At 48.2% G+C, this 144,179-nt stretch overlaps 1 protein-coding gene across 1 annotated transcript; it reads left to right on the forward strand.

Annotated features, from left to right (window-relative positions):
• Positions 1-4,196: 4,196 nt before the first annotated feature.
• Positions 4,197-109,575, forward strand: LOC138253962 (endonuclease domain-containing 1 protein-like). Its single transcript, XM_069205807.1, has 3 exons — positions 4,197-4,288; positions 33,637-33,935; positions 108,897-109,575. The coding sequence occupies exons 2-3, from the start codon at positions 33,654-33,656 to the stop codon at positions 109,437-109,439; spliced, it is 825 nt and encodes a 274-aa protein (XP_069061908.1). The 5' UTR covers positions 4,197-4,288; positions 33,637-33,653; the 3' UTR covers positions 109,440-109,575.
• The last annotated feature ends 34,604 nt before the right edge of the window (positions 109,576-144,179 follow it).

Raw genomic sequence — 144,179 nt, forward strand, 5'->3', positions numbered from 1 at the left:
AACAGTATTAAACAACATAATACAAAAGTCACACGACAGGAAAGGTGACAATTTTGAGACATTAAGCATCAAAATCTAATAGATGGTTCTAGAGATATAGATTTTAGAAGCAATAAATAATGTGTATATGATCCAAGAACAAGCACTGGTCAACCAAAAGTTTGGAGACTTTTGTTAAATTTGTTAAAGTTAGTTCTGCAACTCCAGTCCAAGTTGGGTGACCAATCCTGGCAGGACTACGGCCTAGGGAGCCAAAATGAATACTTTTGTACAGTTACCAGGCCACCAGAGCGTTTAAGGCAAGATCCAAACTTTACAGGAAAACCGCCATAGATATCAATGGAGTGGTCCAGATGCTGAGGGATACAGGCAAAAGATGCACCAAGGATGCTCCAATTGTGGTGTGGTCGACGGGGGCCCTCGTGAGATTCCTTGGTCCACAGATGAAGTGGGACATTCTTCGCCATAGAAGTCAGTGTCCCTCAAAGTCCTCTTTGTTGCAGTAGCCGGCCAGCCAATCCTGGACTACTGGTCAGTCTCTACCAAGGTTGGAGCAAAATCCATTAGTGGGTGCTAGTGTCCTTTGGGTGCAGGTTTAGGCTATCTCGGATTTGTACTTTTGGGTGCTCAGCAGCTGGTAGAGGCACAACTCTTGCAGAGGCTACCAACTTTGCAACTAGGGTAACTCCAGCTCTTGTGTCCCTGGAGCTGGTTCCAGGACATCAGCTGAGGGATCCTTGGAGTCCCTGCTGTTGCTGGATGTCAGACATCAACCCTTCCCTGAGCCAGGAGCCGTAGACAGTCCAATCTTTGGTAGCCTAGAGTGCAGCAGATGTAGTCCTTCTGAGCTTACAGCCTCTCTTTGGGTCTAAGGGCAGGGGAGTAGTCCTTCGGTACTCTCTCTGATTCCAGCGTGATATGAGGGTTAGGGTGCCAGGGATGCCATATTTGTCCCAGGAAAGACCCCTGAAGGTACCACACGGTCACTAGCCAATGGGCTACTGGGTCCCCTCTTACCTAGTGACAAAGTTCTTGTGATGTGTGGCATCTGGCTATCCCAGAAAGCCACATTTGTGTCCCTTTCAAGATGGCACAACCTTTTCCTTGGTCGTCAGGAGCTTGGTAGCCCATCCTAAAGGTGTGGCTACCTGAAGGCTATACACCCATGGTAAAATCAGTTTGGTGGCAAGATTGCCCTCTCTGGCCCTGTCGCCAGGCTGTCTACCCCACCCCGTCCTAAAAACAACCTCCACCCCCATCCCACCATAAAACCTACCCTGTCCTAAAAGCTCCCCACCCTGTCCTAAAAATTACCAGGGCCCCCTGCCCTAAACCCTAAATCCTACCCTGCCCTAGAAACTACCCCAACCCTCCGCCCCAGGCCCTAATCCCTATCCTGTCCTAAAAACTACCCCACCCTGTCCTAACAACTACCCCGAACCCCCACCCTAAATCCTAAAACCTACCCTGCCTTGTCCCAAAAACTACCCCAATCCTCAGCCCCACCGTAAACCCTAAAAGCTAACATGCCCCGCCCTAAAACATACCCTGCCCTGTTCCAAAAACAACCCCAACTTCCTGACCCAGCCCTGAACCCTAAAACAATCCCCACCCTGTCCTAAAATCCACCCCAACCACCCCACTCCTCCCTAAATCCTAAACGTTACCCTGCCCTGTCCTAAAACCTACCCTGCCCTGTCCTAAAAACTACCCAGGCCCCGCCCTGAACCCTAAAACCTACACTGTCCTAAAAGCTCCCCCACCCTGTCCGAAACTCTACCCCCATGCCCCACTCCCACTCTTAACCCTAAAGCCTACCCCACCCTGTTCTTAAACTATCCCCAACCCGCCCCCACCCTGAACCCTAAAAGCTACCCTGTCCTAAAAGCTAACCCACCCTATCCTAAAAACATCCCCAACCGCACTCCCCCACCCTAAACCCTAAAAGCTACCATGCCCTGTCCTAAAACCCACCCTGCCCTGTCCTAAAAACTACAGAGCCCCCATCCCCTCCCTGAACTCTGAAAGCCACCCACCCTGTCCAAAAAACCACCTCGACCACCGCCCCGCCCCTAAGCCTAAAGGTACACTGCCCTGCCCTAAAACATAATTTGCCCTGTCCTAAGAGCTATCTCAACCCCCGCTCTAAACCCTAAAACCTACCCTGTTCTCAAAACTACCCCACCCTGTGCTAAAAACTATCCGACCCCTACTCTAAACCCTAAAACCTACCCTGCCCTAAAAACTACCCTGCCCTGAACCCTACAAGCTACCCAACTCTAAAAGCTACCCTGCCCTGTCCTAAAATCTACCCTTCCCTGTCCTTAAAATTAACCAGACCTCCGGCCCTAAACCGTAAAACCTACCCTGTCCTAAAAAATCCCCCACCCTGCCCTTAAAACTACCCCGACCCAACACCCCTGCCCTAAACTCTCAAACCTACTTAACCCTGTCCTTAAAAATCCCCTCACCCGCCTCAGCCCGACTTACTCGGCTGCCACCCAAAATACATGGTGCCTTAACTACGCATTTGCGTGGTTCAGACGGATGCGTGGTTAAGGGCAAGCGTGGTAACGCTTGTGTCCTTAGGGCCTGCGTGGCTCTGGCTGGTCCTAAAAGCCGTTTCCTGTTATGTGGCAACACCCACCGCAACGCGCATGCCACCTTTCCTGTCGCAGAGTGAGGCAACGCAGTGACTTTCGCGGTGTTGCCTCGGTCAATATTTGCAAGGTCATGAAAAGCAAGGCAGGGTGGCTTTACGTGGCCTTGTAGCTACGGCCCTGCAGTGTGTGCCGCCCAAGCATCGCTAACAGTGAAGTTCCCCTCGATGCACGGAGGCCTGTAAATGAGCCCCCCTGCGAGTAACTTCATCACTCGGGGAGGCACCCTCAGGATATCTCAGTGTAACCACCCCTTTTTGTCTTTAGACTTTCTGGAAACTGATATAAAATGATATGTAAGTGAGAACTGGAATGTTCACTAAACTCCCTCCGTTTTCACAAAATAACTACCTATATCGTCGTAAGTACTCTGTGATTTCTAGTCTCATTTCGTAACGATTTCTCCTTTAAATACCCCTCATACACGTGTCCTAATCAATGGTGCTTCCATAAAGAATCCTTTCTGTTTATTTAAAAATAATCAACTTCAAAAAGACTGAAAATAGCCCCAAAGTGTTTGGCTACAAAGTGTAGTCCATGAAACAGTCCAATGTGTGTTTTTCCAAATAACTTGTCTTGCAGTACACCTCTCTGTAATCTGCATATTGTTTCAGCAAACTGTAGGAAAATACGCTGCTCCTCCAACAAGAATCATAGCTCATTTCTCGCCTCAGCTGGACAAACTGTGTGATATTAGGCAATTATTCTATTTTACTCTGCTCCCTTCAGCGCATTTGACAGCGCCTTGAAGCACATACTCTGTTGTACGTGAGCTACACACAGAAGGCAGATGACACCTGATTTGCATCAATGTGTCTAAATTCATTTTCATAAATTATCACTTTTAACAAAAAACACCGAGTTCAGCGGTAGAAACTCGAGCACTAAAGTGAAAGGCTCCCACGTTACAAGGAAAACATTTTGGAAATGTGAAACTTGCTTGTTCTGTGTTTACAGGATACCTTGTGCAAGGTTTACTTTCCGAATATTTTACTGGTTCGGCCAGTGCTTAATTTGTAAAAACAAAAAAACAAACAAATAAGTGCCAGGACCCAAGGAACTTCAAAGGAGTCCACTCCGGCTGGCACCGCCAAGAACCCTGCCACTGTGCTGAGTACCAGCTACATTTACCATTTTAAATGGACCCTGTGCTGATGTACTCAGCTAATGAAGATACACACAACGCCACCAAGTAGTGTAATCCCATAATAATCCTATTCTAGGTGCCGGTGTTTAGAAATAAGTGCTGGTGCTGAACCCTAGAAAACACCGCCACAAATTAAGCACTGGGTTCAGCTTGGCTCTCCCTGCTACTCTGTTGGCTCACCCACCTCTGTGGTTTACACCAAGTCCTTGCCAGCACTGACTGCTCAGACCCACCCTCTGCCTCCATAGCTCCTCGTGTAGGCGGCAAATATCTGAAATTCCAACGCTCCCTCTGAAGGAAATGAATTTCCTAAGAAGTTGTTGAATATGCAAATCCAGGAAATGGCTCTGTGATCGCCCTCGTCACCACCCAGACATCCAGGGGTTGTTTGCGTAAGGATGGGCTCACATAAGGCTGTGTATAAATACGGTAACTCCAGACGCACCAGAAACAACTGTACTTGGACACACAGAAGGTGTGGGTGAGTACCGCTGTCTGTAGTAAAGAAGTCTTTCTTAATGTGTGGGTGAATACCGCTCTCTGTAGTAAAGAAGTCTTTGTTAAGGTGTGGGTGAATACCGCTGTCTGTAGTATAGAAGTCTTTGTTACAGTGTGGGTGAGTACCTCTCTCTGTAGTAAGGAAGTCTTTGAGAAGGCGTAGGTGAGTACAGCTCTCTGTAGTAAAGAAGTCTTTGTTAAGGTGTGGGTGAGTACAGCTCTCTGTAGTAAAGAAGTCTTTCTTAATGTGTGGGTGAATACCGCTCTCTGTAGTAAAGAAGTGTTTGTTAAGGTGTGGGTGAGTACCGCTCTGTAGTAAACAAGTCTTTGTTAATGTGTGGGTGAGTACCGCTCTCTGTAGTAAAGAACTCTTTGTTAAGGTGTGGGTGAGTACCGCTCTCTGTAGTAAAGAACTCTTTATTAAGGTGTGGGTGAGTACTGCTCTCTGTAGTAAAGAAGTCTTTGTTAAGGTGTGGGTGAGTACCGCTCTCTGTAGTAAAGCAGTGTTGGTTAAGGAGCAGGTGAGTACCGCTCTCTCTATGTTAAAAGAAGTCTTTGTTAAGGTGTGGGTGAGTACCCTTCTCTGCAGTAAAGAAGTCTTTATTAAGGTATGGGTGAGTACTGCTATCTGCAGTAAAGAAGTGTTTGTTAAGGTGTGGGTGAGTACCGCTATATGTGGTAAAAGAAGTCTTTGTAAAGGTGCAGGTGAGTACCACTCTCTGTAGTAAAGAGGTCTTTGTTAAGGTGTAGGTGAGTACCACTATCTGCAGTAAAGAAGTTTTTGTTAAGGTGCCGGTGAGTACCACTCTCTGTAGTAAAGAAGCCTTTGTCAAGATGTAGGTGAGTACCACTCTCTGTAATAAAGTAGTCTTTGTTAAGTCGTAGGTGAGTACCGCTATCTGTAGTAAAGAAGTCTTTGTTAAGGTGTAGGTGAGTACCACTCTCTGTAGTAAAGAAGACTTTGTTAAGGTGTAGGTGAGTACCACAATCTTTAGTAAAGAAGTCCTTGTTAAGGCATAGGTGATTACCGCTCTCTGTAGTAAAGAAGTCTTTGTTTAGGGTTTGTTGAGTAACGCGTATCGCTATCTGTAGTAAAGAAGTGTTCGTTAAGGTGCCGGTGAGTACTGCTCTGTCTGTGGTAAAAGAAGTCTTTTTTGAGGTGTGGGTGAGTACAGGTGTCTGTAGTAAAGATGTCTTTGTTAAGATGTGGGTGAGTACCGCTCTCTGTAGTAAAGCAGTCTTTGTTAATGTGTGGGTGAGTACCGCTGTCTGTAGTAAAGAAGTCTTTGTTAAGGTATGTGTGAGTACCGCTATATGTGGTAAAAGAAGTCTTTGTAAAGGTGCAGGTGAGTACCACTCTATGTAGTAAAGAGGTCTTTGTTAAGGTGTAGGTGAGTACCACTATCTGCAGTAAAGAAGTCTTTGTTAAGGTGCCGGTGAGTACCACTCTCTGTAGTAAAGAAGTCTTTGTCAAGGTGTAGGTGAGTACCTCTCTCTGCAGGTAAAGAAGTCTTTGTTAAGTCTAGGTGAGTACCGCTATCTGTAGTACAGAAGTCTTTGTTAAGGTGTAGGTGAGCACCGCTCTCTGTAGTAAAGAAGTCTTTGTTAAGGTGTAGGTGAGTACCGCTATCTGTAGTAAAGAAGTCCTTGTTAAAGCATAGGTGATTACCACTCTCTGTAGTAAAGAAGTCTTTGTTTAGGGTTTGTTGAGTACTGCGTACCGCTATCTGTAGTAAAGAAGTGTTTGTTAAGGTGCCGGTGAGTACCGCTCTGTCTGTGGTAAAAGAAGTCTTTTTTGAGGTGTGGGTGAGTACCGGTGTCTGTAGTAAAGACGTCTTTGTTAAGATGTGGGTGAGTACCGCTCTCTGTAGTAAAGCAGTCTTTGTTAATGTGTGGGTGAATACCGCTCTATGTAGTAAAGAACTCTTTGTTAAGGCGTAGGTGAGTACCACTCTCTGTAGTAAATAAGACTTTTTTTAAGGTGTGGGTGAGTACCACTCTCTGTAGTAAAGATGTCTTTGTTAAGATGTGGGTGAGTACCGCTCTCTGTAGTAAAGAAGTCTTTGTTAAGGTGTGGGTGAGTACAGCTCTCTATAGTAAAGAAGTATTTGTAAGGTGTAGGTGAGTACCGCTCTCTGTAGTAAGGAAGTCTGTGTTAAGCCGTAGGTGAGTACCGATATCTGTAGTAAAGAAGTCTTTGTTAAGGCGTAGGTGAGTACTGATATCTGTAGTAAAGAAGTCTTTGTTAAGGTGTGGGTGAGTACCGCTCTCTGTAGTAAAGAAGTATTTGTTAAGGCGTAGGTGAGTACCACTCTCTGTAGTACAGAAGTCTTTGTTAAGGTGTTGGTGAATACTGCTCACTGTAGTAAAGAATCCTTTGTTAAGGTGTAGGTGAGTACCGCTCTCTGTAGTAAAGAAGTCTTTGTTAAGGCGTAGGTGAGTACTGCTCTCTGTAGTAAAGAACTCTTTGTTAAGGCGTGGATGAGTACCGCTCTCTGTAGTAAAGAAGTCTTTGTTAAGGTGTGGGTGAATACCGCTCTCTGTAGTAAAGAAGTCTTTGTTAAGGCGTAGGTGAGTACTACTCTCTATAGTAAAGAAGTCTTTGTTAAGGCGTAGGTGAGTACCGCTCTCTGTAGTACAGAAGTCTTTGTTAAGGTGTTAGTGAATACTGCTCTCTGTAGTAACAGAAGTCTTTGTTAAGGTTTAGGTGAGTACCGCTCTCTGTAGTAACAGAAGTCTTTGTTAAGGTGTGGGTGAGTACTGCTCTCTGTAGTACAGAAGTCTTTGTTAAGGTGTTGGTGAATACTGCTCTCTGTAGTAAAGAAGTCTTTGTTAAGGTGTAGGTGAGTACCGCTCTCTGTAGTAATGAAGTCTTTGTTAAGGCGTAGGTGAGCACCGCTATCTATAGTAAAGAACTCTTTGTTAAGGTGTGGGTGAATACTGCTCTCTGTAGTAAAGAAGTCTTTGTTAAGGCGTAGGTTAGTACAGCTCTTTGTAGTAAAGAAGTCTTTATTAAGGCGTAGGTGAGTACCGCTCTCTGTAGTAAAAAAGTATTTGTTAAGGTGTAGGTGAGTACGGCTCTCTGTAGTAACAGAAGTCTTTGTTAAGGTGTGGGTGAGTACTGCTCTCTGTAGTACAGAAGTCTTTGTTAAGGTGTTGGTGAATACTGCTCTCTGTAGTAACAGAAGTCTTTGTTAAGGTTTAGGTGAGTACCGCTCTCTGTAGTAACAGAAGTCTTTGTTAAGGTGTGGGTGAGTACTGCTCTCTGTAGTACAGAAGTCTTTGTTAAGGTGTTGGTGAATACTGCTCTCTGTAGTAAAGAAGTCTTTGTTAAGGTGTAGGTGAGTACCGCTCTCTGTAGTAAAGAAGTCTTTGTTAAGGCGTAGGTGAGTACAGCTATCTATAGTAAAGAACTCTTTGTTAAGGTGTGGGTGAATACTGCTCTCTGTAGTAAAGAAGTCTTTGTTAAGGCGTAGGTTAGTACAGCTCTCTGTAGTAAAGAAGTCTTTGTTAAGGCGTAGGTGAGTACCGATATCTGTAGTAAAGAAGTCTTTGTTAAGGTGTGGGTGAGTACCGCTCTCTGTAGTAAAGAAGTCTTTCTTAAGGCGTAGGTGAGTACCGCTCTCTGTAGTACAGAAGTCTTTGTTAAGGTGTTGGTGAATACTGCTCTCTGTAGTAAAGAAGCCTTTGTTAAGGTGTAGGTGAGTACCGCTCTCTGTAGTAAAGAAGTCTTTGTTAAGGCGTAGGTGAGTACCGCTATCTGCAGTAAAGAAGTCTTTGTTAAGGTGTAGGTGAGTACCGCTCTCTGCAGTAAATAAGTCTTTGTTAAGGTGTGGGTGAATACCGCTATCTGCAGGAAAGAAGTCTTTGTTAAGGCATAGGTGAGTACTACTCTCTATAGTAAAGAGGTCTTTGATAAGGTATGGGTGAGTACCGCCATATGTGGTCAAAGAAGTCTTTGTTAAGGTGTAGGTGAGTACCTCTATCTGCAGTAAAGATGTCTTTGTTAAGGCGTAGGTGAGTACCGCTATCTATAGTAAAGAACTCTTTGTTAAGGTGTGGGTGAACACTGCTCTCTGTAGTAAAGAAGTCTTTGTTAAGGCGTAGGTGAGTACAGCTCTCTGTAGTAAATAAGTCTTTGTTAAGGGGTAGGTGAGTACCGCTCTCTGTAGTAAAAAAGTATTTGTTAAGGTGTAGGTGAGTACCGATATCTGTAGTAAAGAAGTATTTGTTAAGGCGTAGGGGAGTACCGCTCTCTGTAGTAAAGAAGTCTTTGTTAATGTGTGGGTGAATACCGCTCTCTGTAGTAAAGAAGTCTTTGTTAATGTGTAGGTGAGTACCGCTGTTTGTAGTAAAGACGTCTTTGTTAAGGTGTAGGTGAGTACCGCTGTCTGTAGTAAAAAAGTCTTTGTTAAGGTGTAGGTGAGTACCGCTATCTGCAGTAAAGAAGTCTTTCTCTAGGTTTATTTATAGGTTGCTGGAGCAGAGACGCAGTTTGATGCTCAGGCCACGTCCTAAAGTTTGTAGTACATTTGATATTTATCTTTGGATATTTTTACACCAGGTGTAACTTTCTTACTGGTGTGATCGTCTCGGTGCTAGTCGCATGTACTGGAGGTTGTACATTTTGGGGTAAAAACAAACTCACCCTGTGAAGTGTGTATTTAAAATGTTTGTGACATATGGTGAAGATTCCATATTTGCTAAGGTTACCTTTGGGATGAAACTACTGATGGCACCATGGGCCCTTGCGCCCCCTCAGCGCCACATTTGCTCCAGAATTTGTGCCAATAATTTGATGCTAACAGGCCACTACCATAGCGCCATATTTATAAGGTGGCATTCCCTTTGTATGATGTATGCAAAGGGGGGCCGTTCCTTGTTAGAGGGTCACAAAAAATGACGCAATGGAATCTACAAGGTTCCTTTGCGCCATTTCTAGCGTCATTTTTAACGCCTGCTTAAAGCAGGCGTTAGCATGAGGCTCCCATTGATTTCAATGGGTCTCTTAACACTAGACTGGATTAGTATCATTTGTTTTACGCTAATCCAGGATAACATTACAATAGCGTAAAAAAAATTACGCTATTGCCCCTAACATGCGCCTTGGTATATGGCACTACCATGGTGGCGTTAGAAGACGCAAGGGGGCCTCACTAGTGATGCGCCACTTTCTTGTATATATGGCCCCTTGCTTCTTGTCATGTGTTTCAGCTTTGCAAGCCCTATGTAAACCTTCCACCACACCTCAGACTTTTCTCTGAGCTCCGCTGCAGCCTGAGACTGGTACATTTTTACAAAAGTAGAACTCTGGGCAACTCTGCTCGCACTGGCTGATGCTCTTGGCCGTCACCAGTTCCAAGCGTGGCTCATTATTGGCCATTGGCTGCCAGGCATTAACTGCTATTAATACACCTTTTCCTTATACGCCATGGCATGGGTCCATAACTGGAAGGCTTGAAATTAACTGCTGTTAATAGCCTGGGAAGGAGACAATCAGGCTAATTTAATTAAGTCTTGAATTGCTCCATTTACAGAGTTTCAACCTCAGGGGAGTTTAAAGGGACAGCTGCCCTAATGTGCAGGGTCTCTCTCGAGCCCTCCTTAGGGGGGATCACTCTTCATGTGAAATATGATATTGGACCAAGTCCTTCATCCAGAACTGGAATTGAAAAACTTGGGTTCAAGGTCACACTTTTTGCCTGCATCCTTTCATGTATGAAGATGCAGCAAATGACATTGGCATCGGTGCCCACTGCCCCTTTATTTTCTGATATAGGGGCATCAACATTTACAATTGATGGTCTAGTTGAAGCTGTGAGTGACAGAAATAGGTTTTTAAAAGGCCTCCACAGCCCTTTAGTATCTCCAACCCCCACGAGGCAGCTCTGAGTCTTCAGATGCCTCTGACCCTGGTGGGTAAAAGTGGCAGATTCTGCTTTTGGGAGAGTCTGGAGCTGTATTTCCTCAGAATGTTCCAGAACTAAATGAAATGTTTCTCCCTGACACCTTCACAGTGCTCTGAAATTCCACATCTTGCATCCTGATAGTGGCTTCTAGTGACACAAAGTGTGAATAACCACAGCTGAGGAGTGGAGACCCATGGATTTTTTTAAGTCCATTTCTGTCATTCTGCTGCAGTGTAGCTCCTCGTGGCTAAGTCTGCTCCTGTCATTCTGCTGCTGTGTAGCTCCTCATGGCTATATCTGCTTCTGTACCTATCGTTCTGCTGCAGTGTAGCTCCACGTGGCTATAGCTGCTTCTGTATCTGTCATTCTGCTGGAGTGTAGGACCTCATGGCTGAGTCTGCTCCTGTTCCTGTCATTCTGCTGCTGTGTAGCTCCTCGAGGGTATGACTGCTCCTGTTTCTGTCATTCTGCTGCAGTGTAGCTCCTCGTGGCTAAGTCTGCTCCTGTGTTTCTGCTGCGGTGTAGCTCCTCGTGGCTATATCTGCTCCTGTTCCTGTCATTCTGCTGCTGTGTAGCTCCTCGAGGGTTTGACTTCTCCTGTTTCTGTTATTCTGCTGCAGTGTAGCTCCTCGTGGCAAAGTCTGCTCCTGTCATTCTGCTGCAGTGTAGCTCCTAGTGGCTATATCTGCTCCTGTTCCTGTCATTCTGCTGCTGTGTAGCTCCTCGTGGCTATAGCTGCTTCTGTATCTATCATTCTGCTGCTGTGTAGCTCCTCGTGGCTGCGACTGCTTCTGTATCTGTTATTCTGCTGCAGTGTAGCTCCTCGTGGCTAAGTCTGTTCTTGTTTCTGTCATTCTGCTGCTGTGTAGCTCCTCGAGGGTATGACTGCTCCAGTTTCTATCATGCTGCTGGAGTGAAGCTCCTCGTGGCTAAGTCTGCTCCTGTTCCTGTCATTCTACTGCAGTGTAGCTCCTCGTGGCTGTGACTGCTCCAGTCATTCTGCTGCTGTGTAGCTCCTAGTGGCTATGTCTGCTCCTGTTCCTGTCATTCTGTTGCTGTGTAACTCCTCGAGGTTATGACTGCTCCTGTTTCTATCATGCTGCTGCAGTGTAGCTCCTCGTGGCTATGTCTGCTCCTGTTCCTGTCATTCTGCTGCAGTCTAGCTCCTCGTGGCTGCGACTGCTTGTGTATCTGTTATTCAGCTGCAGTGTAGCTCCTCGTGGCTGAGTCTGCTCCTGTTCCTGTCATTCTGCTGCTGTGTAGCTGCTCGAGGGTATGACTGCTCCTGTTTCTATCATGCTGCTGCAGTGTAGCTCCTCGTGGCTGCGACTGCTTCTGTATCTGTTATTCTGCTGCAGTGTAGCTCCTTGTGGCTAAGTCTGTCCCTGTTCCTGTCATTCTGCTGCTGTGTAGCTCCTCGAGGGTATGCCTGCTTCTATTTCTATCATTCTGTTGCAGTGTAGCTCCTCGTGCCTATGTCTGCTTCTGTATCTGTCATTCTGCTGGAGTGTAGCTCCTCGTGGCTGAGTCTGCTCCTGTTCCTGTCATTCTGCTGCTGTGTAGCTGCTCGAGGGTATGACTGCTCCTGTTTCTATCATGCTGCTGCAGTGTAGCTCCTCGTGGCTGCGACTGCTTCTGTATCTGTTATTCTGCTGCAGTCTAGCTCCTTGTGGCTAAGTCTGTCCCTGTTCCTGTCATTCTGCTGCTGTGTAGCTCCTCGAGGGTATGCCTGCTTCTATTTCTATCATTCTGTTGCAGTGTAGCTCCTCGTGCCTTTGTCTGCTTCTGTATCTGTCATTCTGCTGGAGTGTATCACCTCGTGGCTGAGTCTGCTCCTGTTCCTGTCATTCTGCTGCAGTGTAGCTCCTTGTGAGTTTGACTGCTTCTGTTTCATTCATTCTGCTGCAGTGTAGCTCCTTGGGTGTATGGCTGGTTCTCTTTCTATCATTCTGCTGCAGTGTAGCTCCTCGTGGCTATATCTGCTTCTTTATCTGTCAAGGTTGGAGATGGAGGTCTAAGAGTCCGTGGTGATCTTTGCTGACAACCTGGACTTGGTGCCCCCAAGTTTGTTGTACACCTGACTGTTGAGATGTTGTCCATCCGGAGGAGGAGACAACAGTTGTTCTTCCGGGCAGAGAGAGTTTGAATAGTGAAAGAACCAGACAACAGCTCTAGGCAATTTATGTGAAGTCCCAATGTGTGGGGACCCCAACGACCTCTAGTGAAGATCTCTCCACATCTGGCACAATTGCAGAAACTGTCTGTGAGGTGGAAAGATCGGTACTGTAAGATAAGCGTCGACCATCCAATTGCCCTCCATCAATAGATACAGAGGCAAATGGATCCCTTCCATTTTAAAATGCCTATAGGCCACCCAGTGATTGAAATCCCTGAGGTTTAAAATCAGACGTGACCTTCCCCTGGATAAGGAAAATCGTACTACAGATGCCCCTGGGGTGAGGAAAGGAAAGGGTGATCGTACCTTTGCAAAGGAGCTTGTAAATCTCTGAATCTACGAAGGTCATTTCTTGTTGGGGAAAAAAGAAGAGGACAAGGGGGAGTCAGTTGCAAAGGAGAACCCAATAGTTATAAATAGAACCCCATAACCATCTTCAGAACCCAGGGGTCGTGAGAGAGATTTTGCCAGTTGTGAACAAACAGTTGTGTTCTGCCTCCTAAGCGCAAATGAGCTAAAGGAATAATGGTTACCAGAGAAACCAGAAGATGATGTGATCTGGAAGTACCCTTTGTAGGACTCTCTGCTCTGTCTGCTCCTGGTGAAATACGCCCTGATCCCAAGAAGCCTGCACTTCTGGTGCTGTCTTGCCAACCTCTTACCCTGCAATAATCATATCCATGAGGGGAGCCTTGAAAAGAACCTTGGCCTGGCAAACGGCCTCTACTTCACCCAGTCCAGGCAAAAAGATTTGTTTGGAAAACTTTCTTAAGAGACAACTTAGCTTTATCAAGGGCCATGAAGATATTCACAAACTTGCCAATGTCCTTGCTAAATTTCTCCCCAAAGAGAAGGCAGTCAGCATTGGGACCAGTATCAAAAGAAACCGAAGTGCATAAGCAGGGACTGACTGCGCTCCGAAGAGATGGCGTAATTGGTGTTTCTGAGGAGGCATGCTGCCCGCTGTGACCAACCTGCCAGGTTCTCTGTGTCTATCATGGAGCCAGTCTCTTGTGCCAGGAAAGCCATTTCCAAACTTTTTGCTAAGATGACAGATCAGTTTAGGAGTTTCTCTTGATTCTCTTTCCATGCCCTGTTGATGCGCTTTTTGGGAAACCCTAGCATATGTCTTCAAGAAGGTTAGTATGCTGGGGTCTATGTCAGGGGTAAAGACTGTTTTGCCTGGAAGGTCAGGTCTAGGGCATTCGGCATGTAGCCTATTATGAACCTCTCTGTCAAACCTTTTTCCCAGACGATGCTGCATGTACTCCGCCATTGCCAGGGTCAGGAGACCTGTCTGAGGACCATGGGTGGATGATATTCTCAGGTGCAAATTGAAAAGGGTTAGAGTTTCTAGGCCCAGGCAATAACCCCAGGGGAGATCACAGGATTGCTTATGGCTCTTCTTAGGTGTCGTAGGGGGGTTTGGAGTGAGTAGAATGCGAGAAGCTAGAGTCAGTGACCAAAATCAACTTGGGAAGTTTCTGAGGAGGTAGAGTTGGGTCATGGATACTGTACCTGTGGTCTCCCAGACAATCCTGGGAGAGATGAGCCAGGGCCTGAGCATGAGGCCAGCTCTGTGTCTTAGTAGGATTCTCGTGAGGGGGGAGGAAGGCCGATTTCTTCTTCTTTTTGGCCAAATGATCTATCTGGTAAGCAATGGGCTGAAGAGCCATGGCCTTATAAACAGATTTCTGGACAGACATGTCAGTAGCCTTCACAAACCCATCATCAATTAATATTCACCTTCCTGCTGAAAGGGTTTGTATTTAACTGGATCATAGGGCTCACAATCAGACCTGATGTCTATAGGAGGCTGGCCTGGTGTGTGGTGGGTACCTATGGTACTTACACCTTATACCAGGTCCAGGTATCCCTTATTAGTGTAGCATAGTCAGTGTCTAGAAGCCAGGCACTCTAGAGGTAGCTGTGGATGAGCACCGAAGGCTTATCTAGGAGACGTGCAAAGCTCATGCAATACCACTGTAGTCACACAGTACTCACACACATGAAATAAAATACTCTGTGTTACAAAAATAAAGGTACTTTATTTTGGTGACACACATATCAAAAATACCATAGAGACTCCCTTAGGAGATAAATAATACACAAAAATATACACTAGTATGCAGAAATAGGCACACAAATAGAAAACAGTGCAATTATGGAAAATCACAATAGTCAAAAATGGGCCTGGGGAAGCACAAACCATATACTAAGAAAGTGGAATGTGAATGTTGGTCCCCCCCCCCCTAGGCAAGTCTAGTGTTTAGAGGGGAGCTGGGAGTACTAGAAAACCCCGAAGGTAAGTACTAGAACTCACCCCAGTCCTCAGGAAAGTAGGAGTAAAGTACAGTAACTTTCCCAAAGTACACACAGAAACGAGAAACAGGATTATGCAAGAACCAGAAGAGACTGCAAGACATCAACAGTGGATTCCTGGACAAGAAGACCTGTGGAAGAAGGGGACCAAGTCCAAGAAGCACAGAAGAGTCCAGGAAGAAGAAGAGCCCCTGCTAACCTGGATGGACGTGTAAAAGGGGAACCACCGGTGAAGAAGAACAGTCAGAATTGCACCCAAGAAGACAGAGTCGGATTCCTGGTTGGTGCAAATGATATCCCACGCCGGATGGAAGATTGCAGTTGGTTTGCGTCGCTGAAGTCGACCCACGAGACGTGGAACACAAAGTCTCACGGTTAGGAGAAAATTGTGCTGCCCGGGACCAGGAAGGACCAGGTGGACTCTACCCAGGAGGGGGAGTCCAAGAGGGCTCTCAGCAACTCAGAGAGCCCACAGAAGACCAGGCAGTGCACACAGGAGTCCCACAGCATGGGTACAGAGAAGGTGCAAAAGAGGCCCATGCAGCACTACAGCAAAGGCTCCCACGTCACCAGAGAATCACTCAGGAAGTTGTGTGGTACAGGATAGTGTGCTGGGGGCGGGAGCTACAAGATGCATGAAGAACTTTGTGGAAGCCTTGGCAGCTGCAAAATACGGAGTGCATTGGGGTACTGTCTTGTGTGGGGAGGCAAGCTCTTACCTCCACCAAAGTTGGACAGCTGGAAGAGAAGACCGTCTGGACCACTTCAGTCCACCACCCGTGTTGCAGGATCCATGCAGCTAAGCAGGAGAGGGGATCCACACCACCAGTCTTCGATGCAGATAGTACCTGCAGATGCGGGGGAGTGACTCCTTTACCCCAAGGAAGATTCCTTCGCTCTTCTGATGCAGACTGATACCAGGCTGTCCTCAGAGGATGCACGACCGGGAACCAGTTGCAATTGCTGGCAGGAGCTGAAGATACAATGGTGCAGAAGGCGTCTTGCTTCTATGTTGTAGCTTGTAGAGTTCCTGGAGAGTCCAGTTACAGTTTCTTCAGTGAGAAGTCGAAGTGGAGAATGCAGAGGAGTCCTGCTGGAGTCTTGCAATCAGAATCTTAGGAAACACTCAGGAGAGAGACCCTAAATAGCCCTGAGAGGGGGATTGGTCACCTAGCCGGGTGCTCACATATCAGAAGGGGGCTCTCCTCTGGCCACTCAGATGTTCCCAGAGTTCCCTAACAACCTTGTTTCCAAGATGGCAAAACCCAGGGACCCTCTGGAGGAGCTTTGAGCACCACCCCTGAGGTGGTGATGGACAGGAGAGTGGTCACTCCCCTTTCCTTTGTCCAGTTTTGTGCCAGAGCAGGGATTGGGGGTCCCTGAACCAGGGTAGACTGGTTTATGCAAGGAGGGCACCAAATGTGCACTTCAAAGCATTACCAGCGGCTTGGGGAGGCTACCCCTCCCAAGCCTGTAACACCTATTTCCAAAGGGAGAGGTTGTAACACCCTTCTCCCATAGGAAATCCTTTGTTCTGCCTTCCTGGGCTTGATCAGATCAATCAAGAAGCAGGAAGGCAGAAACCTGTCTGTGAGATGGCAGCAGCTGGGGCTCCCTGGAAAACTTCAGAAGGCTGGAATGGCAATCTTGAGGGTCCTCTAAGGAGCCCCCAGAGTGCATGGGATCAAACTACCAATGCTTGGAAAAGCATTAAGGTATGATTCCAACATGTTTGATAACAAACATGACCATATTCGGAGTTACCATTATGTAGCTGGACAGAGGTATTGACCTACGCCCAGCACACGCATAAAATGGCGGCCCGCACTCTCAACGTCTGGAAACATGCGCCTGGGTCATGGGGGCACCTCTGCTAGTGCAGGGGTGCCCTCACACACAGGTACTTTGCACCATGCCCTCTGGGCTGGAAGGCCTGCCATAGGGGTGACTTATAAGTGACCTGGTGCAGTGTGAAATGGCAGTGAAAGGGTGCTTGCACCTTTTTATGCAGGCTACAGTGGTAGTCCTGCAAACACTTTGCATGGGCTCCCTATGGGTGGCTGTGAGAAAGTAGCCTCTTTATAGCCTTGTTACCCCCACTTTTGGCCTGTTTGTGAGTATATGTCAGGGTGTTTTCACTGTCTCACTGGGATCCTGCTAGCCAGGGCCCAGTGCTCATAGTGAAAACCCTATGTTTTCAGTATATTTGTTATGTGTCACTGGGACCCTGCTAGCCAGGACCCCAGTGCTCATAAGTTTGTGACCTATATGTATGTGTTCCCTGTGTGATGCCTAACTGTCTCACTAAGGCTCTGCTAACCGGAACCTCAGTGGTTATGCTCTCTCTTTACAAATTGACACTAACAGGCTAGTGACCAATTTCACCAATTCACATTGGCTTACTGGAACACCCTTATAATTCCCTAGTATATGGTACTAAGGTACCCAGGGTATTGGGGTTCCAGGAGATCCCTATGGGCTGCAGCATTTCTTTTGCCACCCATAGGGAGCTCTGACAATTCTTACACAGGCCTGTCACTGCAGCCTGAGTGAAATAACGTCCACGTTATTTCACAGCCATTTTACACTGCACTTAAGTAACTTATAAGTCACCTATATGTCTAACCTTTACCTGGTAAAGGTTAGGTGCAAAGTTACTTAGTGTGAGGGCACCCTGGCACTAGCCAAGGTGCCCCCACATTGCTCAGGGCAAATTCCCCGGAGTTTGTGAGTGCGGGGACACTATTACACGTGTGCACTATACATAGGTCACTACCTATGTATATCGTCACAATGGTAACTCCGAACATGGCCATGTAACATGTCTAAGATCATGGAATTGTCACCCCAATGCCATTCTGGCATTTGGGAGACAATTCCATGATCCCCCGAGTCTCTAGCACAGACCCCTCAGACAGGTTTCTGCCCTCAGCCAGGCTTGGCCCAGGAAGGCAGAACAAAGGACTTCCTCAGAGAGAGGGTGTTACACCCTCTCCCTTTGGAAAAAGGTGTCAGGGCTGGGGAGGAGTAGCCTCCCCCAGCCTCTGGAAATGCTTTGATGGGCACAGATGGTGCCCATCGCTGCATAAGCCAGTCTGCATCGGTTCAAGGATCCCCCAGCCCTGCTCTGGCGCGAAACTGGACAAAGGAAAGGGGAGTGACCACTCCCCTGACCTGCACCTCCCAGGGGAAGTGCCCAGAGCTCCTCCAGTGTGCTCCAGACCTCTGTCATCTTGGAAACAGAGGTGCTGCTGGCACACTGGACTGCTCTGAGTGGCCAGTGCCAGCAGGTGACGTCAGAGACTCCTCCTGATAGGCTCTTACCTGTGTTGCTAGCCTATCCTCCTTCCTAGGTAGCCAAACCTCCTTTTCTGGCTATTTAGGGTCTCTGCTTTGGGGAATTCTTTAGATAACGAATGCAAGAGCTCATCCGAGTTCCTCTGCATCTCTCTCTTCACCTTCTGATAAGGAATCGACTGCTGACCGCGCTGGAAGCCTGCAAACCTGCAACATAGTAGCAAAGACGACTACTGCAACTCTGTAACGCTGATCCTGCCGCCTTCTCGACTGTTTTCCTGCTTGTGCATGCTGTGGGGGTAGTCTGCCTCCCCTCTGCACCAGAAGCTCCGAAGAAATCTCCCGTGGGTCGACGGAATCTTCCCCCTGCAACCGCAGGCACCAAAAAGCTGCATTACCGGTCCCTTGGGTCTCCTCTCAGCACGACGAGCGAGGTCCCTCGAATCCAGCGACTCTGTCCAAGTGACCCCCACAGTCCAGTGACTCTTCAGCCCAAGTTTGGTGGAGGTAAGTCCTTGCCTCACCTCGCTGGGCTGCATTGCTGGGAACCGCGACTTTGCAGCTACTCCGGCCCCTGTGCACTTCCGGCGGAAATCCTTTGTGCACAGCCAAGCCTGGGTCCACGGCACTCTAACCTGCATTGCACGACTTTCTAAGTTGGTCTCCGGCGACGTGGGACTCCTTTGTGCAACTTCGGCGAGCACCGTTTCACACATCCTCGTAGTGCCTGTTTCTGGCACTTCTCCGGGTTCTACCTGCTTCAGTGAGGGTTCTTTGTCTTGCTCGACGTCCCCTCTCTCTTCAGGTCCAATTTGCGACCTCCTGGTCTCTCCTGAACCCCAGCAGCGTCCAAAAACGCCAAACGCACAATTTACGACTAGCAAGGCTTGTTGGCGTCCTTCTGGTGGGAAAACACTTCTGCACGACTCTCCAAGGCGAGAGGGATCCGTCCACCAATGGGGAAGTCTCTAGCCCTTTTTGTTCTTGCAGAAACCTCAGCTTCTTCTGTCCAGTAGAAGCTTCTTTGCACCCGCAGCTGGCATCTCCTGGGCATCTGCCCATCTCCGACTTGCTTGTGACTTTTGGACTTGGTCCCCTTGTTCCACAGGTACCCTAGATTGGAAATCCACAGTTGTTGCATTGCTGGTTTGTGTCTTTCCTGCATTATTCCTCTAACACGACTTCTTTGTCCTTAGGGGAACTTTAGTGCACTTTGTACTCACTTTTCAGGGTCTTGGGGAGGGTTATTTCTCTAACTCTCACTTTTTTCTAATAGTCCCAGCGACCCTCTACAAGGTCACATAGGTTTGGGGTCCATTCGTGGTTCGCATTCCACTTTTGGAGTACATGGTTTGTGTTGCCCCTATCCCTATGTTTCCCCATTGCATCCTATTGTAACTATACATTGTTTGCACTGTTTTCTAAGACTATACTGCATATTTTCGCTATTGTGTATATATATCTTGTGTATATTTCCTATCCTCTCACTGAGGGTACACTCTAAGATACTTTGGCATATTGCCATAAAAATAAAGTACCTTTATTTTTAATATAACTGTGTATTGTGTTTTCTTGTGATATTGTGCATATGACACTAAGTGGTACTGTAGTAGCTTCACACGTCTCCTAGTTCAGCCTAAGCTGCTCTGCTAAGCTACCATTATCTATCAGCCTAAGCTGCTAGACACCTTATACACTAATAATGGATAACTGGGCCTGGTGCAAGGTGCAAGTACCCCTTGGTACTCACTACAAGCCAGTCCAGCCTCCTACAATATTGTCATAAAAAGAAAGTACCTTTATTTTTAGTATATTTGTGTATTGTGTTTTCTTATTATTTTGTGCATATGACACCAGTGGTATAGTAGGAGCTTTGCATGTCTCCTAGTTCAGCCTAAACTGCTTTCCATAGCTACCTTTTATCATCCTAAGCTGCTAGAAACACCTCTTCTACACTAATACGGGATAACTGGACCTGGTACAGAGTGTAAGTACCCCTTGGTACCCACTACAAGCCAGGCCAGCCTCCTACAGTGGCACAGTATATGCTGCAGCTCATAGGGATGCATTGGAACCCCAATGCCCTGGGTACCTAGGTACCATACACTAGGGACTTATAAGGGGCACCAGTATGCCAATTGTGGGTGGAATAATGTGTTAACAATAACACACAACCAATTTTGGAAGGAGAGAGCATACTGGGGTCCTGATTAGCAGGATCCCAGTAGACACCGTCAAGCACACTGACACCAGGCAGAAAATGGGGGTAACCATGCCAAGAAAGAGGGTACTTCCCTACAATGTCAGATTACCAAGTCTCCAGAAACTGGAATGCAACTGGGGGGGGGGGGGAACAGCCTCCAGATAACACCCAGATTAGGATATGGAGAGCTCCTCAGGCACAGCTGTAAGGAGAATTATTTCAGCCTCAGCTGTCGCAGTTGGGAGAGGAGTTGCCATGTGGAATACCACAGGTTCCAAAAATGATCACAATCACAGAAGGTTTTCCAAAGGTTATGGCAGGAGTAGAAAAACAGGGACTATTAAGCCAAGCTCATGGCATACTTCTTGACCTGATGGGGCAGGGGAGCCAGGGCCTCCTGTTATTAAAACCCGGAGTGACAACCGCAGCCTCTTTCAACCTCTTCGGAGCCGTGAAGGAGAAATGGACTATAGAAAAGGAAAGAAGACTCCATGCGGCGTCCAATTGACCTACATGCGTGCAGACCTCATGCCTAAGGGAAGAGGCAGATAGAGTTTGCTGCTGTAAGGAGCACACTAGGGATCCAACGCTTCTGGAATCCTGACATTAGGGGGAGAGTACAGGGTAAGCAGAGACCGCACGTGCCGACAACCACCAGGTCACAGCATAGCCAAAGGCATCACACCAGAAACAAGCAATAATAATGGAATAATAAAGCAATAATAAACAACAATATTAAGACAATCGAAATATCAGAACAAGCAAATTATCACAATGGGAGGTAGATTCAGAATCGAGAGACACTTTTCTTGGCTGCGGAGCAGCAAACAAAGAGGCAGCAGAATGGTGTTTCTCAGTTTGGAGACATGGAGGAGCAGTGATTGGTGGACTGGGAAGGAAGTGTAGTAGGGAGTGTGTTTTGAGGCTCATGGAATTTGTAGTTTTTTGTTCATCAATGTATTGAGTTGCTGCTGTGGTTTTGGTTGTAAAGAAACAGAAGCATAATCAGAGCCTCCGATCCTGATATAGAATTTACTTTCCAGAGTCTGAGAGACCGTACCTCTGGAACTCCATCTGCCTACAGAATCGCAGGAGTAGTAGCTTATGTACATTCAAACAAAAAAGGTTTAAATAATTCAGCTGCAATATCTACAAAAGCATTGTTACCTTTGAACTGTAAGAGTGTTCGGAATCTGGTGCATGCCTACATTGCACGCCCAACCTCATCTTGATGCACTGTGCATCTACCTACTTTTGTGAGTCAGTGACATTACACGACATCATCGTAATCCACACGGAGGTCACGTCAAGGGTTTTCTACCTGTCACCATCTTGAGTGTAGGAATTGTGGAATCCAATTCAGCATTACTCTACAATATACTTCTGTAACACTACGGGGGTCACTATGGCTGTTTTTCAACATGCCGCCACTTTAGGAAGTGCATCGTGGATGGTTTTACGGAGTTCAAAGTCAAAGGGGAAAATACACATTTTGTACATGCCATAGGAACATCGGGTTACAGGATGTGACAACATATCTGTACACAAAAGAGGACCATTTTGTTACAGATTGGACAAGGATTTTTTGTGCGTTAATTAGCATGTCACCAGGGTCTATGCAAAAGGAGTTGTTCTTTTTGACATTTGCTATATCTATCACAAGTTAAAAATTCTGGACTTCTTGTGGATGTATACAGTACATTTATCATACAAATATTTATTTCACATCAGGTGCTGCTAAATTTAATTAATTCTTGGCACACATGAAGTGAAATAAATATTTGTACTACTGGATGAATTTCCTAAGTTTTTCTCTGGAAATATAGGCATGTTAAACAATTTGTTTCACAAAATAATTTTAAAATTAGATGCCAAACCATGTGTACATAATGTGAGACATAATCCATTGTTATCAGGGAAGAGATTACAGTAGAAGAAAACAAAAATGGTGTCATAGAACCTGTGGAGTCTACGGAATGGATGTCTCCCCTTGTGGCAAGATGTTCCAACTGCAGGGTTAAGATTGTGTGTTGATTTCAGAGTTTTAACTAAAAACGTTCTGGTAGATGAATGCCCAGTACCAAGAATTCATGACAAATTGTGAGAATACAGGCCTTACAGTTTAATTTAATAAATGGGAGCACAAGCAGTTTACAAATTCTGGCGTGACATTTTAAAAGGGGTTAATGGAGTTGATTTAAAGGTTGGTTGTGAGAGTTAAGGAAGACAAGAAAGAGCATAAGGGTGACTGTAGGTATACAAACATCTATAGGACTGAAAAGGCTCTTTGGCAGTTCAGCTTTGTTGAGTGATGGTAACGTATGGCATTTATGTAGATTAGGTAGATTGACCAAATACAGAGGCAAGGAAAGAAATGATCCTATAGAAGGTACTACGAAGCGTAACTATGATTGGATGGATGAATTTGAAGCACATGATGTTAATACGTTGCATGATGAGGAACAAGATTCCATTGTTATTGAAAATCCTACATGTATGTAAAGCAAAACTATAATATGACGGAGATTTGGAACAGCTATTGTTAAACCTAAGAAATGTGAAGATTTTGTATGTGCATAACAATTTTTTTAATTAAGACAGCTATTAATTTTCCTATTAAAAATATAATAAAATGGTCCCTATTGTTAAGGGGGAAGGTATGTTTAGGTGTGTTTATAGTTATAAAGTTTGACCCTCAGTATCCACTGTATGTAGAACAATGGAGTTGGTGTGTTCTTGGAATGTTTAATGTGTAGAGAAGTTGGAGAGTACCCATCAAGTGTATTTGATGCAGTTACTTCTACTCTAACTTGGGCTGCAATAAATCACGCTTAGAACGTCATAGAAGTGCAGAGGTCATGCCCCACAATCTCATGTAAAGAAGCAATAACTATGCTTCACGCCATGAAACAGGTCACAAGAAGAGAATGCATTTATTAAATACCTCAGCCGGCTGGAACACCACACAACTGACTGCCCTAACAGTCACAATGGCATTCAACATTCTATGAATAACAACCCTCAACTGGCATTCTCCTTCCGGTGCTTATCCTGCAAGATGTATCTCATCCCGAGCTGCACACAAGAGGAGAGCACCACACATCTCCCTCTATTTACAATATTCATTAAGGGCCTGATTTAGATCTTGGTGGTGTCGTCCCACCATTGGTTTTCCAATTGAAAACCAGTCCACCGCCTTCAGGGCCGGCTTTAGGGCAGTGTGAGTGGTGCGGCCGCACCGGCTGCTGACATGGATTGGGGGCGCTGACCTCAGGGGGGCGCTGTGTTTAGCAATGACTTTCAAAACAGCCTTCAGGAAACAATTAAAATGTTGAGCTACCTCTTCTGATTAATGTTCCTGCTAGGGAGACAGATCGGAGTTTTGTCCAGCGGCAGCTGTGACTCACCATAAAGTAGCCTAGAGGGTTAATATGGCTGCTGCAAAGAACAGAACTATATTTTATGTGGATGTATGTGATAGGGAGGCTATGGAGAGATGAGGGGCACATTTGTCAGATGATAGTGGATGAATCTGAGGAGGTGGTCATGGGGTGATGGGTGCCAAAAAAGACTGTTGCACAGGGCGCCACCAGAGCTCAAACCGCCCATGATCGCTGTTGGACTTTTGCTTATGCAGGGTCATCCCCAGTCTTTTTTGCCTCCTGCCTCCTAATTTTTTCTGACATGTTGCTGTTGGCTTTTCAACTCTGAGCACTTTACCACTGCTAACCAGTGCTAAAGTGCATATGCTCTCCTGTTTAAATTGTATGTAAGTGGTTTATCCATGATTGGCATATTTGATTTACTAGTAAGTCCCTAGTAAGGTGCACTAGAGGTGCCAGGGCCTGTAAATCAAATGCTACTAGTGGGCCTGCAGTACTGGTTGTGCCACCCACATAAGTAGATCTGTAATCATGTCTCAGACCTGCCACTGCAGTGTCTGTATGTGTATTTTTACACTGTAAATTCGACTTGGCAAGTGTACCCACTTGCCAGGCCTAAACCTTCCCTTTCCTTACATGTAAGGCACCCCTAAGGTAGGCCCTAGGTAGCCCCAAGGGCAGGGTGCAGTGTATGGATAAGGTAGGACATATAGTAATGTGGTTTATATGTCCTGACAGTGAAATACTGCCAATTTCGTTTTCACTGTTGCAAGGTCTGTCTCTCTCTCATAGGATAATATGGGGGCTACCTTTAAATATGATTAAAGTGTAGATTCCCCTAGAGAGTAGATGGACAGGTGGAGTTTGGGATCCCTGAACTCACAATTTAAAAATACATCTTTTAGTAAAGTTGATTTTGAGATTGTGCGTTTGAAAATGCCACTTTTAGAAAGTGAGCATTTTCTTGCTTAAACCATTCTGTGACTCTGCCTTGTTTGTGGATTCCCTGTCTGGGTCAGTTTGACAGTTGGGTTGTTTTTCACCTCACACCAGACAGTGACACAAAGGGAGCTGGGGTGTGATCTGCATTTCCTGATTAGCCATCTCTGCTAGGAGGGAGGGGTGGAGTGGTCACTCTCATCTGAAAGGACTGTGCCTGCCTCTGACAATGCTGTCTCCAGCCCCCTGGTGTGTGTCTGAGGCCTTGCCTGGGCAAGGCAGGATTTCACAAGAAGGTGTGAGTCCCCTTTGAAGAAAGGTGACTTCAAAGACTAAAATGGGTATAAGAAGGGCACCCAAACTTACAAACTTTAGAAACACTTCTGGAACCAAGAGGAACCTCTGCCTGGAGAAGAGCTGATAGCTGAGGAAAACGTGCTGCCCTGCCTGTGACTGTGCTTTGTGGAGCTTTCCTGCAGTGCTGCTTCTGCCAGAGTAAGAGGGCAAAGACTGGACTTTGTGTGCCTTCCATCTTGAAGAAGAAATCTCCAAGGGCTTGATGTAGAGCTTGCCTCCTGTTGTTGAAGTCTCAGGGATAGCAAAGACTTCTTCCTGCCAGCACCTGGAGTCTCTGGAGAGACCCCTACTCTGCTCTGTGGTGCCCTTCCAGTTCCTGGGACCCTGAAGGAGAGGCTGGCAGCCTAAGGACAAAGAAAATCCACGCACCGAGCGCTGTGCGGGGAAAAGATCGACGCAAATCCGATCGCGGCTGAGGAAACGACGCGACGCCGGCTCCGCAGCTGAGAAACGACGCCGCAGGAAACGCGACCGGAGAATCGACGCCCGGAGCAGGAGAAACGACGCGCAGCATCGCTGACGAAGGCTGAGAGATCGCAACCTGCGCCGCGGGACTTTCGGACCGTCGCGTGGCTGGCTTTTTCGACGCGCATCGCCGTGCCGAGTTGTTCTCGACGCATATAACCGTGCAGGGTTATTTTCGACGCACACCGCCCGTGCGGGGTTATTTTTGACGCAAACCAGGTACATTTACACGCTAGCAGCGCTAGTGTGTTGTTACAACTACCTAAAGACTCTTTTTATTTTAAACCTTTAAAAAATCATAACTTGACTTGTGTATGTTGGATTCTTGTCGTTTTGGTCTTGTTTTGTCTAGATAAATATTTCCTATTTTTCTAAACTGGTGTTGTGTCATTTTGTAGTGTTTTCATTAAGTTACTGTGTGTGTTGGTACAAATACTTTACGCCCAGCACTCTGAGGTTAAGCCTACTGCTCTGCCAAGCTACCAAGGGGGTAAGCAGGGGTTAGCTGAGGGTGATTCTCTTTTATCCTAACTAGAGTGAGGGTCCTTGCTTGAACAGGGGGTAACCTGACTGTCAACCAAAGACCCCATTTCTAACATTGGTGATCAGCGGTCGGGATTTGGACTTGTATTTGTACTTGACATACAGTGATTAAGTGTACACTACTGTTTTGATCTCAGACCACTACGTGACCACATACTACTTGTCTTGTGATTCTGCTTTTTGTTCTCTGATGTCCTCCTGGAAGTATTGATAATATTTTTGGACTTTGCTTTTTGGTTGTGAAGCCTTTGCAGAATGGAAGTCAATTTCTGGCACCTATTTATGTATAAAAAGTGGCAGCTTAAAGCATTTTGCATGGAAAGGGGACTGGCTGTGAACAAGAAATCCAGAAGGGAGGATCTTGAGTCAGCCCTGTTTCAGTATGAATTGAAACGTTGTCAGGCAACACCACCAAATGAGTCTGAGGAGGATGACTACTCCGAAGAGGAGGAAACAGAAAAAGATGAGTGGCTCCTAGCTCGAATCCGGAGTCTGGAAGAGCTAGATGCAGAGCTTGAGAGGGCTGAGGAGGAGAGAGCCTTAGTCCTGGAAAAAGAAAGGATTGCAGCTCAAGAGCTGAGCTGTGAAGAGCTGAAGCTGGAGGCCATGAGGGCTGAGTCCAGTTCAGATGGTGGCAGCAAAAATCTTGTATCCAGTACTGCTGAAGAAGTGCACATGCCCAGAGATGTGGTGCCCTACTTGAAGGAGGGAGTTAACACACGCCAGGAGGTTCAGGGGTATGAGGTAGCTCCAGTGATGCACAGGGTCCCTGAGGTGGATTGGGGAACTGGCATGGGGAGTCATATTCCTACTGGTGGGAGGGACACTCTACTGACTCTAGTTGAGAGTGACAGGGAGAGGGGTTCCCCCCAGGTAGAAGTCCTGGTTATGGAGTGTGAAAACATCCCAGAAGAGTGTGGGTTGAGTGTCAGGGACAGTCAGGTACTGTCTCACCAGTCTCAGGAGGGTGATGTGGGGTGCTTTGTCAAAGCAGAGTCACTGGATGGTTGGGTGAAGGGTACTTTGGTTAATTCATGTGAGGGGCTGAGTGATGTAATTGCTGGAGAGCATATGTCTAGTCCTTATTTTCCAGAGCTATGCCAACACCAGGTGGAGTGTGAGTTCTCTGACCCCAGGGAGCTTACAATGGAGGCAGACTTCTGGGTGAGTACCAGAGAGTCTGAAGAGGCATTTGGGGGTGCTCCTGAGAGGAGTGGTCTAGGTAGTTCCCAACCAGGTGAGGTAGGGAAGGATTGTAGTGTCCCAGGTAGGTCCCAGTGTAGTGGGATGGGTGAGGGACCCCATGTCCAGTCTCAGAGGAGAGGGAATGGGGATGGGTTGAGGCCCAAGGTGCCCGAGATCCGGTCCCAGGTCCTGGAGGGTTCCCTGCGGGAACCCCAGGAGGGGAGCCTAGCCTGTACCATAGGGCCATCTGTTGAGGGAGACCCCACAGTGTCAGGAGAACTTGGGGGGGCGGCTGTAGCCAGCGTCCCACCAGTTCTGGTGTCTGGCAGTACCACTCCTAGTGAGGGGTTGCAGAAGTCCAGACAGAGGGTTGAGAGGGGGTTGCGGACCCCAGTGGAGAACCTGGAGGGTCAGGGGTCAGCTCTGAGTGCAGAGCCCCCCAGGAATGACCTTGGTGAGACCATTTCTGGGCTGGGGGGAATCCAGACTCTGTCAGATGGGCAGAGGTCAGGAGACCTGCGCCAGCCAGACTCTTGTATGGCCCTTGGGGAAAGTGTTTCCCTTGTGGGGGGTAGGTGTGCCCCCCAGGAAGTCCTGGTGCGCCAGGCAATGATTCAACCGCAGGATGGTGACTCTGGGTTGGATGATCAGGTTCAGGGGGTAAACTCTGACCTGATGGGGAGTACGTGTGCTCCCAAGGAAGTCCTGGTGCGCCAGGCAGTGGTTCAACCGCAGGGTAGTGACTCTGGGTTGGATTGCCAGATTCAGGGGGTAAGCTCTGATCTGGTAGGGGGTAGGTGTGCTCCCCTGGAAGTCCTGGTGTGCCAGGCAATGGTTCAACCGCAGGGTGGTGACTCTGGGTTGAATGATCAGGTTCAGGGGGTAAACTCTGACCTGATGGGGGGTAAATGTGCTCCCAAGGAAGTCCTGGTGTGCCAGGCAGTGGTTCAACCGCAGGGTGGTGACCCTGGGTTGGATGACCAGGTTCAGAGGGTAAACTCTGACCTGGTAGGGGGTAGGTATGCCCCCCAGGAAGTCCTGGGTTGCCAGGCAGTGATCCAGTCTGTGGGTACAGACCCTGGATTGGGAGGCCAGGTTAAGGGTGTCCCCCCTGACCTGGAGGAAGGGGCTACTGCTAACAGTACCCCTACCATGTTGTCTTCTGGGGGGGCCGCTCCTAGTTGGGTGGTTCAGGACCCCAGAAGAGAGGGCAGGGGGAGGGAAGCCTCACCCCTGGCCCTGGTCCAACCTGAAGGTACAGACCCCAGGTTGGAGGATCAGTTGCAGGTTAACATCCCTGCACTGATGGAAGAATTGTGCAGGACTGCTTCTACAAGCACCCTGACAGTTTTGGACTCTGGGGGTGCCGCTTCTGCAGGGAGGGTACAGAGCCCCAGAGGGGAGGACCAGGGTCAGGTTGTCATCCCTGACCTGGTGGAAGAGAGAGTGGTCAAAGGGTGCCAGGCACCTGGGGCTACCGCCCCCCACTCTCCACAGTCACAGTGGTTAGAGAGGCCTGAGGTCGGGCTCTCATCCCTGACAGTTGTCTGGGGCCACTGTGGCTTGCTGTCCTGGTGGACAGAGTTGCCCCTGGGGGGGGGAGGACGAGAGTCACACCCCGGGGGTGGAGTGGGCAACACCACTGTGTTGGCCCTGGTGGTACTATCTGCCCATTGCAATACATCTGTGAGCAAAGTAAAGTTAGGTGTTGCACAGATGGTGTCTGTAGATGTGGAGAAGGGTTCCCCATGGGTTAGCTTAGTGGGCCCTGAGAGTATGGACAGAGGGATCCAACTGGAGTCAGGAAGGCGTAGAACTGGAACATGCCCCTGCTGTTGTGGGCCTGGGTCCCTGTTCTATCGCCCCAATCAGGGAAGTACATCAAGGTATTGATTGTTCTCCCCTGGCTTTAGGCTGGTAGGGGGTCGTGTTGGACTTTTGCTTATGCAGGGTCATCCCCATTCTTTTTTGCCTCCTGCCTCCTAATTTTTTCTGACATGTTGCTGTTGGCTTTTCAACTCTGAGCACTTTACCACTGCTAACCAGTGCTAAAGTGCATATGCTCTCCTGTTTAAATTGTATGTAAGTGGTTTATCCATGATTGGCATATTTGATTTACTAGTAAGTCCCTAGTAAGGTGCACTAGAGGTGCCAGGGCCTGTAAATCAAATGCTACTAGTGGGCCTGCAGTACTGGTTGTGCCACCCACATAAGTAGATCTGTAATCATGTCTCAGACCTGCCACTGCAGTGTCTGTATGTGTATTTTTACACTGTAAATTCGACTTGGCAAGTGTACCCACTTGCCAGGCCTAAACCTTCCCTTTCCTTACATGTAAGGCACCCCTAAGGTAGGCCCTAGGTAGCCCCAAGGGCAGGGTGCAGTGTATGGATAAGGTAGGACATATAGTAATGTGGTTTATATGTCCTGACAGTGAAATACTGCCAATTTCGTTTTCACTGTTGCAAGGTCTGTCTCTCTCTCATAGGATAATATGGGGGCTACCTTTAAATATGATTAAAGTGTAGATTCCCCTAGAGAGTAGATGGACAGGTGGAGTTTGGGATCCCTGAACTCACAATTTAAAAATACATCTTTTAGTAAAGTTGATTTTGAGATTGTGCGTTTGAAAATGCCACTTTTAGAAAGTGAGCATTTTCTTGCTTAAACCATTCTGTGACTCTGCCTTGTTTGTGGATTCCCTGTCTGGGTCAGTTTGACAGTTGGGTTGTTTTTCACCTCACACCAGACAGTGACACAAAGGGAGCTGGGGTGTGATCTGCATTTCCTGATTAGCCATCTCTGCTAGGAGGGAGGGGTGGAGTGGTCACTCTCATCTGAAAGGACTGTGCCTGCCTCTAACAATGCTGTCTCCAGCCCCCTGGTGTGTGTCTGAGGCCTTGCCTGGGCAAGGCAGGATTTCACAAGAAGGTGTGAGTCCCCTTTGAAGAAAGGTGACTTCAAAGACTAAAATGGGTATAAGAAGGGCACCCAAACTTACAAACTTTAGAAACACTTCTGGAACCAAGAGGAACCTCTGCCTGGAGAAGAGCTGATAGCTGAGGAAAACGTGCTGCCCTGCCTGTGACTGTGCTTTGTGGAGCTTTCCTGCAGTGCTGCTTCTGCCAGAGTAAGAGGGCAAAGACTGGACTTTGTGTGCCTTCCATCTTGAAGAAGAAATCTCCAAGGGCTTGATGTAGAGCTTGCCTCCTGTTGTTGAAGTCTCAGGGATAGCAAAGACTTCTTCCTGCCAGCACCTGGAGTCTCTGGAGAGACCCCTACTCTGCTCTGTGGTGCCCTTCCAGTTCCTGGGACCCTGAAGGAGAGGCTGGCAGCCTAAGGACAAAGAAAATCCACGCACCGAGCGCTGTGCGGGGAAAAGATCGACGCAAATCCGATCGCGGCTGAGGAAACGACACGACGCCGGCTCCGCAGCTGAGAAACGACGCCGCAGGAAACGCGACCGGAGAATCGACGCCCGGAGCAGGAGAAACGACGCGCAGCATCGATGACGAAGGCTGAGAGATCGCAACCTGCGCCGCGGGACTTTCGGACCGTCGCGTGGCTGGCTTTTTCGACGTGCATCGCCGTGCCGAGTTGTTCTCGACGCATATAACCGTGCAGGGTTATTTTCGACGCACACCGCCCGTGCGGGGTTATTTTTGACGCAAACCAGGTACATTTACACGCTAGCAGCGCTAGTGTGTTGTTACAACTACCTAAAGACTCTTTTTATTTTAAACCTTTAAAAAATCATAACTTGACTTGTGTATGTTGGATTCTTGTCGTTTTGGTCTTGTTTTGTCTAGATAAATATTTCCTATTTTTCTAAACTGGTGTTGTGTCATTTTGTAGTGTTTTCATTAAGTTACTGTGTGTGTTGGTACAAATACTTTACGCCCAGCACTCTGAGGTTAAGCCTACTGCTCTGCCAAGCTACCAAGGGGGTAAGCAGGGGTTAGCTGAGGGTGATTCTCTTTTATCCTAACTAGAGTGAGGGTCCTTGCTTGAACAGGGGGTAACCTGACTGTCAACCAAAGACCCCATTTCTAACAATCGCCTTAGCGGTCCGCCCGCCTTATTTAGATATTTGCAGTCCAATAGATGATAGAGGACCTGAGTCACGCCATCTCCGTCACACAAGTCAACTGTGCCATTGGAAATAGTATCTGCCAGCAGGACTCCAGCCATCCTTACCGCCATGAATCTGTCCCACAGCAACACAACACACAACCAAAACCATATGCAAGTGGCACACAGATGGACACAACCACATCACCCACTCCCGCTCCCTCCACCTCAACAAGTCCAACCAACCAATCGCTCACACACATGCATGTACTGACACACATAAACAACAGGCAGTACAACCTTACCAGTACAGATCCCTTTGCATTGTGCACACAGTTGACAAGTGCAGTTGTACTGTCATTGTGGTGCCACCATTCATTTGGCAATGTATAATGACACCACAATGACGTGTGTATGTGTGCAATATGTGTATTGTGCCAGTGTGTCCCCATGAATGTATGACTCATTTGTGTTCCCGACATATGCATGTCACAGTAATAAAAACAAATGACTGTGACATGTATATGCGTGCAATGGTCCCCACCTCATGTGCAGTGCCCACCCAACGTACCCTGCCAATGCGGGTTCCTTACCTTCGAGTCTGGCCACGGGTTGTGTTTTCTCTGTGTGTCAGTGGCAGCGCTGGCAACAGGTCTTGTCCAGTCGAAAACATTAATGGACTTGAGGGAAAAGGTATGTTTTTACCTCATTTCCCCCCCAATCCGTCAACTCAAGTTTGGAGGTCGGATCTACACATTTTGCTTGGCGATAAGGCACATCCACATCAGTGCGGTGGTAAAGGTGGCTAGTGTCCTGATGGTAGCCACTATTTCCTATGATGCCGTTGACATGGGTGGACTTTCTTGCCAGAGATGGTGGGACGAATGTGGGCTATCGCCTATTGGACCGCCAACATTTAAATCCGGCGGTTGGTCCATCATGGCATGTATGGGCTTTCGTTCCAAAAAGCTATGGCGGGATCTTTACCCGTTATCATAAAATTTTGTGTATTGTGACAATGGTGCACAAAACACCGGTGCCTTTATTTTAACCAAATCACCCACTCTGACCAAACGGTTCCTTTACTTTCTTTTGTTCTCCAAGCCATTTTTCCTCATCTGTTGCTTTAGTTTCTCTCTTTCGCTCCAATACCCCACCATCATGTTCTTTACACCTTTGTTCCAGAGCATCCATCTGGCAGTCAACAGAGTGTTTGATGACCTCCCTTTAAATAATTCAAATGGCGTTCTTCCTGTCAATAGGTGGGGAGTCATTCTATATGCCCTTATTCCATTCTACAATTAATGCCTCCAATCTAACCCATTTGCTTTCACCAATTGTATACTCTCTTTGAGAGTTTTATTCAGCCTCTAAATTGCACCCTTGGTTGGAGGATGATATAAACAGGTCATTTTATCCTTTATCTTACAAAAAACTCCCAAACTCCTGTGAACAAAAGTGGGGACCATTATCAGACAAAATAAAATTGGGAAAGCTTTCCTTTTAAAAACGCCATTAAAAAATGTCAGAATACTTGTGGAAGAAATGACACACAAACACACACTTCACTTTCACCCATCTGGAATATAAAGCCAGTAAGACAATCAAATATGGTGTATGCTGCTCCCTATTAAGAGGACCTATAATGCCAATTGAGATTTCATCCCATGGATGTTTTGGTAGTTCATGCATCGCCATTGATGCATATATGGTTCTTAGAATCTTATCATTAAGATTAAACTACACACATTCATGGACAACCCTCTCCACTTCAGCATCTATTCCAGGCCACCAGAACATGGAGCTCAAACTTTCCTTCCTTTTAACAATCCCCAGATGTCCTATTTGGCCTAATGCTGTCACTCTGCTTCTCAGCGAACTGGCTGGAATAAATGTTGTGCCTCTTAACAGAATATCATTGTCCACCACCAGTTCTTCCTTTCTCAAACTACACACTTTTCCGAGCTTACTTCAGTCTCCCTTCTCCTTCCTCAACTCATCCACCACCACACTCAACATCTAATCGTGCAGAAGAGCTGACCTTCATTCCTCTTCTGTAATCCCACCATCAGTTAATTCAAATACGTTCATCTCTTCTTCAACTTCCTTGTTCTGATCTTTTCCAATTCCTGTTTCTTCTTCAACTGGTCCAACCTACCTGCAGAGCACCACAGCTCACCCCTGTGCTAAATGTGCACCGGTACGATACATCCTGTAGACGTGTCTGCAGCTTCCGTAATACCAGAGGTCCCAGGGAGGGAAATAGCTGGTCCACTTGCCTGCAGTGCCCTTTGTACAATCCACCTCCAGGTACTTGTGCCATGCTACTGAAATGTAGCTCCTGGTGGTCCCCAATGCTTTTGTTTTTATCATGCCAGCAATGCTCCTAGCAATATCTCCTGCTACTCACATATCCATTAACATGCCAATGGTGGTAATTTCTTCTCAAAATTAACCTGGTATTCTTTTAATGTTTTATAGTGAGAGACGACTTCATCATGTGTCTGCTTCATGTGCTCGGTGTGATATTGTGCAGCCTCACCCTGGGGAATGCAGAGGTTTTACGGCACACATTTAAAAAAGGTTGCCCTCAGTTTTTTTACCAAGGAACAGAGCCCACTGGAATTGTACCTAAAAATCCAGCTCGGATTTGCCAAGTCTATGAGAATCAGTATTGGTTTGCCACCATGTACGACCGTGATCTTCGCATTCCGCTCTACTCTGCTTACGTCTACGAACGAGGGGTGGCTGCAAGAGCTCAATGGATGATAGAACCACAGGTATGTGCCATCTCAGGGAGGGGGGCTAATAGAAGATGAGAGCATGGGAGGAGAAATGAGGGGAGAGGAGATGACTGAATGGATGATGGAACCCCAGGTATGTACCATCCCTGAAGAGGGGAGCTGATAGAAGATGAAGAGAAAGGAGGAGAAATGAGGGGAAGGGATGAGAGGACTGAACATAGGATAGAGCCCCAGGTATATACCATCTCTGGGGAATGGAGAGAAGGAGAGGAGAGGGCATGGAAGATGAAGGGTGAGAATGAGCGATGAAGTAAGGAGAGGGGTGGAGAAGATGGGACTGAATGGATGATAGAGCACCAGGTAGATACCATCTCTGGGGAGTGGAGCTGATGAAGATAAGAGAAGGCGAAGAGAAATGAGGGGAGGAGAGGACTGAATGGATGATGCACCCCAGGTAGGTACCATCTCTGGGAGGGGAGGCGAGGGAAGGAGAGGGGAAGGAGAGGGGAAGGAGAGGGGAAGGTATGGAAGGTGGAGGCCAGGAAGGAGGGATGAAGTAATGAGAGGGTTGGAGAAGATAGGAGTGAATGGATGATAGAGGCCCAGGTAGGTACTATCTCTGATTATCTAGCTGGGCAGTTTGCAGATCCAGACTCTGTTACCCCCATTGAATCAGGTGATTCTGGTGACTTTCTTTGAATACGTACTGTACTTTACATGTAGGATTTACGCACATGCTTTCCAATGTGGTGTTTAATTTGAGTTTTTTGATGACCCACCAAATGTTGTTGCCAAAATATCAACTACCAAAATATTGTGAATATATTTAAAGTATGTAGATATGCCCTTACATGTCTTAAATCTGCATTGATGTACCTTGACGGTATACATATTGTCACGGTATGTACATGTATAGGTAATGATAGTAAGCCTATACTTACTTCTATATACTTACCAACACAATTCTGGCATTTACATCTCTATTTTTTGGTAGTAAACTTTAAATTGGAAGCGGGTTTAAAATGCCTAAAAATAATCACAATTACAAATCATTGTGTTTACAACAACCACTAAAAAATATATGGACTTGATTTTGGACCAGTATTTTTAATTACAGATTTTTTTTTAATGTTTCTATTAGTTTTTAACTACTTACTACAAACAAGGGCTAATCATTTCAATAGAATATTGCAAATTATTGTTACAGATTCTTAATAGGACAAACCTTAAGACAGAGTAAACCCTACCCCATTCCGCCCAGTACAAAGGAACGCATCCCTTTCATAAAACTCCAGTTAAAACCAATAAGTCTGACAAATATATTGATGCCACCATTCACACTAAAAGTGAATTGTAAGAAACTGGGTTATTGTTGGGGGGTGAAAATCCTTCTCAAGCAACAACTCCAATCCTTGTCAGGGTGACCACAAAAGTCACTGAATCCAGCCGTGCTTAACCCTCTGGTAGCTTGGCACTAATGCAGTCAGGGTTAACTTAGAGGCAAAGTGTAAAGTATTTATGCAGCACAGAAACAGTAATACAGTGAAAACACAACCCAATAAAAATTCCAAACCAAATTAGAAAACTAGAGTAATTTTTATTAAAATTATATTAGAATGACACTAGAACGACAATCATGGTCATCTGGTCGCACCAGACCAGGGGAAAGTCACAGGTGCAGGCCAACTGCGAAGCAGCGTGAACCAAATACAGGGACAAGGTCAATTCCGCTGAAAATGTTACCTTCTCAAAGTCCGGCGCAAAGAGTTCCATTGGCGCTGGAGGCAGCCGCAAGGAGCAGGGAGAGCATGGCAGATGGTTGCCACTGGAGCTTCTCATTGGCGGTCACTGCGGGTTGTTGCTGCTGTAGCATGGAGTGCAGATCTCGCGCTGTGGGCATCACTGGCAATCGCTGCAGCACAAAGAGTCTGGTTCACTGGAGTTTTGTGTAGGCAGCCGGTGCGCAAATGGGCCTGGTCACGAAACACCCAAAACTTAAGGATTTCACCTTTTTTCAAGAGGAGGCGCTCAGCTGATGCCAGCCAAGAGTCCAAGACCCCGGGAGGCACCTCTTGAGGATCAGGAACTCACTCCAATCCCCTTTGTCCTACTCTCTGGTAGGGTTACACAAACCCTAGAGCTGAGACAGGATACTGGCGGAAGGCACAAATGGTTAGGACAAGAAAAGGTAACATTTCTAAAAGTGGCATTTTCAGAATTATGACTGAAATTTCAACTTTAGCATTAAAGTGGATTTGGAATTACAAATAATTTGAGTATAAACATGACATCACACATCTCTACCTGCTCCCTATCCAAAGTTATCATTTATTAAATGTAATAATATATTTCAATGTTGTCCAATTGGAGAGATGGACCTAAGAGCAATGAAAAACAAATTTAAGAGCTTTTCACTACTAGGACATATAAACCTTAAACCCACATGTCCTACGTTTTGAATACAGTGCTCCCTGCCTTATGGGTCCTACCTTAGGGTGCATTAAAAAGGGACGTTCAGGCCTAGCAAAAGGTTTATTTTGTCAAGTCACATTGGCAGTTTAAAACTGCACTACAGGCTGCTGTGGCAAACCTATCAATCTATCAATCAATCAAGATTTCTAAAGTGCTGCAACTCATCTGTGAGGTCCTCAGGGCACTGGAGTTGCTAGCTACTTTGCAGTGCTCTGTTCATTCAAACAACCATGTCTCAAGTCCTTTTCTGAATTCCTGGACCGATGCAGTGTTCCAGAGGTGCAGGGGAGGGTATTTCCAAGCTTTGGCCAGCAGGTGAAAGAAGCAGCATCCTCTGTTATGAATCAGCAGATACAGAGGGTGCCTATGAGGAAAAGAAAGGCAGATCGCTGGTGTCTGGTCGGTTGGTGGAAGGTCATTTGTTTCTTGATGTATGCTGGTTCTTTTTTTGTGCAGTGCTTTGTATGCCTAAGTCAACATCTTGAACTGGCATCACTTCTGGATCCGTAGCTACTGTAGCTTCTTGAGGTGCAGGTGATGTGAGTCCACCTGGGGAGGTCAAGGATGGGTCTTGCTGCTGAGTTTTGTGTTGTCTGTAGTCTCTTCAGGAGGCGTGCACTGATTCCTACATAAATATTGTTACCGTAGTCCAGCCTGCTGGTGACAAGGACTTGAGTGACAGTCCTTCTGTTGTTGATTGGGAGCCACCTGGAGATCTCACAGAGCGTGCATAGGGTGTGGAAGCAGGCAGATGAGACTGTGTTTACCGGTTTTTCATAGTTAACTTGCTGTCTAGGATGGTGCAGAGGTTGCAGGCATGGTCTGTCGGGACGCGAGAAGGGCCAAGTTCATCAGGCCACCAAGTGTCATTCTATGGCGAGGTGTTCTTCCTAAAGATTTGGACTTCTGTCTTGTCTGTGTTGAGCTTCAGACAGCTGCACTTCATCCAGTCGGTAACATTCACCATACATCTGTAGAAGCTGGAGCTGGTGGTGGAGGGGCCTTCTGACATCAGATAAGCTGGGTGTCATTGGCATAGGAGATAATGTTGAGTTCATGTGATCTGATGGTGTTGGCTACGGAGGGTCATTTATGTGTTGAAAAAGGGTGGGACTGGGGGTGATGTGGCTAGACCAGCAGATGATTTGGACGTGTAGTCCGGAGCTCCGCTAGACCTCACCAGAAACAGGGGGCATAAATCCTGACCAAGACTCCAAAGGACCCTTCCTGATGGAGCCCCCCCACTGCTGCCATCCCCCACACAGTCCGGCTGGGGGTGAGTTATGGGACCCTGAGGTCAGACGACCGGCTGATACAGAGTGCGGGCCCGGGCCAAAGCATGGCATCCATTGGACGAGCCCGAAGACGGGGAGCCCGTTGGTGTGCTGCACTGCTCCCGGATCCAGCAACCGGGTGGTCGGACCCGGAGTGGGCGCGGCATGCATTAAGTTTGTGGAAAAGCTTTGGTAGGGATATCGCCCTGCGGTGAGTGTGGAGGGCTACAACAAACCCGAAAATGGGTTGAGCCGCAACAAAGAGAGGTGGAGGCAGTGCTTCATTTGTGCCCGTTGTTTCCGGTGTGGAGCACAAGTACTTATTTTTTAGGACCGGCGCTTAGTTTTCTGCATCAGGCATTTACTGCGAGCCAAAGACACATATGAGAAAGACGGGGGGGGAAGAGAAAAACGAAAAGGCGTTCAAAGGGAGAGAGCCTAAGGCTGCAAGACTGAGCTGAAGAGGCAGGAAGTGGCTATAAATGGATTAAAGAGGCCCGAGAAGGCTTTAGGATTATGCTGCCTTGATGTTCTGTGTTTGCACATTTAGTTGCAGCAGCCGCGTGTTTCACAGGAGAGCTTCGGGCACCGGCACGTTTTTATTTACAAATTAAGCACTGGGTGGAGGAGACCTGTGGTCTGCAGCGACCACAAGGACTTGGGTGGCAATGCACCTTGGGACCTGAGGATGACCCAAGCCTGCGGCAATGACCTAGAGAGACGATTGGTGGGCCTCTTCCTCCTGCCTGGGTCTTAACCACAAGCTGAAGCGGAGAAGGCAGGTACGGGGCTGAGGTCAGAGGCCACCAGTGAGGCTTGGTTGGCCTGGCGACACCCACTACTACAGAGCTGGGCTGGGGTGATGCCCGGAGAGAGATCCCTTGACTCCTTTGCATGTGGCTTACTCCCCCTTCCCCACCCCCTCTGGGGGAGACTACACAGGGGTGAGATTCTTCTGCCGCAGACTACAAGACCTAAACCAGGAGCAGGCGGAAACATGAGTGTGGGGATTGCCTGAAACCAGAAGTGTGCGAGCTGAACGGAACCTGAGGACCCTTGGATATGTTTCCCCCACCCAATCTCCCTCTGGACCATTGACATTGACCTCGGCATTCGCGGTGCTCCCCCTTCCACTGCTATGCTGCCACACACTCCTCAGAGGCCCTCAAGAAGCAGACCGGTGACAGAGTGGGACAGCATATTGTAATCCTGAGGTCTGACCAAACTACTACTGTGCAGCGACTATGGGAGGACAGTGCGGAGGGAGGGAGGTCTCCCAGGATGGAGTGGCTTGGGGGCCTCATAAGAGTCAGGAGAGGACTCTGCAGCACTGGCACAACAAGAACGCCAGCAATCCTGAAGGCAATCAAAGAGACAAAACAGCTCTGGAGACACAAATAGTGATGCAGACGGAAGACGTGGGGCTCCTCCGGGACGACCAAAGGAAGTTAGCGGACCAGGTTAAAGACACAGAAAATATGCTGGAAACCACGGTACTTCAACTTAAAGACCTGAACCTGAAAGTCACTGCCATGGACAGAGAAAGGAAATGTCTCTGAGCCCTTTTCTGACATGGAGAGTTGTTCGATGTAGGAGGCTGGCCTGGCTTGTAGTGAGTACTAAGGGGTACTTACACCTTGCACCAGGTCCAGGTATCCCTTATTAGTGTAGAGGGGTGTCTAGCAGCTTAGGTTGATAGAAAAGGTAGCTTAGCAGAGCAGCTTAGGCTGAACTAGGAGGCGTGTAAAGCTCCTACTATACCACTGGTGTCACATGCACAATATCATAAGAAAACACAATACACAGATATACTTAACATAAAGGTACTTTATTTTTATGACAATATTCCAAAAGTATCCCAGTGAGTACCCTCAGTATGAGGATGAGAAATATACACAAGATATATGTACACAATACCAAAAATATGCAGTAATACCAATAGAAAGCAATGCAAGCAATGTACAGTCACAATAGATTGCAATGAGAGCACATAGGTATAGGGGCAACACAAACCATATACTCTAGAAGTGGAATGCGAACCACGAATGGACCCCAAACCTATGTGACCTTGTAGAGGGTCGCTGGGACTGTAAGAAAACAGTGAGGGTTAGAAAAATAGCCCACCCCCAAGACCCTGAAAAGTGGGTGCAAAGTGCACCTAAGTTCCCCAGAGAGCACAGAAGTCGTGATAGGAGACCAACACCAGCAATGCAACAACGATGGATTTCCAGACGAGAGTACCTGTGGAACAAGGGGACCAAGTCCAAGAGTCACGATCAAGTCGGGAGTGGGCAGATGCCCAGGAAATGCCAGCTGTGGGTGCAAAGAAGCTGCCACCGGATGGTAGAAGCTGTGGATTCTGCAAGAACGACAAGGGCTAGAAACTTCCCCTTTGGAGGATGGATGTCCCACGTCGTGAAGAAGCTTGCAGAGTTGTTTCCGTGCAGAAAGACTGCAAACAAGCCTTGCTAGCTGCAAGGGTTGCTCTTAGGGTTTTTGGATGCTGCTGTGGCCCAGGAGGCACCAGGATGTCGCCAACTGCGTGAGGAGACAGAGGGGGCGTCCAGAAAGACAAAGAGCCCACTCAGAAGCAAGCAGCACCTGCAGAAGTGCCAGAACAGGCACTACGAAGAAGAGCGAACCAGAGCTCACCTGAAGTCACAAAAGAAGGTCCCACAACGCCGGAGGACAACTCAGGAGGTCGTGCACTGCAGGTTAGAGTGTAGGGGACCCAGGCTTGGCTGTGCACAAAGGAAATCCTGGAAGAGTGCACAGGAGCTGGAGCAGCTGCAAATCACGCGGTACCCAGCAATGCAGTCTAGCGTGGGGAGGCAAGGACTTACCTCCACCAAACTAGGACTGAAGAGTCACTGGACTGTGGGAGTCACTTGGACAGAGTTTCTGAGTTCAAGGGACCTTGCTCGTCGTGCTGAGAGGAGACCCAGAGGACCGGTGATGCAGTGTTTTGGTGCCTGCGGTTGCGGGGGGAAGATTCCGTCGACCCACTGGAGATTTCTTCGGAGCTTCTAGTGCAGAGAGGAGGCAGACTACCCCCACAGCATGCACCACCAGGAAAACAGTTGAGAAGGTGGCCGGATCAGCGTTAAAAGGTCGCAGTAGTCGTCTTTGCTACTTTGTTGCAGTTTTGTAGGCTTCCTGAGCAGTCAGCGGTCGATTCCTTAGCAGAAGGTGAAGAGAGAGATGCAGAGAAACTCTGATGAGCTCTTGCATTCGTTATCTAAAGAATTCCCCAAAGCAGAGACCCTAAATAGCCAGAAAAGGAGGTTTGGCTGCTTAGGAGAGAGGATAGGCTAGCAACACCTGGAGGAGCCTATCAGAAGGAGTCTCTGATGTCACCTGCTGGCACTGGCCACTCAGAGCAGTCCAGTGTGCCAGCAGCACCTCTGTTTCCAAGATGGCAGAGGTCTGGAGCACACTGGAGGAGCTCTGGGCACCCCCCAGGGGAGGTGCAGGTCAGGGGAGTAGTCACTCCCCTTTCCTTTGTCCAGTTTCGCGCCAGAGCAGGGGCTGGGGGATCCCTGAACCAGTGTAGACTGGCTTATGCAGAGATGGGCACCATCTGTGCCCATCAAAGCATTTCCAGAGGCTGGGGGAGGCTACTCCTCCCCAGCCCTGACACCTTTTTCCAAAGGGAGAGGGTGTAACACCCTCTCTCTGAGGAAGTCCTATGTTCTGCCTTCCTGGGCCAAGCCTGGCTGGACCCCAGGAGGGCAGAAACCTGTCTGAGGGGTTGGCAGCAGCTGCAGTGAAACCCCGGGAAAGGTAGTTTGGCAGTACCCGGGTCTGTGCTAGAGACTTGGGGGATCATGGAATTGTCTCCCCAATGCCAGAATGGCATTGGGGTGACAATTCCATGATCTTAGACATGTTACATGGCCATGTTCGGAGTTACCAATGTGACGCTATACATATGTCTTGACATATGTATAGTGCACGCGTGTAATAGTGTCCCCGCACTCACAAAGTCCTGAACAATGTGGGGGCACCTTGGCTAGTGCCAGGGTGCCCACACACTAAGTAACTTAGCACCCAACCTTTACCAGGTAAAGGTTAGACATATAGGTGACTTATAAGTTACTTAAGTGCAGTGGTAAATGGCTGTGAAATAACATGGACGTTATTTCACTCAGGCTGCAGTGGCAGGCCTGTGTAAGAATTGTCAGAGCTCCCTATGGGTGGCAAAAGAAATGCCGCAGCCCATAGGGATCTCCTGGAACCCCAATACCCTGGGTACCTCAGTACAATATACTAGGGAATTATAAGGGTGTTCCAGTATGCCAATATGAATTGGTGAAATTGGTCACTAGCCTGTTAATGACAATTTGTACAGAGAGAGCATAACCACTGAGGTTCTGGTTAGCAGAGCCTCAGTAAGACAGTTAGGCATCACACAGGGAACACATACATATAGGTCACAACCTTATGAGCCCTGGGGTCCTGGCTAGCAGGGTCCCAGTGACACATAACAAACATACTGAAAACATAGGGTTTTCACTATGAACACTGGGCCCTGGCTGGCAGGATCCCAGTGAGACAGTGAAAACACCCTGACATATACTCACAAACAGGCCAAAAGTGGGGGTAAGAAGGCTAGAAAGAGGCTACTTTCTCACAATCGAGACAAACTAATATCCGTTTGGTGGGAGTCCAGAGACAGTGACAGGGCCATCCCTGGACCTCTACATTGGAGCCTGACTGAGTGACACAGTACTAGTTGAAGCACCTTTGCAATTTTTCTCTGTGGAACGAGCCCATAGGATCTCGTCATCCCATCCGCCAGCGGGGGCTCCCCGGCATCTGATCGTGCGCTTGATGAACTTTCGGGATCGGGATGTGATCCTTCAGACAACGAGGAAAAAAGGCCTTTGGAATATTGAAGGACAGGACATAAATATATACCCAGATTATACGCCCATGGTTCAGCGACAAAGAAAGTCTTTCATCCCAGTTAAGAGAGCTCTACGACAGCTAAACCTGAGATATGCTCTGATATACCTGACCAAGCTGAGGTTGAGCTCAACGGAAAGTCCCACTTCCTTGCCACCCCCCAAGACGCGTGGGAGTGGCTAGATGCACAGAGAATCTGCCATGACCCCCCACGTGGGGAAGACATTGGGGGGAGGAGTTTGAAGGAAGCAGGCCGGGAAATGAAAGAATCGTGGAGGGAAAAAGGTACAAGAGCAGCCCCACACAGTCGAATCAAAGATGCACAGTTCAAAACGCTGCAACAGATGGTGAGTGCTCACCCTGGAAACCAGCGGCTGCGGCACGGAACACTTGTATGAGGAACAGCTTCCAAAGGTGACATCAATGACAGCAGACCAACTGGGATAATAGGAATGCCGATGACATATTCATGGAACCGGAGCTGATACAGCTCTTGGGGGAAAACTGTAAAACTTTGCACTTGTATAGCTCACTACTCACCCGTTAGGGTCTTAAGGCGCTGTACACATACCACTGTGGAACCCCTCCTGGCTCTTCCCTGTGAGGCACCCACTCCTGGACAGCGCCAGGGTGAAGCCAGGCATCAAAGCACTATGAGGGCTGTTGTGGAGATTAAGCAAGCTATTGCCCAGAGTTACAGAGTGGGACCCATTAATTAGATTAAGCACCAAGGCAAGAATTATCTGGCCCAAGGGAATTGAGCCCAAGACCCACCAAGGTGGGAATTGAACCCTGGTCCCGGGCCAGACCACTGCATCAGGGTCTGCTACTCTAACCGTTGTGCCACACTTCTCCGCAGGGGTGAGGGCAAAGCTCAAGATGGAGAAAGAGGCACTGTTCCCAAAGTGGGTTCAGGGACAATACGCACTGTGAGTTGGGAGGGTGGTCAGTTCAACTACCACAGCATGGTAAAGTAGGGAGGGGTGGGAGTTGGGGGGGGCTTGGTTTTCAATATGTTTTTTGAATGGTCAGTTCAAAGCGGTACCAAAGAAAGGGGGGGGCCGGGACAAAGAGGCATGGGAGACCGAGTGAAATGATGGACCACAAGAAACAAAGATGCCACCAGGCCGATTGACGTTCATGACCTGGAATGTGAATGGGCTGGGAAATAAGATAGAAAGGGGTTTGATACATAAGGATTATTTAGACACCTGCCCGACATAGTAGAATTACAAGGAGGTGGACCAAGCTCTGTATATCACGGGTTTTAGGGGGTAATGGTGCTGATCCAGAAATCCCTTCCATTCCATACGATTCGCACCTGGGTGGACCCAAGGGTGTGCTTTTTAGCGATTAAGGGGGAACACAATACCATATCCATGTTACTATTCAATGTATACTCACCCCCTGGGATACAATGAGACACTCTCAGACAAGTGGCGGAGACCCCACGGGTGTACACCATTGTGGAGGCGATTTTAATTTACTTATGGACCCACTCAGCCGTACACAACATTAACTCTAGGAATGAATATTTGTTCACCACAGCAGACACGCTACCCAGTTTCAGAAAGGCAACATACTTCGCAAGGGGCATCAGCGACCATTCTCCACTTGAAGCCTCCATGCATATAGGGGGTAGGCCTCCTAGGGGAGGGTGGAAGATGGAAACATGGTGTCTCACAAATATAAAAGTGGTGAAAAACCTGGGTAAGGCCTCCCAACAGTATTTTGACGAAAACACAGGAACGGTACAAAGCCCAGTAATCCTATGGGACGCATATAAGGCCACCATAAGTAGTGTTATCCTGGAGGGGAAGTGGGAGACCGAAGAGAAAGGCAATGTCACTTGCGGACCCTTGAGAGAGAGCTGATGGAGCGTCCCCAAATAAGAAAAGAACAGCCGAGCGGATCGGAGAGGAATATCAGGTAGTGGCTTACAATGAAGTGAAACTCAGACATTTTCTAGCACGAAAATGCCTTTATGAAACAGGAACCAACACAGGGAAACAACTGGCTAGGAAAGGGAGCAAAGAAAAGTCCACCTCATTTATTAGAGAACTAAAGACAAATACAGGGGAGATGGTTAGAGACGGCCACAGCATGGTGGAGAAGTTTGCTTCCCAGCTAGAGGTGCTCTATACCTACAGACTGACGGTCACGGAGGAAGATGTTCAGAGCTTCATAGCAGATTGTCCCATGGTGAAGTTGACCCCCTAGCAGAGTGATGCCCTGGCGGAGGACATTACGGAGTAGGAGCTTACCCAGACAGTGGGACACATACAAACTGGAAAGGCCTGGGGACCTAATGGTTCTTCCAAAAATTAGGCAAATCGGCATTCCCTTATCTCTGCGTAGCCTTGAAAGTAGCGTTTGAGACAGGGAAACTTCCCAAACATATGTGATCAGCGATGATCGTCCTTTTTCCCAAGCCAGGTAAATCATGGGATCGGGAAGAATCTTACTGCCCGATCTCACTACTCAATGTAGAAATAAAAATTATGACCAAATTGCTTGTGAACAGTGTGAGAAGGTAGCCTCTTTCTAGCCTTGTTACCCCCACTTTTGGCCTGTTTGTGAGTGTATGTCAGGGTGTTTGTCACTGTTTTCACTGTCTCACTGGGATCCTGATAGCCAGGCCTCAGTGCTCATAGTGAAAACACTATGGCCCTCATTCTGACCTTGGCGGGCGGCGGAGGCCGCCCGCCAAAGTCCCGCCGTCAGATTACCGTTCCGCGGTCGAAAGACCGCGGCGGTAATTCTGACTTTCCCGCTGGGCTGGCGGGCGGTCGCCTTCAGACCGCCCGCCAGCCCAGCGGGAAAGAGGCTTCCACAATGAAGCCGGCTCGGAATCGAGCCGGCGGAGTGGAAGCTGTGCGACGGGTGCAGTTGCACCCGTCGCGTATTTCACTGTCTGCGCAGCAGACAGTGAAATACATGTAGGGGCCCTCTTACGGGGGCCCCTGCAATGCCCATGCCAGTGGCATGGGCACTGCAGGGGCCCCCAGGGGCCCCGCGACCCCCCCTACCGCCATCCGGATCCCGGCAGTCCGACCGCCGGGATCTGGATGGCGGTAGGGGGGGTCGGAATCCCCGCGGCGGTGCAGCAAGCTGCGCCGCCGCGGAGGATTCAATGGGGCGGCGGTACACTGGCGGGACCCCGCCAGTGGTGCCGGTCCGACCGCGGCTTTACCGACGCGGTCGGAATCCCCATTGGAGCACCGCCGGCCTGTCGGCGGTGCTCCCGCGGTCCTCCGCCCTGGCGGTCAAAGACCGCCAGGGTCAGAATGACCACCTATGTTTTCAGTATGTTTGTTATGTGTCACTGGGATCCTGCTGGTCAGGACCCCAGTGCTCATAGGTTTGTGGCCTATATGTATGTGTCACTGGGACCCTGTCACACAGGGCCCCAGTGCTCATAGGTGTGCATGTATATGTTCCCTGTGTGGTGCCTAACTGTCTCACTGAGGCTCTGCTAACCAGAACCTCAGTGGTTATGCTCTCTCATTACTTTCAAATTGTCACTGACAGGCTAGTGACCATTTTTACCAATTCACATTGGCTTACTGGAACACCCTTATAATTCCCTAGTATATGGTACTGAGGTACCCAGGGTATTGGGGTTCCAGGAGATCCCTATGGGCTGCAGCAATTCTTTTGCCACCCATAGGGAGCTCTGACAATTCTTACACAGGCCTGCCACTGCAGCCTGAGTGAAATAACGTCCACGTTATTTCACAGCCATTTTACACTGCACTTAAGTAACTTATAAGTCACCTATATGTCTAACCTTTACCTGGTAAAGGTTAGGTGCAAAGTTACTTAGTGTGAGGGCACCCTGGCACTAGCCAAGGTGCCCCCACATTGTTCAGAGCCAATTCACTGAACTTTGTGAGTGCGGGGACACCATTACACGCGTGCACTACATATAGGTCACTACCTATATGTAGCTTCACCATGGTAGCTCCGAATATGGCCATGTAACATGTCTATGATCATGGAATTGCCCCCTCTATGCCATCCTGGCATTGTTGGTACAATTCCATGATCCCAGTGGTCTGTAGCACAGACCCTGGTACTGCCAGACTGCCCTTCCTGGGGTTTCACTGCAGCTGCTGCTGCTGCCAACCCCTCAGACAGGCAGCTGCCCTCCTGGGGTCCAGCCAGGCCTGGCCCAGGATGGCAGAACAAAGAACTTCCTCTGAGAGAGGGTGTGACACCCTCTCCCTTTGGAAAATGGTGTGAAGGCAGGGGAGGAGTAGCCTCCCCCAGCCTCTGGAAATGCTTTCTTGGGCACAGATGTGCCCAATTCTGCATAAGCCAGTCTACACCGGTTCAGGGACCCCTTAGCCCCTGCTCTGGTGCGAAACTGGACAAAGGAAAGGGGAGTGACCACTCCCCTGACCTGCACCTCCCCTGGGAGGTGTCCAGAGCTCCTCCAGTGTGCTCCAGACCTCTGCCATCTTGGAAACAGAGGTGCTGCTGGCACACTGGACTGCTCTGAGTGGCCAGTGACCGCTGACCGCGCTGGAAGCCTGCAAACCTGCAACATAGTAGCAAAGACGTCTACTGCAACTCTGTAACGCTGATCCTGCCGCCTTCTCGACTGTTTTCCTGCTTGTGCATGCTGTGGGGGTAGCCTGCCTCCTCTCTGCACCAGAAGCTCTGAAGAAATCTCCCGTGGGTCGACGGAATCTTCCCCCTGCAACCGCAGGCACCAAAAAGCTGCATTACCGGTCCCTTGGGTCTCCTCTCAGCACGACGAGCGAGGTCCCTCGAATCCAGCGACTCTGTCTAAGTGACCCCCACAGTCCAGTGACTCTTCAGCCCAAGTTTGGTGGAGGTAAGTCCTTACCTCACCTCGCTGGGCTGCATTGCTGGGAACCGCAACTTTGCAGCTACTCCGGCCCCTGTGCACTTCCGGCGGAAATCCTTTGTGCACAGCCAAGCCTGGGTCCACGGCACTCTAACCTGCATTGCACGACTTTCTAAGTTGGTCTCCGGCGACGTGGGACTCCTTTGTGCAACTTCGGCGAGCACCATTTCACGCATCCTCGTAGTGCCTGTTTCTGGCACTTCTCCGGGTGCTACCTGCTTCAGTGAGGACTCTTTTTCTTGCTCGACGTACCCTCTCTCTGCAGGTCCAATTTGCGACCTCCTGGTCCCTCCTGGGCCCCAGCAGTGTCCAAAAACGCCAAACGTACGATTTGCGTGTAGCAAGGCTTGTTGGCGTCCTTTCGGCGGGAAAAGACTTCTGCACGACTCTACAGGGCGAGAGGGATCGGTCCACCAAAGGAGAAGTCTCTAGCCCTTTTTGTTCATGCAGAAACCTCAGCTTCTTCTGTCCAGTCGAAGCTTCTTTGCACCCGCAGCTGGCATTTCCTGGGCATCTGCCCATCTCCGACTTGCTTGTGACTTTTGGACTTGGTCCCCTTGTTCCACAGGTACCCTAGATTGGAAATCCACAGTTGTTGCATTGCTGGTTTGTGTCTTTCCTGCATTATTCCTCTAACACGACTACTTTGTCCTTAGGGGAACTTTAGTGCACTTTGCACTCACTTTTCAGGGTCTTGGGGAGGGTTATTTTGCTAACTCTCACTATTTTCTAATAGTCCCAGCGACCCTCTACAAGGTCACATAGGTTTGGGGTCCATTCGTGGTTCGCATTCCACTTTTGGAGTATATGGTTTTTGTTGCCCCTATCCCTATGTTTCCCCATTGCATCCTATTGTAACTATACATTGTTTGCACTGTTTTCTAAGACTATACTGCATATTTTTGCTATTGTGTATATATATCTTGTATATATATCTTGTGTATGTTTCCTATCCTCTCACTGAGGGTACACTCTAAGATACTTTGGCATATTGTCATAAAAATAAAGTACCTTTATTTTTAGTATAACTGTGTATTGTGTTTTCTTATGATATTGTGCATATGACACTAAGTGGTACTGTAGTAGCTTCACACGTCTCCTAGTTCAGCCTAAGCTGCTCTGCTAAGCTACCATTATCTATCAGCCTAAGCTGCTAGACACCCTATACACTAATAAGGGATAACTGGGCCTGGTGCAAGGTGCAAGTACCCCTTGGTACTCACTACAAGCCAGTCCAGCCTCCTACATTGGTTGTGCAGTGGTGGGATAAGTGCTTGAGACTACTTACCACTCTTGTCATTGTACTTTTCATAAGAGAAAAATATACAAAACAAGGTCAGTGTATATACACATAGCCAAAAAGTTTTGCATTTCCTCTTTTCACTCTTTTCTAAGTGCTGAAAAGTACCTCTAAACTTTCAAAAAGTTCTTAAAAGTTTAAAAAGTTTTTTTCTGTCTTTCCAAAAAGTTCTGAAAACTTTTGTCTCTTTCTCTATCACTTTAACTCTCTCTAAAAAATGTCTGGCACAGGCCAAAGTGTTGATCTGTCCAAACTTGCATATGACAACCTTAGCTGGAAAAGAGCAAGGAGTCTCTGTATAGAGAGAGGTTTGAGTGTAGGGAAGAATCCTGCCTTAGAACTATTAATTAACATGCTTAGAGAACAGGATAAGGCCATAGGTGCCCCATCTGTTGAAAAAGTACCTAATAGTTCCCAATCAGATTCAGGGACTCCCCCAGGAAAAGATTCAGGAAAGAAACTTCCTAGCCTGCCCATTACTAGACAATCTAGCATAGATGGTAATGATGATGAGCCACACCATAGAAATAGTGTTGTCTCACATCATAGCAAAAGCATATATTCTCACCATACTGGTAGTAATGTTTCTGTAAACCAAGCTGTTAAGTTGGCTTCTGTAAGGGACAGGTCTCCTTCTGTTCATTCCCATCATAGCTCTGTTTCTAGAAATGTCCCTCCCACCAACCCTGATGACAGAATGTTAGAGAGGGAACTCAATAAGTTGAGGGTGGAACAAACCAGACTGAAGCTTAAAAAGCAACAGCTGGATTTGGATAGACAGTCTTTTGAATTAGAGAAGGAAAGACAGAAGTTGGGTTTAGATACCCATGGTGGCAGCAGCAGTATTCCCCATAGTCATCCTGCAAAAGAGCATGATTCCAGGAATCTGCACAAGATAGTTCCCCCTTATAAGGAGGGAGATGACATTAACAAGTGGTTTGCTGCACTTGAGAGGGCCTGTGTTGTACAGGATGTCCCTCAAAGGCAGTGGGCTGCTATCCTATGGCTATCATTTAGTGGAAAAGGTAGGGATAGGCTCCTTACTGTGAAAGAAAATGATGCCAATAATTTTACAGTTCTTAAGAATGCACTCCTGGATGGTTATGGCTTAACCACTGAACAGTACAGGATAAAGTTCAGAGAGACCAAAAAGGAGTCTTCACAAGACTGGGTTGATTTCATTGACCATTCAGTGAAGGCCTTGGAGGGGTGGTTACATGGCAGTAAAGTTACTGATTATGAAAGCCTGTATAACACAATCCTGAGAGAGCATATACTTAATAATTGTGTGTCTGATTTGTTGCACCAGTACCTGGTAGACTCTGATCTGACCTCTCCCCAAGAATTGGGAAAGAAGGCAGACAAATGGGTCAGAACAAGGGTGAACAGAAAAGTTCATACAGGGGGTGACAAAGATGGCAATAAGAAGAAAGATGGTGAAAAATCTCAAGATAAGCATGGGGATAAGGGTAAAACCAAAGATCCCACTTCAAATCTTAAACACTCTTCAGAGGGTGGGGATAAAACTAATTCTTCCTCTTCTTCTCAACCTGCACACATTAAAAAGCCTTGGTGCTTTGTGTGTAAAAACAGAGGCCATAGGCCAGGGGATAAGTCCTGTCCAGGTAAACCCCCTGAGCCTACCACCACTAATACATCAAGCTCTAGTGCCCCTAGCAGTAGTGGTACTAGTGGTGGGACTGCTGGCAACAGTCAAGCAAAGGGTGTAGTTGGGTTCACTTATGGGTCCATAGTGGAAACTGATGTAGTCAGTCCCAAGACAGTTTCTGTCACACCTAGTGGCATTGGCCTTGCCACACTGGCTGCTTGTCCCCTTACAATGGATAAGTACAGGCAGACAGTTTCAATAAATGGTGTTGAGGCCTTGGCCTACAGGGACACAGGTGCCAGTTTCACTTTGGTGACTGAAAACCTAGTGCACCCTGATCAACACATCATTGGACAACAGTATAAAATTATTGATGCCCATAACTCCACTAAGTTTCTTCCCTTAGCTATAATTCAGTTTAGTTGGGGTGGAGTTACTGGCCCTAAGCAGGTGGTGGTATCACCTAGCTTACCTGTAGACTGTCTCTTAGGTAATGACCTAGAGGCCTCAGGTTGGGCTGATGTAGAGTTTTATGCCCATGCAGCCATGCTGGGCATCCCTGAGGAATTGTTCCCTCTCATTTCAAGTGAAATGAAAAAGCAAAGGAGAGAAGGCCTGAAAACTCAGGAACCCTCTCCATCAACAGGTAAAAAGGGTATCACAGTATCCCCTAACCACCCTACCATTCAGGATACCATTCCTGTGGTGGGAGAAACCTCTCCTGGGGTGGCACCTGTTCCAAGGGAATCATCAGTTGGCAAAACTGTACTCCCTGAGGTGGAAGTACCTCTCTGTGGGATAACTAACATTGGTGAGAAAAAGAGCACCATTTTAGTTAACATGGAGCATCCCTCCAACCCTCCCAGAGAAACTTTAGTGCAGAAACTCTGCACTGCCTCACAACACTTAGGACAGCATCCCTGCCCTAGTGTGGAGCTGATAGGACAGCATCCCTGCCCTGCTCCAACCCAAGAGAAACAGCATCCCTGTTCTCTCTTCCAGCCATGTGGACAAAGTTTTTGCCCAGCTATGGCTTTTCTGAGACAGCATCCCTGTCTGGCATTTCCATCACTTCAAATAGGTTCAGTGGACAATTCCCACTGCTCTAAACTAAAACTTACTGATAGAAACTCTGAAAATACATCTTCACATTGTTGCTTAGCTAAAAAACTTCAAACAGGGTGGTTTACATCCCCACAGGGAAGTAACCATATAGTGAATGATAAGGGGAGTAACCAGTCTATTGCAGAGCTACTCTCTACTTATCACCACTTAGACAATAAAGTCTCAACTGGCCAAGGTTAGCCTTATTGTCCTTCGTTTGGGGGGGGGTTGTGTGAGAAGGTAGCCTCTTTCTAGCCTTGTTACCCCCACTTTTGGCCTGTTTGTGAGTGTATGTCAGGGTGTTTGTCACTGTTTTCACTGTCTCACTGGGATCCTGATAGCCAGGCCTCAGTGCTCATAGTGAAAACACTATGTTTTCAGTATGTTTGTTATGTGTCACTGGGATCCTGCTGGTCAGGACCCCAGTGCTCATAGGTTTGTGGCCTATATGTATGTGTCACTGGGACCCTGTCACACAGGGCCCCAGTGCTCATAGGTGTGCATGTATATGTTCCCTGTGGGGTGCCTAACTGTCTCACTGAGGCTCTGCTAACCAGAACCTCAGTGGTTATGCTCTCTCATTACTTTCAAATTGTCACTGACAGGCTAGTGACCATTTTTACCAATTCACATTGGCTTACTGGAACACCCTTATAATTCCCTAGTATATGGTACTGAGGTACCCAGGGTATTGGGGTTCCAGGAGATCCCTATGGGCTGCAGCAATTCTTTTGCCACCCATAGGTAGCTCTGACAATTCTTACACAGGCCTGCCACTGCAGCCTGAGTGAAATAACGTCCACGTTATTTCACAGCCATTTTACACTGCACTTAAGTAACTTATAAGTCACCTATATGTCTAACCTTTACCTGGTAAAGGTTAGGTGCAAAGTTACTTAGTGTGAGGGCACCCTGGCACTAGCCAAGGTGCCCCCACATTGTTCAGAGCCAATTCACTAAACTTTGTGAGTGCGGGGACACCATTACACGCGTGCACTACATATAGGTCACTACCTATATGTAGCTTCACCATGGTAACTCCGAATATGGCCATGTAACATGTCTATGATCATGGAATTGCCCCCTCTATGCCATCCTGGCATTGTTGGTACAATTCCATGATCCCAGTGGTCTGTAGCACAGACCCTGGTACTGCCAGACTGCCCTTCCTGGGGTTTCACTGCAGCTGCTGCTGCTGCCAACCCCTCAGACAGGCAGCTGCCCTCCTGGGGTCCAGCCAGGCCTGGCACAGGATGGCAGAACAAAGAACTTCCTCTGAGAGAGGGTGTGACACCCTCTCCCTTTGGAAAATGGTGTGAAGGCAGGGGAGGAGTAGCCTCCCCCAGCCTCTGGAAATGCTTTGTTGGGCACAGATGTGCCCAATTCTGCATAAGCCAGTCTACACCGGTTTAGGGACCCCTTAGCCCCTGCTCTGGCGCGAAACTGGACAAAGGAAAGGGGAGTGACCACTCCCCTGACCTGCACCTCCCCTGGGAGGTGTCCAGAGCTCCTCCAGTGTGCTCCAGACCTCTGCCATCTTGGAAACAGAGGTGCTGCTGGCACACTGGACTGCTCTGAGTGGCCAGTGCCACCAGGTGACGTCAGAGACTCCTGCTGATAGGCTCCTTCAGGTGTTAGTAGCCTTTCCTCTCTCCTAGGTAGCCAAACCCTCTTTTCTGGCTATTTAGGGTCTCTGTCTCTGGGGAAACTTTAGATAACGAATGCATGAGCTCAGCCGAGTTCCTCTGCATCTCTCTCTTCACCTTCTGATAAGGAAACGACCGCTGACCGCGCTGGAAGCCTGCAAACCTGCAACATAGTAGCAAAGACGACTACTGCAACTCTGTAACGCTGATCCTGCCGCCTTCTCGACTGTTTTCCTGCTTGTGCATGATGTGGGGGTAGCCTGCCTCCTCTCTGCACCAGAAGCTCCGAAGAAATCTCCCGTGGGTCGACGGAATCTTCCCCCTGCAACCGCAGGCACCAAAAAGCTGCATTACCGGTCCCTTGGGTCTCCTCTCAGCACAACGAGCGAGGTCCCTCGAATCCAGCGACTCTGTCCAAGTGACCCCCACAGTCCAGTGACTCTTCAGCCCAAGTTTGGTGGAGTTAAGTCCTTACCTCACCTCGCTGGGCTGCATTGCTGGGAACCGCGACTTTGCAGCTACTCCGGCCCCTGTGCACTTCCGGCAGAAATCCTTTGTGCACAGCCAAGCCTGGGTCCACGGCACTCTAACCTGCATTGCACGACTTTCTAAGTTGGTCTCCGGCGACGTGGGACTCCTTTGTGCAACTTCGGCGAGCACCGTTTCACGCATCCTCGTAGTGCCTGTTTCTGGCACTTCTCCGGGTGCTACCTGCTTCAGTGAGGGCTCTTTTTCTTGCTCGACGTCCCCTCTCTCTGCAGGTCCAATTTGCGACCTCCTGGTCCCTCCTGGGCCCCAGCAGCGTCCAAAAACGCCAAATGCACGATTTGCGTGTAGCAAGGCTTGTTGGCGTCCTTTTGGCGGGAAAACACTTCTGCACGACTCTCCAAGGCGAGAGGGATCCGTCCACCAAAGGGAAAGTCTCTAGCCCTTTTCGTTCCTGCAGAAACCTTCTGTCCAGTCGAAGCTTCTTTGCACCCGCAGCTGGCATTTCCTGGGCATCTGCCCATCTCCGACTTGCTTGTGACTTTTGGACTTGGTCCCCTTGTTCCACAGGTACCCTAGATTGGAAATCCACAGTTGTTGCATTGCTGGTTTGTGTCTTTCCTGCATTATTCCTCTAACACGACTACTTTGTCCTTAGGGGAACTTTAGTGCACTTTGCACTCACTTTTCAGGGTCTTGGGGAGGGTTATTTTGCTAACTCTCACTATTTTCTAATAGTCCCAGCGACCCTCTACAAGGTCACATAGGTTTGGGGTCCATTCGTGGTTCGCATTCCACTTTTGGAGTATATGGTTTGTGTTGCCCCTATCCCTATGTTTCCCCATTGCATCCTATTGTAACTATACATTGTTTGCACTGTTTTCTAAGACTATACTGCATATTTTTGCTATTGTGTATATATATCTTGTATATATATCTTGTGTATATTTCCTATCCTCTCACTGAGGGTACACTCTAAGATACTTTGGCATATTGTCATAAAAATAAAGTACCTTTAATTTTTAGTATAACTGTGTATTGTGTTTTCTTACGATATTGTGCATATGACACTAAGTGGTACTGTAGTAGCTTCACACGTCTCCTAGTTCAGCCTAAGCTGCTCTGCTAAGCTACCATTATCTATCAGCCTAAGCTGCTAGACACCCTATACACTAATAAGGGATAACTGGGCCTGGTGCAAGGTGCAAGTACCCCTTGATACTCACTACAAGCCAGTCCAGCCTCCTACAAACAGGTTAAGGAAAATCATGGAGACCCTGGTCCATCTGGACCAGTGTGGCTTTATCCCAGGACAATCTGCAGCGTCAAATCTAAGATGACTCCATAGTAATCTTGTGAGGAGCAAGGACCCCCCTGCAGGGACAGCAATAGTCTCCCTGAACACCAATAAAGCCTTTCAATCTGTGGAGTGGCCGTATCTGTTCAGGGTCCTGGAAAGATGGGCTTTGGGACCAAATTTAGGAGATGGATCAGACTCCTCTATGACGGGCCATGCGTGAAAGTAAAGGCTAACGGACGCACCTCCCTGTACTGTACAGGGGCACATGGCAAGGATGCCCCCTGTCACCAATGCTTTTCGCGCTGGCGATTGAGGGACTAGCAAATTGGGTCCGTGTAGATTCATTGATGAGGGGTTGGCTGACTAACAGCAATGGAGAAAAGCGAATCCCTCTATATGCTGATGAGATCTTGCTCTACATAACGCAAGAACCATAATCTCTTGGATGGCTGGGGGATATCTATTGGGGATTTGGAGAATTTTACGGATTTGCTGTAAACTGAGGTAAGTCTTTACTACTCACGCTTGGCAATTGGGAACTGAGTCCGGCACAGACGTTGCCACTCAGAGTGGGGAAAGATAGATTTAGATACTTGGGGATATGGGTCACAAAGCAGCCCAAATAATACTATGGTGCTAATTTGGCCCCCTTGATACAAAGTTTTGAAACGGACATCAAACTTTGGCAGTCCCTACAAATATCCCTGCTGGCAAGAGCAACATTATACAAAATGAACACCCTCCCATGCTTCCTATATATCCTTCAAAACTATCCATATCACATTCCAGATGCTTTCTTTACTAGAGTAAAAGCTCTGGTCCGTGTATTGTTGTGGGCGGGTGCACAACTGAGAGTAGCCCTACGCATGTTACATCGATCCAAGTATGAAGGAGGAATAGCCCTCCCCAATGTCTGTAAACATGATAAGACGCACACGTGAGTGTAGGCAACCACATTCAGGGCTGACAGGGAAGATATGCACCACCACAGCTATTTACACTGGCTTATGGGGAAAGGGTTGAAGCCAATACAAGCTCAGTCATGCTCTTGGTGATCCGAATATGGAGAAAACTGACAAGGGAAATGGGATGGGCCAATCATTTGACCCCAAGAACACCCTTATGGGAGGGCTCATGACTTCCCAAAGTCCAGGATCTATGGAGATTCTGACAGTGGAACACCATAGGGATTTCTACTCTGGTGGAGGTATGAGATGTCAATGGCATAGTGCCTTTCGAACACCTACAAAAGGAATACAACATGTTTGGTGCGCAATGGCTGTGTTATGCCCAGTTGCGTGCAGCCCTGAGACTCAGTATCTCGGACTAGGATGAAACACAAGAGGTTGCCCCACTGGAACTAAGGCTACTAGATGAGGCGGTCCCAGAGAAACTAATTTTCCTTACGTACGGCACATTCATGAGGAATACACAGCCCCCCAAATGCCCTATATGAGAAAAGGCAGAGGACTGTGGGGATATAGTGGAGGAGCATTGGGGGAAGCACTTATGTTCCCAGCTCAAGTAGCCATACCTGCATTGTTCATATAAATACAGCTTAAAATATTACACCAGGTCTATTACACCTGCACACTACTCAGTAAGCTGGGAAGGACGGCTAATGCAGACTGCTTGCGAGGTTGTGGGGTGGGGAAGGCACATTTTTTTTGCAACATTTGGACCTTCCTCAAAAACTTTTGGAAGGCGGTGGGACAGACATTGGAGGTGACCACTGGGGTCCCCCTGCACCGGCTTCTAGAAACATCACTCCTGGGAATATAGGGGCACACTGGCCATACACGCTACCACAAATTATTGATCAATCTAGGGTGCATGGTAGCCAATAGGGACATTGCTAGGAAATGGGGATCAAGAATACCTCCAGGAAGACGAGAATGGATAGAGGGTATGGATACTTGCGGTTATATGACGGAACACCGACTTTGAAAACAACTAGTTCCTTAAGAACGAGGTCGGAACACCGACCTGGTTCTTACTACTAATGATCTTATCACGAATGCCTTAACAACGATATTTCGTTGTAAAGGCATTCCTGATAAAATCATTACTAATAGGCACCATTCACCCTACATCCCTCACCCCACCCCCCCAACCCCACCCCAAAACCTAAAACCCCCTGACCCCCCACCCCCTCCCCCAAACCAAAAACGTCCCACCCCCCCAACCCCACCCCAAAACCTAAAACCCCCTAACCCCCACCCCCTCCCCAAAACCAAAAATGCCACACCCCCCCAAACCCACCCCAAAACCTAAAACCCCCTGACCCCTACCCCATCCCCAAAACCAAAAACGCCCCACCCCCCCAACCCCACCCCAAAACCTAAAACCCCCTAACCCCCCACCCCCTCCCCAAAACCAAAAACCCTCCACCCCCCTAACCCCCCAAAACCTAAAACCCCCTGACCCCCACCCCTCCCCAAAACCAAAAACGCCCCACCCCCCAACCCCACCCCAAAACCTAAAACCCCCCACCCCCTCCCCCTCCCTAAAACCTAAATCCACCACTTATCTTAGTCGACCCCTTGTCACCTGCGTCATCCTCCTTCGCCAACTCCCTTCTTTGTACCTTAACCACGCATGTTCGTTGTTCAGAACATACGTAGTTAAGGCACAAAATAATGGAGTTGTGGTTAAAAAAAGCATTGTTGCGCTTTCGTTAACCACGACTCTCGTAAAAAAAAAGTCATAATTAAGGATGTTTCCTGATACTTGCCGCATATTGGAAAAAGAGGTATATCCTGGCAGAGACAATGAAAAGAAATATGCAAAAATAAGGGGCGGATGGGAAGTAGCGCTGGTCACATAAGCTGTCTATAAGTATGCCACAGATCAGTGGTTCCCAAACTTTTTCGATCCCCGGCTCCTTTGACCTATTGGGCGTGTTGGCTACGGCTCCCCATTATGTTACTTTTTTTTGGCGGGTGGGGGAACGTAATCCCAGCCTCAGGAGTACTACCATTTTTAGCCTGGAAAATAATTGGGATGAAACTGATGAGGGCATTAGAGAGCTTTAGAAGAGCACCAGATGACACTACATAGGGTCAGGCTTTATTTTTAAATAGGCACTGATGAGATTAAGTAATTTGCACAGAATTAAAGGATGGTAGCTGACACCAGGACTCCAGCCTGGTTCCCAAGTTCTAAAGTCAACAGCTCTAACTGCTAGGCCACATCTCCTCCTTTGACAAAACTGGTGAAAGGATGTAACCCATCTGGCGGCTGCTTCTGACATCTCCTTCCTGTACTAGAATGGGTCAGCTATTATTTTTAAGTTTTTCTTGGATATTCTCTTTTCTTCTCAGACACCTTCATACATGATGGGGGTCATTATGACCTCGGCGGTCTTTTCAAAAGACCGCCGAGGCCGCGGGAGACAGAATACCGGCATTGCCGGCGGTATTTCTGTCTCCCTATTATGACATTTCCGCTTGGCCAACGGACGGTAACAGTGTTACCGTCCACTGGCCCAGCGGAAATGTCACATCAACATTGCAGGCGGCTCGTAATAGAGCCGGCGGCAATGCTGATGTGCAGCAGGTGCAGTAGCACCCGTCACACATTTTACTGCCCGAAATTCGGGCAGTGAAATGTGCAACGGGGCTATGCCTTAGGGCCCCTGCACTGCCCATGCCAAGTGCATGGGCAGTGCTGGGGCCCCCAGGGGCACCCCAAGTCCCCTTACTGCCGGCCTTTCCATGGCGGTGTGTACCGCCATGGACAGGCCGGCGGTCGGGGACTCATAATCCCCAGGGCAGCAGTGCATGCACCGCTGCCCTGGGGATTATGACCGCCAGGCGGAATCCTGGTGGCAAAGTGGAGGGGCCGGCGGTATGGCCGTGGCTTTTCCGCCACGGTCATAATTGCTGGCGGAACACCGCCAGCTTGTTTGCGGTGTTACCGCCAACATACCGCCGGCCGCCAGGGTCGTAATGACCCCCTATGTCTTTCTGGTATCTGTCTTGCTTTGTCAGAGAAATGAACTCTGGTTTCATTATTCCCACATTCAGATTTGTCACAGAGGCTGGGCGCTCTGGAGTCTCATGTCTGTCTCTATTTACCTGTACCTACACTATTTACAGTTTGTCTTCTTTATTCTCTCGTTCAGGTTGCTGAAAATCAATTTTTGGAAACTATTTTTGTTCTTTTGTCATAGGGATATTATTAATGGTACTTTGGCGCCCTGCGCTGGTCACAATAATTAATGCAGGGTGTTTTGTTTCCAATACCACGATGAAAAGCTACTAATTCAAAGCACCTCCGAGTGGTTTCCAGACTGTGTGCGGCGCCCCTGGCTAGTTTTGAAGGCGCACCAGGGAGCCGCGGCGCACAGATTGGGAACCACTGCCACAGATGCATAAAGGTGAGACATGAAGGGGTTGAGGTCAATCATGGACCACACATGGGATCCACCGGGAAAGGTGAGGAGCAAAGTAAGACACTAATCCAGTAGGAACCATATAAGTACCACTGTTGTAAGATGGAATGTACCACGGGGAGGGAGGGTGTGAGGAGATCTAACACCGGTTTGTATGTTGAAGTAATAATGAATAAAATTAATGAAATGTTCCCAAAAAAAAAAGGAGGGAACACAGCAGATGAGCTCCTTGGGTGCCGAGGTGAATGGTGAGACACGAATTCTCTGCATTCTTCCAGTGAGGTATGAGGCGATCCATTTGAGGGCATCTCCCTGGATTCTGAATTGGTGGAGTCTGTTGATCGAGATGTGGTGGGAGACAGTGTCAAAGGAGGCTGACAGGTCCAGGAGGATGAAGGCTGCTGTTTCACTGTGTTATAGGAGGACCCTGATGTCATCGATGGATGGGATTAGGACTGTCTCGGTGCTGTTGTTGGCTTGGAATCTAGATTGAGAGGGGTCCAGGAGTTTGTAGTGTTCCAAGTGTTTGATAAGGTGCTTGTTGATTGCCTTTTCAAGAACCTTTGCCGGAAAGGGGAGCAAGGAGATGGGCCAGTAGTTCTTCGGATCTGGTGGATCAGTCGATAGTTTCTTCAGGAGGGGACTCATTTCAGCGTGTTCCAGTCTTCAGGGAAGGAGACCGTGGTGATGGAGGCATTCAAGAGTTTCCTGAGCTCGTCGCCAATCGTCTTGCTACTGAGGTTGAAGATGTGGAGGGAACATGAGTCTGTGGGTCTTCAGGAAGGTACGAATAAGAGCATCAAATCCACAATAAGCTTGAAAAGACCATGGAGTCTCATAAATGTAGATGAATTTACAAACCATTTTGTACCTCCTGTTGACAGTGAGGAGATGCCATTAATAAATAAGGTAGAAAGATGATTCAATTTAGCCAACAAAAAATCCCTGGATATCTTTGCACCTCTGAAGATCGCCTTCAGAAATATGGTGTTCACCAGAACTAAGAATAATCAAGAGAAAGTGTAAATCCCTTGAACACAGGTGAAGACAATCTAAAGACAAAATGGATAGAAAAATATATAAGAAGGAATTACTTAAGCAAGCGAAGAGAGAGTATTTTGTGAAAAGAATTAAAGACAATAGTGGGTCATGTAAGGAGCTCTTCAGAAAAGTGAAAGAGCCCACTAACCCAACAGGTCTTTGTCAGTCAATCACCCCTTCTGCAGCTCATTGTTAAGAAATTAGTATATTCTTCAATGATAAAATCACAAAAATATATGCTATATTTAAAACACAACCTGCAATAGACAAGAACAACTGGGAACAAATAGGACCCTATCCTGATGCTACTACTCATCTGGAAACCTTTAACTCGATTTCAGAAGCAGGTGGATAATCTGATGAGAGAGGTAAAATATGGTTCCCCTATGGACCCGTTTCTGCATTTTATCTATTTACGGTTAGCTCCCACACCTGACCCAGGTATTTAATCGCTCATTATCTGAGGCTGTGTATCCTGACTCTTGGAAACAAGCATTAGTTATCTCTATGGCCAATATTTCAGCTTCCATGTCAAAACGTTTAGAGAAATTGGTCAATGGACAGGTGACTACTTATTTGGAGGAGAACGTGCTATTGGATTCCTCCCAAACAGGTGTCAGAGCTAAAACCAATATGGAGACCACTCGTCTGGCTGTGCTGGACAACAGTAGATTAGTATAAGTTGAGGGCAAAGCTACAGCCCTGATACTGGTACATCTCCACTCCAAAAGTTTACAGTGGGTTGGTTCCTTCCTAAAAATCAGAACGCAAACAGTTCAACTTGGTCCTTATAAATTACAACCCAGATGTCCAACTGTGGAGTCCCACAAGGCTCATCTTTGAGCCTGACACTTTTTAGGTTTCACCTGCACAGCACTTGCACTGTGCTTGTGAAACCTATTGTATGTAATATAAATCTTAAAAGGGGGCATACATTCCCCCCCTTGCTTTTCATTGGTTCCTGTGCTTGTCACTTAATTTTCCTCCCTTTCTTTTGGGAGCAGCACTATTTCCTGCATTTAGCAATGCTTGTTCGTCCTGAATTTCCTCTTATCACTGAGCTGAGGCCAAAGTACTGTGTTTATCCGCTTTGGTTATGGAACTTCCTTTCTTAATTGATTTGCTACTTTAGACATGGCGGGAACCTCAAAAAAGGTATTGGAGCGCTTCACAGGCACGCAGAGATTAAGTGATCAGCAAAGAAACTTTGGATGTTGCGCCTCACACCGAGACTTGAACCTTGATCGCAGAGGCACTCACGAGTGCCCAGGGGCAACTCGCACTCACCAGTCCCCCCCCGGGGTACGCGCACTCACCAGTCCCCCTGGGGCTGAAGTAGGCACCCACTCTAGTGCCTCCTTTTGTTGGGAGGCCGGCACTTGTTTACTTTTCTTGTCTCATGGGTTGGGGTTTGGCAGCTCTTTGCCAGTTTGGGGTACTGCAATCAGCACTCTCTGTTGTTCCCTGAAGCAAGCACTGAAAGGAGAGGAACTTGTTTTCCTTGAACTTCAGCTGGAGGCTAAAAAGGAATCATGCTGTCAAGAACTTGTCCTCACCAGCCCCGAAGTAAGGGTTTTAAACGCGCCTTCCATTTCATTACGGTGCGCTGCATAATACTGTTGGTGATTGCTTGTGCGCCTTACTCGAATGGCTTTCCACAGGTAGAGGGTTTGTAAGGTCACTAAATTAGCACACACGCAGGATTAAGATCTTTCCTGTGAACACTGGAGATCATGCAGTTCTGTTTGGGCTCTTCTTAAAAGAGCTTTCTCGTTCGTTCTCCGAGAGAACTTTGCCCATGGCAGAATTGTAATGCAAATATTGTGAAGGTTAATGGCAGACTTATGAAATGAAAATACCCATATTTTTAGTCAAAATGTCAAAGAATTCCTCCTTAGCGCGCACTAACTGGGCAGCAAAGTCTTCATGCAAGTCTGTTTAATTTTCGCATACAACTTTAGAGAAATGGGGCCTCAAATATCTTCCACTAGTATGGTAGTATGGCGACATCCTGGTCCCTCCTGGGCCACAGCAGCATCCAAAAACTCTAACCGCAACCCTTGCCGCTAGCAAGGCTTGTTTGTGGTCTTTCTGCGTGGGAACACCTCTGCAAGCTTCATCGCGACGTGGGACATCCATCTTCCAAAGGGGAAGTTCCTAGTCCTCTTCTTTCTTGCAGAACTCCAAGCTTCTTCTAACAGGTGGCAGCTTCCTTGCACCCTCAGCTGGCATTTCCTGTGTTCCTGCCCACTCTCGACACTGTTGCGACTATTGGACTTGTTACCGTTGTCTTATAGGTATTCAGGTCCAGAAATCCACTGTTGTTGCATTGCTGGTGTTTGTTCTTCATGCAGAATCCCCCTATCACGACTTCTGTGCTCTCTGGGGGTAGTAGGTGCACTTTAAACCTACCTTTCAGGATCTTGGGGTGGGCTATTTTTCTAACCCTCACTGTTTTCTTACAGTACTAGCGACCCTCTACAAGCTCACATAGGTTTGGGGTCCATTCGTGGTTCGCATTCCACTTTTGGAGTATATGGTTTGTGTTGCTCCTATACCTATGTGCTCCATTTGCAATCTATTGTAATTTTACACGCTTGCCTTACTTTTCTTGCTATTACCTGCATAATTTTGGTTTGTGTACATATATCTTGTGTATATATCTTATCCTCATACTGAGGGTACTCACTGAGATACTTTTGGCATATTGTCATAAAAATAAAGCACCATTATTTTTAGTTCTTCTGTGTATTGTGTTTTCTTATGATATTGTGCATATGACACCAGTGGTATAGTAGGAGCTTTACATGTCTCCTAGTTCAGCCTAAGTTGCTTTGCCATAAGCTACCTTCTATCAGCCTAAGCTGCTAGAAACACCTCTTCTACACTAATAAGGGATAACTGGACCTAGCACAAGGTGTAAGTGCCTCTGGTACCCACTACAAGCCAGGACAGCCTCCTACATTGGTTGTGCAGCGGTGGGATAAGTACTTGTAACTACTTACCACTTTGTCATTGTGTACTTTTCATGAGAGAATAATATACAAAACAAGTTCAGTGTTGTAGGAGGCTGGACTGGCTTGTAGTGAGTACCAAGGGATACTTACACCTTGCACCAGGCACAGGTATCCCTTATTAGTGTATAGGGGGTCTAGCAGCTTAGGCTGATAGATAATGGTAGCTTAGCAGAGCAGCTTAGGCTGAACTAGGAGACGAGTGAAGCTCCTACAGTACCACTAGTGTCATATACATAATATAAGAAAACACAATACACAGATATACTAAAAATAAAGGTACTTTATTTTTATGACAATATGCCAAAAGTATCTCAGTGAGTACCCTCAGTATGAGGATAGCAAATATACACAAGATATATGTACACAATACCAAAAATCTGCAATATAGTATTAGAAAACAGTGCAAACAATGTATAGTTACAATAGGATGCAATGGGGACACATAGGGATAGGGGCAACACAAACCATATACTCCAAAAGTGGAATGCGAACCACGAATGGACCCCAAACCTATGTGACCTTTTAGAGGGCCGCTGGGATTGTAAGAAAACAGTGAGGGTTAGAAAAATAGCCCACCCAAGACCCTGAAAAGTGAGTGCAAAGTGCACTGAAGTTCCCCAAAGAGCACAGAAGTCGTGATAGGGGAATTCTGCAGGAAAGACCAACACCAGCAATGCAACAACGATGGATTTCCAGACTAGAGTACCTGTGGAACAAGGGGACCAAGTCCAAAAGTCACAATCAAGTCGAGAGTGGGCAGATGCCCAGGAAATGCCAGCTGTGGGTGCAAATGAGCTGCTACTAGGAAGTAGAAGCTGGAGATTCTGCAGGAACGACAAGGGCTAGAAACTTCCCCTTTGGAGGATGGATGTCCCACGTGGTGAAGAGTCGTGTAGAAGTGTTTTCCCGTCGAAAGACCGCAAACAAGCCTTGCTAGCTGCAATTCGGACTGTTAGAATTTTTGGATGCTGCAGTGACCCAGGAAGGACCAGGATGTCCTTGGGTCAGGGGACAGAGGAGGCGCCCAGCAAGACAAGGAACCCTCTCAAAAGCAGGCAGCACCCACAGAAGTGCCAGAACAGGCACTACAAAGTGGAGTGAAACTGTGCTCACCCAAAGTTGCACAAAGGAGTCCTATGCCGCCGGAGGACAACTCAGGAGGTCGTGCAATACAGGTTAGAGTGCTGTGGAACCAGGCTTGGCTGTGCACAAAGGAAATCTTGGAAAAGTGCACTGGAGCCAGAGGAGCTGCAAAAGACGCGGTTCCCAGCAATGCAGTCTGGCGTGGGGAGGCAAGGACTTACCTCCACCAAACTTAGACTGAAGAGTCACTGAACTGTGGGAGTCACTTGGACAGAGTCGCTGGATTCAAGGGACCTCGCTCGTCGTGCTGAGAGGAGACCCAGGGGACCGGTGATGCAGTTCTTTGGTGCCTGCGGTTGCAGGGGGGCGATTCCGTCGACCCACTGGAGATTTCTTCGGGGCTTCTAGTGCAGAGAGGAGGCAGACTACCCCCACAGCATGCACCACCAGGAAAACAGTCGAGAAGGCAGCAGGATCAGCGTTACAGTGTTGCAGTAGTCGTCTTCGCTACTTTGTTGCAGTTTTGCAGGCTTCCAGCGCGGTCAGCAGTTGATTCCTTGGCAGAAGGTGAAGAGAGAGATGCAGAGGAACTCTGATGAGCTCTTGCATTAGTTATCTAAGGAATTCCCCAAAGCAGAGACCCTAAATAGCCAGAAAAAGAGGGTTTGGCTACTTAGGAGAGAGGATAGGCTAGCAACACCTGAAGGAGCCTATCAGAAGGAGTCTCTGACGTCACCTGCTGGCCCTGGCCACTCAGAGCAGTCCAGTGTGCCAGCAGCACCTCTGTTTCCAAGATGGCAGAGGTCTGGAGCACACTGGAGGAGCTCTGGGCACCTCCCAGGGGAGGTGTAGGTCAGGGGAGTGGTCACTCCCCTTTCCTTTGTCCAGTTTCGCGCCAGAGCAGGGCTGAGGGATCCCTGAACCGGTGTAGACTGGCTTATGCAGAGATGGGCACCATCTGTGCCCATCAAAGCATTTCCAGAGGCTGGGGGGGCTACTCCTCCCCAGCCCTGACACCTTATTATAAAGGGAGAGGGTGTAACACCCTCTCTCTGAGGAAGTCCTTTGTTCTGCCTTCCTGGGCCAAGCCTGGCTGGACCCCAGGAGGGCAGAAACCTGTCTGAGGAGTTGGCAGCAGCAGCAGCAGCAGTGAAACCCCCGAAAAGGCAGTTTGGCAGTACCCGGGTCTGTGCTAGAGACCCGTGGGTTCATGGGATTGTGCCAACAATGCCAGGATGGCATAGAGGGGGCAATTCCATGATCTTAGACATGTTACATGGCCATATTCGGAGTTACCATTGTGAAGTTACACATAGGTAGTGACCTATGTGTAGTGCACGTGTGTAATGGTGTCCCCGCACTCACAAAGTCCGGGGAATTTGCTCTGAACAATGTGGGGGCACCTTGGCTAGTGCCAGGGTGCCCACACACTAAGTAACTTTGCACCTAACCTTTACCAGGTAAAGGTTAGACATATAGGTGACTTATAAGTTACTTAAGTGCAGTGGTAAATGGCTGTGAAATAACGTGGACGTTATTTCACTCAGGCTGTAGTGGCAGGCCTGTGTAAGAATTGTCAGAGCTCCCTATGGGTGGCAAAAGAAATGCTGCAGCCCATAGGGATCTCCTGGAACCCCAATACCCTGGGTACCTCAGTACCATATACTAGGGAATTATAAGGGTGTTCCAGTGTGCCAATGTAAATTGGTGAAATTGGTCACTAGCCTGTTAGTGACAATTTGGAAAGAAATGAGAGAGCATAACCACTGAGGTTCTGTATAGCAGAGCCTCAGTGAGACAGTTAGTCATAACACAGGTAACACTTTCAGGGTACACTTATTAGCACTGGGGCCCTGGCTGGCAGGGTCCCAGTGACACATACAACTAAAACAACATATATACAGTGATAAATGGGGGTAACACGCCAGGCAATATGGTACTTTCCTGCACAACCCCCCCCCCAAACAAAGGACAATAAGACTAGTCATTACCTGATGGGTCTTCATTGTCTAAGTGGAAATATCTGGAGAGTCCATCTGCATTGGAGTGGGTACTCCCAGGTCTATGTTTCACTGTATAGTCCATTCCCTGTAGGGATATGGACCACCTCAACAATTTAGGATTTTCACCTTTCATTTGTTTTAGCTAAAGTAGAGGTTTGTGGTCTGTCTGAACAATGAAGTGAGTGCCAAACAGGTATGGCCTCAACTTCTTCAGTGCCCAGACCACAGCAAAGGCCTCCCTCTCTATGGCAGACCAACGCTTTTCTCTAGGGGTCAACCTCCTGCTGATAAAAGCAACAGGTTGATCCTGGCCCTCAGACTTAAGTTGTGATAAGAGTGCCCCTACCCCTAATTCAGATGCATCAGTTTGGACAATGAATTTATTGGAGTAACAGGGGCTTTTCAGGACAGGTGCAGAGCACATGGCCTGCTTCAGCTCCTCAAAAGCTTTCTGACAGTTTGCTGTCCATAATACCTTCTTAGGCATTTTCTTTGAAGTGAGGTCATTAAGAGGGGCTGCACTGGAGCCATAGTTCTTTATGAACCTCCTATAGTACCCAGTGAGGCCTAAAAAGGCTCTCACCTGAGTCTGAGTAGTAGGGGGAACCCAATCTATAATAGTTTGGATTTTCCCCTGAAGTGGTGCAATCTGTTCTCAACCAACCAGGTGTCCCAGATAAACCACCTTCCCCTGCCCTATCTGGCACTTTGAAGCCTTGATAGTGAGGCCTGCCTTTTGCAGGGCCTCTAAAACTTTCCATAGGTGGACCAGGTGATCATCCCAGCTGGAGCTAAAGACAGCTATATCATCTAGATATGCTGCACTAAAAGCTTCCAGCCCTTGCAGGACTGTGTTCACCAACCTCTGAAAAGTGGCAGGTGCATTTTTCAATCCAAAAGGCATTACTGTGAATTGGTAATGGCCTCAATGGTTGAAAATGCAGTTTTTGCTTTTGCATCTTCTGATAATTTGATCTGCCAATACCCTGCAGTCAAATCAAAAGTGCTTAGATACTTGGCAGATGCCAGTGTATCTATGAGCTCATCTGCCCTGGGTATAGGGTGAGCATCAGTTTTGGTTACCTGGTTGAGACCTCTATAGTCTACACAAAACCGCATTTCCTTCTTTCCATCCTTGGAATGAGGTTTTGGTACAAGTACCACAGGAGAGGCCCATAGACTTTCAGAGTGCTCAACCACTCCTAGTTCAAGCATTTTCTGCACCTCTTGCTTTATGCAGTCTCTGACATGGTCAGGCTGCCTATAGATCTTACTTTTGACAGGCAATCTGTCTCCAGTATCTATAGTGTGCTCACACCAAGAAGTGGTACCTGGCACAGTAGAGAAGAGTTCAGAAAACTGACCCAGGAGATTTATGCAGTGGTCTTTCTGTTCAGCAGTAAGACAATCTGCCAAAACTACACCTTCCACTAGAGCATCTTGTTCTGTGGAAGAGAAGAGATCAGGGAGAGGGTCACTCTCTTCTTCCTGTCCCTCATCAGTTGCCATGAGCAGGGTGAGATCAGCCCTGTCATAGTAGGGTTTCAGGCGATTGACATGGAGCACCGTAAGGGGACTCCTGGCAGTGCCTAAGTAAACTAAGTAGGTGACTTCACCCTTCTTTTCAACAATTATGTGGGGTCCACTCCATTTGTCTTGGAGTGCTCTTGGGGCCACAGGCTCCAAGACCCACACTTTCTGCCCTGGTTGGTACTGAACCAAAACAGCCTTCTGGTCATGCCATTGCTTTTCGAGCTCTTGGCTGGCCTGAAGGTTTTTACTGTCCTTTTTCATGTACTCAGCCTTCCTTGATCTGAGGCCAAGTACATAGTCCACTATGTCTTGCTTTGGAGCTTTTAAAGGTTGTTCCCAACCCTCCTTTACAAGTGTTAGAGGACCTCTCACAGGGTGACCAAATAGGAGTTCAAAGGGGCTGAAGCCCACTCCTTTCTGGGGTACCTCCCTGTAAGCAAAAAGGAGGCAAGGTAACAGGATATCCCATCTCCTGCGGAATTTTTCAGGGAGTCCCATAATCATGCCTTTGAGAGTTGTGTTACATCTCTCCACCAGTCCATTTGTTTGTGGATGATAGGGTGTGGTGAACGTGTATGTCACACCACACTCCTTCCACATGGCCTTTAAGTAAGCAGACATAAAAATTGCTCCCTCTGTCTGATACCAGCTCTTTTGGGAAGCCCACCCTGGAAAAGATTCCCAGGAGGGACTTTGCCACTGCAGGAGCTGTAGTGGTCCTTAGAGGAATTGCTTCAGGATATCTGGTGGCATGGTCCACTACCACCAAGATAAACCTATTGCCTGAAGCAGAAGGAGGGTCAAGGGGGCCAACTATGTCAACCCCTACCCTTTCAAAGGGAACCCCAACCACAGGCAGTGGAATAAGGGGTGCCTTTGGAGTGCCACCTGTCTTGCCACTGGCTTGACAGGTTTCACAGGACTTACAAAATTCCTTTGTGTCCTCTGACATTCTAGGCCAATGAAATAAGGGAACAAGCCTGTCCCAAGTTTTCATTTGCCCCAAATGTCCAGCTAAGGGAATATCGTGGGCTAGAGTTAGGAGGAACTTTCTGTACTCCTGAGGAATCACCAATCTCCTGGCAGTTCCAGGTTTTGGATCACTTGCTTCAGTGTACAAGAGGTTGTCCTCCCAGTAAACTCTGTGAGAGTCACTGACATCCCCATTTGCTTGTTTGACAGCTTGCTGCCTTAGACCCTCTAGTGTGGGACAGGTATGCTGTGCCACACTCAGCTCCTCCCTGGCAGGCCCCCCTTCACCCAAAAGCTCAGCAGTGTCTGCTTCCAGCTCCTCTGGTGTAGGTTCTGCACAGGGTGAAAATTCTTCTTCCTCAGAATTAGAATCCTCTGTAGAGGGAGGGATAGTAGGTAGTGCTTTACTTCTACTAGCCCTAGCTTTAGGGAGCACTTGGTCCATTCTTCCAGGATCCAAGTCACCCTGTCCTTTTTGCTTTTTGGCCTGAGCCCTGGTCAAAGCAAAAATATGCCCTGGAATGCCCAGCATTGCTGCATGAGCCTCCAACTCCACTTCTGCCCAAGCTAATGTCTCTAAATCATTTCCTAATAGACAGTCTACAGGTAAATCTGAGGCAACCACAACTTTCTTTGGGCCAGTAACCCCCCCCAGTTGAGATTCACAACAGCCATGGGGTGGCTAAGGGTGTTGTTATGAGCATTGGTTACTTGGTACTGGTGACCAAGTAGGTGTTGTTCAGGGTGGAACAGTTTCTCTATTACCATTGTAAGACTGGCACTTGTGTCCCTGTAGGCCTGAACCTCAACACCATTTATTAGGGGTAGTTGCTTGTACTTATCCATGTTAAGGGGACAAGCAACCAAGGTGGCTCAATCAATAGCCCCCTCAGAGACTAACACAGCCTCTGTGGTCTCCCTAATCAGACCAACCCCAACTAAGTTACCAAAAGTGAGCCCAGCTACTCCCTTGGATTGGCTATTAGTAGGTTTGCTCCCACCACCACTGCTATTAGTAGGGACACTAGGTGTAGCAGTAGGGGTTGTGGTGGTAGGAGGCTTGGTGCTTTTCTTTGGACAACTGGGATCTGTTGTCCAATGGCCTTTTATTTTACATAAATAGCACCATGGTTTCTTTTCTTTGTTCTTATTAGAAGAGGATTTGGGCCCACCACCCCCACCAGAGTGTTTTTGTGGGCCTGATGAAGACTCATTTTTAGATTTGTCCCTACCCTTGTCAGAAGACTTACCATCATTCTTCTTATTGCCATCTTTGTCACCCCCTGTATGAACTTTTCTGTTCACCCTTGTTCTTACCCATTTGTCTGCCTTCTTTCCCAATTCTTGGGGAGAGGTCAGATCAGAGTCCACCAAGTACCGGTGCAACAAATCAGACACACAATTATTAAGAATATGCTCTCTCAGGATCAAGTTATACAGGCTGTCATAATCAGTACCTTTACTGCCATGTAACCACCCCTCCAAGGCCTTCACTGAATGGTCAATGAAATCAACCCAGTCTTGTGAAGACTCCTTTTTGGTCTCTCTGAACTTTATCCTGTACTGTTCAGTGGTTAAGCCATAACCATCCAGGAGTGCATTCTTAAGAACTTTGTAATCATTGGCTTCACTTTCTTTCACAGTAAGGAGCCTATCCCTACCTTTTCCACTAAATGATAGCCATAGGATAGCAGCCCACTGCCTTTGAGGGACATCCTGTACAGCACAGGCCCTCTCAAGTGCAGCAAACCACTTGTTAATGTCACCCCCTTCCTTATAAGAGGGAACTATCTTGTGCAGATTCCTGGAATCATGCTCTTTTGCAGGATGACTATGGGGAATACTGCTGCTGCCACCATGGGTTTCTAAACCCAGTTTCTGTCTCTCCTTCTCTACTTCTAAGGTCTGTCTATCCAAATCCAGCTGTTGCTTCTTGAGCTTCAGTCTGGTTTGTTCCACTCTCAATCTATTGAGCTCCCTTTCTAACAATCTGTCATCACGGTTGGTGGGAGGGACATGCCCTGAAACAGAAGTGTAGTGAGAATGGACAGAAGGAGACCTGTCCCTTACAGAAGGCACCCTAACAGCTTGGTTAACAGAAACATCACTTCTGCTGTGGTGAGAATGAATGCTCTTGCTATGATGAGACAACACTATCTGTATGGTGTGACTCCTCATCATTACCAACTATGCTAGACTGTCTAGTAATGGGCAGGCTGGGAATTTTCTTTCCTGAATCTTTTCCTTGGGGAGTCCCAGGATCAGATTGTGAACCATTAGCTACTTTTTCAACAGATGGGGCCCTTTTGGCCTTATCTTGTTCTCTGAGCATGTTAAGTAACAATTCTAAGGAAGGATTCTTTCCTACACTCAAACCTCTTTCTATACAGAGACTCCTTGCTCCTTTCCAGCTAAGGTGGTCATATGCAAGTTTGGACAGATCAACGTTTTGGCCTGTGCCAGACATTTTAGAAAGAGTTTAAGTGACAGAAAAAGTGAGAAAAAGTTTTTAGAACTTTTAGAAAGATAGAAAAAAAACATTTTAAACTTTTTAGAACTTTTTGAAAGTTTAGAAGTACTTTTCAGCACTTAGAAAAGAGTGAAAAGAGGAAATGCAAAACTTTTTAGCTATGTGTACACACACTGAACTTGTTTTGTATATTTTTCTCTTATGAAAAGTACAATGACAAGAGTGGTAAGTAGTCTCAAAGCACTTGTCCCACCGCTGCACAACCAATGTAGGAGGCTGGACTGGCTTGTAGTGAGTACCAAGGGGTACTTGCACCTTGCACCAGGCCCAGTTATCCCTTATTAGTGTATAGGGTGTCTAGCAGCATAGGCTGATAGATAATGGTAGCTTAGCAGAGCAGCTTAGGCTGAACTAGGAGACGAGTGAGGCTCCTACAGTACCACTAGTGTCACTTGCACAATATCATAAGAAAACACAATACACAGATATACTAAAAATAAAGGTACTTTATTTTTATGACAATATGCCAAAGTATCTCAGAGTGTACCCTCAGTATGAGGATAGCAAATATACACAAGATATATGTACACAATACCAAAATATGCAGTAATAGTATAAGAAAACAGTGCAAACAATGTATAGTTACAATAGGATGCAATGGGGACACATAGGGATAGGGGCAACACAAACCATATACTCCAAAAGTGGAATGCGAACCACGAATGGACCCCAAACCTATGTGACCTTGTAGAGGGTCACTGGGACTGTTAGAAAATAGTAAGGGTTAGAAAAATAGCCCACCCCAAGACCCTGAAAAGTGAGTGCAAAGTGCACTAAAGTTCCCCAAAGGACATAGAAGTTGTGATAGGGGAATTCTGCAGGAAAGACACAAACCAGCAATGCAACAACGATGGATTTTCAGTCGAGGGTACCTGTGGAACAAGGGGAACAAGTCCAAAAGTCACAAGCAAGTCGGAGATGGGCAGATGCCCAGGAAATGCCAGCTGTGGGTGCAAAGAAGCTGCTACTGGACAGTAGAAGCTTGGGTTTCTGCAGGAACGATAAGGGCTAGAGACTTCCTGTGAGAAAGTAGCCTCTTTCTAGCCTTGTTACCCCCACTTTTGGCCTGTTTGTGAGTGTATGTCAGGGTGTTTTCACTGTCTCACTGGGATTATTATTGGCACAATCTGATCCAGGGACTCCCCCAGGAAAAGGTTCAGGAAAGAAACGTCTTAGCCTGCCCATTACAAGACAGTCTAGCATAGTTGGTACTGAGGTGGACTCACATCATACAGATGATGTGCTCTCACATTACACTGTCAGCCAAGCTGTTAGGGTGGCCTCTGTAAGGGACAGGTCTCCTTCTGTTCATTCCCATCACACCTCTGTATCTAGGAATGTCCCTCCCACCAACCCTAATGACAGATTGTTAGAAAGGGAACTCAATAAATTGAGGGTGGAACAAACCAGACTGAAGCTTAAAAAGCAACAGCTGGATTTGGATAGGCAGTCTTTAGAAATAGAGAAGGAAAGACAGAAGTTGGGTTTAGAAACCCATGGTGGCAGCAGCAGTATTCCCCATAGTCATCCTGTAAAAGAGCATGATTCTAGGAATCTGCATAAGATAGTTCCCACTTATAAGGAGGGGGATGACATTAACAAGTGGTTTGCTGCACTTGAGAGGGCCTGTGTTGTACAGGATGTCCCTCAAAGGCAGTGGGCTGCTATCCTATGGCTATCATTTAGTGGAAAAGGTAGGTATGGGCTCCTTACTGTGAAAGAAAGTGATGCCAATAATTTTACAGTTCTTAAGAATGCACTCCTGGATGGTTATGGCTTAACCACTGAACAATACAGGATAAAGTTCAGAGGGACCAAAAAGGAGTCTTCACATGACTGGGTTGATTTCATTGACCATTCAGTGAAGGCCTTGGAGGGGTGGTTAAATGGCAGTAAGGTTACTGACTTTGAAAGCCTGTATAACTTCATCCTGAGAGAGCATATTCTTAATAATTGTGTGTCTGATTTGTTGCACCAGTACTTGGTGGACTCTGATCTGACCTCTCCCCAAGAATTGGGAAAGAAGGCAGACAAATGGGTCAGAACAAGGGTGAACAGAAAAGTTCATGCAGGGGGTGACAAAGAGAACACTAAGAAGAAAGATGGTGAAAAATCTCAAGATAAGCATGGGGATAAGGGTAAAACCAAAGATCCCACTTCAAATCATAAACACTCTTCAGGGGGTGGGGATAAAAAAAATTCTTCCTCTTCTTCTGAAGCTACACAATTTAAAAAGCCTTGGTGCTTTGTGTGTAAAAATAGAGGCCATAGGCCAGGGGATAAGTCCTGTCCAGGTAAACCCCCTGAGCCTACCACCACTAATACATCAAGCTCTAGTGCCCCTAGCAGTAGTGGTACTAGTGGTGGGACTGTTGGCAACAGTCAAGTTAAGGGTGTAGTTGGGTTCACTTATGGGTCCATAGTAGAAACTGGGGTAGTCAGTCCCAAGACAGTTTCTGTCACACCTAGTGGCATTGGCCTTGCCACACTGGCTGCTTGTCCCCTTACAATGGATAAGTACAGGCAGACAGTTTCAATAAATGGTGTTGAGGCCTTGGCCTACAGGGACACAGGTGCCAGTATCACTTTGGTGACTGAAAACCTAGTGTCTCCTGAACAACACATCATTGGACAACAGTATAAAATTATTGATGTCCATAACTCCACTAAGTTTCTTCCCTTAGCTATAATTCAGTTTAGTTGGGGTGGAGTTACTGGCCCTAAGCAGGTGGTGGTATCACCTAGCTTACCTGTAGACTGTCTCTTAGGTAATGACCGAGAGGCCTCAGGTTGGGCTGATGTAGAGTTTTATGCCCATGCAGCCATGCTGGGCATCCCTGAGGAATTGTTCCCTCTCATTTCTACTGAAATGAAAAAGCAAAGGAGAGAAGGCCTGAAAACTCAGGATCCCTCTCCATCAACAGGTAAAAAGGGTATCACAGTATCCCCTAACCACCCTACCATTCAGGAAACCATGCCTGTGGTGGGAGAAACCTCTCCTGGGGTGGCACCTGTTCCAAGGGAATCATCAGCTGGCATAGCTGTACTCCCTGAGGTGGAAGTACCTCTCTGTGGGATAACTAACATTGGTGACAAAAATAGCACCATTTTAGTTAACATGGAGCATCCCTCCAACCCTCCCAGAGAAACTTTAGTGCAGAAACCCTGCACTGCTCACAACACTTAGGACAGCATCCCTGCCCTAGTGTGGAGCTCATAGGACAGCATCCCTGCCCTGCTCCAACTCAAGAGAAACAGCATCCCTGTTCTCTCTTCCAGCCATATGGACACAGTTTTTGCCCAGCTATGGCTTTTCTGAGACAGCATCCCTGTCTGGCATTTCCATCACTACAAATAGGTTCAGTGGACAATTCCCACTGCTCTAAACTAAAACTTACTGATAGAAACTCTGAAAATACATCTTCACATTGATGCTTAGCTAAAAAACTTCAAACAGGGTGGTTTACATCCCCACAGGGAAGTAACCATATAGTGGATGATAAAGGGAGTAACCAGTCTATTGCAGAGCTACTCTCTACTTATCACCACTTAGACAATAAAGTCTCAACTGGCCAAGGTTAGCCTTATTGTCCTTCGTTTGGGGGGGGGGTTGTGTGAGAAAGTAGCCTCTTTCTAGCCTTGTTACCCCCACTTTTCGCCTGTTTGTGAGTGTATGTCAGGGTGTTTTCACTGTCTCACTGGGATCCTGCTAGCCAGGGCCCAGTGCTCATAGTGAAAACCCTATGTTTTCAGTATGTTTGTTATGTGTCACTGGGACCCTGCTAGTCAGGACCCCAGTGCTCATAAGTTTGTGGCCTATATGTATGTGTTCCCTGTGTGGTGCCTAACTGTCTCACTGAGGCTCTGCTAACCAGAACCTCAGTGGTTATGCTCTCTCATTTCTTTCAAATTGTCACTAACAGGCTAGTGACCAATTTTACCAACTTACATTGGCTTACTGGAACACCCTTATAATTCCCTAGTATATGGTACTGAGGTACCCAGGGTATTGGGGTTCCAGGAGATCCCTATGGGCTGCAGCATTTCTTTTGCCACCCATAGGGAGCTCTGACAATTCTTACACAGGCCTGCCACTGCAGCCTGAGTGAAATAACGTCCACATTATTTCACAGCCATTTTACACTGCACTTAAGTAACTTATAAGTCACCTATATGTCTAACCTTTACCTGGTAAAGGTTAGGTGCAAAGTTACTTAGTGTGAGGGCACCCTGGCACTAGCCAAGGTGCCCCCACATTGTTCAGGGCCAATCCCCTGAACTTTGTGAGTGCGGGGACACCATTACACGCGTGCACTACATATAGGTCACTACCTATATGTAGCTCCACAATGGTAACTCCGAATATGGCCATATAACATGTCTAAGATCATGGAATTGCCCCCTCTATGCCATCCTGGCATTATTGGCACAATTCCATGATCCCAGTGGTCTGTAGCACAGACCCTGGTACTGCCAAACTGCCTTTCCTGGGGTTTCACTGCAGCTGCTGCCAACCCCTCAGACAGGTTTCTGCCCCCCTCGGGTCAAGCCAGGCTTCTCCCAGGATGGCAGAACAAAGAACTTCCTCTGAGAGAGGGTGTTACACCCTCTCCCTTTGGAAAATGGTGTGAAGGCAGGGGAGGAGTAGCCTCCTCCAGCCTCTGGAAATACTTTCTTGGGCACAGATGTGCCCAATTCTGCATAAGCCAGTCTACACCGGTTCAGGGACCCCTTAGCCCTGCTCTGGCACGAAACTGGACAAAGGAAAGGGGAGTGACCACTCCCCTGACCTGCACCTCCCCTGGGAGGTGTCCAGAGCTCCTCCAGTGTGCTCCAGACCTCTGCCATCTTGGAAACAGAGGTGCTGCTGGCACACTGGACTGCTCTGAGTGGCCAGTGCCACCAGGTGACGTCAGAGACTCCTTCTGATAGGCTCCTTCAGGTATTAGTAGCCTATCCTCTCTCCTAAGTAGCCAAACCCTATTTTCTGGCTATTTAGGGTCTCTGTCTCTGGGGAAACTTTAGATAACGAATGCAAGAGCTCATCAGAGTTCCTCTGCATCTCTCTCTTCACCTTCTGCCAAGGAATCGACTGCTGACCGCGCTGGATGCCTGCAACACTGCAACAAAGTAGCAAAGACGACTACTGCAACTCTGTAACGCTGATCCTGCCGCCTTCTTGACTGTTTTCCTGGTGGTGCATGCTGTGGGGGTAGTCTGCCTCCTCTCTGCACTAGAAGCTGTGAAGAAATCTCCCGTGGGTCGACGGAATCTTCCCCCTGCAACCGCAGGCACCAAAAAGCTGCATTACTGGTCCCTTGGGTCTCCTCTCAGCACGACGAGCGAGGTCCCTCGAATCCAGCAACTCTGTCCAAGTGACCCCCACAGTCCACTGACTCTTCAGTCCAAGTTTGGTGGAGGTAAGTCCTTGCCTCACCTTGCTAGACTGCATTGCTGGGAACCGTGACTTTTGCAGGTACTCCGGCCCCTGTGCACTTCAGGCGGAAATCCTTTGTGCACAGCCAAGCCTGGGTCCACGACACTCTAACCTGCATTGCACAACTTTCTAAGTTGGTCTCCGGCGACGGGGGACTCCTTTGTGTAACTTCGGGTGAGCACCGTTTCACGCATCCTCGTAGTGCCTGTTTCTGCCACTTCTCCGGGTGCTACCTGCTGCTGAGAGGGCTCCTTGTCTTGCTCGACGTCCCCTCTACCTCCTGGTCCAATTTGCGACCTCCTGGTCCCTCCTGGGCCACAGCAGCGTCCAAAAACGCTAACCGCACGATTTGCAGCTAGCAAGGCTTGTTGGCGTTCTTTCGGCGGGAAAACACTTCTGCACAACTCTCCACGGCGAGATCAAACTTTCCATAGGTGGACCAGGTGATCATCCCAGCTGGAGCTAAAGACAGCTATATCGTCCAAATATGCTGCACTGAAAGCTTCCAGCCCTTGCAGGACTGTGTTCACCAACCTCTGAAAAGAGGCAGGTACATTTTTCAAGCCAAAAGGCATTACTGTGAACTGGTAATCTCCTGCAATGGTTGAAAATGCAGTTTTAGGTTTAGCATCTTCTGATAATTTGATCTGCCAATACCCTGCAGTCAAATCAAAAGTGCTTACATACTTGGCATATGCCAGTGTATCTATGAGCTCATCTGCCCTGGGTATAGGGTGAGCATTAGTTTTGGTTACCTGGTTGAGACCTCTGTAGTCTACACAAAACCGCATTTCCTTCTTTCCATCTTTGGAATGAGGTTTTGGTACAAGTACCACAGGAGAAGCCCATGAACTTTCAGAGTGCTCAACCACTCCCAGTTCTAACATTTTCTGCACCTCTTGCTTTATGCAGTCCCTGACGTGGTCAGGCTGCCTATAGATCTTACTTTTGACAGGCAAGCTGTCTCCAGTATCTATAGTGTGCTCACACCAAGAAGTGGTACCTGGCACAGTAGAGAAGAGTTCAGAAAACTGACCCAGGAGATTTATGCAATGGTCTTTCTGCTCAGCAGTAAGACAATCAGCCAAAACTACCCCTTCCACCAGAGCATCTTGTTCTGTGGAAGAGAAGAGATCAGGTAGAGGATCACTGTCTTCTTCCTGTCCCTCATCTGTTGCCATGAGCAGGGTGAGATCAGCCCTGTCATAGTAGGGTTTCAGGCGATTGACATAGAGCACCCTAAGGGGACTCCTGGCAGTGCCTAAGTCAACTAAGTAGGTGACTTCACCCTTTTTCTCAACAATTGTGTTTATCCATTTATCTTGGAGTGCTCTTGGTGCCACAGGCTCCAAGACCCACACTTTCTGCCCTGGTTGGTACTGAACCAAAACAGCCTTCTGGTCATGCCATTGCTTCTGGAGCTCTTGGCTGGCCTGAAGGTTTTTAATGGCCTTTTTCATATACTCAGCCATCCTTGATCTGAGGCCAAGTACATAATCCACAATATCTTGCTTTGGAGCTTTTAAAGGTTGTTCCCAACCCTCCTTGACAAGTGTTAGTGGACCCCTAACAGGGTGTCCAAAGAGTAGTTCAAAGGGGCTGAAGCCCACTCCTTTGTGGGGTACCTCCCTGTAGGCAAAAAGGAGGCATGGTAACAGGATATCCCATCTCCTGCGGAGTTTTTCAGGGAGACCCATAATCATGCCTTTGAGAGTTTTGTTAAATCTCTCCACCAGTCCATTTGTTTGTGGATGATAGGGTGTAGTTAACTTGTCAGTCACACCACACTCCTTCCACATGGCCTTTAAGTATGCAGACATGAAATTGCTTCCTCTGTCTGATACTACTTCCTTTGGGAAGCCCACCCTAGAAAATATTCCCAGGAGGGCCTTTGCCACTGCAGGAGCTGTAGTGGTCCTTAAAGGAATTACTTCAGGATATCTTGTGGCATGGTCCACTACCACCAAGATAAACCTATTGCCTGAAGCAGTAGGAGGGTCAAGGGGGTCAACTATGTCAACCCCTACCCTTTCAAAGGGAACCCCAACCACAGGCAGTGGAATAAGGGGTGCCTTTGGTGTGCCAACTGTCTTGCCACTGGCTTGACAGGTTTCACAGAACTTACAAAACTCTTTTGTGTCCTCAGACATTCTAGGCCAATGAAACAAGGGAACAAGCCTGTCCCAAGTTTTCATTTGTCCCAGATGTCCAGCTAGGGGAATGTCGTGGGCTAGAGTTAGGAGGAACTTTCTGTACTCCTGAGGAATCACTAACCTCCTGGCAGTTCCAGGTTTAGGATCCCTTGCTTCAGTGTACAAGAGGTTGTCCTCCCAGTAAACTCTGTGAGAGTCACTGACATCCCCATTAGCCTGTTTGACAGCTTGCTGTCTTAGACCCTCTAGTGTGGGACAGGTTTGCTGTGCCACACTCAGCTCCTCCCTGGCAGGCCCCCCTTCACCCAACAGCTCAGCAGTGTGTGCTTCCAGCTCCTCTGGTGTAGGTTCTGCACAGGGTGGAAATTCTTCTTCCTCAGAAGTAGAATCCACTGTAGAGGGAGGGATAGTAGGAAGTGCTTTACTTCTACTAGCCCTAGCTTTAGGGAGCACTTGGTCCATTGTTCCAGGATCCAAGCTTCCCTGTCCTTTTTGCTTCTTGGCCTGAGCCCTGGTTAAAGCAAAAATATGCCCTGAGATGCCCAGCATTGCTGCATGGGCCTCCAACTCCACCTCTGACCAAGCTGATGTCTCCAAATCATTTCCTAGTAGACAGTCTTCAGGTAAATCTGAGGCTACCACAACTTTCTTTGGACCAGAACCCCCCCCCCCCAGTTGAGATTTACAACAGCCATGGAGTGGCTAAGTGTGTTGTTGTGAGCATCGGTTACTTGGTACTGGTGACCAAGTAGGTGTTGTTCAGGGTGGACCAGTTTCTCTATGACCATAGTCACACTGGCACCAGTGTCCCTGTAGGCCTGAACCTCAACACCATTTATTAGGGGTAGCTGCTTGTACTTATCCATATTAAGGGGACAAGCAACTAAGGTGGCTAAATCAATAGCCCCCTCAGAGACTAACACAGCCTCTGTGGTCTCCTTAACAAGACCAACCCCAACTAAGTTACCAAAAGTGAGCCCAGCTACTCCCTTGTATTGGCTATTAGTAGGTTTGCTCTCACCACCACTGCTATTAGTAGGGACACTAGGTGTAGCAGTAGGGGTTGTGGTGGTAGGAGGCTTGGTGCTTTTCTTTGGACAACTGGGATCTGTTGTCCAATGGCCTTTTATTTTACATAAATAGCACCATGGTTTCTTTTCTTTGTTCTGATTAGAAGAGGATTTGGGCCCACCACCCCCACCAGAGTGTTTTTGTGGGCACGATGAAGACTCATTTTTAGATTTGTCCCCACCCTTGTCAGAAGACTTACCATCCTTCTTCTTATTGCCATCTTTGTCACCCCCTGTATGAACTTTTCTGTTCACCCTTGTTCTGACCCATTTGTCTGCCTTCTTTCCCAATTCTTGGGGAGAGGTCAGATCAGAGTCCACCAAGTACTGGTGCAACAAATCAGACACACAATTATTAAGAATATGCTCTCTCAGGATCAAGTTATACAGGCTGTCATAATCAGTAACTTTACTGCCATGTAACCACCCCTCCAAGGCCTTCACTGAATGGTCAATGAAATCAACCCAGTCTTGTGAAGACTCCTTTTTGGTCTCTCTGAACTTTATCCTGTACTGTTCAGTGGTTAAGCCATAACCATCCAGGAGTGCATTCTTAAGAACTTTGTAATCATTGGCTTCACTTTCTTTCACAGTAAAGAGCGTATCCCTACCTTTTCCACTAAATGATAGCCATAGGATAGCAGCCCACTGCCTTTGAGGGACATCCTGTACAGCACAGGCCCTCTCAAGTGCAGCAAACCACTTGTTAATGTCATCCCCCTCCTAATAAGGGGGAACTATCTTGTGCAGATTCCTGGAATCATGCTCTTTTGCAGGATGACTATGGGGAATACTGCTGCTGCCACCATGGGGTTCTAAACCCAGTTTCTGTCTCTCCTTCTCTACTTCTAAGGTCTGTCTATCCAAATCCAGCTGTTGCTTCTTGAGCTTCAGTCTGGTTTGTTCCACTCTCAATCTATTGAGCTCCCTTTCTAAGAATCTGTCATCAGGGTGGGTGGGAGGGACATGCCTTGAAACAGAAGTATGGTGAGAATGGACAGAAGGAGACCTGTCCCTTACAGAAGGCACCCTAACAGCTTGGTTAACAGAAACACCACTTCTACTGTGGTGAGAATGAATGCTCTTGCTATGATGTGAGACAACACTATCTGTATGGTGTGACTCCTCATCATTACCAACTATGCTAGACTGTCTAGTAATGGGCAGGCTGGGAAGTTTCTTTCCTGAATCTTTTCCTTGGGGGGTCCCAGGATCAGATTGTGAACCATTAGCTACTTTCTCAACAGATGGGGCCCTTTTGGCCTTATCTTGTTCTCTAAGCATGTTAAGTAACAATTCTAAGGAAGGATTCTTCCCTACACTCAAACCTCTTTCTATACAGAGACTCCTTGCTCCTTTCCAGCTAAGGTGGTCATATGCAAGTTTGGACAGATCAACATTTTGGCCTGTGCCAGACATTTTAGAAAGAGTCTAAGTGACAGAAAGAGTGAGAAAAAGTTTTTAGAACTTTTAGAAAGATGGAAAAAAAACTTTTAAAACTTTTTAGAACTTTTTGAAAGTTTAGAAGTACTTTTCAGCACTTAGAAAAGAGTGAAAAGAGGAAATGCAAAACTTTTTAGCTATGTGTACACACACTGAACTTGTTTTGTATATTTTTCTCTTATGAAAAGTACAATGACAAGAGTGGTAAGTAGTCTCAAAGCACTTATCCCACCGCTGCACAACCAATGTAGGAGGCTGGACTGGCTTGTAGTGAGTACCAAGGGGTACTTGCACCTTGCACCAGGCCCAGTTATCCCTTATTAGTGTATAGGGTGTCTAGCAGCATAGGCTGATAGATAATGGTAGCCTAGGAAAGCAGCTTAGGCTGAACTAGGAGACGAGTGAAGCTCCTACAGTACCACTAGTGTCACTTGCACAATATCATAAGAAAACACAATACACAGATGTACTAAAAATAAAGGTACTTTATTTTTATGACAATATGCCAAAGTATCTCAGAGTGTACCCTCAGTATGAGGATAGCAAATATACACAAGATATATGTACACAATACCAAAATATGCAGTAATAGTATTAGAAAACAGTGCAAACAATGTATAGTTACAATAGGACGCAATGGGGACACATAGGGATAGGGGCAACACAAACCATATACTCCAAAAGTGGAATGCGAACCACGAATGGACCCCAAACCTATGTGACCTTGTAGAGGGTCGCTGGGACTATTAGAAAATAGTAAGGGTTAGAAAAATAGCCCACCCCAAGACCCTGAAAAGTGAGTGCAAAGTGCACTAAAGTTCCCCAAAGGACATAGAAGTCGTGACAGGGGAATTCTGCCGGAAAGACACAAACCAGCAATGCAACAACGATGGATTTCCAGTCGAGGGTACCTGTGGAACAAGGGGACCAAGTCCAAAAGTCACAAGCAAGTCAGAGATGGGCAGATGCCCAGGAAATACCAGCTGTGGGTGCAAAGAAGCTGCTACTGGACAGTAGAAGCTTAAGTTTCTGCAGGAACTGTAAGGCCTAGAGACTTCCCCTTTGGAGGACGGATCCCTCACGCCGTGGAGAGTCGTGCAGAAGTGTTTTCCCGCCAAAAGACCGCCAACAAGCCTTGCTAGCTGCAAATCGTTTGGTTAGTGTTTTTGGATGCTGCTGTGGCCCAGGAGAGACCAGGATGTCACCAATTGCGTCAGGAGACAGAGGGGATGTAGAACAAGACAAGGAGCCCTCTCAGCAGCAGGCAGCACCCGGAGAAGTGCCAGAAACAGGCACTACAAGGATGCGTGAAACGGTGCTCACCCGAAGTTGCACAAAGGGGTCCCACGTCGCCGGAGACCAACTTAGAAAGTCGTGCAATGCAGGTTAGAGTGCCGTGGACACAGGAGTGGCTGTGCACAAAGGATTTCCGCCGGAAGTGCACAGAGGCCGGAGTAGCTGCAAAAGACGCAGTTCCCAGCAATGCAGTCTGGCGTGGGGAGGCAAGGACTTACCTCCACCAAACTTGGACTGAAGAGTCACTGGACTGTGGGGGTCACTTGGACACAGTTGCTGGATTCGAGGGACCTCGCTCGTTGTGCTGAGAGGAGACCCAAGGGACCGGTAATGCAGTTCTTTGGTGCCTACGGTTGCAGGGGGACGATTCCGTCGACCCACGGGAGATTTCTTCAGAGCTTCTAGTGCAGAGAGGAGGCAGACTACCCCCACAGCATGCATCACCAGGAAAACAGTCGAGAAGGCGGCAGGATCAGCGTTACAGAGTTGCAGAAGTCGTCTTTGCTACTATGTTGCAGTTTTGCAGGCTTCCAGCGCGGTCAGCAGTCGATTCCTTGGCAGAAGGTGAAGAGAGAGATGCAGAGGAACTCGGATGAGCTCTTGCATTCGTTATCTAAGGAAATTCCCAAAGCAGAGACCCTAAATAGCCAGAAAAGAGGGTTTGGCTACTTAGGAGAGAGGATAGGCTAGCAACACCTGAAGGAGCCTATCAGAAGGAGGCTCTGACGTCACCTGGTGGCACTGGCCACTCAGAGCAGTCCAGTGTGCCAGCAGCACCTCTGTTTCCAAGATGGCAGAGGTCTGGAGCACACTGGAGGAGCTCTGGACACCTCCCAGGGGAGGTGCAGGCCAGGGGAGTGGTCACTCCCCTTTCCTTTGTCCAGTTTCGCGCCAGAGCAGGGCTAAGGGGTCCCTGAACCGGTGTAGACTGGCTTATGCAGAAATGGGCACCAAATGTGCCCATGAAAGCATTTCCAGAGGCTGGGGGAAGCTACTTCTCCCCTGCCTTCACACCATTTTCCAAAGGGAGAGGGTGTAACACCCTCTCTCAGAGGAAGTCCTTTGTTCTGCCATCCTGGGACGAGCCTGGCTTGACCCCAGGAGGGCAGAAACCTGTCTGAGGGGTTGGCAGCAGCAGCTGCAGTGAAACCCCAGGAAAGGCAGTTTGGCAGTACCAGGGTCTGTGCTACAGACCACTGGGATCATGGGATTGTGCCAACTATGCCAGGATGGCATAGAGGGGGCAATTCCATGATCATAGACATGTTACATGGCCATATTCGGAGTTACCATTGTGAAGCTACATATAGGTAGTGACATATATGTAGTGCAAGCGTGTAATGGTGTCCCCGCACTCACAAAGTCCGGGGAATTGGCCCTGAACAATGTGGGGGCACCTTGGCTAGTGCCAGGGTGCCCTCACACTAAGTAACTTTGCACCTAACCTTTACCAGGTAAAGGTTAGACATATAGGTGACTTATAAGTTACTTAAGTGCAGTGTAAAATGGCTGTGAAATAACGTGGACGTTATTTCACTCAGGCTGCAGTGGCAGGCCTGTGTAAGAATTGTCAGAGTTCCCTATGGGTGGCAAAAGAAATGCTGCAGCCCATAGGGATCTCCTGGAACCCCAATACCCTGGGTACCTCAGTGCCATATACTAGGGAATTATAAGGGTGTTCCAGTAAGCCAATGTAAATTGTAAAAGTTACTTAGTGTGTGGGCACCCTGGCACTAGCCAAGGTGCCTCCACATCGTTCAGGGCAAATTCTCTGGACTTTGTGAGTGCGGGGACACCATTACACGCGTGCACTGTACATAGATCACTACCTATGTACAGCGTCACAATGGTAACTCCGAACATGGCCATGTAACATGTCTAAGATCATGGAATTGTCCCCCAAGTGCCATTCTGGCATTGGGGGGACAATTCCATGATCCCCCGGGTCTCTAGCACAGAACCCGGGTACTGCCAAACTGCCTTTCCGGGGTCTCCACTGCAGCTGCTGCTGCTGCCAACCCCTCAGACAGGTTTCTGCCCTCCTGGGGTCCAGGAATCCCTTGCCCAGGAAGGCAGAACAAAGGACTTCCTCTGAGAGAGGGTGTAACACCCTCTCCCTTTGGAAATAGGTGTGAGGGCTGGGGAGGAGTAGCCTCCCCCAGCCTCTGGAAATGCTTTCATGGGCACAGATGGAGCCCATCTCTTCATAAGCCAGTCTATGCCGGTTCAGGGATCCCCCAGCCCTGCTCTGGCGCGATACTGGACAAAGGAAAGGGGAGTGACTACTCCCCTGACCTGCACCTATCAGGGGAGGTGCCCAGAGCTCCTCCAGTGTGTGCCAGACCTCTTCCATCTTGGAAACAGAGGTGTCTCTGGCACACTGGACTGCTCTGAGTGGCCAGTGCCAGCAGGTGACATCAGAGGCTCCTTCTGATAGGCTCTTACCTCTCTTGGTAGCCAATCCTCCTCCCTAGGTAGCCAAAGCTCCTTTCCTGGCTATTTAGGGTCTCTGCTTTGGGGATCTCACCAGATAACGAATGCAAGAGCTCACCAGAGTTCCTCTGCATCTCCCTCTTCAACTTCTACCAAAGGATCGACCGCTGACTGCTCAGGACGCCTGCAAAACCGCAACAAAGTAGCAAGATGTCTACTAGCAACCTTGTATCGCCTCACCCTGCCGGGTTTCTCGACTGTTTCCAGGTGTTACATGCTCTGGGGGTAGCCTGCCTCCTCCCTGCACCAGGAGCTCTGAAGAAAGTCCAGTGGGTCGACAGAATCTTCCCCCTGCAACCACAGGCACCAAAAGACTGCATCACTGGTCCTCTGGGTCCCCTCTCAGCCCGACGAGTGTGGTCCCTGGAACTCAGCAACTCTGTCCAAGTGACTCCCACAGTCCAGTGACTCTTCAGTCCAAGTTTGGTGGAGGTAAGTCCTTGCCTCCCCACGCTAGACTGCATTGCTGGGTACCACGTAATTTGCAGATGCTCCGGCTCCTGTGCATTCTTCCAGGATTTCCTTCGTGCACAGCCAAGCCAGGGTCCCCGACACTCTAACCTGCAGTGCACAACCTTCTGAGTTGTTCTCCGGCGACGTGGGACTCCCTTTTGTGACTTTGGGTGGACTCCGGTTCACTTTTCTTCTAAGTGCCTATTCAGGTACTTCTGCGGGTACTGCCTGCTTCTGTGAGGGCTCTCCGACTTGCTGGGTGCCCCCTCTGTCTCCTCATCCAAGTGGCAACATCCTGGTCCCTCCTGGGCTACAGCAGCATCCAAAAACCCTAACCACATCCCTTGCAGCTAGCAAGTCTTCTTTGTGGTCTTTCTGCGTGGGGACACCTCTGCAAGCTTCTTCACGACGTGGGACATCCATCCTCCAAAGGGGAAGATCCTAGTCCTCTTCGTTCTTGCTGAACACCAAGCTTCTTCCAACAGGTAGCAGCTTCCTTGCACCCTCAGCTGGCATTTCTTGGGCTCCTGCCCACTCTCGACACCGTTGAGACTCTTGGACTTGGTCCCCTTGTCTTACAGGTACTCAGGTCCGGAAATCCACTGTTGTTGCATTGATGGTGTTTGTTCTTCCTGTAGAATCCCCCTATCACGGCTTCTGTGCTCTCTGGGGGCAGTAGGTGCACTTTACACCTACCTTTCAGGGTCTTGAGGTGGGCTATTTTTCTAACCCTCACTGTTTTCTTACAGTCCCAGCGAACCTCTACAAACTCACATAGGTTTGGGGTCCATTCGTGGTTCGCATTCCACTTTTGGAGTATATGGTTTGTGTTGCCCCTATACCTATGTGCTCCTATTGCAATCTACTGTAACTTTACATTGCTTCCATTACTTCCTTTTGCTATTACTGCATATTTTTGGTATTGTGTACACATATCTTGTGTTTATTTGACATCCTCGTACTGAGGGTACTCACTGAGATACTTTTGGCATATTGTCATAAAAATAAAGTACCTTTATTTTTATTACTTCTGTGTATTGTGTTTTCTTATGATATTGTGCATATGACACCAGTGGTATAGTAGGAGCTTTGCATGTCTCCTAGTTCAGCCTAAGCTGCTTTGCCATAGCTACCTTCTATCAGCCTAAGCTGCTAGAAACACCTTTTCAACACTAATAAGGGATAACTGGACCTGGCGCAAGGTGTAAGTACCTCTTGTACCCACTACAAGCTAGGCCAGCCTCCTACAAGGCAGTGGTCCAATGCACCACTGCCTGCTCTGAAAAAACGAAACCAAATGGTTTTGAAAATTTTTTTTGTATTGCAACTCGTTTTCCTTAAAGGAAAATGGAATGCAATACAAAAAAAAATAACTGTTTTATTTAAACAGCAGTCACAGACATGGAGGTCTGCTGTCTTCAGCAGGCCACCATCCCTGTGAGTGCAGGGACTCTCTATGGCAGTGGTTCCCAAACTTTTTCGATCCCCGGCTCCTTTGACCTATTGGCCGTGTTGGCCATGGCTCCCCATTATGTTACTTTTTTTGGGCGGGTGGGGGAACGTAATCCCTGCCTCGGGAGTACTACCATTTTTAGCCTGGAAAATAATTGGGATGAAACTGATGAGGGCATTAGAGAGCTTTAGAAGAGCACCAGATGACACTACATAGGGTCAGGCTTTATTTTTAAATAGGCACTGATGAGATTAAGTAATTTGCACAGAATCAAAGGATGGTAGCTGACGCCAGGACTCCAGCCTGGTTCCCAAGTTCTAAAGTCAACAGCTCTAACTGCTAGGCCACATCTCCTCCTTTGACAAAACTGGTGAAAGGATGTAACCCATCTGGCGGCTGCTTCTGACATCTCCTTCCTATGCTACAATGGGTCAGTTATTATTTTTCAGTTTTTCTTGGATATTCTCTTTTCTTCTCAAACACCTTCATACATTATGGGGGTCATTACGACCTTGGGCCGCGGGAGACAGAATACCGCCATTGCCGGCGGTATTTCTGTCTCCCTATTATGACATTTCCACTGGGCCAGCGGACGGTAACAGTGTTACCGTCCGCTGGCCCAGCGGAAATGTCACATCAACATTGCAGCCGGCTCATAATAGAGCCAGCAGCAATGCTGATGTGCAGCAGGTGCAGTAGCACCCGTCGCGCATTTCACTGCCCGAAATTCGGGCAGTGAAACGCGCAACAGGGCTATGCCTGGGGGCCCCTGCACTGCCCATGCCAAGTGCATGGGCAGTGCAGGGGCCCCCAGGGGCACCTCAAGTCCCCTTACCGCTGGCCTTTCCATGGCGGTGTGTACCGCCATGGACAGGCCGGCAGTCGGGGACTCATAATCCCCAGGGCAGCGGTGCATGCACTGCTGCCCTGGGGATTATGACCGCCAGGCGGAATCCTGCTGGCAAAGCGGAGGGGCCGGCGGTATGGCCGTGTCTTTTCTGCCACGGTCATAATTGCTGGCGGAACACCGCCAGCTTGTTGGCGGTGTTACCGCCAACATACCGCCGGCCGCCAGGGTCGTAATGACCCCCTATGTCTTTCTGGTATCTGTCTTGCTTTGTCAGAGAAATTAACTCTGGTTTCATTATTCCCACATTTAGATTTGTCATAGAGGTTGGGCGCTCTGGAGTCTCATGTCTGTCTCTATTTACCTGTACCTACACTATTTACAGTTTGTCTCCTTTATTCTCTCATTCAGGTTGCTGAAAATCAATTATTGGAAACTATTTTTGTTCTTTTGTCATAGGGATATTATTAATGGTACTTTGGCGCCCTCCGCTGGTCACAATAATTAATGCAGGGTGTTTTGTTTCCAATACCACGTTGAAAAGCTACCGATTCAAAGCACCTCCGAGTGGTTTCCAGACTGTGTGCGGCGCCCCTGGCTAGTTTTGAAGGCACACCAGGGAACCGCGGCGCACAGATTGGGAACCACTGCTCTATGGGGTCGCAAAATGCGACTCGCCTCATTAATATTACTGAGGTGGGTCTGTTATATCCCATAGCGATTCGCAGATGGTGTCTGAGACACCGTTCTGCATCCGAATTGCCAATTCGTAAATTGCGAGTCGCACCTACTCGCAATTTCCGAATCGCAAATTCGGAACTTGCTACATCTGGCTCCAAATACCTCAGTGCATGCCCTTCAGCGAGATAAATGCACACTTTCTTGTAATTGTTAAAAGGAACAGACAGGTGCTGGCCTGTGGGGACAGGGTCACAGACATTACTCAGCACCAAGGTCAAAGATCGCTCTCTGTCACAGTCTCAGCCATCCTTTCCAGGGGCTAAACCTTTGAGAATCTGGGGCGTTGTATGTAGGCATTGTGGACTATTTGTTCTCACAACTTCAAGTGATACAGAATGCACCTGGCTAAATGATTTGTAATGAAGACAAATACACCTCTGCCTATCCATGTCTGGTCACTTTGCATTGGTTGCCTGTGCGTCAAACAGTGAAGTTTAAACTTCTTTGCCATGAACATAAATCTCTTTATAATATGGATCCAGTACCTCTACAAGCGAGAGTAGAATTTTATTCTCCAACACGTGACCTGAGATTACGCAATTTGGCAGTAGCCAAAACAAAACAAATAAAGTCATATCAGGAGGCTGCTTATTTTCTTACCTGGCAGTGGCTCAGTGGAATATGTTACCACTGGATAGCCCTGTTACTGAAGATCACCTGGGGTTCAAGAAGAAATTAAAGACTTGGGTGTTTAGGAGTTAAGGATATTTTCTATGTGCTGGTGAGTACTCAACATAACGATGGACTGCATTTGAGCACTGTGATGTCCCTTAGGGGATGAGTGATGCACTTTACAAAAACACATAAATAAATGAGCTCCTTGCTGTGGTTTGTGCGGGCTTCTATGCGGTCTGCTACAGCGTTCTTCTTTGTTTCTCTCAGTAGGCAGCGCTAAGGCCTAAGACATGCTTAAAAAGTGCTACTTAGTAGGTGGCACAAGGAATGCTGCTGCACACTACTAGCATTTAACTTACAGGCCCTGGGTGCCCATGGTACCATATATTACAGACTTACAAGCACCTTTAAATTTACCAATCAGGTGTTAACCAAGTTTACCATATTTTAGGGAGAGAGCACGTGCACTTTAGCACTGGTTAGCAGTGGCAAAGTGCACAAAGTCCTAAAACCCAACAAAAACAGATTTAGCAAAGGAAAGGAGAGGAGAGCAGAGAGGAGAGGAGAGGCCAGGAGAGGAGAAAAGGCAGCGGTTATAGGTGTAGGCTGTAGAGGATCATCAGCTTGATGTTTATGGGCTTAATTTATAGTTTGGCAGTCAAGTTAGTCAGTCACAACCCTGACGGACATCCCAATCACCTTATTACAACTGCCATGGGATATAATGCAGTAGGATATAATGCAACTCTAAATCAGGCAAATCTCTATTTATAATTAAGAGGTAGTGACAAGAATAAGTTAGTTAAGGGAGACACGAGCGGCAAGGTCAAGGAGACACAATTATGAAGTAAATTTTTAAAATGAGATTTATTGAGAGACTGTTTTTTTTACAGAAGAATGATCATAGTAGGCTTGCTTCTCCACTACCTTTATCCTTATGCTTATCATTGCTAAGAATGCAGTTGTTGGAAGACAGTGGTCTGCTACAGATTTTTCCATAAACAAGGTAACAGTTACAGACGAAGAGATGTCAAAGGGGGTTCATGTGAATGCCAGTGTCTAGTCAAAAGGCATTCCCTCATAACATAAGGACACTTCCGAATTTCACTTGTCATCCTTACAGAGCTTTATCCAGAGATACACAGCTGCCACGCCCAAACACCGTTGCACCCTTTAGAGTCAGACGCATCTCTTTAATGTTTGAGAGTGGATGATAATATTCAGGCTGCGTAAGTCCACACACATTCGTAAAGTGCCACTGTCCTTGATCCCCAGAAAAATGGGAACCAGTCACACCAAACACTCTGGTGGTCATTACAACCCTGGCGGACAGTGTTAAAGCGGCGGTAAGACCGCCAACAGGCCGGCGGAAAAAAATTCGCAATTACGACCGTGGCAGACACCGCCAACAAAGACAGCCACTTTAACACTCCAACCGCCACGGCGGTACAAACAAACAGCGCGGCGGTCACCGCCAACAGACAGGCGGGAGACAATGTCCCGCCCACACTATCATGACAGGCCAATCCGCCACCTTTTTCCGGGGTGGATTCACCGCGGATAAAAACACGGCGGAAACAGGAATTTCGAAGGAAAAACGCTCACTTCTACACACTCCACGAGGAACGCGGACACCATGGACCTGGAACTCCAAATCCTACCTGCGATAGTCTTCCTGCTCCTGTACCAGGAGCACAAACTCCGGCGGCGAAGACCACAGTGAGTACTGCTCCTATGACACAGGGGAGGAGGAGGGAAAAAACAGGGACACACACACACACACACCACCCCCAACCTCACCCACTACAACACACACACTAATACATATCTATACATCATAGTTACACCCCCCAAACCCCCCGGAAGAATGCAAAGACAAAAGGAAATGAGTGTAACCATTGTAATCTATTAAAATGCAATACGCAAAACATATACATATATACACTATTAACAAAATATACACCAAGCATAGTAGTCCAGGTATTGCACCATTTATAGTCCGTGGACCAATGGGCCCAAAATACATAGGCGAGGCCCACACTCGATACCAGATCAAAACAGAGAGAACACTGCAGGGGCATCAGCTAGAAATACAACAGGCACCTCAGGGGGATGAGGGGGGGCACCTCAGCTGGATGAGTGCACAATGCCAGATCCACGAGGGGGCTCAATGCCCACTGTTCAATCCTGGGGAGTGCAAAGCCACAGTCTCTCAAGTCTATACAGTGGGTGGTTTTCCCACTGTTCCATCCTGGGGAGTGCAAAGCCACAGTCTCTCAAGTCTATACAGTGGGTGGTTTGCCCACTGTTCCATCCTGGGGATTGGAAAGCCACAGTCTCTCAAGTCTATACAGTGGGTGGTTTGCCCACTGTTCCATCCTGGGGAGTGCAAAGCCACAGTCTCTCAAGTCATTCCAGTGTGTGGTTTGCCCGCTGCCTTATCTTGGGGAGTGCAAAGACACAGTCTCTCAAGTCTATACAGTAGGTGGTTTGCCCACTGTTCCATCCTGGGGAGTGCAAAGCCACAGTCTCTCAAGTCTATACAGTGGGTGGTTTGCCCACTGTTCAATCCTGGGGAGTGCAAAGCCACAGTCTCTCAAGTGGATAACAGTCTCCACTGGTTCTGAAGGGGGACTGGTGCCTAGAGTGCATCACTCACCCCGTGACGGTCCCAGTTGCGTCAGTGCCCCTGCCACTCATGGGCTAGCGGTGCTTGAGTTGGCGGTGCCCTGTTCAGCGGTGCTTCCCCTGCTCAGCAGTGCTTGATTTGGCGGTGCCCTGTTCAGCCGTGCTTACCCTGTTCAGCGGTGCTTGAGCTGCCGGTGCCCTGTTCAGCGGTGCTTGCCCTGTTCAGCGGTCCTTGGGTTGGCGGTGCCCTGTTCAGCGGTGCTTGATTTGGCGGTGCCCTGTTCATCGGTGCTTGAGTTTGCGGTCCTTCATGGCCCAGCGGTGCTTGAGTTGGCGGTCCTTCATGGCCCAGCGGGTCTAGTGCTGGCGGTCCTTCATGGCCCATCTGGGCTGGGGCTGGTGGTCCTTCATGGCCCATCTGGGCTGGGGCTGGCGGTCCTTCATGGCCCATCTGGTCTGGGGCTGGCGGGGCCCTCCTGGGCAGCTGGGCTGGGGCTGGCGGGGCCCTCCTGGGCAGCTGGGATGGGGCTGGCGGGGCCCTCCCGGGCAGCTGGGATGGGGCTGGCGGGGCCCTCCCGGGCAGCTGGGATAGGGCTGGCGGTGGCCTCCTGGGCAGCTGGGCTGGTGGTGGCCTCCTGGGCAGCTGGGCTGGGGCTGGCGGTTGCCTCCTGGGCAGGTAGGCTGGCGGTGGCCTCCTGGGCAGCTGGGCTGGGGCCGGCGGTGGCCTCCTGGGCAGCTGGGCTGGGGCTGGCGGTGGCCTCCTGGGCAGCGGGGATGGGGCTGGTGGGGCCCTCCAGGGCAGCGGGTATGGTGGCGGTCTTCTCCGCTGTGCTGCTCTTCCCTGACTTGCCAGGTTTGTGGCCCTTCCCTACCTTGAGAGGTGTCACAGCTGAGTCCACACTCTCACTGGGACCCCTGGGAGCGGCTTGGGTGGCTGGAGTCTTCCCCCTCTCCCCCCGGGTACTGGCCAACTTCTGATGCTTCACAGGGGGGGACAGGCTGTGCTGTGGCTCCGTGCCACACTGGCTGTCCTGGTGGCTGGTGCACTCCACATACCTGTGACTACAGGCACCACTGGTCCCGGAGATATTGTGGCTTAGGTGCTAGTTCGGGACCTATGAGATGGACGGGGTGGGGTAGGTGTGGGAAAAGGTCAAGGCTGGACAGGAAAAGTTTTTTAGACACACTGGGACGGGTAGCTGGAGGGGGTTTGGGAGTGGAGGAAGAGGTGGTGGTTGTAGGAGGTGTACGTTTGGTGACTTTGGGTGCAGGTGCATGCGTTAGAGGCTGTCGTGAGGTGGATGGCTGTTGGGTGGGTGTGTGCCTGCGTTTGTGTATCTTGGAAGGGGGCGTCACAGACACACTGGGAGAGGACACAGGGGACGTGTGAATGGTAGTGGGGGTGGTGACTGCACGTGAGTGGGGTGTGCTGGTGAGGGACGTAGTGGCTGTAGAGGTAGTGCATGCAGGTGTGAGTGTAGACAAGACTGGGAGGGAGGAGGGAGACGACGAGGAGGGGGACACAGTGGAGGCAGTGGATGTTGGTGTGTCTGCATGTGTCTGATGCCTGCGTGTGTGCCTGTGGGATGTGTGGTGCTTATGTTTGCCTGAGCTTCCCTTCTGGGGTGAGATGTGTGCAGACTGGTCTGATGGTGTGCTTGGGATAGGCAGGGGTACAGGGGATTGGGTCTGGGTGGAGGAAGTTGGAGGGGGGAGGCTAGACACAGGGACAATGGCTGCCATCAGTGCTGAGGCCAAAGTTTGAAAGGCTTGGTGAAGGGCCGCCTGACCAGAATGAATGCCCTCCAGGAATGCATTTGTTTGTTGCAACTGCCTTTCTACATCCTGGATGGCATTCAAAATGGTAGACTGCCCAACAGTGAGTGACATGAGGAGATCAATGGCCGCCTCACTGAGGGCAGCAGGGGTGACTGGGGCAGGGCCTGAGGTGCCTGGGACGAAGGTGATGCCCACCCTCCTGGGTGAGCTGGCACGGGGTGAAGGCTGATGGGCTGCTGGGAGTGCGGTGCTGGTAGGGGGGTGGCGGCTGTACCTGTAGATGCGGGGGGCACAGATGTTGCCGCCACCACAAGGGAGCTCCCATCAGAGGACGAGTCCGTGTCGCTGGTGTCAGCTCCTGTCCCCGCCGTGGAGCTCCCCTCGCACTCCGTCCCACAGGTGAATTCTGAGCCCATAGTGTGGCCCTCCATGGCCATGTGGGATGCAGCTCCCTTGTGCTCCGGTGCCACTGCTCATCCGCCTGATGATGCTAATGCACACAAGAACAGGGAAACCACAAAAAGGGGGTGGGAACAGAATAAAGACATGTTGAGTACATGGATTACCGCTGCCGTTGGCGGATAAGACAGACACAGAAGCCCCCTGCACTACGCCGCGCTCTTGGGCTCTACAGTGCAAATCCTGGGAAATGGCCTACAAGGCTATGGATGACATCGGCACACATAGATGACACAGGGGCATGAATAGCTGTACTTGGCACTCTACAGAGGTGGGGTGGGGGGCCACAGGGCCATGCCTTACGGAGGGGCCTAGCCTACGGAACTCGCTCTGGCCTAGGGAAACCCACAGCCCTCTTCCCCCACCCAGACAACTCCACTGCGCGCAAAGTCAGCTGAATCAGAGTGCACTCACCCCCTTGTGTCTGCTGTGATGCCCTCAAGCGCCCATCCAACTCCGGGTATGCCACCGCCAGGATCGTGAACATCAGTGGGGTCATGGTTCGACGGGCACCTCTCCCACATTGGGAGGCCATCCCCAGCTGAGCCTCCTCCGTCTTCTTGCTCCAGCGTCGAATGTCCTCCCATCTTTTCTGGCAGTGGGTGCTCCGTCTGTGGTAGACCCCCAGGGTCCGGACGTCCTTGGAGATGGCACGCAAAATATCTTTCTTCTGGTGGGCGCTGACCTACATGAAATGTACAGGGGAAGAAGAGAAGTCATTAACAACTGCACCGTCAAAGTGAGTGGCCCCCATCCCTACCCTTGACATGTGGCACATGCACCCACCCTCTTTTATGCACGCAGCACTCTGCCCCCTTCCTTCTTAAATCCATTCCTCTCCACACAGGCGTAGCCCATACAACATGCTACCTGTGTACTTACCTGTTTGTCTGGAGGACCGTAGAGTAGTGTGTACTGGGTGAGGGCCCCATCAACGAGCTTCTCCAACTCCTCTGATGTGAAGTCAGGGGCCCTTTCCCCAGACGCACGAGCTATTGTCTCTTCCAGACCGAGGTCACAGCAGCACTTGCAGTGTGGGTCCTCTCCTGTCGAAGATCAGGTATAGAGTGATTGAACAGATAGAAAATGGTGGTCACGTCCGCGGCGATCACGTCCGTGGCGGTGCGTACCATCACCGCCGGCGTACATCGTCATTGGCTCCTGGGACCCATAGGGTCCAATGTTAACCAATGCAGCATTGCGCCGAGGTCTCCGACCACCTACCGCGACGGTGTACAACGCCAGCGCAGTTACCTCACATACCATTGTCCCACTTTAGAGGTCAGGCAGCCGCCATTTTAGGGGCCGGCATGGCCTAATTTCCAACTGCGTCACACATACCTAGGCCTAGTCTCAACACACATACAGTCCACCTATTGTGTATGATTGTTGTTCTGGGTAAACTGTGGGTACGTACCTCTGAGTTGTTTGACTCTGTGGTCACTGTTGTCCTTCATAGGCAGCGTCCGCTGGGACATGTGAGGAGATGGCGGAGTCCTCCGGTGTACCGACCGCTGGTGGACCTGTCGACAATGGAGGAAAGAAATTTGATAATCACCTACAGGTTTGACCGTGCCACAATCCAGGAACTGTGCACCCAGTTGGAGCCAGACCTGATGTCAGCAATCCGCCATCCCACAGGAATCCCCCCTCAAGTGCAGGTGCTATCAGTGCTCCATTTCCTTGCAAGTGGGTCATTTCAAACAACTGTGGCCATGGCATCAGGGATGTCCCAGCCTATGTTTTCAAACGTATTGTCCAGAGTGTTGTCTGCCCTGCTGAAACACATGCAGAGCTACATCGTTTTCCCTCAGGTGGAGGATTTGCCTACAGTGAAAGGTGACTTCTATGCCCTTGGACATATTCCCAACATCATAGGTGCCATTGATGGGACCCATGTGGCTTTGGTCCCCCCCCACAGGAGTGAACAGGTGTACAGAAACCGGAAGAGTTATCATTCCATGAATGTACAGATGGTATGTTTGGCAGACCAGTACATCTCCCATGTGAATGCCATGTTCCCTGGCTCAGTGCATGACGCCTACATCCTGCGGAATAGCAGCATCCCTTATGCTCCAGAGGCACCATGTGTGGCTATTAGGTGAGCCCCTGGAAGCAAGACAGTGGGAATGGTTGTCTGGGGTTATCCCTACAGGTTAGTGTGTGTCTAACAGTTGTCACTCGCAATTTGCAGGTGACTCTGGGTACCCCAACCTGTCATGGCTACTGACCCCAGCGAGGAATCCCAGGGCAGAGGAACGCTACAATGAGGCCCATGGGCGAACTTGGAGGGTGATCGAGCGGACCTTCGGCCTCCTGAAGGCCAGGTTCAGGTGCCTGCATATGACAGGTGGATCCCTATTCTACTCACCAAAGAAGGTGTGCCAGATCATCGTGGCCTGCTGTATGATTCACAACTTGGCTTTGCGATGACACGTGCCTTTTCTGCAGGAGGATGGTCCGGATGGCAGTGTTGTGGCAGCTGTGGAGCCTGGGGACAGTGATGAGGATGAAGCACAGGAAGAAGACATGCAGAACAGGGACTCAGCGATCCAGCAATATTTCCAGTGAAACACAGGTGAGAATATATTCCTGCCTACTACATGTACTTTTACACTACTACCTCTCTACTGTCTGTCGTTTTCACCCAGTGTATGGTCACTGAGTTGTCACTTTGCCTTACGGTTTCACAGATGTGGGTCCCAACGTGTGTCATCTGCTTAGATTCCTCATGGACTAGAGCTGTGTGACATAGGTATGTTGACATTACTATTTCAAGAACATTTTGTCACTGTAATTGCAAATACACTATTTCAAAATCACAGACAGACTCCAGATCATTTTGTGCTTTAGGTGTGTTTATTTAAATGCAAAATATTGGAGGGGGAAGTTAAATGGTGAGGGGGGATGGCGGAGGAGTGTCCATGGCAGAGTCCAGTCTATTAGTCTCAGGTGCATTGCCCATATGGGCATAGGAAGTGGAGCTGGGGCATTTTAATTATGGACAGGGTGACAAAGTGGTACAGTGGGATGACAATTAGGGTGGTCTCATTTCTTGGCGGGGGTCTTGGCATCGTGCTCTGTCTTGTTCCTGGATCTCAGGGACCGTTTGCGGGGTGGTTCTCCCTCTGCGGGGGGTGGGGTGCTGGTGTGGTGGTCCTGTGGCGGGGCGTCCTGTCCACTAGGGCCGGCGGAGGTGGTGGGCAGTTCATCGTCCATGCTAGTGTCAGGGGGCCCCTGGAGTGCCACAGTGTCCCTCCTGGTGTTTAGTAGTTCCTTCAGCACCCCTACGATGGTGCCCAGGGTGGAGCTGATGGTTCTGAGTTCCTCCCTGAACCCCAAATACTGTTCCTCCTGCAGCCGCTGGGTCTCCTGAAACTTGGCCAGTACGGTTGCCATCGTCTCCTGGGAGTGGTGGTAGGCTCCCACGATGGAGGAGAGGGCCTCGTGGAGAGTGGGTTCCCTTGGCCTGTCCGCCCCCTGTCGCACAGCAGCCCCCCCAGTTCCCCTGTGTTCCTGGGCCTCCGTCCCCTGGACCGTGTGCCCACTGCCACTGCCCCCAGGCCCCTGTTGGTGTTGGGGTGGTGGGTTATCCTGGGTTCCCTGTAGTGGTGGACACACAGCTGATTGACGTGTCCTGGGGACAGAGGTATGGTCCCGCTGGGTGGGTGCTGTGCTGGTGTTTCCAGAGGGGGGGAAGGTCTGTGGTGGCCTGTGCCTGTGTGAGGGGAACCGACTGTCCCGAGGCCCCCGATGGTCCGGGCTGGTCATCTAGATCCAGTTGGACAGAGGTGCTGTCATCACTGTGGGCCTCTTCTGTGGGTGGAGTGGACATGTCTGGACCCTCCTGTCTGGTGACGTTGGGTAGTGGTCCTGCAGGGGTGGAAAGGCATGATTATTGCATCTGTGTGTGTAATGGTGTGCAATGGGTGGGTGACTGTGTACCCCAGTGCTGGCATTCCTGTGTGGGAGCTTGTGTGATGATGGTTTAGGGGGGTGTATGGGTATGTGCAGTAGGCATGCTTTAGTGATGGGTGTCCATGCTTTGTTTTTGCATGCAGGGCTTGGTGTTGGGATGTGTGGTTTGTGATACTGGTACATTTGTGAGGAGTTGGAGTGATAGGGGTGAGGGCGAGGGTGGGGGCATGTGATAGTTGTGATAGCATGCAGGTAGGGTGGGGGATGTAATAGTTAAGATTTGACTTACCAGAGTCCATTCCTCCACCAACTCCTTCGAAGCCCTTAGGATGCAGAATCGCCAAGACCTGCTCCTCCCATGTTGTTAGTTGTGGGTGAGGAGGTGGGGGTCCGCCGCAAGTCTGCTGAACCACCTGGTGGTGCCTTGAGACCATGGAACATACCTTCCCCCGTTGGTCGTTCCACCTTTTCCTGATGTCCTCCCGATTTCTTGGGTGTTGTCCCACTGCATTGACCCTGTCCACTATTCTTCGCCATAGCTCCATCTTCCTTGCAATTGAGGTGTGCTGCACCTGTGATCCAAATAGCTGTGGCTCTACCCGGACGATTTCCTCCACCATGACCCTGAGCTCCTCCTCCAAGAACCTGGAGTGTCTTTGCCGTGCCATGGGGTGGTGTAGGTGATGTGTGGGGTGGTGTGTGTGGTGATAAGTGTGGTGATATGTAGTGGTGTGTTGTGTGAGGTGCTGGAAGTTGTGTTGGTGATGGTGTTATGTGCCTGTGGATGCTGTTGTACTTGCTGGTGGTGTCTCTCTCTGTGCTTCGGTCTCGATTTTTGGTCGTAGGGGTTTGTGGGTGCTGTGGGTGTGTGTTTTATATTGTATTGGGTGTGTGGGAGTGGTGTGTGTATGTGTATCACTTGTGAGTATTTCGAATTGTCCAATGTGGCTGTGTTTTGGAGATGTGTGTGTATTTTGAGCGCGGCGGTGTGCACCGCCAATGGAATATCGCGGTTGAAGGACCGCCGTGTGGATTCGTGTGTTGTGATAGTGTGGGTGTATTTCTGTTGGCTTGACGGTGGAGGTTTGGTTTTCGCCAGTTTATCACTGACCTTTGGTGTGGTGGACTTGTGTGGGTGTCTGAATTTTCGCGGGTTCCGAGATGTGGTTCATAATAGCTGTGGCGGAATTCCGCAGCCGCAGCAGTGTGTTGGCAGTCTTCTGCACAGCGGTAAGCGGCTTTTACCACCAATGTTGTAATGACCGCATCTAGGTTTAGATAATCAGATTATTTTCAATTTTCACAATTATTTAGCTCTGTGTTAAGCTCTTCTCTTAAAATTACTGGCACTGTGCATACATTGTGAATAGTGGACTGAGATTTCTACTTTTATATAATACTAAAGCCCTTCACTTGACAGGTTTTTCACAGAAAAAGCTCCAGGATGCTTTTTTTTCACAAACTTTACCGTTAGTCTCTTTATTCTTCTATACTTTGGTGACCTTTTTAAATTACTGGTGCATACACTCCAGCCCACATGATTGGAATCTAATATGCTCAATTTCTTTCTTTTACTTAAAAAAGTCATGACCCATCCTCGAAGTAGGCCCCTCCAGCTCATCCCTGGCACTGCTGGCACTGTTGCAAAGCACTACTTAGCACCTGCAGCTCAATGCCTCTGCCCAGACTTCTGCCTCCTTAGCTGTCCTGCTGTCGTTTTACCCACCTTGCTCCCCTCCCACTCCTTCCGTACCCTGCCCCTTCCGTACCCGACCCCCCAGGACCTACTTAATGGCGGTCACTGTGTGAACCTATTGAGCAGGCCCACCCAGATCCTTCCTGGCACTGCTGCAAAGCACTACATAGCACCTGGAGGTCAGTGCCTCTATCCCAACCTGCTGCCTCCTTAGCCTGCTTCCTGCTTAGCACTTTTCAGGCCCCCCACCCACCCTGCACTCTTCCCACTTTTTTGCTATTCCTGTGTGCCCTTGCTCAGGCCCCCCAAGTCCTATTGTCATTTTTCCAGACTTGCTCCCTGCCCCGGACCCAGGACCTACCTAATGGCGGGCGCTGCATGACCCCATTGAGCAGGCCCCTCCAGCTCCGCCCTGGCACTGATGCAAAGTGCTAAATAGTGACTGCAGCTCAGTGCTTCTGTCCCAGACTGCTGCCTCCTTAGCTTGCTCCCTCCTTAGCCCTCTTCAGGCGCCCCTGACCTCCCTGTACTCTTCCTGCTTTTTTGCTTTTTCTGTGTGCCTTGGCTCAGGCCCTCTGGGTCCCTCCGTCATTCTTTCCACCTTACTCTCCTCCCAACCCGCTGTGCCCCACCCCCCAGGACCTACTTATTGGCAGTTGCTGCGTGACCCCATTGAGCAGCCCCTCCAGCTACTCCCTGGCACTGCTGCAAATCGCTACGTAGTGCCTGCAGCTCAGTGCCTCTGCCCTAGACTGCTGCCTCCGTTGCCTGCTTAGCCCTCTCCCTGCATTCTTCCCAATTTTTTGCTATTCCTGAGTGACCCACTCAGGCACCTGCATCCTGCTGTCTTTTTTCCCACCTTGTTCCTCTCCCACCCCCATGTCCTGCCCCCCCAGGACCTACTTAATGGGGGTCACACAAAGCGGGAGCGCCGCAGGCATGCCAAAGGCAAGCCTGTCTGCGCCTGCCCATGCCCAGACTGCGCCCAGTGCCAGGTCCCCTGTTTCTGCCACCCGGCACTGATATTCCTCCGACGAGATCAAGTACCTTAGGCCAAAGACCCGGAACTCCAACTGCAGCACCACCTCGCCTCGATCCACCAAAGGCCCCTCCTCCTGCCACAGCTGCTGTTTCTCCTGCAACGTTGGAACCACCGCATTTTCCACACAGCAGACTCCCAGCAACAAACGTCAACTGCACTGCGTACTATTCAACACTCGATCCCTCTGCAAGTACGCCATAGAAATCTGGGACACTATCACCACCCTCGCACAAACATAATGTTCATCACTGAAACCTGGCTCACCCCAGCTTCTGCACCTGACATCGCCACGGCCACACACCCCCCAGATACCAGATGATACACTCCGACTGCCCCAACAGACATGGCAGAGGCATTGCCATCATCCACAAGGACTTCCTCTACTGCATTGCCTCAGATGACAACACTACACCGATCACGGAACACCTGAACTTCCGGAACAAATCTGATGAGAATATCACCATCAGAGGAACACTTGCCGAAAGACCCTCTGGCCTCCACCACAGCTTCTGCAACTCCATCCTGGACTTCATCGCTCGCTGGCAATCGACTCCAACCACTACCTCTTCCTTGGGGACCTGAAATTCCACCAAGAAGACCCAGACGACACCAACTCCACCTCACTCCTCGATATCATGAGCATCATCAGCCTCTTTCAGCTGGTCCCCACGCACAGCGCAGGACACACACCAGATCCCATCTTCTGCTCCAGTGACATAGCCAAGTTCTCCCACACCTTTGAGGTAACTTAGACTGACCACAACATCGTCCACTTCACCATCGAGGGATGGCCTGGAGCCCAATGAGACCTCCCCACCCTTCTCTGCTGCAACTGGAGCAATGTCACTCAAAATCCCTGGATCGCCGCCCTCAAAGAAGCCAGACCCATCCCCGGGACACCCTTAAATGTTGCATACAAAACTTCTCCAACTGGATCTCCTCATATGCCGACACCATTACCCCGCTAAGAGAACCACCAGCAGCAAGCCCACCAAGCAAGCCAAATGTTTCACCCTAGAACTTCTGACCCTCAAATGACACTGCAGAAAACTAAAGAGACACTGGCACTCCAACAAACCACCCTTAGCCTCGACTCCTTCAGGACCACTCTCAAAAGATACCACCAACTCAGAGACACCAAGAAAGAAGCACCCACCACCCACATTGAGGCAAGCACCAACCATGCCAGAGAACTCTTTAACATCGTCAGAGAATCCTCCTGCCCCTCTGCCACAGAGAACACTATCCACCCCTCCCAAGCCCTCTGCGACATGCTATTGGACTATTTCCACCACAAGAGCGCCGACTTCTACAGCAACTTCAACCCCAAACCCACCGACCTCGGTCACCCCTGCACCCCATCCCACCAATCCCCCTTATGTGATCACCGAATGGAAGCAACTTTGTACTGAAGACACCATCGACATCATGGCCTCCATCCACTCTGAATCTCCCACGGAGCTCTGCCCGCACCGCTTCTACAACCTAGGAGGAGAAATAATTGGAGCCTCACTCACAGAACTCCTCAACACCTCCATCTCCACAGCCACCGACCTAGCACCTGGAAGCAAGCCAGGGTCAAGCACCTCCTGAAGAAACCCACAACCGACCCCAGCGAGCTCAAAAACTACTGCCCTACATCACTCCACCCATTCCTGCCGAAGTATTGGAAACAGCCATCAACCGCCAGCACATAGTCTACCGCACATAGTCTACCTTGAACACAACAGCTTGTTCAACCTATCCCAATCCGGATTCCGGCCCAATCACAGCACGGAAACCGCCTTGATTGCAGCTACCGATTACATCAGACGCTTCCTCAACCTAGGGGCAACAGCTGCCTTCATCCTCCTCCACTTATCCACAGCCTTCTACACCATCTCACACCACACTCTCATCACTAGACTCCACAGCATTGGCATTTAAAACAACGCACTCAACTGGATCTCTTCTTTCCTCTCCGGCTGAACACAGACGATCCTCCTCCCTCCCTACATCCACGCACCATAAGACACCATCTGTGGCATCCCCCAGGGCTCCTCCCTCAGCCCTACCCTCTTCAATATCTACATGATTCCACTGGCAGACATCACACCGACAGACTCAACATCGTCTCCTACGCCGATGACACCCATCTCGTCCTCTCCCTCTCAGACGGTACCGCCATCACATGAACTAACTTCCAAAACACTATGACCGACATCGCCACCTGGATCACGACCATCTGTCTCAAGCTAAATTCAGACAAAATAGAGATCTCATCTTTAGGAACAAGCCCTCCTCCGGCGACCACACGTAGTGGCCCACTGCCCTCAGTCCCACACCCACCAACCACGCACGCACGCACGCAACTTCGGGATTATCTTAGACACCCAACTGACCATAAAGCAACAGATCAATACCATCTCTTCTACCTGCTTCCACACCATCTGCATGCTCCATAGGATCTTCCAATGGATCCCCATCTCTATCAGGAAAACAGTCACCCAGGCCCTCATCTCCAGCCAATTCGACTACGGCAACGCGCTCTATCCCCGATTCACTGAGCAGCTCATGAACCACTTCCAGACCATCCAGAATTCAGCAGCAAGACATGTCCTCAACTGCCCCAGAAGAACCAGCACTATCCCCAACCTCAGCGCCCTCTACTGGCTCCCCGTCCAGCAAAGCTGCCTCTTCAAGCTCCTCAGGCATGCACACAAGGCCCTCCACAACGCTGAGCCCGCCCACATCAACAACTGCCTCTCTTTCCACCAAACAACCAGAGACCTCCACTCAGTCTTCCTCGCCCAGGCCCATGTGCCCTGCATCCGTTGCAAATGCTATGGAGGTCACTCCTTCTCCCACCTAGCCACCAGATCCTGCAACGACCTCCCCCTCCACCTGTGCATTTCCCCTTCCCTGAACGATTTCAGAAAGCAGCTCAAAACTTGGCTGTTCGATCGCCAGCAACAGCCTGGCGAGGTCTGCAGCACCCCAAGCGCCTGGAGACCACTGGGGTGAGAAGCTTGCGCTACATAAGAACACATTGATTGATTGATTGATTGATTGGTTGATAACAAGGATCATGACCTCATTGCCCTTGAAATCTGACAGTTTCAAATGCTCTCAGTACTTCTTCCAATATGCAAACATTTTCACCGTACATTTGTTTAGGACAACTACAGGACATGGTTTAAATGTTTCTTCCCCAAAAAAGTGTTTAAGTGGACTAAGTCTAAACCTTTATTGATCTGTGGATGTTTTGTTCCCACCGTTTGAATAACACCCCTGCCTCGACAATCTGCACAGAGTCTTCCTCTTCATTCAGAGTGTCATAATCCTCCCACCTAGTCAAGGTATTTACTCCCCCTTTCTCAGTTGAACGATTTTACACACATTTTACACACCTATACACAAAATGATCCTAGTTTGTCACAATGTCATGCCTGACAAGGTTCAGCTCTACCTCGGTGGAGTCTGGTTCCACACTGGAAGCACACTTTACTTTTTTCTCACAATATTATTTCTCCCCTTGTGCACCTGTTTTGCCCCATGGTTTAAACTGACTACCCTTCATTATGTTCCTAATCTCTCCATGAGGATCTTCCTCACAACAAACCTGCATGCAGCTTCAGAAACACAGCAGTATTTTCAACTGGGCAGTTTCTACTGCTCTCTCTAAGGTCATCTCCTCCATGGACAAGATTTGACTGTATATTTTTGCTGCTTGCTCTTCTCTGTTAGCGTTGATTATCTTGTCCTCCATTTCTCTATAGTGACATTTGGCTGTCAGGGACCCCAAAGCAGCTATGTAAGCACCAGCTGACTTTACCGGCATCTGCACTGGCAACCCCTGCTGTCTTTCCAAATCAGGATTAATGTGTCTTCAATCACTGTTTTGCATCACCGTCTTTCACTGCTCACTCATACTTCTTCTCCGGGCACATTTTCACCACAGTTCTGCCACTAGGACCTAAACTGTGCTTCACAAACGTGAACTTCCTTTTTATTGAGAGAACACACCCCGCCACTGGTGTCCAGATATGCTTTGGACATCACCTTTTACTATTTGTAGTCTAACAATGGTGCACCAGTAAAGCAAGAAATGGAGCTGGTAGTGCTCGTCCGATCACTATATTATTGCTCCTGGGAGGCTTTTCACTCCTATTCACACAGTCAAGGCGAATTACTGGTTGGAAGAAGCTAGAGAGCCAATGAAAATTCGCCTCCAGAACTTCAGGCAGGGAAAAGATAACTTTCTTAAAGTTACTTTTCCTTGATATTTATTAATCAGACTTCACGATTGGATTGAATTTTATTAACTATTTAAAATGGCTGTTTAATTATTTTTTAGCCGGTCCCCTTTGCGAGATACAGTATTACGTTAATCTGTATTCTGGTTTTCTACATAGGAAGCTGAGCCTGCCACAGTGAACATAGCTGCTAGGCGATAGTAAATGTGAGGACATGTTAACATTAAGGGCCAGATGTAGCAAAGGGTTTGCGCCTCGCAAACGGCGAAAAACGCCGTTTGCGAGGCGCAAAAGCCTCTCTGCTATGCAGAAATGCATTTTGCGAGTCGGATCCGACTCGCAAAATGCATTTCCGACTCGCAAATAGGAAGGGGTGTTCCCTTCCTATTTGCGACTCGCAATGCTATGCAATTTCATTTGCGCCCGCGAAAGCGGTCGCAAATGAAATCGCTGTTACCATCCACTTGAAGTGGATGGTAACCCATTCGCAAACGGGAAGGGGTCCCCATGGGACCCCTTCCCCTTTGTGAATGATCACAAAAACAATTTTTCAGAGCAAGTAGTGGTCCTATGGACCACTGCCTGCTCTGAAAAATACCGAAACAAAAGGTTTCAGTTTTTTTTCTAAGTGCAGCTCGTTTTCCTTTAAGGAAAACGGGCTGCAGATAGAAAAAAAAAAAACTGCTTTATTAAAAAGCAGTCACGGACTGCGGCCCACCTAATAAATATTTATGAGGTGGGTCTTTGCGACCCCATAGCGACTCGCAGAAGGTGTCTGAGACACCTTTCTGCATAGCAAATTGCGACTTGCAATTTGCGAGTCGCACGGACTCGCAAATTGCAAGTCGCAATTTGCTTTCTTCCTACATCTGGCCCTAAATTCCTACATGTCCTACTTTTACATACCATGCACTCTTCCTTCCGGCTACAAGGCCTATATAGTGGCAACTTAATGTTTAAAAAGGAGGTTTTTACATGTCAAAAGGGTTTATTTTGACATATTGAACCGCAGTTTCTACACTTCTAGCGTCCGGCTCCAATGGTAGGCCTTAAGCCATGTTTTCTCTGTCACTGTAGTGCAGTGGTTCCCAAACTGTGCGCCGTGGCACCCCAGTTCGCCACGGAACTAATCTCAGCCAGGGGCACCACGTTCACTTCAAAACTATCAATGCTGCTCAGCAGTGAACCTTTGCAGATCGTTTCAATGAACTGCAGTTCCTGTAAGAGCACAGATTTCCAGACTTCGGAACAGCAGCTCTAGTTGCATCATTTTTCCACTTTTGTAAGCCACCTCATACAGACAAAAACTGCAGTTTTTCAGAAGAATGGGACCCCTGCCCTAACACACTCAAGGTGACTCAGTTTTGTTTTCATTGTTGCATTCTCTCAGCTTTGCTGGATGAAGTAGTGAAACATGCTGGTATTTACATGGTTTTCTACATTCCTGTGTTAGTAACAGTCAGTCTGGCCTTTAAATGACCATAGACTCTCAGACTTACCCCTGCAACAAATTGATATTATTTTGGTTCCAGAATGTATGCAGTAGGGATTTACACATATCCTCTTTCAGTGTCTGATGCTGTACAGAAACAACAAGCTGCCAGGATTGCATTTGGCATTTTAATGTATTCTCTTTTTCTTCACTGTGAACTGATGCTGCATTAGCCATCATTATACAACGTCTCTGCTAGAAGGCTGATGAATGAGAATTACAGTGCACACTGTAGCCCCCCTCCCACCTGCCAAATAAATGTAATGTGACGGGTAGCTGCGGCCAATGGCCAATTGGTCAAGGGAGCCGCAGGTCGAAAAAGTTTGGGAACCACTGCTGTAGTGGATGGCACACACAATATGTGCTGCCGTCCACTGGTCGTATTAAACTTCTAGGCCCTGGGTACATTTTGCATCATATAATACGGTCTTTGAGGCAAGGTGAATAGATCAATTAGGAATACGACAATTTGACCATGTTAAAAAGGGGAGCACAGGCACTACTGGTTAGCAGCAGTAAAATGCACAGGGTTCTTTAGTCAGCAAATACAGAATGAGGCAAAAATATGGGGGTACACCTCACAATAGATGGTAATTTCCTACATAGGTCAGTTTCAATTAGATGAACAAAGATGGTACGAGCATCTTCTGGAGCCGAGATATGCCCCCAGAATTGCTTTTATAACTTAGAAGCTGTAAGCCACCAGCACTGGCGCTAACATTAAATGAATGTAGACCATTGGCACGTTGAAACCTCCTTTAAAGACTGTGAAGCAGTGTAGGGCCAGTAATGGCTGGTATAGATCTTCTGATGGAATGTTGCAATGTATGTCCTTCTGTTTTAGCCTGTTTATGTTAAAAGAGTATTTCCCAGAGTAGCTGGAATGTTCTAATAGCATTAAAGCCCTTCTGCACTATTTTGGACTGGTTGTTGAAGGTCCTCGTCACACCTTTCAGGGCTTTTAATAACTGATATGGCCCTCGGAAGTAGACAACGAGAGAAAAGCTTGAGCAGGGACGTAGCTTGGTTTGTGAGGTTCAGGGCTGTGAACTTCGGATTTCCCAACATTAGCGCAGGCAAATCTTGTGAAAATAAATTATATGAGAAGCAGGGCACAAGGGGGGCTTATAAGGCAGTGCATATTGTTAGGAGTACTTAAAACTCAATATTTTTCAAACAAAGCAAAATTTGTAAGACCTTTAAAACAGAGACAAGAGACCGAGTGTGTGTGATTTGTCTGCGTATTTGTAATTATCCCAGGTGAAATCCAGCAGACACCTCACCATACCCGACTGAAAGCACCTGTACTCAACCATTTACTACCCAATACATTGTTTAGGGAGGTGTAACACCCTAAATACCCCCCTGAAGCTACCACCTCAGATTGAGGTGTCTATGATGTCACTTAGGGACCCAGAGGCCTTTAACAACAAGTGTAGCCTTGGGTGGAAGGGCTCTGTTGCTAATTGAACATTTCAAGCACCGAGGGAAGAATCTCCCAACAAAGACAGTAAAAAAAAAATACCAATGCATTATAACCCCCTAATTTTTACCCACATATAATTTAATGTTATGAATAGTCCTCAAAATCTGCTCCTGGTTTAAACTGCTGCAGCGGTTGAGGAGTAATGGGGGAGCCATACATAACATGGATTCTCTTCTCTGTCCCAAAAGTAACAAAATCATTAAACAGGCCACCAGCCACAGTCATCTCCCTCCCTCAATGCCACCCCACGCCGCCCCTTCTAGAAGCTGTGACCTCTGCCCTTCATCAGATGAAAGGGCCAGCAGTGCCCCTTCCTGCACAAAAACAATCCTGCATACATTGCAGACACACTTGCACCATGGCGCAAGGGGCCTGTGTTGGCGCTAGGCAGCCCATTGTGCACAAGCGTAGGAGGAAAAATACGGGGCATTCTTCCCCTTTCCAAGTGACGCAATGTGCTCTGCTCCACTTTTTCATAACTCTGGCCCCACGTTTGGAATTTAATTCATTGGAGCAGAAAAGCATTTCAAGTTTAGTTCCAGGTGGTCCCCTGCTTCACTGCTTAGCTGCCAAATGCTTTACACGACAAGCACACAGCTACCTCTAAATATGGCCTCTATATCACACAAAAATAAAAAGAGTATAGCTGGTAAATTGTAAAATAATAATCTGAGGAGACTCCTAACAACTTGTCCGCTCCATATTTTGCAGCTTGTGGACACCTCGTACAGCAAGGCAATGGAAGAGGATCGCCTTACGAAAATTGACAGAAACAAGCTTGAGGCTAGCCAGGCTGTTGACGCTGATTACGCAGGAGCCATAGCAGCCTATGACCGAGGACACCTCAACCCCGCGTCACATCATGTGGCTGGACCCGCCTCCGAGTCCACCTGCACCTTAACCAACATTGTGCCACAGGACCGTACACTCAACCAAGGGCTATGGGCACATTATGAAGATGCCACAATGAGACAAAAAACTAATGGGTGTCAAAAGACGTTCGCCATTGTAGGAGTCATCCCTGGGACGAAGACCATATCGCGTGGGCGGGTTAATGTCCCCAGCAAGATGTGGGCTGCAGCCTGCTGTATTACCACAAAAAGGGGGGTGAAGTCCTGGGCAGTGATTGCTAACAATGTTAGGACAGGCACAGTAGACCCAATCACTATAAAGAACTTACAGGAAGAAATAGCCATGTACACAAAGCGAGGTGTCCAGTTGTTCCATGAGGAATGCCCCATAAACAATCTTTAGTTTGAGCCTGAAGATGAAAATAGCCTGTGGCCAGTGAATGCTACTCACATCCCTTCAGAGTTATAGTTGCTCAGATGCTCCCTTCCATCCTTCATCCCAGTGTAGCTTCTCCCTCTTGGTTGGAACATTCCATCCCAGATAGGTGAAGCACTATATAAATATACAGCGCTCATGCAAAGGGCTATACCATTCTGGGCATTAGACATTTGGGGGCATAGTTATAAGAGGAGTTGCATTGCTCTTGCAACACGTAAATCCATAATGTGATTTATCAAACCATGCAAGGCCACCTTCCGTGGCCCTGGGTGGCTTGATAAACCTGCATAAAGCAGCACAAAATGTTGCATAGCGTTACTCTGCCCCCAGGAGGCTTTCCGTGGGTGTTGTCCCACGTATCCACCCGTGGATTTTGACGCAGTCCTAGATTCACCAAAAGTGGTGGTACACATGGGAATATGCCAAAATCCTTCACCTTCCTGCACAAACCCAATCCTTCTTACAATGCAGGCAAGGTGCCAGGGTGGCCGCATTGGTGCTAGGCAGCCCATTGAACGCCAGCGCAGGGGAAAGGACAGGAATGCGCTGTATTCGTCACACCTGCCCTTTTCCACTCACGGAGCACAGCAAAGAGACTTGCTGCCCTTCGCTGCATGACAGTTTTATAAATATGCCCCACAGCTTTTACGGAGAGCACATAACAACCATTAGAACATTAGAACGCTGGGAGCTCCATTGAAGACAATGTAATGGCTCAAGACAACAATGAGCAGAGGTGCTCAAACTTGCCAATGCTTGTTTCTTTCTTTTTCCTTGTTTAGGTTAGAATGCTCTAACTGCATTATAGCCCTTATGCCTCGGGAGATACCACTCGTTAAAGTGCCCTCCCTCGTTATAGGTTTGTGCCTGCGGTGCAGGCTTATAACCCATGGAAGAGCCTTTAATGACTGCTATTGCCCTCGGCCGCGGGCTCTAATCCTATAGCATAGCTACTGACTGACAGCTGTAAAGCCATGTTAGGTTCCATTAGCTCCCATGTAAATACACATAGATTCCTCTCATATATGCAAGAGCAGACCTTCCTACCAAGCAATGAAGCTTTGTGTAACTGGTTATGTTGTGAGTGGGAGTGAGTGTAGGGGGTTAGATGAGAATGGGGGGTGTTGAGGGATCATTAGTCTCATGAAACTGACCCTAGGTTAAATACTCTAAATAAAAGTGTCATTCACTTGTAACTAAAATTCAAATAAAATAAATTTGCTGCATATTACAAATGCCTGTCACTGCTTCAATTAACACGGACAAGGCAAGAATATTTTGACAAATATTTTATACCTTTGAAAAACACATGAAGAGAATAGGTGCCCTAAGAAATTGACCTGCAGCGTGTAGGTGCATTTGACACATTCACACAACCACTTAAATATCCTAATGTTTTACACCCTTTACCTGTATCCTAGTCGTTTGATGTTTCCCCATCCACTCACACTTCACCACAACCTTGGGCATTCTTAACTCGGGTACCCTATTGTGGGCCTAGGAGTGCCAACCAAATGATTGTGTCTGCTGTGGTGACCTAGTGTGGGCATGGGTGTGCCAACCAAATGACTGTGTCTGCTGTGGTGACCTAGTGTGGGCTTGGGAGTGCCAACCAAACCATTGAGTCTGCTGTGGTCCCTTATTATAGGCCTGGAACTGACAACCAAACCATTGAGTCTGCTGTGGTGCCCTGGAGTGGGCTTCCAGTGCCAAACAAATGATTGTGTCTGCTGTGGTGCCCTAGAGTGGGTTTCCAGTGCCAAACAAATAATTGTGTCTGCTGTGGTGACCTAGTGTGGGCCTGGGAGTGCCAACCAAATGATTGTGTCTGCTGTGGTGCCCTAGTGTGGGCCTAGTAGTGCCAAACAAATGACTGTGTCTGCTGTGGTGACCTAGTGTGGGCCTGTGAGCACCAACCAAACCATTGATTCTGCTGTGGTGCCTTAGTATAGGCCTGGAACTGACAACCAAACCATTGAGTCTGCTGTGGTGCCCTAGAGTGGGCCTGGGAGTGCTAACCAAATGACTGTGTCTGCTGTGGTGCCCTAGAGTGGGCCTGGGAGTGCTAACCATATGACTGTGTCTGCTGTGGTGACCTAGTGTGGGCCTGGGAGTGCTAACCAAATGACTGTGGCTGCTGTGGTGACCTAGTATGGCCCTGGGAGTGCCAACCAAATGATTGTGTCTGCTGTGGTGACCTAGTGTGGGCCTGGGAGCGCCAAAAAACACATTGAGTCTGCTGTGGTGCCTTAGTATAGGCCTGGAACTGACAACCAAACCATTGAGTCTGCTGTGGTGCCCTAGAGTGGGCTTCCAGTGCCAAACAAATGATTGAGTCTGGTGTTTGTGTTTGGCTGTGTGAGGTTACTAGAGAGTTTGTTCAACCTTTAGTTTAGAACTGGATCAGGTAGGTTAGTGGCATTAGTTTGTAGTATCTTTTGTGTACGGAAGGTTGTGCAGGACTTTCCATTTGCCTGGTCAGTTGTCCATTGCTCAGGGGACTAAAGTATATGTGCAACATGGCACAATGATGATGCAGTGTTATGCACATGAGGGTGTGATACATTTACCCTGGTTTTAGCGTAATGGTCCAATAGTCCTGGGGCGTTTGTTGCTGTGTGCATGACACTCCTACTGGTTTAGCGGCAAGTGCCAGCTATATGGCACTGATGAATGAATGAATCAAATTTTGTAAAGTGAGAACAGCTGCCCGAAAAGCACATCCTAGCGCTGAAAAGACAGAGGGAGAAAAAACTGAGGATGTTTAGGTGGCTGCAAAAGGGAGCTTATGAGCTTTTCTCAAAAGCAAGTTTCCAATGGGATCAGGTTGAGATCAACAGTAAATGTGTTGCACAGTTTTGCGGCGATGAGAATAGATGCATCCCGCCCACCTTCACAGAGAGGAAGTTTAGTGTGTCAAGAAGGTTGTCATCAGAGGATCCGAGGGTGACAGAAGGGCAGCATGGTTGTAGCAAATCTAGCTGATACCTAGGGCCTTGCTTGTGAAATGCTGTATGGTTGATCACAAGTGAATTCAAATGTTTCCTTTTATGCACAGGGAACAAGTGTCACTCCTTGAGATTGTGGGAAACTGACTGGTACTGAGGAACCTTGAGAATGTGTCTAGCTGCCGCTTTTTACACTAGTTGGAGACGTGTGCAGCATATTGAGGAAGACCAAGATACAGAGAATTGGCGTAGTCCAACCTACCGGTAATTAGAGAGCCTACAATAGTTTTGTGGGTGTCAAGAGGAAACATTTCCAAGATGTTTTTCAGAGAACGTAGACGAGCAAAACAGGGGCTGCAACAGCTGAGATTTGAGGTCTAAAAGATACTTTATTATCAAATTTGATAACAGACTCCTAGCCACAGAGGCAGCAGTAGTAACTATACCAAGTTCAGGTGACCACCATGATTGAGACCAGATGGACTAGAAGAACCAGAGATCAGAATCTCAGTTTTTTGGGAGTTCAGCTTGAGACAACTATTTTTCATCTAAAAGGCGACAACAGTGAGGCAATCTTTAAAAGAGTGTTGCGCCAGCATATGATTGACCTCAGTAGAGACAATCAATGGCTTGTCATCCATATACATGACACCGGGTTCAAGCTCCCGAACTGTTGTGGGATCTCTTTAGCGCTTAGGTTGGACACCCTTATTTTAGCATTAGGCACATTGACTGTGCCTTTTACACTTAGAGACAATTTATTTGTGTTCATATGTTTTAGCAAAGCTTGCTTTTAGCTAGTTGTTTTTATATTATAATCACGTGCCTCTTTCAGGCTACACATCTTATTTGCCATTTATACATTTTATCAGGCATTTTCACATTTTATCAGATCCAAAATTTGATTTATTAGCCATGCAAGGCCACTTGTGCCCTCTTCAAAGCTGTCATGTATGGTACCTGATATGTTAACTCGCATTTCCACTCCAGGAGCCAGTCCCTATTTTGTAGACGAATCAGTTTGTCAGGGATGTTCTTAGAACCCTGTTTGTGTTATTATATAAACACATAGGCCTAAGGAGGGCAGAGGGCATTCCAGTCATGGCCGTCCGGGGATGCACACCTTTCCACAGACAGCTTTGCTGATCCTGGTGCTCACTCTTTAGCTTCCCAGGAGGATGCGATCTTGACAACAAACAGACCACTGATAGTCTATTCAGGTATGGGTCGGGGACAGGCAGAAGGGTTACAACCACTATGCTCTCAGATCTAGACATAGGGCTTCAGCAGGGATCTCTAGGCTTTCTAGAATCATACAAAATGATGGGGTTGTTTATCTGCTTTACCTTGTTTGTAATACAGATGATTGTATTAAGTTTAATCTGCCTTTTATCACAGCCGCTGCTTTATATACCAGGATGCAATTGCTTCAATAAATGCATTGAAATCCAGTTTGTATCTCGTGTCCTTCCTTGGCACGAGTGAGTCACTGAGTAACTGAGTGAAAGGGGCATGATCTGTTTACACGACTTCCCTGAGGAGTCATAGTGTCGGGTTAGATTGCCACAAATCACACATTCCTTTCTAGAGTGGGTGAGGCACTACCGGCTAGTCACGAGTTAGGCTGAGAGCTTCCAAAGTGGTGTGGGGATGACTCAGTCTCCCACACCGTGTGGTGCTGCCGCCCTAAACAGGCAGTCTTATCACCATAATGGGAACCGAATGACAGAGCAAGTTTAGCTACTAGGGCCGCATACACATTGAAAAGGGTAGGGCTGAGGCATGAGCCTTGTGCTCCGTTTTTGACAGCGGTAGAAGAGGAAGAGAGAGGATTGAGAGAGACTGATGGACATCTACCGGTAAGGATAGAGTAGACCCACTGCAACCCTGAGCCCCAAACACCTACGTCAGCAAGTCGTTGCAACAAGTGTGGTTTGGGACACAGTAAGGTGGTGGTGCAGCGGACGCCCAGTATAGCTTTTAGGTGCTCAGATTCCATAAATAAAGCTGTTTCTGCACTATGTTGTTGTCAGAATCCTGATTGTGAGTCATGGAGAAGTCAGTGTATACTACAAGATAATTAAATTGTTGAGTATTGACCGATTTGTCTAAAATTTTGCAAGTCGCTAAGAGAAGGGATATAGCCCTGAATTTTGGACTGGAGGGGCTCCAAATGACTTCATTAGAAGGGGGACTACTTGGGCCTGTTTCCAAATCTGGAGAATGGGGCTGTGTGTTTTGTAAGGGTGTAGGTATTTTAATATATGATGCCTGATAATGTCCATTTGTAGAGTTGTCTGCAAGTAATTTGCAGTAGTCTTCCTACAAAAAACCTGGCACAAAGATGAATTTAACATGCAACAGAAGTCGTCTGGGACACATTCTTAAACGCTGCCGACAGATCGAAGAGCACCAAGGCGATGGTGCAGAGGAGGTCCAGTATAGGTTGTAGGTGCTCAGATACCACATATAAGGCTGTTTACATACTATGTTGCTGCCAGAATCCTGATTGTGCGTCATGGAGAAGTCAGGGTGCACAATAAGTTAACCAGACTGTTGAGCGTTGACCAATTTTAATAACATTTTAAAGGTCGCTGAGAGAAGTGATATAGACTTGAGGTTAGCTACAACAGGAGGCTCTCCAAATGACTTCATTGGCCTGTTTGCACATCTGGAAGACGGTTGCCGCCAAAAGGGCTGTGTGTTTATATGGGAGTAAGGATTCTGTTTAGCATGTGATGCCTGGTGATGTCCATTTGTAGTGTTGACTGCAAGTCTTCTGCAGAGTCCTCCTCCAAGAACCCTGCAAAAGGATGAAATTAACATGCAAGGGTATTATAAACATGAACAAGATACCCACAGACCAACAAGTGACATACAAGAGGTGCCTTGACCATACTGCTATGAACAGATGATCGTTGGCAGTAGAAAATGGCTCCCTTTAGTATCATGTATGTACACGGATTCATTCTGAAGAGCCTGACTACCAGATATGGGCCTCTAGCCAGTTTATTGCTCTACAGTGTGTATACGCCTCTGGACTCTCAGCATCACAATAAGGGGCAAATTTACAAGAAAGTGGTGCATGGCCAACTTTTCCTGCCTCCCCCTATGGCCCCCTAACGACACCATGGTTGTGCCATATTAACAATATGACCCACCATGGCCGTCGTTATCACAACAGCGTCAACATTTTTGGCGCTGTTGTGGCGCTTTGCTGCACTAGTTTAAAAAATATTGGCACTCATCCAGGAAAGGTCAGGGAGGGCCATAAGTTATTATGGGTGTGTCACCTTAACGCCTATCCTGAGCAGGCGTTAAAAATGAAGGAAAAAATTGTGCAGTGAAATCTTGTCAATTTCACTGCGCCATTTTTTCGGGCCTCCCTGTGGATACATTAAGGCCCATATTTATACTCTGTTTGCGCCAGATTTGCGTCATTTTTTTTTAAAAAATCCCGCGCAAACTTAACTCCATATTTATATTTTGGCGCCAGACATGTCTAGCGTCAAAATATTGGAGTTAAAGTCATTTTTTGCGTGTAGAAAACTACCTTGCGTCAATGAGATGCAAGGTAGGCATTCCCGGGCAAAAAATGACTCGAAGGCCCTAGCACCTTATTTATCCTCCCGTGCAAAAATCACGCACAGGGGAGAAGAGGGGTCACCATGGAATAAGCCCACAGGTGCCCTCCCCAAGCCCCAGGGACACCCACACCCTAGAGGGACAGCGGAGGATGGGGGATCCCATCTAAGTTAAGTATAGGTAAGTACAGGTAAGTATTAATTTTTTTTTTTTAAGTGCCATTGGAGGCCTTGAAATGGGCCCCCCTCCATGTCACAGGGGCAATGGCCAATCCCCTTGTCCTCTGTGCTGGCCATTGGGGTGGTGGGCATGACTCCTGCCTTTTCTAAGGCAGGAATCATGTTGCATGGTAGTTTTAGCACCATGAAATTATGCTAATCTGGTTAGAGTCATCTTTTTTTACTCTAACCAGCCTAGCATAATTTTTTGGTCTAAACACCCATTTCCCATACCGCCATCCCCATTCGGCTAACGTCAATTCTTTTTACGCTAGCCCACCCTTTGTGCCGGACTGCGCCATTCCATAAATATGGCACCCACCTGGCATCCTGGAATGGCGCAAGCCAGCCCTATACTTTTTAACGCAAACCTGCGAAAGGAGATTTCAATATGCAACTTAATTTCAGAGATGTAAATCAGCAAAAAGAAATCCAGTTTGCAGAGCCTTGGGATAGATCTGGGCAGGTTCGAGCCACTGCTAAAAGAGAAGGGGGAGCATTAAATATATTAGACGACCTAATAACAACAAGGGGACTAAGAATAGTAAATGGAAATACTAGATCAGACAGTCCGGCCTCGCCCACTTATAGGAGAGGACTATACACTAGCCATCTTGACTACGTCTTAGTAGACGACGTTCTCTGGAAATCTCTCATTGACATGGTTGTCCTCCCTTGAAATGATAGTGACCACCAAGCCCTGAGCACCGTCTTTTCTACAATCTCATTCAGCTGTAAAACACTGACAACATGGGTTAAGGGCAACGTCCTAGCTATGACGAATGATCTTAAAAGTGTAAAATGGGAACGGGTAGAAGATGATGCAAACGTTCAGCTATCTATATATAGAATAGTTGCAACAATGCTTTCCCCATTGAAGCACACAAACATCACATTGGTGGATTTGATCAGTCTGCATAGCATTTGACCAACCGGCTAAAACCACACTTTCAGGTAGCAAGGAGGCGGACAGCGATTGGAATTAGAACTGTAAGCTGGTTCTCTAACTCCTGCCGCCAGGCCAAAATACAGTAATTGGGAGCATTAAAGGCAGGGAGCTATTTAGAGATAAGCGAATCCAGGGTTGCGTACAAAGTTGCACTCAAAAATGCAAAAAAAGAGTGGGAAGCCAAATATTGGAATGGGCTGGTAGATGCACTCCACGAAAAGGATTTCAAACTATTTTGGAAATTAGTGGTAGACAAAGGTAGCTCTCAAGATGGGGAGACTTACCCCGTAATCCAGCCAGAAACTTGGGTGACACACTTTAGCAAAGTATATGGGAAACCTTAAATTAATAGTATTACCATCCCTTTACTTAAATCTAATGAACTTGTTGCTGATACATTACCTGCTGGGAGAGCTATATCACCCAAATTTGCTCTGGCTTTCTTTTCCCTAAAAGAAACAACTTTGGCCCTACAATCAGTGCGTAAAGGGAAGGCCCCTGGGCTGGATGGCATCCCAGGTGATTTATACCTGTCCCGACCGACAATTTGGTCCTTGTACTTAAATGCGCTCAGCAATGAGATACTGAGGGGGGGAGGACTTCCCCCCACGTGGCCAGGAGCAATCATAGTCCCTATTCACAAGAAAGGGCCAAGAGAAGAACCTACTAACTATAGGCCGATTAGCCTACTCGATGTCACTCAAAAAATATTTAGCAAGCAGGTAATGAATAGATTGCAGGCAAGGACAGAGGATTTTCACATTTTTCCTGACTTCCAGGCAGGATTTAGGAAAGGAATGTGTACAATAGATCAGGTATTCAGATTCAATCTCCTTTGTTGGAAATATCTGTCACTGAATAAGAGCCTCCTGTATGTAGCTTTCATTGATTTAAAGGCTGCTTTTGACATGGTCCCCCGTGACCTATTGTGGAATGTCTTGGAGAGCTATCAACTTGATGGAGAACTATTAAGAATGATTAGGTATCTTCACGAGGGAACGTACGCTCAAGTACGTTGGTCTCAAAGTGGCGACTTAACAGAATCAATACCTGTTAACAGGGGGGTTAGGCAGGGGTGCGTTCTGGTCCCAATATTGTTTAATCCTTACATTAATGGTGCGGCAGACCAATTATTACATTGCAAACACTGTGAGAAGGTAGCCTCTTTCTAGCCTTGTTACCCCCACTTTTGGCTTGTTTGTGAGTGTATGTCAGGGTGTTTGTCACTGTTTTCACTGTCTCACTGGGATCCTGATAGCCAGGCCTCAGTGCTCATAGTGAAAACACTATGGTTTCAGTATGTTTGTTATGTGTCACTGGGATCCTGCTGGTCAGGACCCCAGTGCTCATCGGTTTGTGGCCTATATGTATGTGTCACGGGGACCCTGTCACACAGGGCCCCAGTGCTCATAGGTGTGCATGTATATGTTCCCTGTGTGGTGCCTAACTGTCTCACTGAGGCTCTGCTAACCAGAACCTCAGTGGTTATGCTCTCTCATTTCTTTCCAAATTGTCACTGACAGGCTAGTGACCATTTTTACCAATTTACATTGGCTTACTGGAACACCCTTATAATTCCCTAGTATATGGTACTGAGGTACCCAGGGTATTGGGGTTCCAGGAGATCCCTATGGGCTGCAGCATTTCTTTTGCCACCCATAGGGAGCTCTGACAATTCTTACACAGGCCTGCCACTGCAGCCTGAGTGAAATAACGTCCACGTTATTTCACAGCCATTTTACACTGCACTTAAGTAACTTATAAGTCACCTATATGTCTAACCTTTACCTGGTAAAGGTTAGGTGCAAAGTTACTTAGTGTGAGGGCACCCTGGCACTAGCCAAGGTGCCCCCACATTGTTCAGAGCCAAATCACTGAACTTTGTGAGTGCGGGGACACCATTACACGCGTGCACTACATATAGGTCACTACCTATATGTAGCTTCACCATGGTAACTCCGAATATGGCCATGTAACATGTCTATGATCATGGAATTGCCCCCTCTATGCCATCCTGGCATTGTTGGTACAATTCCATGATCCCAGTGGTCTGTAGCACAGACCCTGGTACTGCCAGACTGCCCTTCCTGGGGTTTCTCTGCAGCTGCTGCTGCTGCCAACCCCTCAGACAGGCAGCTGCCCTCCTGGGGTCCAGCCAGGCCTGCCCAGGATGGCAGAACAAAGAACTTCCTCTGAGAGAGGGTGTGACACCCTCTCCCTTTGGAAAATGGTGTGAAGGCAGGGGAGGAGTAGCCTCCCCCAGCCTCTGGAAATGCTTTGTTGGGCACAAATGTGCCCAATTCTGCATAAGCCAGTCTACACCGGTTCAGGGACCCCTTAGCCCCTGCTCTGGCGCGAAACTGGACAAAGGAAAGGGGAGTGACCACTCCCCTGACCTGCACCTCCCCTGGGAGGTGTCCAGAGCTCCTCCAGTGTGCTCCAGACCTCTGCCATCTTGGAAACAGAGGTGCTGCTGGCACACTGGACTGCTCTGAGTGGCCAGTGCCACCAGGTGACGTCAGAGACTCCTGCTGATAGGCTCCTTCAGGTGTTAGTAGCCTTTCCTCTCTCCTAGGTAGCCAAACCCTCTTTTCTGGCTATTTAGGGTCTCTGTCTCTGGGGAAACTTTAGATAACGAATGCATGAGCTCAGCCGAGTTCCTCTGCATCTCTCTCTTCACCTTCTGACAAGGAATCGACCGCTGACCGCGCTGGAAGCCTGCAAACCTGCAACATAGTAGCAAAGACGACTACTGCAACTCTGTAACGCTGATCCTGCCGCCTTCTCGACTGTTTTCCTGCTTGTGCATGCTGTGGGGGTAGCCTGCCTCCTCTCTACACCAGAAGCTCCGAAGAAATCTCCCGTGGGTCGACGGAATCTTCCCCCTGCAACCGCAGGCACCAAAAAGCTGCATTACCGGTCCCTTGGGTCTCCTCTCAGCACGACGAGCAAGGTCCCTCGAATACAGCGATGCTGTCCAAGTGACCCCCACAGTCCAGTGACTCTTCAGCCCAAGTTTGGTGGAGGTAAGTCCTTGCCTCACCTCGCTGGGCTGCATTGCTGGGGACCGCGACTTTGCAGCTACTCCGGCCCCTGTGCACTTCCGGCGGAAATCCTTTGTGCACAGCCAAGCCTGGGTCCACGGCACTCTAACCTGCATTGCACGACTTTCTAAGTTGGTCTCCGGCGACGTGGGACTCCTTTGTGCAACTTCGGCGAGCACCGTTTCACACATCCTCGTAGTGCCTGTTTCTGGCACTTTTCTGGGTGCTACCTGCTTCAGTGAGGGCTCTTTGTCTTGCTCGACGTCCCTTCTCGCTGCAGGTCGAATTTGCGACCTCCTGGTCCCTTCTGGGCCCCAGCAGCGTCCAAAAACGCCAAACGCATGATTTGCGAGTAGCAAGGCTTGTTGGCGTCCTTCCGGCGGGAAAACACTTCTGCACGACTCTCCAAGGCAAGAGGGATCCGTCCACCAAAGGGGAAGTCTCTAGCCCTTTTCGTTCCTGCAGAAACCTCAGCTTCTTCTGTCCAGTCGAAGCTTCTTTGCACCCGCAGCTGGCATTTCCTGGGCATCTGCCCATCTCCGACTTGCTTGTGACTTTTGGACTTGGTCCCCTTGTTCCACAGGTACCCTAGATTGGAAATCCACAGTTGTTGCATTGCTGGTTTGTGTCTTTCCTGCATTATTCCTCTAACACGACTCTTTTGTCCTTAGGGGAACTTTAGTGCACTTTGCACTCACTTTTCAGGGTCTTGGGGAGGGTTATTTTTCTAACTCTCACTATTTTCTAATAGTCCCAGCGACCCTCTACAAGGTCACATAGGTTTGGGGTCCATTCGTGGTTCGCATTCCACTTTTGGAGTATATGGTTTGTGTTGCCCCTATCCCTATGTTTCCCCATTGCATCCTATTGTAACTATACATTGTTTGCACTGTTTTCTAAGACTATACTGCATATTTTTGCTATTGTGTATATATATCTTGTGTATATTTCCTATCCTCTGACTGAGGGTACACTCTAAGATACTTTGGCATATTGTCATAAAAATAAAGTACCTTTATTTTTAGTATAACTGTGTATTGTGTTTTCTTATGATATTGTGCATATGACACTAAGTGGTACTGTAGTAGCTTCACACGTCTCCTAGTTCAGCCTAAGCTGCTCTGCTAAGCTACCATTATCTATCAGCCTAAGCTGCTAGACACCCTATACACTAATAAGGGATAACTGGGCCTGGTGCAAGGTGCAAGTACCCCTTGGTACTCACTACAAGCCAGTCCAGCCTCCTACATTGGTTGTGCAGTGGTGGGATAAGTGCTTGAGACTACTTACCACTCTTGTCATTGTACTTTTCATAAGAGAAAAATATACAAAACAAGGTCAGTGTATATACACATAGCCAAAAAGTTTTGCATTTCCTCTTTGCACTCTTTTCTAAGTGCTGAAAAGTACTTCTAAAACTTTCAAAAAGTTCTTAAAAGTTTAAAAAGTTTTTTTCTGTCGTTCCAAAAAGTTCGGAAAACTTTTTTCTCTTTCACTTTAACTCTCTCTAAAAATGTCTGGCACAGGCCAAAATGTTGAACTGTCCAAACTTGCATATGATCACCTTAGCTGGAAAGGAGCAAGGAGTCTCTGCATAGAGAGAGGTTGGAGTGTAGGGAAGAATCCTTCCTTAGAACTGTTAATTAATATGCTTAGAGTACAGGATAAGGCCATAAGTGCCCAATCTGTAGAAAAAGTAGCTAATGGTTCTCAATCTGATCCAGGGACTCCCCCAGGAAAAGGTTCAGGAAAGAAACTTCTCAGCCTGCCCATTACTAGACAGTCTAGCATAGTTGGTACAGAGGTTGAATCACACCATACTAATGGTGTGCTCTCACATTATACTGGTAGCCAAGCTGTTAGGGTGCCCTCTGTAAGGGACAGGTCTCCTTCTGTTCATTCCCATCATACCTCTGTATCTAGAAATGTCCCTCCCACCCACCCTGATGACAGATTGTTAGAAAGGGAGCTCAATAGATTGAGAGTGGAACAAACCAGACTGAAGCTCAAGAAGCAACAGCTGGATTTGGATAGACAGTCTTTAGAAGTAGAGAAGGAAAGACAGAAGTTGGGTTTAGATACCCATGGTGGCAGCAGCAGTATTCCCCATAGTCATCCTGCAAAAGAGCATGATTCCAGGAATCTGCACAAGATAGTTCCCCCTTATAAGGAGGGGGATGACATTAACAAGTGGTTTGCTGCACTTGAGAGGGCCTGTGCTGTACAGGATGTCCCTCAAAAGCAGTGGGCTGCTATCCTATGGCTATCATTTAGTGGAAAGGGTAGGGATAGACTCCTTACTGTGAAAGAAAGTGATGCCAATAATTTTACAGTTCTTAAGAATGCACTCCTGGATGGTTATGGCTTAACCACTGAACAGTACAGGATAAAGTTCAGAGAGACCAAAAAGGAGTCTTCACAAGACTGGGTTGATTTCATTGACCATTCAGTGAAGGCCTTGGAGGGGTGGTTACATGGCAGTAAAGTTACTGATTATGAAAGCCTGTATAACACAATCCTGAGAGAGCATATACTTAATAATTGTGTGTCTGATTTGTTGCACCAGTACCTGGTAGACTCTGATCTGACCTCTCCCCAAGAATTGGGAAAGAAGGCAGACAAATGGGTCAGAACAAGGGTGAACAGAAAAGTTCATACAGGGGGTGACAAAGATGGCAATAAGAAGAAAGATGGTGAAAAATCTCAAGATAAGCATGGGGATAAGGGTAAAACCAAAGATCCCACTTCAAATCTTAAACACTCTTCAGAGGGTGGGGATAAAACAAATTCTTCCTCTTCTTCCCAACCTGCACACATTAAAAAGCCTTGGTGCTTTGTGTGTAAAAACAGAGGCCATAGGCCAGGGGATAAGTCCTGTCCAGGTAAACCCCCTGAGCCTACCACCACTAATACATCAAGCTCTAGTGCCCCTAGCAGTAGTGGTACTAGTGGTGGGACTGCTGGCAACAGTCAAGCAAAGGGTGTAGTTGGGTTCACTTATGGGTCCATAGTGAAAACTGATGTCATCAGTCCCAAGACAGTTTCTGTCACACCTAGTGGCATTGGCCTTGCCACACTGGCTGCTTGTCCCCTTACAATGGATAAGTACAGGCAGACAGTTTCAATAAATGGTGTTGAGGCCTTGGCCTACAGGGACACAGGTGCCAGTTTCACTTTGGTGACTGAAAACCTAGTGCCTCCTGAACAACACATCATTGGACAACAGTATAAGATTATTGATGTCCATAACTCCACTAAGTTCTTCCCTTAGCTATAATTCAGTTTAGTTGGGGTGGAGTTACTGGCCCTAAGCAGGTGGTGGTATCACCTAGCTTACCTGTAGACTGTCTCTTAGGTAATGACCTAGAGGCCTCAGGTTGGGCTGATGTAGAGTTTTATGCCCATGCAGCCATGCTGGGCATCCCTGAGGAATTGTTCCCTCTCATTTCAAGTGAAATGAAAAAGCAAAGGAGAGAAGGCCTGAAAACTCAGGATCCCTCTCCATCAACAGGTAAAAAGGGTATCACAGTATCCCCTAACCACCCTACCATTCAGGATACTATTCCTGTGGTGGGAGAAACCTCTCCTGGGGTGGCACCTGTTCCAAGGGAATCATCAGCTGGCAAAGCTGGACTCCCTGAGGTGGAAGTACCTCTCTATGGGATAACTAACATTGGTGAGAAAAAGAGCACCATTTTAGTTAACATGGAGCATCCCTCCAACCCTCCCAGAGAAACTTTAGTGCAGAAACTCTGCACTGCCTCACAACACTCAGGACAGCATCCCTGCCCTAGTGTGGAGCTGATAGGACAGCATCCCTGCCCTGCTCCAACCCAAGAGAAACAGCATCCCTGTTCTCTCTTCCAGCCATATGGACAAAGTTTTTGCCCAGCTATGGCTTTTCTGAGACAGCATCCCTGTCTGGCATTTCCATCACTACAAATAGGTTCAGTGGACAATTCCCACTGCTCTAAACTAAAACTTACTGATAGAAACTCTGAAAATACATCTTCACATTGTTGCTTAGCTAAAAAACTTCAAACAGGGTGGTTTACATCCCCACAGGGAAGTAACCATATAGTGGATGATAAAGGGAGTAACCAGTCTATTGCAGAGCTACTCTCTACTTATCACCACTTAGACAATAAAGTCTCAACTGGCCAAGGTTAGCCTTATTGTCCTTCGTTTGGGGGGGGGTTGTGTGAGAAGGTAGCCTCTTTCTAGCCTTGTTACCCCCACTTTTGGCCTGTTTGTGAGTGTATGTCAGGGTGTTTGTCACTGTTTTCACTGTCTCACTGGTATCCTGATAGCCAGGCCTCAGTGCTCATAGTGAAAGCACTATGGTTTCAGTATGTTTGTTATGTGTCACTTGGATCCTGCTGGTCAGGACCCCAGTGCTCATAGGTTTGTGGCCTATATGTATGTGTCACGGGGACCCTGTCACACAGGGCCCCAGTGCTCATAGGTGTGCATGTATATGTTCCCTGTGTGGTGCCTAACTGTCTCACTGAGGCTCTGCTAACCAGAACCTCAGTGGTTATGCTCTCTCATTTCTTTCCAAATTGTCACTGACAGGCTAGTGACCATTTTTACCAATTTACATTGGCTTACTGGAACACTCTTATAATTCCCTAGTATATGGTACTGAGGTACCCAGGGTATTGGGGTTCCAGGAGATCCCTATGGGCTGCAGCATTTCTTTTGCCACCCATAGGGAGCTCTGACAATTCTTACACAGGCCTGCCACTGCAGCCTGAGTGAAATAACGTCCACGTTATTTCACAGCCATTTTACACTGCACTTAAGTAACTTATAAGTCACCTATATGTCTAACCTTTACCTGGTAAAGGTTAGGTGCAAAGTTACTTAGTGTGAGGGCACCCTGGCACTAGCCAAGGTGCCCCCACATTGTTCAGAGCCAAATCACTGAACTTTGTGAGTGCGGGGACACCATTACACGCGTGCACTACATATAGGTCACTACCTATATGTAGCTTCACCATGGTAACTCCGAATATGGCCATGTAACATGTCTATGATCATGGAATTGCCCCCTCTATGCCATCCTGGCATTGTTGGTACAATTCCATGATCCCAGTGGTCTGTAGCACAGACCCTGGTACTGCCAGACTGCCCTTCCTGGGGTTTCTCTGCAGCTGCTGCTGCTGCCAACCCCTCAGACAGGCAGCTGCCCTCCTGGGGTCCAGCCAGGCCTGGCCCAGGATGGCAGAACAAAGAACTTCCTCTGAGAGAGGGTGTGACACCCTCTCCCTTTGGAAAATGGTGTGAAGGCAGGGGAGGAGTAGCCTCCCCCAGCCTCTGGAAATGCTTTGTTGGGCACAAATGTGCCCAATTCTGCATAAGCCAGTCTACACCGGTTCAGGGACCCCTTAGCCCCTGCTCTGGCGCGAAACTGGACAAAGGAAAGGGGAGTGACCACTCCCCTGACCTGCACCTCCCAGGGGAGGTGTCCAGAGCTCCTCCAGTGTGCTCCAGACCTCTGCCATCTTGGAAACAGAGGTGCTGCTGGCACACTGGACTGCTCTGAGTGGCCAGTGCCACCAGGTGACGTCAGAGACTCCTGCTGATAGGCTCCTTCAGGTGTTAGTAGCCTTTCCTCTCTCCTAGGTAGCCAAACCCTCTTTTCTGGCTATTTAGGGTCTCTGTCTCTGGGGAAACTTTAGATAACGAATGCATGAGCTCAGCCGAGTTCCTCTGCATCTCTCTCTTCACCTTATGACAAGGAATCGACCACTGACCGCGCTGGAAGCCTGCAAACCTGCAACATAGTAGCAAAGACGACTACTGCAACTCTGTAACGCTGATCCTGCCGCCTTCTCGACTGTTTTCCTGCTTGTGCATGCTGTGGGGGTAGCCTGCCTCCTCTCTGCACCAGAAGCTCCGAAGAAATCTCCCGTGGGTCGACGGAATCTTCCCCCTGCAACCGCAGGCACCAAAAAGTTGCATTACTGGTCCCTTGGGTCTCCTCTCAGCACGACGAGCGAGGTCCCTCGAATCCAGCGACGCTGTCTAAGTGACCCCCACAGTCCAGTGACTCTTCAGCCCAAGTTTGGTGGAGGTAAGTCCTTGCCTCACCTCGCTGGGCTGCACTGCTGGGAACCGCGACTTTGCAGCTACTCCGGCCCCTGTGCACTTCCGGCGGAAATCCTTTGTGCACAGCCAAGCCTGGGTCCACGGCACTCTAACCTGCATTGCACGACTTTCTAAGTTGGTCTCCGGCGACGTGGGACTCCTTTGTGCAACTTCGGCGAGCACCGTTTCACGCATCCTTGTAGTGCCTATTTCTGGCACTTTTCCGGGTGCTACCTGCTTCAGTGAGGGCTTTTTGTCTTGCTCGACGTCTCCTCTCTCTGCAGGTCCAATTTGCGACCTCCTGGTCCCTCCTGGGCCCCAGAAGCGTCCAAAAACGCCAAACGCACGATTTGCGTGTAGCAAGGCTTGTTGGCGTCCTTCCGGCGGGAAATCACTTCTGCACGACTCTCCAAGTCGAGCGGGATCCGTCCACCAAAGGGGAAGTCTCTAGCCCTTGTCGTTCCTGCAGAAACCTCAGCTTCTTCTGTCCAGTCGAAGCTTCTTTGCACCCGCAGCTGGCATTTCCTGGGCATCTGCCCATCTCCGACTTGCTTGTGACTTTTGGACTTGGTCCCCTTGTTCCACAGGTACCCTAGATTGGAAATCCACAGTTGTTACATTGCTGGGTTGTGTCTTTCCTGCATTATTCCTCTAACACGACTATTTTGTCCTTAGGGGAACTTTAGTGCACTTTGCACTCACTTTTCAGGGTCTTGGGGAGGGTTATTTTTCTAACTCTCACTATTTTCTAATAGTCCCAGCGACCCTGTACAAGGTCACATAGGTTTGGGGTCCATTCGTGGTTCGCATTCCACTTTTGGAGTATATGGTTTGTGTTGCCCCTATCCCTATGTTTCCCCATTGCATCCTATTGTAACTATACATTGTTTGCACTGTTTTCTAAGACTATACTGCATATTTTTGCTATTGTGTATATATATCTTGTGTATATTTCCTATCCTCTCACTGAGGGTACACTCTAAGATACTTTGGCATATTGTCATAAAAATAAAGTACCTTTATTTTTAGTATAACTGTGTATTGTGTTTTCTTATGATATTGTGCATATGACACTAAGTGGTACTGTAGTAGCTTCACACGTCTCCTAGTTCAGCCTAAGCTGCTCTGCTAAGCTACCATTATCTATCAGCCTAAGCTGCTAGACACCCTATACACTAATAAGGGATAACTGGGCCTGGTGCAAGGTGCAAGTACCCCTTGGTACTCACTACAAGCCAGTCCAGCCTCCTACAACCACGATGCCCCAAAGCTTGCTGGAACCCCTGTCCCCATTTTAATGTTCACTGACGATACTCTACTAATTTCAAGAACACCTATGGGCTTGCAAAATGAATTGGATGCTTTTTACAAAAATTTTTGAACAGAGGGCTTGAAATAAACCCAACAAAATCAAAGTTCATGGCTTTCAACCCAAATAAACCGTTTAAGGGGAAAATGACAATAGAAGGCCAACGACTGGAGAGAGTCAGGCAATTTGATTATCTGGGGATCAGGCTAAGCGATGACCAAAATTGGTCGGTGCAGATTGGGAAGAGTCTGACAGCCTTGAGGCAAAGGTCTTCAGTGATAGGGAGGAATATTGTAAATAAATCGCAAGGGGAGATATCACCTGCTATTACTGTTTACAAAGCAGCGGTGTAGGAAAGTACCATCTTGCCTAGCATGTTACCCCCATTTTTCACTGTATATATGTTGTTTTAGTTGTATGTGTCACTGGGACCATGCCAGCCAGGGCCCCAGTGCTCATAAGTGTGCCCTGTATGTGTTACCTGTGTTATGACTAACTGTCTCACTGAGGCTCTGCTATCCAGAACCTCAGTGGTTATGCTCTCTCATTTCTTTCCAAATTGTCACTAACAGGCTAGTGACCAATTTCACCAATTCACATTGGCACACTGGAACACCCTTATAATCCCCTAGTTTATGGTACTGAGGTACCAAGGGTATTGGGGTTCCAGGAGATCCCTATGGGCTGCAGCATTTCTTTTGCCACCCATAGGGAACTCTGACAATTCTTACACAGGCCTGCCACTGCAGCCTGAGTGAAATAATGCACACATTATTTCGCAGCCATTTTTCACTGCACTTAAGTAACTTATAAGTCACCTATATGTCTAACCTTTACCTAGTAAAGGTTGGGTGCTAAGTTACTTAGTGTGTGGGCACCCTGGCACTAGCCAAGGTGCTCCCACATGGTTCAGGGCAAATTCCCCGGATTTTGTGGACGTTATTTCACTCAGACTGCAGTGGCAGGCCTGTGTAAGAATTGTCAGAGATCCCTATGGGTGGCAAAAGAAATGCTGCAGCCCATATGGATCTCCTGGAATCCCAATACCCTGGGTACCTCAGTACCATATACTAGGGAATTATAAGGGTGTTCCAGTAAGCCAATGTAAATTGGTAAAATTGGTCACTAGCCTGTTAGTGACAATTTAGAAAGAAATGAGAGAGCATAACCACTGAGGTTCTGATTAGCAGAGCCTCAGTGAGACAGTTAGTCACTACACAGGTAACACATTCAGGCACACTTATGAGCACTGGGGCCCTGGTGAACAGGGTCCCAGTGACACATACAACTAAAACAACATATATACAGTGAAAAATGGGGGTAACATGCCAGACAAGATGGTACTTTCCTACACAAACCCCCCCCAAACAAAGGACAATAAGACTAGCCATGACCTGATGAGTCTTCATTGTCTAAGTGGAAATATCTGGAGAGTCCATCTGCATTGGAGTGGCTACTCCCAGGTCTATGTTCCACTGTATAGTCCATTCCCTGTAGGGATATGGACCACCTCAACAATTTAGGATTTTCACCTTTCATTTGTTTTAGCCAAAGTAGAGGTTTGTGGTCTGTCTGAACAATGAAGTGAGTGCCAAACAGGTATGGCCTCAACTTCTTCAGAGCCCAGACCACAGCAAAGGCCTCCCTCTCTATGGCAGACCAACGCTTTTCTCTAGGGGTCAACCTCCTACTAATAAAAGCAACAGGTTGATCCTGGCCCTCAGAATTAAGTTGTGATAGGACTGCCCCTACTCCTAATTCAGATGCATCAGTTTGGACATAGAATTTTTTAGAGTAACAAGGGCTTTTCAGGACAGGTGCAGAGCACATGGCCTGCTTCAGCTCCTCAAAAGCTTTCTGACAGTTTGCTGTCCATAATACCTTTTTAGGCATCTTCTTGGAAGTGAGGTCATTAAGAGGGGCTGCAATGGAGCCATAGTTCTTAATGAACCTCCTGTAATACCCAGTGAGGCCTAGGAAGGCTCTCACCTGAGTCTGTGTTGTAGGGGGAACCCAATCAATAATTGTCTGGATTTTCCCCTGAAGTGGTGCAATCTGTTCCCCACCAACAAGGTGTCCCAGATAAACCACCTTACCCTGCCCTATCTGGCACTTTGAAGCCTTGATAGTGAGGCCTGCCTTTTGCAGGGCCTCCAAAACTTTCCATAGGTGGACCAGGTGATCATCCCAGCTGGAGCTAAAGACAGATATATCGTCCAAATATGCTGCACTGAAAGCTTCCAGCCCTTGCAGGACTGTGTTCACCAACCTCTGAAAAGTGGCAGGTGCATTTTTCAAACCAAAAGGCATTACAGTGAACTGGTAATGTCCTCCAATGTTTGAAAATGCAGTCTTAGGTTTAGCATCTTCTGACAATTTGATCTGCCAATACCCTGCAGTCAAATCAAAAGTGCTTAGATACTTGGCAGATGCCAGTGTATCTATGAGCTCATCTGCCCTGGGTATAGGGTGAGCATCAGTTTTGGTTACAAGATTGAGACCTCTATAGTCTACACAAAACCGCATTTCCTTCTTTCCATCTTTGGAATGGGGTTTTCGTACAAGTACCACAGGAGAAGCCCATGGACTTTCAGAGTGCTCAACCACTCCTAGTTCCAACATTTTCTGGACCTCTTGCTTTATGTAGTCCCTGACATGGTCAGGCTGCCTATAAATCTTACTTTTGACAGGCAAGCTGTCTCCAGTATCTATAGTGTGCTCACACCAAGAAGTGGTGCCTGGCACAGTAGAGAAGAGTTCAGAGAATTGATCTAGGAGATTTATGCAATTGTCTTTGTGCTCAGCAGTAAGGCAATCAGCCAAAACTACACCTTCCACAAGAGCATCTTGTTCTGTGGAAGAGAAGAGATCAGGTAGAGGATCACTGTCTTCTTACTGTCCCTCATCAGTTGCCATGAGCAGGGTGAGATCAGCCCTGTCATAGTAGGGTTTTAGGCGGTTTACATGGAGTACCCTAAGGGGACTCCTTGCAGTGCCTAAGTCAACTAAATAAGTGACTTCACCCTTTTTCTCAACAATTGTGTGGGGTCCACTCCATTTATCTTGGAGTGCTCTTGGGGCCACAGGCTCCAAGACCCACACGTTCTGCCCTGGTTGGTACTGAACCAAAACAGCCTTCTGATCATCCCATTGCATCTGGAGCTCTTGGCTGGCCTGAAGGTTTTTACTGGCCTTTTTCATGTACTCAGCCATCCTTGATCTGAGGCCAAGTACATAATCCACAATATCCTGCTTAGGAGCTTTTAAAGGTTGTTCCCAACCCTCCTTTACAAGTGTGAGTGGACCCCTAACAGGGTGTCCAAAAAGAAGTTCAAAGGGGCTGAAGCCCACTCCTTTCTGGGGTACCTCCCTGTAGGCAAAAAGGAGGCATGGTAGAAGGATATCCCATCTCCTGCGGAGTTTTTCAGGGAGACCCATAATCATGCCTTTGAGAGTTTTATTAAATCTCTCCACCAGTCCATTTGTTTGTGGATGATAGGGTGTAGTGAACTTATAAGTTACACCACACTCCTTCCACATGGCCTTTAAGTATGCAGACATGAAATTGCTTCCTCTGTCTGATACTACTTCCTTTGGGAAGCCCACCCTGGAAAATATTCCCAGGAGGGCCTTTGTCACTGCAGGAGCTGTAGTGGTCCTTAAAGGAATAGCTTCAGGATATCTTGTGGCATGGTCCACTACCACCAAGATAAACCTATTGCCTGAAGCAGTAGGAGGGTCAAGGGGGCCAACTATGTCAACCCCTACCCTTTCAAAGGGAACCCCAACCACAGGCAGTGGAATAAGGGGTGCCTTTGGGGTGCCACCTGTCTTGCCACTGGCTTGACAGGTTTCACAGTACTTACAAAATTCTTTTGTGTCCTCAGACATCCTAGGCCAATGAAACAAGGGAACAAGTCTGTCCCAAGTTTTCATTTGTCCCAGGTGCCCAGCTAGGGGAATGTCGTGTGCAAGAGTTAGGAGGAACTTTCTGTACTCCTGAGGAATCACTAATCTCCTGGCAGCTCCAGGTTTAGGATCCCTATGCTCAGTGTATAAGAGGTTGTCCTCCCAGTAAACTCTGTGAGAGTCACTGACATCCCCATTAGCCTGTTTGACAGCTTGCTGTCTTAGACCCTCTAATGTGGGACAGGTTTGCTGTGCCACACTCAGCTCCTCTCTGGCAGGCCCCCCTTCACCCAAAAGCTCAGCAGTATCTGCTTCCAGCTCCTCTGGTGTAGGTTCTGCACAGGGAGGGAATTCTTCTTCCTCTGAAGTTGAATCCACTGTAGAGGGAGGGATAGTAGGAAGTGGTTTGCTTCTACTAGCCCTAGCTTTAGGGAGCACTTGGTCCATTGTTCCAGGATCCAAGCTTCCCTGTCCTCTTTGCTTTTTGGCCTGAGCCCTGGTTAAAGCAAAAATATGCCCTGGGATGCCCAGCATTGCTGCATGGGCCTCCAACTCCACATCTGACCAAGCTGATGTCTCCAAATCATTTCCTAGTAGACAGTCTACAGGTAAATCTGTGGCTTCCACAACTTTCTTTGGACCAGTAACCCCCCCCCAGTTGAGATTAATAACAGCCATGGGGTGGCTAAGTGTGTTGTTGTGAGCATCGGTTACTTGGTACTGGTGACCAAGTAGGTGTTGTTCAGGGTGGACCAGTTTCTCTATGACCATAGTCACACTGGCACCAGTGTCCCTGTAGGCCTGAAACTCAACACCATTTATTAGGGGTAGCTGCTTGTACTTATCCATATTAAGGGGACAAGCAGCTAAGGTGGCTAAATCAATAGCCCCCTCAGAGACTAACACAGCCTCTGTGGCCTCCCTAACAAGGCCAACCCCAACTAAATTACCAAAAGTGAGCCCAGCTACTCCCTTGGATTGGCTATTAGTAGGTTTGCTTCCACCACCACTGCTATTAGTAGGGACACTAGGTGTAGCAGTAGGGGTTGTAGTGGTAGGAGGCTTGGTGCTTTTCTTGGGACAACTGGTATCTGTTGCCCAATGGCCTTTTTCTTTACAAAAATAGCACCATGGTTTCTTTTCCTTGTTCTGATTAAAAGAGGGTTTGGACCCACCACCCCTACCAGAGAGTTTTTGTGGGCCTGATGAAGACTCATTTTTAGATTTGTCCCCACCCTTGTCAGAAGACTTACCATCCTTCTTTTCGTTTCCATCTTTGTCACCCCCTGTATGAACTTTTCTGTTCACTCTTGTTCTGACCCATTTGTCTGCCTTCTTTCCCAATTCTTGGGGAGAGGTCAGATCAGAGTCCACCAAGTACTGGTGCAACAAATCAGACACACAATTATTAAGAATATGCTCTCTCAGGATCAAGTTATACAGGCTTTCAAAGTCAGTCACTTTACTGCCATTTAACCACCCCTCCAAGGCCTTCACTGAATGGTCAATTAAATCAACCCAGTCTTGTGAAGACTCCTTTTTGGTCTCTCTGAACTTTATCCTGTATTGTTCAGTGGTTAAGCCATAACCATCCAGGAGTGCATTCTTAAGAACTGTAAAATTTTTGGCATCACTTTCTTTCACAGTAAGGAGCCTATCCCTACCTTTTCCACTAAATGATAGCCATAGGATAGTAGCCCACTGCCTTTGAGGGACATCCTGTACAACACAGGCCCTCTCAAGTGCAGCAAACCACTTGTTAATGTCATCCCCCTCCTTATAAGGGGGAACTATCTTGTGCAGATTCCTGGAATCATGCTCTTTTACAGGATGACTATGGGGAATACTGCTGCTGCCACCATGGGTTTCAAAACCCAATTTCTGTCTTTCCCTCTCTAATTCAAAAGACTGTCTATCCAAATCCAGCTGTTGCTTTTTAAGCTTCAGTCTGGTTTGTTCCACCCTCAACTTATTGAGTTCCCTCTCTAACATTCTGTCATCAGGGTTGGTGGGAGGGACATTCCTAGATACAGAGGTATGATGGGAATGAACAGAAGGAGACCTGTCCCTTACAGAAGCCACCCTAACAGCTTGGCTAACAGAAACATCACTACCAGTATGGTGAGAATACATGCTTTTGCTATGATGAGACAACACTATTTGTATGGTGTGGCCCATCATCATTACCAACTATGCTAGACTGTCTAGTAATGGGCAGGCAAGGGAGTTTCTTCCCTGCATCTTTTCCTGGGGTAGTCCCTGGATCAGATTGAGAACCATTAGCTACTTTTTCAACAGCTGGGGCACTTATGGCCTTATCCTGTTCTCTAAGCATGTTAATTAACAGTTCTAAGGAAGGATTCTTCCCTACACTCAAACCTCTCTCTATGCAGAGACTCCTTGCTCCTTTCCAGCTAAGGTGATCATATGCAAGTTTGGACAGATCAACATTTTGGCCTGTGCCAGACATTTTTAGAGAGAGTTAAAGTGATAGAAAAAGAGAAAAAAGTTTTCAGAACTTTTTAGAAAGACAGAAAAAAACTTTTTAAACTTTTAAGAACTTTTTGAAAGTTTAGAAGTACTTTTCAGCACTTAGAAAACAGTGAAAAGAGGAAATGCAAAACCTTTTAGCTAAGTGTACACACACTGAACTTGTTTTGTATATTTTTCTCTTATGAAAAGTACAATGGCAAGAGTGGTAAGTAGTCTCAAAGCACTTATCCCACCGGTGCACAACCAATGTAGGAGGCTGGACTGGCTTGTAGTGAGTACCAAGGGGTACTTGCACCTTGCACCAGGCCCAGTTATCCCTTATTAGTGTATAGGGTGTCTAGCAGCTTAGGCTGATAGACAATGGTAGCTTAGCAGAGCAGCTTAGGCTGAACTAGGAGACGTGTGAAGCTACTACAGTACCACAAGTGTCACTTGCACAATATCATAAGAAAACACAATACACAGTTATACTAAAAATAAAGGTACTTTATTTTTATGACAATATGCCAAAGTATCTTAGAGTGTACCCTCAGTGAGAGGATAGGAAATATACACAAGATATATGTACACAATACCAAAAATATGCAGTATAGTCTTAGAAAACAGTGCAAACAATGTGTAGTTACAATAGGATGTAATGGGGACACATAGGGATAGGGGCAACACAAACCATATACTCCAAAAGTGGAATGCGAACCACGAATGGACCCCAAACCTATGTGACCTTGTAGAGGGTCGCTGGGACTATTAGAAAATAGTGAGAGTTAGAAAATTAGCCCTCCCCAAGACCCTGAAAAGTGAGTGCAAAGTGCACTAAAGTTCCCCCAAGGACAAAGAAGTCGTGATAGAGGAATAATGCAGGAAAGACACAAACCAACAATGCAACAACTGTGGATTTCCAATCTAGGGTACCTGTGGAACAAGGGGACCAAGTCCAAAAGTCACAAGCAAGTCGGAGATGGGCATATGCCCAGGAAATGCCAGCTGTGGGTGCAAAGAAACTTCTACTGGACAGAAGAAGCTGAGGTTTCTGCAGGACCGAAAACGGCTAGAGACTTTCCCTTTGGTGGACGGATCCCTCTTGCCGTGGAGAGTCGTGCAGAAGTGTTTTCCCGCCGAAAGAACGCCAACAAGCCTTGCTAGCTGCAAATCGTGCGGTTATCGTTTTTGGACGCTGCTGTGGCCCAGGAGGGACCAGGAGGTCGCAATTTGGACCAGGAGAGAGAAGGAACGTCACGCAAGACAAGGAGCCCTCTCTGGAGCAGGTAGCACCCGGAGAAGTGCCAGAAACAGGCACTACAAGGATGAGTAAAACGGTGCTCACCCGAAGTTACACAAAGGAGTCCCACGTCGCCGGAGACCAACTTAGAAAGTCGTGCAATGCAGGTTAGAGTGCCGTGGACCCAGGCTTGGCTGTGCACAAAGGATTTCCACCGGAAGTGCACAGGGGCCGGAGTAGCTGCAAAGTCGCGGTTCCCAGCAATGCAGCCCAGCGAGGTGAGGCAAGGACTTACCTCCACCAAACTTGGACTGAAGAGTCAATGGACTGTGGGGGTCACTTGGACAGAGTTGCTGGATTCGAGGGACCTCGCTCGTCGTGCTGAGAGGAGACCCAAGGGACCGGTAATGCAGCTTTTTGGTGCCTGCGGTTGCAGGGGGAAGATTCCGTCGACCCACGGGAGATTTCTTCGGAGCTTCTGGTGCAGAGAGGAGGCAGGCTACCCCCACAGCATGCACAAGCAGGAAAACAGTCGAGAAGGCGGCAGGATCAGCGTTACAGAGTTGCAGTAGTCGTCTTTGCTACTATGTTGCAGGTTTGCAGGCTTCCAGCGCGGTCAGCAGTCGATTCCTTATCAGAAGGTGAAGAGAGAGATGCAGAGGAACTCGGATGAGCTCTTGCATTCGTTATCTAAAGTTTCCCCAGAGACAGAGACCCTAAATAGCCAGAAAAGAGGGTTTGGCTACCTAGGAGAGAGGATAGGCTACTAACACCTGAAGGAGCCTATCAGCAGGAGTCTCTGACGTCACCTGGTGGCACTGGCCACTCAGAGCAGTCCAGTGTGCCAGCAGCACCTCTGTTTCCAAGATGGCAGAGGTCTGGAGCACACTGGAGGAGCTCTGGACACCTCCCAGGGGAGGTGCAGGTCAGGGGAGTGGTCACTCCCCTTTCCTTTGTCCAGTTTCGCGCCAGAGCAGGGGCTAAGGGGTCCCTGAACCGGTGTAGACTGGCTTATGCAGAATTGGGCACATCTGTGCCCAAGAAAGCACTTCCAGAGGCTGGGGGAGGCTACTCCTCCCCTGCCTTCACACCATTTTCCAAAGGGAGAGGGTGTCACACCCTCTCTCAGAGGAAGTTCTTTGTTCTGCCATCCTGGGCCAGGCCTGGCTGGACCCCAGGAGGGCAGATGCCTGTCTGAGGGGTTGGCAGCAGCAGCAGCTGCAGTGAAACCCCAGGAAGGGCAGTTTGGCAGTACCAGGGTCTGTGCTACAGACCACTGGGATCATGGGATTGTGCCAACTATGCCAGGATGGCATAGAGGGGGGAATTCCATGATCATAGACATGTTACATGGCCATATTCGGAGTTACCATTGTGAAGCTACATATAGGTAGTGACCTATATGTAGTGCACGCGTGTAATGGTGTCCCCGCACTCACAAAGTTCAGGGAATTGGCTCTGAACAATGTGGGGGCACCTTGGCTAGTGCCAGGGTGCCCTCACACTAAGTAACTTTGCACCTAACCTTTACCAGGTAAAGGTTAGACATATAGGTGACTTATAAGTTACTTAAGTGCAGTGTAAAATGGCTGTGAAATAACGTGGACGTTATTTCACTCAGGCTGCAGTGGCAGGCCTGTGTAAGGATTGTCAGAGCTCCCTATGGGTGGCAAAAGAAATGCTGCAGCCCATAGGGATCTCCTGGAACCCCAGTACCCTGGGTACCTGAGTACCATATACTAGGGAATTATAAGGGTGTTCCAGTAAGCCAATGTAAATTGGTAAAAATGGTCACTAGCCTGTTAGTGACAATTTGGAAAGAAATGAGAGAGCATAACCACTGAGGTTCTGATTAGCAGAGCCTCAGTGAGACAGTTAGTCACTACACAGGTAACTCATTCAGGCACACTTATGAGCACTGGGGCCCTGGGTTTCCAGGGTCCCAGTAACACATACAACTAAAACAACATATATACAGTGAAAAATGGGGGTAACATGCCAGGCAAGATGGTACTTTCCTACAATCAGCTTGGGCAGAAGTGGAGTTGGAGGCTCATGCAGCAATGCTGGGCCTTCCAGGGCATATTTTTGCTTTAACCAGGGCTCAGGCCAAAAAGAAAAAAGGACAGGATGACTTGGATCCTGGAAGAATGGACCAAGTGCTCCCTAAAGCTAGGGCTAGTAGAAGCAAACCACTTCCTACTATCCCTCCCTCTACAGTGGATTCTAATTCTGAGGAAGAAGAATTCCCACCCTGTGCAGAACCTACACCAGAGGAGCTGGAAGCAGACACTGCTGAGCTTTTGGGTGAAGGGGGGCCTGCCAGGGAGGAGCTGAGTGTGGCACAGCATACCTGTCCCACACTAGAGGTTCTAAGGCAGCAAGCTGTCAAACAAGCAAATGGGGATGTCAGTGACTCTCACAGAGTTTACTGGGAGGACAACCTCTTGTACACTGAAGCAAGGGATCCAAAACCTGGAGATGCCAGGAGATTGGTGATTCCTCAGGAGTACAGAAAGTTCCTCCTAACTCTAGCCCACGACATTCCCTTAGCTGGACATTTGGGGCAAATGAAAACTTGGGACAGGCTTGTTCCCTTGTTTCATTGGCCTAGAATGTCAGAGGACACAAAGGAATATTGTAAGTCCTGTGAAACCTGTCAAGCCAGTGGCAAGACAGGTGGAACTCCAAAGGCACCCCTTATTCCACTGCCTGTGGTTGGGATTCCCTTTGAAAGGGTAGGGGTTGACATAGTTGGCCCCCTCTACCCTCCTACTGCTTCAGGCAATAGGTTTATCTTGGTGGTAGTGGACCATGCCACCAGATATCTTCAAGCAATTCCTCTAAGGACCACTACAGCTCCTGAAGTGGCAAAGGCCCTCCTGGGAATCTTTTCCAGGGTTGGCTTCCCAAAAGAGGTGGTATCAGACAGGGGAAGCAATTTCATGTCTGCTTACTTAAAGGCCATGTGGAAGGAGTGTGGTGTGACATGCAAGTTCACCACACCCTTTCATCCACAAACAAATGGACTGGTAGAGAGATTTAACAAAACTCTCAAAGCCATGATTATGGGACTCCCTGAAAAACTCCGCAGGAGATGGGATATCCTGTTACCTTGCCTCCTTTTTGCTTACAGGGAGGTACCCCAGAAAGGAGTGGGCTTCAGCCCCTTTGAACTCCTATTTGGTCACCCTGTGAGAGGTCCTCTAACACTTGTTAAGGAGGGTTGGGAACAACCTTTAAAAGCTCCAAAGCAAGACATAGTGGACTATGTACTTGGCCTCAGATCAAGAATGGCTGAGTACATGAAAAAGGCCAGTAAAAACCTTCAGGCCAGCCAAGAGCTCCAAAAGCAATGGCATGACCAGAAGGCTGTTCTGGTTCAGTACCAACCAGGGCAGAAAGTGTGGGTCTTGGAGCATGTGGCCCCAAGAGCACTCCAAGATAAATGGAGTGGACCCCACATAATTGTTGAAAAAAAGGGTGAAGTCACCTACTTAGTTGACTTAGGCACTGCCAGGAGTCCCCTTAGGGTGCTCCATGTCAATCGCCTGAAACCCTACTATGACAGGGCTGATCTCAGCCTGCTCATGGCAACTGATGAGGGACAGGAAGAAGAGAGTGACCCTCTCCCTGATCTCTTCTCTTCCACAGAACAAGATGCTCTAGTGGAAGGGGTAGTACTGGCAGATTGTCTTACTGCTGAGCAGAAAGGCCACTGCATAAATCTCCTGGGTCAGTTTTCTGAACTCTTCTCTACTGTGCCAGGTACCACTTCTTGGTGTGAGCCCACTATAGATACTGGAGACAGCTTGCCTGTCAAAAGTAAGATCTATAGGCAGCCTGACCATGTCAGAGACTGCATAAAGCAAGAGGTGCAGAAAATGCTTGACCTAGGAGTGGTTGAGCACTCTGAAAGTCCATGGGCCTCTCCTGTGGCACTTGTACCAAAACCTCATTCCAAAGATGGAAAGAAGGAAATGCGGTTTTGTGTAGACTACAGAGGTCTCAACCAGGTAACCAAAACTGATGCTCACCCTATACCCAGGGCAGATGAGCTCATAGATACTCTGGCATCTGCCAAGTATCTAAGCACTTTTGATTTGACTGCAGGGTATTGGCAGATCAAATTATCAGAAGATGCAAAAGCAAAAACTGCATTTTCAACCATTGGAGGCCATTACCAATTCACAGTAATGCCTTTTGGATTGAAAAATGGACCTGCCACTTTTCAGAGGTTCGTGAACACAGTCCTGCAAGGGCTGGAAGCTTTTAGTGCAGCATATCTAGATGATATAGCTGTCTTTAGCTCCAGCTGGGATGATCACCTGGTCCACCTATGGAAAGTTTTGGAGGCCCTGCAAAAGGCAGGCCTCACTATCAAGGCTTCAAAGTGCCAGATAGGGCAGGGGAAGTTGGTTTATCTGGTACACCTGGTAGGTGGAGAACAGATTGCACCACTTCAGGGGAAAATCCAAACTTTTATAGATTGGGTTCCCCCTACTACTCAGACTCAAGTGAGAGCCTTTTTAGGCCTCACTGCGTAATATAGGAGGTTCATAAAGAACTATGGCTCCATTGCAGCCCCTCTTAATGACCTCACATCAAAGACAATGCCTAAGAAGGTATTATGGACAGCAAACTGTCAGAACGCTTTTGAGGAGCTGAAGCAGGCCATGTGGTCTGCACCTGTCCTGAAAAGCCCCTGTTACTCCAAAAAATTCATTGTCCAAACTGATGCATCTGAATTAGGGGTAGGGGCAGTCTTATCACAACTTAATTCTGAGGGCCAGGATCAACCTGTTGCTTTTATCAGCAGGAGGTTGACCCCTAGAGAAAAGCGTTGGTCTGCCATAGAGAGGGAGGCCTTTGCTGTGGTCTGGGCACTGAAGAAGTTGAGGCCATACCTGTTTGGCACTCACTTCATTGTTCAGACAGACCACAAACCTCTACTTTGGCTAAAACAAATGAAAGGTGAAAATCCTAAATTGTTGAGGTGGTCCATATCCCTACAGGGAATGGACTATACAGTGGAACATAGACCTGGGAGTACCCACTCCAATGCAGATGGACTCTCCAGATATTTCCACTTAGACAATGAAGACCCACCAGGTAATGACTAGTCTTATTGTCCTTCGTTTGGGGGGGGGGGCGGGTTGTGTAGGAAAGTACCATCTTGCCTGGCATGTTACCCCCATTTGTCACTGTATATATGTTGTTTTAGATGTATGTGTCACTGGGACCCTGCCAGCCAGGGCCCCAGTGCTCATAAGTGTGCCCTGTCTGTGTTACCTGTGTTATGACTAACTGTCTCACTGAGGTTCTGCTATCCAGAACCTCAGTGGTTATGCTCTCTCTTTTCTTTCCAAATTGTCACTAACAGGCTAGTGACCAATTTCACCAATTCACATTGGCACACTGGAACACCCTTATAATCCCCTAGTATATGGTACTGAGGTACCCAGGGTACTGGGGTTCCAGGAGATCCCTATGGGCTGCAGCATTTCTTTTGCCACCCATAGGGAGCTCTGACAATTCTTACACAGGCCTGCCACTGCAGCCTGAGTGAAATAATGCACACATTATTTCACAGCCATTTTTCACTGCACTTAAGTAACTTATAAGTCACCTATATGTCTAACCTTTACCTAGTAAAGGTTGGGTGCTAAGTTACTTAGTGTGTGGGCACCCTGGCACTAGCCAAGGTGCTCCCACATGGTTCAGGGCAAATTCCCCGGACTTTGTGAGTGCGGGGACTGTAGAAGGCTGGACTGGCTTGCAGTGAGTACCAAGGGGTACTTACACCTTGCACCAGGCCCAGGTATCCCTTATTAGTGTATAGGGTGTCTAGCAGCTTAGGCTGATAGATAATGGTAGCTTAGCAGAGCAGCTTAGGCTGAACTAGGAGACGAGTGAAGCTCCTACAGTACCACTAGTGTCACTTGCACAATATCATAAGAAAACACAATACACAGATATACTAAAAATAAAGGTACTTTATTTTTATGACAATATGCCAAAGTATCTCAGTGAGTACCCTCAGTATGAGGATAGCAATTATACACAAGTTATATGTACACAATACCAGAAATATGCAGTATATTCTTAGAAAACAGTGCAAACAATGTATAGTTACAATAGGATGCAAAGGGGACACATAGGGATAGGGGCAACACAAACCATATACTCCAAAAGTGGAATGCGAACCACGAATGTACCCCAAACCTATGTGACCTTGTAGAGGGTCGCTGGGACTATTAGAAAATAGTAAGGGTTAGAAAAATAGCCCTCCCCAAGACCCTGAAAAGTGAGTGCAAAGTGCACTAAAGGACAAAGAAGTCGTGATATGGGAATTCTGCAGGAAAGACACAAACCAGCAATGCAACAACAATGAATTTCCAAATGAGGGTACCTGTGGAACAAGGGGGCCAAGTCAAAAAGTCACAAGCAAGTCGGAGATGGGCAGATGCCCAAGAAATGCCAACGGTGGATGCAAAGAAGCTGCTACTGGACAGTATAAACTTAGGTTTCTGCAGGAACGACAAGGGCTAGAAACTTCCCCTTTGGAGGACGGATCCCCCACGCCGTGGAAAGTCGTGCAAAAGTGTTTTCCCGTGGAAATACAGCCAACAAGCCTTGCTAGCTGCAAATCGTGTAAAAAGGATTTTTGGACACTGCTGTGGCCCAGGAGGGACCAGGATGTCAATTGCGTGAGGGGACAGAGGGGGCGTCCAGCAAGACAAGGAGCCCTCTCAGAAGCAAGCAGCACCCGGAGAAGTGCCGGAACAGGCACTGCGAAGTGGAGTGAAACGTGCTCACCTGAAGTTGCACAAGAGAGTCCCACGCCGCCGGAGGACAACTCAGGAGGTCGTGCAATGCAGGTTAGAATGCCGTGGACCCAGGCTTGGCTGTGCACAAAGGAAATCCTGGAAAAGTGCACAGGAGCCGGAATAGCTGTAAAAAGACGCGGTTCCCAGCAATGCAGTCTGGCGTGGGGAGGCAAGGACTTACCTCCACCAAACTTGGACTGAAGAGTCACTGGACTGTGGGAGTCACTTGGACAGAGTTGCTGGATTCAAGGGACCTCGCTCGTCGTGCTGGATCGGAGACCCAGGGGACCGGTGATGCAGTTCTTTGGTGCCTGCAGTTGCAGGGGGACGATTCCGTCGACCCACGGGAGATTTCTTCAGCGCTTCTAGTGCAGAGAGGAGGCAGACTACCCCCACAGCATGCACCACCAGGAAAACAGTCGAGAAGGCGGCAGGATCAGCGTTACAGTGTTGCAGTAGTCGTCTTCGCTACTTTGTTGCAGTTTTGCAGGCTTCCAGCGCGGTCAGCAGTCGATTCCTTGGCAGAAGGTGAAGAGAGAGATGCAGAGGAACTCTGATGAGCTCTTGCATTTGTTATCTCCGGAATTCCCCAAAGCAGAGACCCTAAATAGCCAGAAAAGAGGGTTTGGCCACTTAGGAGAGAGGATAGGCTAGCAACACCTGAAGGAGCCTATCAGAAGGAGTCTCTGACGTCACCTGGTGGCACTGGCCACTCAGAGCAGTCCAGTGTGCCAGCAGCACCTCTGTTTCCAAGATGGCAGAGGTCTGGAGCACACTGGAGGAGCTCTGGGCACCTCCCTGGGGAGGTGCAGGTCAGGGGAGTGGTCACTCCCCTTTCCTTTGTCCAGTTTCGCACCAGAGCAGGGCTGAGGGGTCCCTGAACCGGTGTAGGCTGGCTTATGCAGAAATGGGCACCATCTGTGCCCATGAAAGCATTTCCAGAGGCTGGGGGAGCCTACTCCTCCCCTGCCTTAACACCTTTTTCAAAAAGGAGAGGGTGTAACGCCCTCTCTCTGAGGAAGTCCTTTGTTCTGCCTTCCTGGGCCAAGCCTGGCTGGACCATAGGAGGGCAGAAACCTGAGAACAAAGGACTTCCTCTGAGAGAGGGTGTTACACCCTCTCCCTTTGGAAAATGGTGTGAAGGCAGGGGAGGAGTAGCCTCCCCCAGCCTCTGGAAATGCTTTCATGGGCACATTTGTGCCCAATTCTGCATATGCCAGTCTACACCGGTTCAGGGACCCCTTAGCCCTCCTCTGGCGCGAAACTGGACAAAGGAAAGGGGAGTGACCACTTCCCTGACCTGCACCTCCCCTGGGAGGTGTCCAGAGCTCCTCCAGTGTGCTCCAGACCTCTGCCATCTTGGAAACAGAGGTGCTGCTGGCACACTGGACTGCTCTGAGTGGCCAGTGCCACCAGGTGATGTCAGAGACTCCTTCTGATAGGCTCCTTCAGGTGTTGCTAGCCTATCGTCTCTCCTAGGTAGCCAAACCCTCGATTCTGGCTATTTAGGGTCTCTGTCTCTTGGGATTCACTAGATAACGAATGCAAGAGCTCATCAGAGTTCCTCTGCATCTCTCTCTTCACCTTCTGCCAAGGAATCGACTGCTGACCGCGCTGGAAGCCTGCAAAACTGCAACAAAGTAGCAAAGACGACTACTGCAACTCTCTAACGCTGATCCTGCCGCCTTCTCGACTGTTTTCCTGGTGTTGCATGCTGTGGGGGTAGTCTGCCTCCTCTCTGCACTAGAAGCACCGAAGAAATCTCCAGTGGGTCGACGGAATCTTCCCCCTGCAACCGCAGGCACCAAAGAACTGCATTACCTGTCTCCTGGGTCTCCTCTCAGCATGACGAGCGAGGTCCCTTGAATCCAGCAACTCTGTCCAAGTGACTCCCACAGTCCAGTGACTCTTCAGTCCAAGTTTGGTGGAGGTAAGTCCTTGCCTCCCCAGGCCAGACTGCATTGCTGGGAACCGCGTCTTTTGCAGCTACTCCGGCTCCTGTGCACTTTTCCAGGATTTCCTTTGTGCACAGCCAAGCCTGGGTCCACGGCACTCTAACCTGCATTGCACGACCTCCTGAGTTGTCCTCCGGCGGCGTGGGACTCTC

The sequence above is a fragment of the Pleurodeles waltl genome, chromosome 1_1 (genome assembly GCF_031143425.1).
Source record: "Pleurodeles waltl isolate 20211129_DDA chromosome 1_1, aPleWal1.hap1.20221129, whole genome shotgun sequence".
Taxonomy (NCBI): domain Eukaryota; kingdom Metazoa; phylum Chordata; class Amphibia; order Caudata; family Salamandridae; genus Pleurodeles; species Pleurodeles waltl.

Bases quoted from the DNA above. Each gene is read 5' to 3' on its own strand.
- LOC138253962 (XM_069205807.1), top strand. From the start codon at position 33,654: ATGTGTCTGCTTCATGTGCTCGGTGTGATATTGTGCAGCCTCACCCTG. The intron at 33,936-108,896 runs GTATGTGCCATC...CATATTTTGCAG, and splicing joins AATGGATGATAGAACCACAG to CTTGTGGACACCTCGTACAG.